The 119154-nt window shown below is 38.4% G+C and overlaps 1 protein-coding gene across 2 annotated transcripts; it reads left to right on the top strand.

Moving 5' to 3' along the window:
• The first annotated feature begins 48405 nt into the window (after positions 1 to 48405).
• GALNT3 (polypeptide N-acetylgalactosaminyltransferase 3) lies at positions 48406 to 100215 on the top strand. 2 transcript variants are annotated; one of them, XM_065931675.1, is made up of 11 exons: positions 48406 to 48841; positions 77252 to 77875; positions 81704 to 81876; positions 86551 to 86700; positions 88386 to 88620; positions 89100 to 89217; positions 90644 to 90844; positions 92884 to 93015; positions 93215 to 93316; positions 98252 to 98404; positions 99132 to 100215. In XM_065931675.1, exons 2-11 carry the CDS (start codon positions 77361 to 77363, stop codon positions 99252 to 99254), a joined length of 1902 nt encoding a protein of 633 aa, XP_065787747.1. In that variant the 5' UTR covers positions 48406 to 48841; positions 77252 to 77360; the 3' UTR covers positions 99255 to 100215. The 2 variants fall into 2 exon arrangements, with proteins under 2 accessions (XP_065787747.1, XP_065787746.1); XM_065931674.1 differs by lacking the exon at positions 48406 to 48841 and adding an exon at positions 48869 to 49167.
• Positions 100216 to 119154: the final 18939 nt, after the last annotated feature.

Raw genomic sequence — 119154 nt, 5'->3', positions numbered from 1 at the left:
ATGCAGAATAATGACCTACCACAAGATTGCTTAGGTCAAATGGAAAATTTTCATCAAAAAGATTCTCTTCCATTAAGACAAGACTAATGCACAATTTTAACACCTTGCCAAAACATTAGTCATTGTGTTTTCTCCAAGCACAAATCTAAGAAATTACCCACTTTATTTTTAGAAACAATTTCCTTCTATTCCCCTTAGCTTTTGAAGTGCCATTATGATGTGGCTCCTCTCCCAATAAAAAGTACCCATTTTTTAAATCGAAATATCCCAGATTGATGTAGGTTCTTTAGCCAATAACAACAGAGCTTCATTCCACAACATTTTAGTTCTTTTGAGGACCTCAAGGGCTGAGAGATGAGTTAAACATACCCTTTAGTTCGTAAGGGACAACCATTAATCTGGTCAAGGGCCCTTGCTTGCTTTCTATTTTTTTTCCCATTTATTTTTATTAGTTGGAGGTTAATTACTTTATAATATTGTAGTGGTTTTTGTCATACATTGACATGAATCAGCCATGGATTTACATGTATTCCCCATCCCGGTCCCCCCCCTCCCACCTCCCTCCCCACCCGATCCCTCTGGGTCTTCCCAGTGCACCAGGCCCGAGCACTTGTCTCATGCATCCAGCCTGAGCTGGTGATCTGTTTCACCCTAGATGATATACATGCTTCAATACTGTTCTCTCGAAACATCCCACCCTCACCTTCTCCCACAGGTTTGCTTTCTTTTACATGCGTTTTCAATTCATTCCTGATTACTGTCCCCCCAAACCTCCCATCCATTTTCCCCTTCCCTTCAGATGGCCATTTTAAAGAGTTTGATGTTATTAAATAAATATCTTTGAAAAATACAATAGGCATGTTTTAATTTATGTAAGCGGTATTGTAACAACAGACCTCATTCTGTCATACTTTTTATTCACTCAGTACTATATTTTTTAAGATGGTGCTATATGTACCAATTCATTGCTACTAATCACTCCGTGTTATTCCACAGAATGTATCCAACACATTTTACTTATTCATTCCCGTAATAATGGATCTAGATTGACACCTAGCTCCCAGCTCCTACAGACTAGGTAGTAGAATCTAGTGCTGGGTCTGGAATATGCACATGCTAAATTTCTCCAAGTATTGCAAACTGATCTCATCAGTTCTAGAACAAATACTAACCAAATACAAAGTTTCCCACGTCTACCTAGCACTTGGTATCTTTGAAAGTTCTAATTTTTACCAATTTGATGAGTATAAAGGGATATCCCATTTTGATTTGTGCTTCTCCAATTACTAGTGAGGATGGCCATTCTACTCTGTAATTATTTTTAAATTTTATTTATTTTTGGCTGCGCTGAGTCTCCATTGCTACTGCAGTGCATGGGCTTCTCATGGTGGTGGCTTCTCTTGTGGAGCACACAGTCTTCAGTAGCTGCAGCCCCGTGGTTCTAGGGCACAGACTCAGTGTGTGGCACATGGGCTGAGTTGCTCCACAGCATGTAGGATCTTCCCAGATCAAGAATCAAACCTGTGTCGCCTGCGTTGGCAGGCAGATTCCTTACCACTGAACCACCAAGGTAGTCCTCTACTGTATACTTATGAACCATTTGGAGTTCTCATCTGCAAATCGTCTTTTCACATTTTCCTAATATTTATATATATTTTTTTCCCATAGCATATTTGGGCTTCCCAGATGGCGCTCGTTGTAAAGAATCCACCTGCCAATGCAGGAGACATAAGAGACGCGAGTTCGGTCCCTGGGTGAGGAAGATCCCCTGGAGGAGGGCATGGCAACCCACCCCAGTATTCTTGCCTGGAGAATCCCATGGACAGAGGAGCCTGGCAGACTATGATCCATGGGGTCACAGGGTCAGACACAGCTAAAGTAACTTAGCAAACAAGCATAGCATATTCACGTTTCTAACACGAAATGATACAAGTGAATCAGGACAGTTGTCTGTGTATCCCTGGGCTTAAAATATGGCATGAAAGTTGGAAGTCAGATTGTTAGGGGGAATTTCCAGGTAGTGAAAACTGAATAAGTATAGATTTGAATCACAATTTCACAACTTAATTGCTGGCTGACTTGGACCAAAGTACTTTCTCTGTGTGTGTCTCTGGTTGTGAACATGTGTGCTTGTGTGTGTGTACACAATGGGAGTCTTATATAAAGGTAACACAATCACAGGAGTGTCACCTCATTACCTTTGCCACATTCGTTGGTTATAAGCAGGTCCCAGGTCCTGGCCACAAACTAGTGGTAGGAAGTACAATATATGAAGGTGTGAACTGTTGGGGACAGGAGTCATGTGAGGGTCACCTTAGAGTGGTAGACCCCCCACATGCAGATAGACACATGAAGTATACGTGAGGAACTCTCCTGGCTTGTATTACATACTCCATCACACTTACTTGGAAATCTTAAAACTTTGTAAATTAGGGAACTACTTAATTCTTTACATTCATGTTTAGCTTTAATTCTTGTTCCTGAACATACTTTTAAATAATTCCATTTCATCATCCTGATTCCTTCACGCATCCCTCTGTTTTTGATCCCTTTCATCTTTCATTTTGCAGACATTTATTTAGCCCTCAATAGTTCCAAACACTATTTTAAATACTGGGGATACCATGGTGTAAAGAAATATCCAATGTCATCATTTTCACAGAGCTTACAGATTATAGGAAACCAAAATTATATATGACAACTGTAAGACAGTGTCACAAATGTTATCAGTCAGAAAGCCCAAGGTCATGGGCAGGCATGTAGGAGGAATACCCAAACTATTCTGAAAAGGAAAGGAAAAACTTCTCAGAGGAGTTGACCACAAGATTTTAGTAAAATTTTAGAACAGTAGTAAAATAGCAGGATGTCAAAGTCTATACTGAGGACCAAACATTCTTAACGATCTAAACAGCAAGCTGAATTGCTGTATTTTTATCCATCTGTTTGAAATTGTAGCTTAAACCTCAAACTTTCTTAAGTATATAAGAAAAAATAAAAATAGAACTACCATATGGTCCAGTAGTCCCATTCCTGGGCATACACCTGGAGAAAATCATAATTCAAAAAGATGTATGCACCCCAGTGTTCATTGAAGCACTGTTTATAACAGCCAATACATGGAAACAACCTAAATTTCCACCAACAAAGGAATGGATAAAGAAGATGTGGTGTACACACACACACACACACACACACACACACACACACACACACACACACACACAGACATAATGGAATATTACTCAGTCATAAAAAAGAATGAAATAATACCATTTGCAGCAACATGGAAGAACTCTGGCAGGCTACAGTCCACTGGATTGCAAAGAGTTGGACATAACTGAAGTGACTAAGCATAGATGGACCTAGAGATTGTCATACTAAGTGAAGTCAGACAGAGAAAGACAAATATCATATAATATCACTAATGTCTGGAATCAAATTGTTTTTACATGATACAAGTGAACTTATTTACAAAACAGAAACAGACTCACAGATGTTAAAAACAAGCTTATAGCTACCAAACGGGAGGAATCAAAGGTGGGGAAAGATAAATCAGGAGCTTGGGATTAGCACATGCACACGAGTGTATGTAGGCAACCGACAAAGACCTACTGTGTAGCACAGGGGACTCTACTCAATATTTGGTGATAACCTATATGAGCAAAAAACCTGAAAAAAAATGAATATATATTCAGTACATGTATAACTGAATCACTTTGTTGTATACCTGAAAGTAATACAACATCGTCAGTCAACAATACTCCAATAAAATTTTTTTAAGATTAAGTACATCAGCTTTTGTGATGCATTAGTGAACGTGAGTCTATGAACAAACTCATAAAGATTATAATATTGTTGATTAAAAGTTATTATTATCGAAACTTAGTCAAAACTCTTTACTTCTCTATGGCTCAGTTCTCTCATTTATAAAAAGATTTGGGATTAGTCATTTCTAAGATGTTTGAGTGTGTGTGTGCTTGCTAAGTCACTTCGGTCATGTCCAACTCTGCAACCCTATCAGACTCCTCAATCCGGGTTCTAAATTCTGTGATTCCATGAGTCTGTTGGCTTTAAAATGGCATTACTTAAACAGAAATGATAGTGCTAGAGGACACTTTAGCTGAGACCCAAGCCCATGTCAGCCAGTCCAGGTAAGACCTCCACCAGCAACATCTTTGTGTGAATTATCATAAGGCTCCCCCTTCTGGTGGATGTTTTATAGAAAGGTGTCCTTTCCTCAAGGCACAGAGCTTTTTGAGAGCTGTGAGGGTTGGGTTCAGGGCCTCAGAGGCTCTTGGTGGAGCAGAAGTATATGATGGTACTGAGTTCAGTGTTATTTCTGACCCGGTTGGAACCGTTCAAAGCTCTAGCTTCACAAGAAATCAGAGATACAGTGGAAGAGGATTAGCCGGTGATTTGCTGCCTGTTACAACCCACCTCAGATCCATGTTAAGTTCCTCAACGCTCCGGTAGAGGAAGTAAGGTACACTTGGACTGAAATTTAACATTATTTATCTGGGCAGCTAATGTTTTTGAAGGTAGAATTGTGCGTTTGCATTTTTAAAAATCTGTTTCTGTAATCCTTACCTCGTCTTTTCTCAGGCTCTAGTGTAATCACACTTAAAAATCTATAATGGCAAAATGTTGAGATTTACAATAAGAAGGGTAGCATCCATAAAAGTAAATTTGAGTGACAGTTCCGGTCACAGCCCCTGCTCTGCCCCAGAGCCCTCAGTCAGCTTCAGTCTAACCCTTCTGAAAACCCTTGTCAGTGCCTCCTAGGGCCTTGTTGCCCACCACACCCTGTGATTTCTCTCTCCAGGGCAGGTCGTGTCACTGATTGCCTGGTAGCTATTCAGGAGTAATTGCTGCTGCTAAGTCACTTCAGTCGTGTCTGACTCTGTGCGACGCCAGAGATGGCAGCCCACCAGGCTCCCATCCCTGGGATTCTCCAGGCAAGAACACTGGAGTGGGGTGCCATTGCCTTCTCCAGTGAATAAAAGTGAAAAGTGAAAGTCATGTCCTTGAAATGTGAAGCTTTCTGTTTTCACCCTTCCTAATTGTTTGATATTTTTATGCTGCTGCTGCTGTGTCTCTTCAGTCATGTCCGACTCTTTATGACCCATGGATTGCAGCCTAAAAGCCTACAAGGCTCCTCCGTCCATGGGATTTCCAGGCAAGAGTACTGGAGTGGGGTGCCATTGCCTTCTCAGGAGTAATTAGGCTCATTTAAATCCTCACTGGTCTCAAAGGCCCAGTAAGCCCCACCCAGCAAGTATGTCTTCTTCCTACAAGGGTTCATTTAGGTTCTCAAATGACCTTAGAAGCTAAATGCCTTCTTAGATGCCTCACCAGCTGGCAAATGGATGGACTGTGTTCTATGCTCAGTTTTGGCACTGTACTGGGTAGTCACGGCCAGGGTGACCCTGGACAGTCTGCCAATCCTCCCAGAACATGACACCCATTCCTCCATAAAGCAGAGTCCAGGTGAGGCCTTCAAAATGAGCGTATGAGGAATATTACATATAGTGAGTAATTACATTGCTTTCATTACGTTTCAATTACATTACGTTCATTTTAAAGACCTCACCTGGACTCTGTTTTATACAGGGGTAAGAAATCACTTCTCTGACAATATCAATTTATTAAGATTGAGGTAAGAAAGATGGTCAACCTCAATTATCATCATTATTGAGCTTAACAGATTATATTTATTACTCCCTCACTGTGTACCAGACATTTTGCAAAGTACTTCCCTGAATTACCTAATGAAATCTTCACAGTGCCAAGAAGTTGCTACTACTACTGTTTTAAGGACAATCTCATTTGTTTTGCAAATAATTTTACAAAAATTAATTAATAAAAATGTTTAAATGACTTCCAGTGCTCAGTTGCTCAGGCATGTTCAACTCTTTGCAACACCATGGACTGTAACCTGCTAGGCTCTTCTGTCCATGGAATTTTCCAGGCAAAAATACTGGTGTGGGTTGCCAGTTCCTCCTCCAGGGAATCTTCCCAACACAGGGATCGAACCTACATCTCTTGCCTCTCCTGCATTGACAGGTAGATTCTTTACCTCTAGCACTACCTGGGAAGCAAAATGACTTCCTAGAAGTGCAATGACTTCCTAGAAATGCAAGACTTCCCTGGTGATCCAGTGGTTAAGAATCCTCCTGCCAATGCAGGGAACATGGGTTCAATCCCTAGTCCCAGAAGGTTCAACATGCCACTGGACAACTAAGCTTGGCCCCTAGAGCCTGGGAGCTAGAACTACTAAACCTGCACATCACAAGTACTGAAGTCTGAGTGTCCTAGAGCATGTGGTCTGAATGAGAAGCCACAACAATAGGAAGCACCACGGCGAGAATGGAGCCCCTGATTGCTGCAACTAGAGGAAGCCTGGGCACGGCAGTGAAGACCCTGTTCAGCCAAAAGCAAATAAATAATAAAAATATAAATGCATTTCTATTCTAAAAGCCTGGGCAAATAATTTGGGGCATTTGTGGTGATGATCATAAGAGACCCTGATTCCTGTTCTTTCTCTGCTATCTTCAAATACACAGTTTCTGTCTCACTGTTTAAACTGACTGCCTCAGTTCCACCCATCATACCTGAATTCCAGCTTGCAGAAAGGAACAAAGGGAGGAAAGGGGGCATCCTCCCTTTTATAAGGATACTTTCTGGAAGTTTCAGATACAACGTCTACTTTTACCCATTTGGCCAGAAATTAATGGCATAAACACACCTGGCTGTAAGGGAGGCAAAGGCCTTGATTTGGGGCATCCTGGTGTCTGGCTATATTTCAGGGAGTCGTTATTGACCAAGAAGGGAAGAATGGAAATTGGGGTAGAACTAACAATTTCAGTCATAGTATGTTATCATTCTCAAGCTACCCTCATTCTGCAGATGAAGTATAGAGAATTTAATAAATACACTGAATGTTCCACAACTAGTAAGCAATAGAGTTGAGTTTGACTCTGTTGCTTATGCTCTCTCCACGGTGGCTCAGACGGTAAACAATCTGCCTGAAATGCATAGATTCAGGTTCAATCCCTGGGTCAGGAAGATCCCCTGGAGAAGGACATGGCAACCCACTCTGGTATTCTTGCCTATAGAATGCCATGGACAGAGGTGCCTGGCTGGCTAAGGTCCGTAGGGTCTAAAGAGTCAGACATGACTGAGTGCCTAACACTTTCACTTTTCAACATTATCATTCTCATGCTACTCTCATTCTACAAACAAGTACAGAGAAGCTAATACACTGAATGCTACACAGCTAGTAAGCAATAGAGATCAGTTTGTTTGACTCTGATGCTCATGCTCTTTCTCATGCTACACTATCTCTTGTTATCTCAGCTAGTCTATTTCTCAAGATGGTTAAAATACAATTAATCAGATAAAAACACTTTGTAACCAAAAGATCAACTAGCAAACTTTGCTTTTGGACTGAATGTTCATTTGCTGCGTTAGTTATTCTGCTTACCAGGCATAAACACTCCACCATGTCTACTTTTGGTCAATACACAGTTTAAAAGTGAAAGTGAAGTTGCTCAGTCGTGTCCAACTCTTTGCAACCCCATGACTGTAGCTAGTCAGGCTCCTCCGTCCATGGGATTCTCCAGGCAAGAATACTGGAGTGGTTGCCATTTCATGAATTATATTATTTCCATCTAATACCAGTAAAAGTGATATTCAGTAAAGAATAATAGGGAGATCCTTGGATAAAGAGAAATAGCCTCCTCCAAATCTACTGAGAAGTTTGGCTTACAGCTCTTTATTAGAAATCATGACATATATAAAGTTGCATTTGATCAGAAAAAAGGTCTACGGCCATACCACCCTGAACGCGCCCGATCTCGTCTGATCAGAAAAAAGGGATGGAATGACACTAGTTTAATGATGGTTGCAAGGACAAGATAATACAATTACCTAATCAAATATGTCTTGGGATGAAACAGAAATAAAGGAGATTCATGTCTAGCTACATCTGCACTCTATTGAGCACCTAAAATGTGGCCAGTCCAGATTGGGAAGAGCTGTGCATATAAATTGCACATAGAATTTTGAAGACTTAGTATAAAGGCAAGAAAGTAAAATAACTCACCAATACTTTGTATTGAGTATATGTTTTAAAAATGTATATATACCCACATCCATTTTTTCCCTTTTTTTCTTTTTGGCTGCTCCACAAAGCTTATAGGATCTCAGTTCCTTGACCAGGGATTGAACCCACAGCTCTTGCAGTGGAAGTGTGGGGTCTTAACCACTGAACTGCCAGGGAATTTCCATGAAAAGATATCTTAGATATTTGGAATAAATAAAATCTATCATTAGATTTCATTTCACCTATTTCTTTTTACTTTTAAAAATATGGCTACTAGAAAATTTTGCTCTTGCATATAAGGTTCATGTTGTAATTCTTTTAGACAAATGATTCATACAAACAGCATCAAAGGAAAGAACAAGGACAGAGGGTCTTTACCATTGTCCCAGAGGGGAAAAAAGTCTTGCTCTGGAGTGAACTGAATTTCCCAGGGACAAGAGTGACACTCTGTTTCTGAGTAGCAATATTTCAACAGGATTTCTAAACATGTAGTTAAAATCATCTGGAAAATAATTCTATAACTATCCTATTTCCCTGTAAAGGATTCCACCCTTAGGGAGGAGAAGAGAGAGAGAGAATCATCTGATGACTAATTGAGCTTTCCTAGATCTTCTAGTATAGGAAGGAGCATCTGGAGTGGGAGATAAGTGCATTTCTGGTTACTGGAAAGAATCTGCTTTAGTGGAAGTAAATGCATTGATGTACAGTCAGTTATGAGGCTTTTGACTGCAAATAATAGAAAAACTGATTTCAGCCGTAAGGAAATATGCTATCTTAAAACCAAGGCCAGAGATAAGGCAAGTTCTTCTGGGTGATAAGGCTCCATTTGTCAGCAGGCTTCTCAAGCTCTGCCTTCCTAGGTGTGTTGGCTTCTCTTCAAATTATGTTTAATAATGTAACAAATAATGTTACATTGTGTTTAATAATGTGACAAATATAAGGAATGTGGCTTCATTTCTTCTTATTCTGTTTAATTCTTACTCCACCCTTCATCATTCAAATTTCCCAAATTTTAATTAATGACAAGACATTAATCTTGTCACAGGTTTTTGCTGGCATTCACTTATTTATTCATTTATTGAGCACCTGTGATGTATCAGACAAAACACAGTTCTTGCTCTTACGGAACTTTCTGTCTCTCTTCCCATTAGACACAAAAGACACATGCATACAAGTCATATCCTCGATTTTGTCAAAATGGTAGGGCTGTTCAATATGCTTGAAGTTTGTGTTGTTGTTACTGTTGCTCAGTTGTTAAGTCATGGCCAATTCTTAGTGACCTCATAGACTGTAGTCCGCCAGCCTCCTCTGTCCATGGGATTTCCCAGTCAAGAATACTGGGTTGCCATTTCCTACTCCAAGAGATCTTCCCAACCCAGGGATCAAATCTATGTCTCCTGCCATTGCAGGTGGATTCTTTACCACTGAGCCACCAGGGAAGCCCAGCTTCAAGCTACATGTGATCTAAACATACCCCTAAAGTTTACATCTTTGAGAATCAGCAGCCAAATTAGATGAAAGAGCCAGACAGGTCAGTCCAAGTCACTCTAGATCTGAAACTTGTATCAACAGGCTTTTCCATTCTTCAGTGACTTAAATCTCTTAATGACTAATGCCTGTGGAACTATATGACGATGTTTGCCAAATATCTTCATCAAATGAGGAGAGTAAGGCTTTAATTCTCCATGAACTTGTTTCTGACCAGCAGAAACACCAGGGGGGGAATTTCTAGGACTTGACTCTAGGAAGAAGGCCAGGCTGAGTCATCGAATTTTACTGCTATAATGTCATTTCTCAAAACACCTGAGTGGTGGGGAGCTCCAGGGAGAAACAAATCAACTCATCTTTTGAACTGGTGAAGCATTTTGCCAGCACTTTAGATTAATTACGAACTGAACTAGACAGAACTTGGTTCGAGTTTCTGAGTTAGTGACTTTGGATGCCTTCTCTCACATACGATGATCAGGTTCTGGGTGGAAGGTATCTCCAACTCTGTGAAGTTGGTTTTGTTTTGTTGTGATGCCCATTTGAAACCTGAGGAAATTGAGGTTCAGGGGGTAAGTTCAGTTCAGTTACTCAGTCGTGTCCGACTCTTTGCGACCCCATGGACTGCAGCATGCCAGGCCTCCCTGTCCATCACCAACTCCTTGAGCTTACTCAAACTCATGTCCATTGAGTCAGTGATGCCATCCAACCACATCATCCTCTGTCGTCCCCTTCTCCCACCTTCAATCTTTCCCAGCATTAGGGTCTTTTCCAATGAGTCAGTTCTTCGCATCGGGTGGCCAAAGTATTGGAGATTCAGCTTCAGCATCAGTCCTTCCAATGAATATTCAGGATTGATTTCCTTTAGGATGAACTGGTTGGATCTCCTTGCAGTCCAAGGGACTCTCAAGAGTCTTCTCCAACACCACAGTTCAAAAGCATCAATTCTTCTGTGCTCAGCTTTCTTTATAGTCCATCTCTCACATCCATATGTGACTACTGGAAAAACCATATCCTTGACTAGATGGAACTTTGTTGGCAAAGTAATGTCTCTGCTTTTTAATATGCTGTCTAGGTAGGTCATAGCTTTTCTTCCAAGGAGCATGTGTCTTTTAATTTCATGGCTGCAGTCACCATCTGCAGTGATTTTGGAGCCCAGAAAAATGAAGTTTGTCACTGTTTCCACTATTTTCCCATCTATGCCATGAAGTGATGGGACCAGATGCCATGATCTTGGTTTTCTTAATGTTGAGTTTTAAACCAACTTTTTCACTCTCCTCTTTCGTTAAGAGGCTCTTTAGTTCTTAGCTTTCTACCATAAGTGTGGTGTCATCTGCATATCTGAGGTTATTGATATTTCTCCCAGCAATATTGATTTCAGTTTGTGCTTCATTCAGTCCAGCATTTCTCATGATGTACTCTGCGTATAAGTTAAATAAGCAGGGTGACAATATACAGCCTTGACGTATACCTTTCCCGATTTGGAACCAGTGTGTTGTTCCATGTCCAGTTCTGACTGTTGCTTCTTGACATGAAGATACAGATTTCTATCTATGCAGATACAGATTTCTCAGGAGGCAGATAAGGTGGTCTAGTATTTCCATCTCTTGAAGAATTTTCTGCAGTTTGTTGTGATCCACACAGTCAAAGGCTTTGGGATAGTCAATAAAGCAGAAGTAGATGTTTTTCTGGAACTCTGTTGCTTTTTCAATGATCCAGCGGATGTTGGCAATTTGATCCCTGGTTCCTCTGCCTTTTCTAAATCCAGCTTGAACATCTGGAAAATCACAGTTCACATACTGTTGAAGCCTGGCTTGGAGAATTTTGAGCATTACTTTACTACCGTGTGAGATGACTGCAATTGTGCAGTAGTTTGAGCATTCTTTGGCATTGCCTTTCTTTGGGATTGGAATGAAAATTGACCTTTTCCAGTCCTGTGGCCACTGCTGAGTTTTCCGAATGGCCCTCTAATTTTCCCAAAGTTCTTAACTGTAAGCAAGTGGGAACCACTGTGACCCATTGCCCTGATCATTTCTTCTAAAGGGCTAAGGACCAAGGTCATTCCCTAGTTATTGCACAATGAAACTTCTATAACTTCATCAGGAAATTCAATTGGAAGGAGAGACAGGGGCCTCTAAAAATACTGTGCTGTGCTTAGTCGCTCAAGTCATGTCCGACTCTTTGTGACCCCATGAATTGTAGCCCTCCAGGCTCCTCTGTCCTTGGAGATGCTCCAGGCAAGAATATTATAGTGAGTCGCCATGTCCTCCTCCAGGGGATAGTCTCAACCCTGGGATTGAACCCAGGTATCCCTCATTGCAGGCAGATTCTTTACCAGCTGAGCCACCAGGGAAGCCTCCTAAAATATTAGGAGGAAACAAAAACCAAACCCCATCTCCATTTTCTTGGTATTAGGTATTGAGTTGTCAGAGTTAGGCTCCCACTCACTTTATACTCTAACATGAAACAAAAAGACCTAGAAGTGCTATGCCACCTCCATGTCCATCAGTCAGTATTTGTTGAATAATAATTAATTATGTTGAATAAGAAAAAGGAATGAATGAGCCCAGATTTTTCTCATCCTGAAGATTACAATGACGTTGTCTTCAAAGATACGTTTAATTGCAGGCCACTCCCAGAACTAATAACCAGCTGGTGCTAAAAAGTTTCATGTATTGGGTTTCATCCTAAAGCCCTTAATCAGTTCCATTCTTTTACCACTCCTTCGTGGCAGATAATTTTATCCCGAGACAAGGAAAAACCAAAATGTCTTTAGTTCTCCTCAATCTTCCAACTTCTTTTGATTCAGAAGAGAGAAAACCAGAAAACCAAAGATAGGGAGATGGGCCCACTCTCAGCTGGCTCTTTTCGGGCTGGGGAAGAAGCAGTTTCTTTTCATTTAGAGCAGCTCCTTGGGCTCAGTGCAGCTGAGAGAGATGTAGAGGTGTTTTTCTTGACATTCTAAGTGGAATTGGCCCTTGAAGCTGCCAAATCTCAGGTGGCATACTCAAAGGCTTCAACCACTCAACTGAATGTGGTTGTGTTATGGAAGCAACTCAGTTTAGGACCCTTCATCAGTGGTGAGAGTTCTTTCCTGCTATTCCATGAGGCCATCTCACTCCATTTCCCAGCACTTCAGGCCCTTTGCCTTGAGAATGATATTTTACCTAACGAGACAGACAACTCGTCCCATGGATGCTTGATATTTTTACTGGCAAATTTATAACACACATACACATAAATGTATGTAGACATGGATGTAAAGACTAATACACTTCTATTTCCTCACGACAATCCACTTTCAATAACAACTTTTTCACAAAGCTCACAAAACAGGTAGAGTTTTTAAAATGTAAATAAACTGGGGGACCTATGGCAAGAGAGGATTTCCTTTCCTTCAAACTACTCTTTACCTCACATCCTACCATCCTATCCCTGTCTTCTTTCCTTGCTCTAAAAGGAAGAAAAACACAAAAGTTCTCCTAAGGATACTTGTCAATGATTAAAATTCCACCAGTGGAAGCATATATTCCTTTCATAAAATGTGTTACTGCTTGATGAGACATAGATTACTCTGGAGTGAAGTCATGGGTTTGACTTCATCATCTTAACCTTTTATATTGATAGGTGAGAGATTTGGCTCCAGAAACCAATTCTGAGATTGGCAGAGGTAGCCAAGTAGGAAAATCTCTGAGTCCTCTCACAAACACACCAAAATCACAATGATCTGCAGAAGAACCATCAATGAGAAAGACTGGAACCTGCCAGAAAAGATCCACAACTAACAACGTCAAGAAGAAACTATGACGAGATGGGGAGCGGGGCAGACTGGCAGCAGACTCAAGCCCCCCACACACAGGTGTGTGACTCACAGACTGGAGAGTTATATTGCAGAGGTTCTTCCTAAAGAAATGAGAGTCCTGAGCCCCATGTCAGGGTCCCTGGCCCAAAGGTCTTGCACAGGGAAGATGAGCTGCCAGAGCATTAGACTTTGAAGGCCAGTGGAGTTTAATTTCAGGAGACCCATGGGACTGGGGGAAATAGAGATTTCACCCTTAAAAGGCCCACACTAAATCCCACATGCCCAGAACAAAAGCAGTAATTTAATAAAACTTTAGCCAGTCCTACCTGCGGGTCTTGGAGAGTCTCCTGGAGACATGGAGGTCGCCTGTGGCTCACGCTGGGGACATAGGCACCGGCAGCAACCGATCTTGGGAGCGAAACCTGGCGTGGATGCTGGCACATGCAGAGGATGACGGGTGAATTTTGAAACCGTCCCTCCAGTTCATTAGTGTCGACACCTGGCCCTACCCAATAGCCTGTAGGCCCCAGTGCTGAGAGACTTCAGGTCAAGCAATTAACACGGCAGGGATACAACTGCTCCCATCAGCAGACTGGCTGTGTCCAAACTGTTTGTGGGTTCAGGAGGTCTTAAGTAGTTAAGACTCTGAGCTTCCACTGTAGGGGGCTTGGGTTCAAGCCCTGGTTGGGGAAGTTTGGCATGCTGTGGTGAGGCCAAAAAAAAAGCCTGATGAGACTTGGGCTCCATATTAAAAAAAAAAAAAATTAAAATGATAGAAAATACAATTAAAAAAAAATAAAGAGTTTATCCCTTGCCTTAAATTTTAAAAGCAAACAAAAAAAAAAGGTGGCTGAATTGTTTGTCGGCAGTGTAAGATTTTAAAATGTATAAATCTTTTCTTTGAATATAAATTACTTACAGAATAGATTTTCACCCTCTGCATGTTCTTATGCACAGCAGTTAACTGCTGAGGCTTAAGGTTTACACAGTGAATAGTAATGACAGTAGTTTCAGTAGATAACTTCTGGACAACTTAGGATAGCTCCCCATAGTTCACTGTAATTGAATAAGATTAGGACAGATAAAAAATTTTCCCTGCTAACCTACTATGATATTTATCTTAAACTCAGAGCTCTGAAACAGTTCAAATAAACACAGTAAAATTTTAAGTGTAGCTGAATCTGACAGTTACATTCTGAATGGCTGATTTCAAGGTTTATAGCTATTTAGATTTGTGTTTCATATTGGATGTTTAGTTACCTTTTTGCTTGTGAGATCTCCTTGACTACTATCTGCTTTTACCCATCCTTGTAGCAATGGCTTCTTTAGGGGAAGCCTAATCTTGTTCTCAGTGAGAGAATAAAATGAGCAGTGAAATGTAAACAACCTCTATTGACTTGAAAGAAATACATTTAGACACAAGCCTCTGTCAAGGTATTCAAAGTCCAAAAATCTCTCTTCACAGAGTAATAGCTGCACCAAGGTTTAAGCAAATACACTCTTAGCAATTATGTTGCACATCATTTAATGCTGACTATATGTGTCTAAAAGTCAAGCCAGTTTTGGTGGGCATCTCTTTTCAAAGGATTCTTTTACCTTCTGGGAGGATTTCTCTGACTTTCTCATCTCACTTTCCTTTTCCTTAATTTTAAGTACTGTTTGAGTCTGCAAGAAATCGCTTTCCTGAACTCCTCTTTCTGGCACAAGAATGAATTTAGATGAGTGAGAAAATTGATATGATGGTACCAATTACACTGCTGCAGGTTGTCTGTTATTATGCATTATCTCAGGACTTGGGCTTCCCTGGTGACTCAGATGGTAGAGAATCTGCCTGCAATACAGGAGACATGGGTTCAGTTACTGCATCGGGAAGATCCTCTGGAGGCTTGGCAACCCACTCTAGTATTCTTATCTGAAGAATCCCCATGGACAGAGGAGCCTGGCAGGCTGCTGGCCACGGGGTCGCAGAGTCGGATGTGACTGAGCAACTAAGCACAGTACCTCTCAATACTTAGAAAACAAGTGATGGCTATGTCTTGGAGGGGCATCTCCTACTGTACCTCAGTCATGACTCTATGACTATTTTGAACTGAATAGAGAGAGAAGCAGTTTTGAAGTCTATAGAGAATCAGACAAGGATGTTGTCTAGTAGACTTCCAGAGAATAGAGATTAAGATGCTGTTTCTGAACAACTAATTGAAACTTACAAGTGACGGGATCTGATCAAAGGTGGGCCTTTACTCATGCCAGAGCCTATTCCCCTTCTATGTATTATTTCTAAATTGTATAACTTAAGTTATGCACATGTAAACTCAGTTGCTCTTTGTGACCGTAGCCTGCCAAGCTCCTCTGTTTACAGGATTTTCCAGGCAAGAATACTAAAGTGGGTTGCCATTTTCTCCTCTGGGTAAGTCATGCATAGTTATTGCATAACTTATTGACGTGAATCAACAGCAGTCATTTATTATTTTTAGGATTTCTCATGGTTTTGGAGGTTAACTGAACTCAGCAGGTGGTTGTCACTTGGGGTGTCTCATGTGGTTGCATGTGGTGATTCTGACAGTTGGTACTCCTAGGACATCTCTGTCATCATGTGGCCTCTCCAGCAGGACAGCTTTAGGGAATCAAATTTGCAACATGGCGATTCAGGAGCCCAAAGACACTCGAAGAGCTTCCAGTCAGCTTTTTAGCTCCTCATTCTTAAATATGATCACATTGCCAAGGTTTATCAGGTATGGGAGGAAAGTAACACAAAAGATAAAGACTAAAACAAAACAGAAATAAAGGGGGGGAGGGGACTCAGAGGAAGTAGATGAATAACATATGGGCTTACCATTTTCCAGGTACTGTTCTAAGTGAGTAGTACATATTAATCTCATTTGAACCTCCAAACAACTCTATGCAGTGAGTACTCTCATTGCTGCTCTTTTTGCTGAGGAAACTGATAAACAGAGGTCAGGTAACTTGCCTGTTACTTGTCATAGTCAGTGGCAGTACTGGCATTTGAATTGGTTGCAGAATCCAAGTTCATAACCATTACATCACATACCAGAAACCATTCATGGAAGAGCAGGAAAAGTCTCTATATATAGTATTTTCAAAGACAAAAATAGGTTTTGCACTTATGAAACAAGAAAAGAGTGGTATTTTACAAAGAACATTTAGGGAAAAAAGAGATTTTTTTAAAATTAAAAAGAATGCAGTGATACAAATAAAAGCAGAGGGATTATAACACAAATTTTGGGGAAAACTTTCAGAAATTTGAATAAAAAGCTGAGATAGAAAATAAGATATTAATAGAAGTCACAGGAAAATGAGAGGCTTAGGGGCTTCCCTAGTGGCTCAGATGGTAAAAAAATCTACCTGCAATACAGAGATTCAGGTTCAATCCCTGGGTCAAGAAGATCTCCTGGAGAAGGGAATGACAGCCCACTCCAGTATTCTTGCATGGGATATCCCATGGACAGAGAAGCCTGGCAGGCTACAGTCCATGGGGTTGAAAAGAGTTGGACACGACTTAGAAACTAAATAGAAACAATCAAGGGTCTAGCATAATAAGTGAAAAAAAGATCTATATCAAGGCTCACCATCAAAAAGCCAGAGATAAAGACCTTAAATGTTTTCCAGAGAGAAAAATCAGCTCTTAAAAGGATTTAGAATCCTCTGAACTTCTCAACAGCAACATGGGCCATGTTCCAGTTGGAGCAGTGCCTTCAACTCTGAGGGAAAATGATTTCCAATCTTGAATGCTGTATGGTGCCAAACCACAGCCAGACCAGAGCACCCAGTAAAGGCATTTTCTGACATATAATCCCTCGACATGTTTCTCTCTCAAGTCCCCGTTCTCAACAGACCACTTTGCTTCTTCCAAATGACGGAGGAAATAAAAAAAGAGGAAGGCATGAAATTAAAACACTGAGGGGTAGATGGCAGATGAGAATGGATGCTCATGGTCATCCATTTCCGGGGTGGAGGAAATTTCCAGGACTGCTGCAGTGTAGCAGGCCTGGAGCACAGAAGGACAGAGAGCCCCACGGAGACTTTTACTGTGAAAAACGCAGCACTGATATGTCACCTGACGGGTCTGATTTTACTAAAAGTTTAACAGCAGTGTTAGAAAACTTGAGGGTGTGTGAATAATAGGTACATGGGAGGCTAAGGACCCAAAATAGTACAGGACTTTGTTAAAGTCCAGGAAAAACAAAAATTACTATAAGAGAAGAGAAGAAATTTACACTTGCAAAACATGGTGTGGCCCAGCTGTGAGTGGTGTGTGCAGTTAGCAACATAAATATTAAGCACTGAGTTAACTCGAAAGTGTGCTATAAATACAGAAGGAAGTTTGAGAAAGGGGCCTATATTTGTGGGCTGTGCTGGGGGGCCCCTTGATCATCATTTTAAATGCAGGGAAATCAATCAATAAAGATATCTCAAATTGAAAAGTCAATACAGTGAACAATAGGTAAAAAAAAAAATTGAGGATATGTATTATTGTGGACAAAAAATGTTGCCTGCCGTCAAGACTTCCACCACTGTAGTTGCCCCCTGCCCTCTGACAGGAACTCAGGATGGAGAGAAATAGGATACTGGCTCTAAACAGTTACGATCCATGTGTGCGTGCTAAGTTGCTTTACTTGTTTCTGACTGTATGTGACCCATTGACTGTAGCCTGTCAGGCTCCTCTGTCCATGGGGTTCTCCAGGCAAGAATTCTGGAGTGGGTTGCCATGCCCTCCTCCAGGGGATCTTCCTGACCCAGGGATGGAACCCGTGTCTCATTGGAAGGCAGGTTCTTTACCATGAGCATACCTGGGAAATCTAGTTAAGATGCATATCAAAGAATAATCTCAGTGAACCCAGTGTCTCTTGCATCTTCCTACGTCTCTCTACCAGCGTCTGTAAATGTGAATAGAAACCAGGAACTGTTGCCTCATTTGGCAAACTTAGACATTTACTTGAAAACGTTCTGTTGCAAGAAGCCTGAATTCTCTTTATGTAACAGATTTTCTTTCCACTGAGGCATGAAGGGTCCCTTTTAAATTTCTCTGGTTATCTGGAGTAGTAATAGAGCTGAACTGTCATCAGTCATTAATTCTGAAAGGAGTTCATCTGATAAGTGAGCACCATTTAGGAGTGCCTTGAGGAAACAAGGACTTCCCTGGTGACTCAGACTAAAAAATCTGCCTGCAACGCAGAAGACTTGGGTTTGATTCCTAGGTTAGGAAGATGCTCTAGAGAAGGGAATGGCTCCCCACTCTAGTATTTTTGCCTGGTGAATAGTATGGACAGGGAGCCTGGCGGGCTACAGTCCATGGGGTCTCAAAGAAGTGGACAGGACTGAATGACTATCACTTTCACTTTTGTCAAAAACTAAAGCTTTCAGTGGGTTTAAATATTGAAAAAAATATGATTCCCACCTGAATGGAACAAACTGGACTGGGAGAGAAGAGGTCTACAGGGGCAAACTGGTGTCAGCTGGTGAGTTTGGACATCTGAAAAAGGATAGGAAGATTGAAAAATAGTTTCCAAAAGGATCCGTTTTTCTAGTTCATGGGTTTGCTGAGAGCTTGTTTTAGGAAGCTAGTAACTTCTATAGTTTTAGTCAATTAATAAACACATCTGGATTTAAATACTAGAAGAAGTTTGAGAAGTATCTTAATTTGCTTTGGAATATTTTCAAAACAAATTCTATTTCTAGATGTATTTTCTCCTGGAGAATATTTGTTAATTAGATTTAATTTAGTACCTTCTGGTCCAAACTGAAGATGTGTGAGGGAAAAAGAGACAATGCCTTTTTCAAGTAAAATAGGAAAAGGCAGACTTGGAATTGTTTTTATGGCTCACTGAAAAACTGGGAATGTTATAATCTGAAAATAGATGTAGGCAAGATCTGCTATCTTATCCAATCTCCAGAGCAAAATAATAAAATTCCTGCTCATTAAAACTAAACATTTTGGGTTTCTCTCCTTTGAGTAACTTGGCTCGCAAGAGTGTTCTCTCGGCAACTTCTCTGAATTTGGTGCCTGATTTCATGTAACTCATATCTTTTTCATGATTTTTAAAGAAAATTTCCAAACTATATTCATTTTTCTATCTTCTCACAGATGACTTTTCTTTAAGAAATGCATTTCTTATTGTCTTCATCTCTTAGAGCTCTTTCCCTTCTCACCACCTGTCACCCAAAGGCTCTTTCCAGATAACTTTCCTGTGAAGTAGAAACTACTCTTTAAGGATATTAAAATCACACTTCGGGTTTTAACATGTTTGGAGGGAAAGCTGAAAATACATTTCAAACATTTTAAATATTCATGGTCAGTGATCTTCTAAAAGAGATATCAGATAAACACATGTGGATATTTCCATTATTTAAAATGGAATTGAAATTACTTAAATATTAATAAAGAGTGAATTGGTGAAATAAGTACAATAGTACCATGCAGTGTTATAAATAGTGATGTGGAGATAGTCTATCTATCTAATCATCTATCTATTTTATGTATTTTAAATAGCTCAGAGTATATTGTTACCTGAAAGAGTATGGTATGACCTCATCTTTGTCTTTTAAAATGTGTATGTATTTAATATCTATCCACATAAATGTCTGAAAGAAGGTACATGAAAATAGTGACTTCTTTGAGTGCATATGAATATGGGTAAATTTTCTTTTTTACATTTTAATGAATTGCCTGTTTTGTTTTACAATAAATAGGCATTACTCTTTAATCACAGAAAGAACAAATCATTTTCATTTAAAAATGCATACTATGGGAAATTATGATTTAAGTTCTTTAAAACTCCTTTCAGTAAGAGGTTATTTCATTCTTAATATATCCAAATTAACTATTGAGGAAAATAGATAAATAACTTTCAAATCATAAAACTATAAACAATAGTCCTGGAAGTAGGACTAAGAAACTGTCTCTGTCTTTGAGCAAGATAATACTCTGAAATATTTTAATGGGAATATATTTAGGGGCAACATAGGGAGTATAATTAGAAAGTGTTAGTTGCTTAGTCGTGTCCGACTCTGTGACCCCATGGACTGTAGCCTGCCAGGTTCCTCTGTCCATGGAATTCTTCAGAAAAGAACACTGGAGTGGGTTGCCATTTCCAACCATGAATCTTGACTGGGGACAACTATACCCTTTGGGTAGAAGTAACTGCTTTCATCAACTGAGTGAAGATCACTGGTAAAATCTTTTATTATATGTGCATAATGGAAGTCAGAATCTCACTGCACCATTAATGAGTTGGGAAATAAAGTATGATGCCTTGTCAGAAACCCTAGAAATACAATTGTGAGTTATTAGAGCTTCCAGAGTAAAACAGAAGCCTGTACAAAAGTTTTCAGGATACCACACAAATAGTACCTGCTTAATTGGCACAAGGCAGAATAACTTAATTAGGGTAATTGACCACAAGGAAACTGGAGCCACTAGAATAAAAAAGAAAGGTTCCATTGACCTGTGAGCCTCAAACCCATTGAAATGAAAATGAAGTACATCTCTGAATTTTCAGAGGCCCCAGTGTCAGTTTCTAGTTTTAGCCAAATTCCTATTCCTGGTAGTTAATACGTATTATCTTTGTGATTTTTTTACTTTTATACAGGGGTTCATCGTTATTGCTCTTATTACTAATAAGGACAAGGAGCTTGGTTTAGGTCCAATTTAAGGTCTGTGGAAATTAGTTTGGTTTCCTTCCAGACCAAGCCAATGAAAATAACTGGTTCCATTCATTTATTAGTCCAGATAAACAAAGCCAGTTTTATTCTGGGCATAATGCTTATCTGTGTGAGTGACCTGCACTGAAGCCCAGGGGAGGATAGAAACCATGAAAAGCAGAAACTGAAAAGTTGGCCTCTTTCCCCAGGAGCCAACTGTGTTCCAGAGCAAGGAGAAAGTGTACTCAAATGAGCTGAAGAGCAACAGGCTCTTTTGACCTTTGAATATAGGAAAATAAAAGCAATTTTACTGTGTAGTCTGGAAGAACAGTTTTTCCTAGTTTGTACTCGGTTTAACAAAATATAAAAAAGCAAAAAAGCTGCTCTTTAGGGCACTGCTCTCTCTCCCTCTCCCAAAGTGTATAGAATATGTTTCCTTTTAAAACAATAGTAAATTATCTTTATTTTGAGATCTTTAAGATAATCCTATATATAGACTTGAGCTATTTGGAAATGCTCTTATAATGAAACCAAGTATATAAATATAGACATTCATATCAAGATGGTATATTAACTTACTCTCCAGAAAGCTGCTATAAAATTTACTAAAAAATGACTTTTTTCCATTTCTTCAATTAAATAACTTTTAACGGCAAATACATTGGCATTGCAAAAATGCAGAATACAAAGGATTTACAATAAAAGTATACCTGCTTCCCAGGTTCCCATCCAGAAGTAATCATCCTTCATACTTTTTTGCTTATCTTTTCAGATATTTTCTGTGCACACACAGCATTTGTATGTAATAAATTAACGTATAAAAATATTTATGTTTCACAAATGGGAATTTTCTTGCTTTTACCTAGTTTTACTTTTTCTTTATTTCTTTTATATTAAAATTAAATGTATGTCCTAAAGATCATCCAAATAAGCCTATGTAGGTCTGTATTATTCTTTGTAATGAATGCAAAATATTTAATTATATGAATGTACCATAATCTATTTGATCAGGTATCCGTTGAAGGATAGAGAGTTGTTACTTGCTTCTTTCCTTTTCTACAAACAATGCTTCAATAAACATTCAGATATATATGTCTTTGAATGCACATGTAAGAATGGGTAGGTAAGTTCTAGAAGTAGAGTTGTTAGGTTGAAGTCTGTACCTCATTTTAAATTCTCCCTATTATAATAAATTTGATAAAATTTTGATTTTCACTTGAGTCATTTCACAATAAAAATGTGAAAAACCAAAGAATTTACTATATAAAATGGAAACAGTGATGGGTGTTGATTTCAGGTCAACAAAACACTCAGTTTTGAATGTTTGTTGTTTAGTCACTCAGTCGTGTCCCACTCTTACAAGCCCATGGACTGTACCCTGCCAAGCTTCTCTGTCCGTGGGATTTCCCAGGGAAGAATACTGGACTGGATTGCCATTTCCTTCTCCAGAGGATCTTCCTGACCCAGGGATCAAACACGCATCTCCTGCATTGGCAGGCAGATTCATTACTACTGAGCCACCCAAGAAGCCCTTTGAATGTTCAATGCCCCTGAAAATCATCATATAGATGCTACTAAACCAGAGAGAAAGAGTCTCTACAAGCTTACACTCCCTTTAAAAAAAAATCCAGCTTTTAGTTCTGAAAGAATTTGGCACTAAGTTGTGAAGAAGATATTTTCTAGAGCATTTAAGGTCTCAAAGCAATTCAATTCAACACTGCAAGAATTTATTGCCTGTGTATTCATTATAAATCCCAGTGGACTGTAAAAAGAATTGTATGCTGTCCCTGCCCACCAGGAATATGAGAGTATGATCACTGCATAAGCAAGATATTTAGTGAAAGAGACTAATTTTGGAGGAAAAGGGGATTATTGTAACATGCAAAAATCTTTATCATATCATACCAGTTCTCACATAACAAAGTTATGTCATGTCAGCGGTGATATACGAGAAGACATATTTCTCTAGCACATTATGGGTGTTAATTTCAAATATTATAAAGGAAGATAGAATGGAGGAAGGCAAAAAGAAAAAAAAAAAGAACATGAAAAACAAAAACAATCTCCAGCATGCATCATCCAGAAAGACTTCTTTTCTTTGTATCTCCATCAGTCAAGTGATGGCCCCAAGTTCACACCTTATGACTCATCTACCATGAATTATTTGCTTTTCTCTGCAACACACACAGCACTCTCCTATTGCGTTGCCTTTAAATGTCTCCCTTATGTTAGTCCACCCAGCAATTGCCTGTTTATCCTTCCATTGCTGACTCAAGGATCATTATTTTCTCTTCCACCCAGGAAAACATATCCTTTTCTTCCCCTACACTCCTATGCTTCTAGGGTAATATCTCCATCATAGTTTAAATGTGTGTGTGTGTGTGTGTGTGTGTGTGTGTGTGTGTGTGTGTGTGTCTGTATTGGCCATGCCATGTGGCTTGTGGGATCTTAATTCCCCAACTTCCCCAATCAGGGATCAAACCTAGGTCCACAGTCATGAAAGTGCCAGGTCTTACCCACTGGACCATGGGGGAAGTCCTTCTTTTTTTTTTCTTTTCTTCCTAACCTTTTGTATTTCTGAGCTATGTGTTCTTTCTTGCAATATTTTCACATACTGTCTTTGTCATGGTTACCTGTGAATATTACAAGTAAGCTATTGTTTCTTTCTTTGTCTTCTCCCAAAAGTACAAGTTTATATCTCTCATAACTTTTAGCACACTGCTCTGTATTTAATTTTGAAAAGCTTACTGGGTGTCTGCCATCCAGTTAGGATACTAATTTAATGGCTCAAGTGGCATCATTAGGGTTTCGCTGATAGCTCAGTTGGTAAAGAATCTGCCTGCAATGCGGGAGAACTGGGTTCGATCCCTGGGTTGCATCATTAAATACTTGGTAATAATAGCAAAGGATTATAGTGCTTACAATGTGTGGGCACTCTTTTAGGCCCTTTACATAATTAACTTTAATTCTCACAGCAACTGTGGGAAGTAGACTTGGTAATACTGTGGAAACTGAGGCACTGACAGGTTTGATATTTGCCCAAGTTTAATGTTAAGTGTTGGCACCAGATACTCTGGGCCATTGTTTGAAAATGACTAGAGGTTTGAGCAGACATTTACATTAACACTTAGAGCCAGGCACCACAATTCCTGTTTTGGAGATGAGGTTCAGAGAGCAAAATAGCTTGTTCAAGGTCACACAGCCTGTTGGCAAAAACAGGATCCAAATTATGTTTAATTCCAAAATCCATGTATTTTCCACTGCCTGTGCTTCAACTCAATCAACCTCTTTCTGGGGCATGACTCAAGTTTCAGATTGTATTTTTCAGCAGTAGTTTTTGCCTGCCAGCATCCATTTTCCTTTTCTCTAATAACACCATGTTATTCCTTCAAGGATCTACCCCGTCTTACCCTCAGTACATGGAGGTAGCACATGAATTACATTCCTGTTATGGTTACATGTCTTCTTCCCAGGAAGCTTTGAAGTTTCTTGAAAGCAGGGATAGTTTCCTCTTTTTCCTCTTCCCCTTCCGTCTTCTTCTTTGACTCTTTCTCTTCTTTTTCTTGGAGGTACATCTCACATGCATAATCCATAGTAGAGGCTGAAAATATTTTCTGAATGAATGCCTTGCACATGGTACTTGCTTACTCAGTATTTGTGAAGTTGGATTGTTTGACAAGATTGCAAATAAAATGAGCCTCAGCAAAGTATTAGAATCTCAGCAGGCAGAGAAAGGTCAAATATATGCCCCAGGCATATTCTACTTCTTTGTACCATTCAAAAACAGAGCATTTGAGCTTCTGGAGGTTTCTGAGGTGGTTTTCATGGGAAACCCCATATAGAATTCTTGAGCATAATCCAACCTGTTAGACATGAAGGAGCAAAGAAGCTGGCAAATTTCATATCTTAGAAGAAAAAAAAAAATCAACATTCTCCAGATAGAGAAGTAAAGGGATCATGATACCTATATCTCAATGGCAAAAGGCAGATAATCCCTATGTGGCATCAATCTAAATTTGACTAAGACATTTAGAGTTTCTAAATTAAAAAAAGATTATTATGTCTACCTATCCTCTACCTTTCTAAAGCTAGAATTCAAAACTAAATGAAACTGTACACTCTAAACCAAAAATAAACATAACAAAGTCTTATAGAATTCTATTTTTTTTTCTCCTACTGATGATCACTTTTAGGCTTTCCAAAAAGGATCACCGTCTATCAAAAATTTTTTTGGAGGAATCTGCTCTGTTGTGCCTCAAGTATGTTGCTGATTTTTCTTTGGAATAGTCGTGTGTTGCCTCTAAAGATGAAGGCAGCAGTAATCAAAGTGTTGATCCAGTCATGAAAAGAGAATGTCTCTGCTCTGTACAGTGACCCTAACTTGAGACTTAACTGGTCTAGATAGCCTCACTTTTCCTTGTTCAACAGTTGGACATGCATTATTCCTGTACAAAACCCACTGTTTATTTCGCATTACCCACAGCAGCATTGCCCGAGCATTTTCTGAAGAAAATCATTTTAATAGATGTAATGCAAAAAGTGCTTTGAGGCCACACGTATATGGGGCTTTCATTTCATCCACTGGGGGTATCACAATATCATGTTACCTATTATCATATTAAGATCTTAATGGGGAAAAAAAGATGTACATAGTGACAATATGGGGTCTCCAAAAAGCTGGCACTGGATACCATAATTACCGTGGAACAAAAGAAAAGTGAAGGAGGTTAGTATAAATGCAGAAGTTGGACAAGATGCAAACAATTAAAATGAATCTTCTTAGTACTACACTTGAGTTCCTGCTTTTGACTAAAGACCCTAATACTTTAATCAGCTATTCTCCAGACTGCTAAATCTAGTATAGAAGGGCTATGTTTTTAATTGTATATAACCTGTATGCAGAGTACATCATGTGAAATGTTGGGCTGGATGAAGCACAAGCCAGAATCAAGAGTGCTGGGAGAAACATCAATAACCTCAGATATGAAGATGACACCACCCTTATGGCAGAAAGTGAAGAGGAACTAAAAAGTCTCTTGATGAAAGTAAAAGTGAAGAGTGAAAAAGTTGGCTTAAAGCTTAACATTCAGGAAACTAAGATCATGGCATCTGGTCCCATCACTTCATGGGAAATAGATGGAGAGACAGTGGAAACAGTGTCAGACTTTATTTTTGGGGGCTCCAAAATCACTTCAGATGGTGACTGCAGCCATGAAATTAAAAGATGCTTGCTCCTTGGAAGAAAAGCTATGACCAACCGAGACAGCACATTGAAAAGCAGAGACATTACTTTGCTGAGGTCTGTATACTCAATGCTATGGTTTTTCCGGTAGTCATGTGTGGATGTGAGATTTGGACCATAAAGAAGGCTGAGTGCTGAAGAATTGATGCTTTTGAACTGCAGTTTTGGAGAAGACTCTTGAGCGTCTCTTAAACAGCAAGGAGATCAAACCAGTCAAATCTAAAGGAAATCAGTCCTGAGTATTCACTGGAAGGATTGATTCTGAAGCTGAAACTCCAATACTTTGGCCATCTGATGCGAAGAACTGATTCATTAGAAAAAACCCTGATGCTGGGAAAGATTGAAGGCAGGAGGAGAGGGGGACTCCGGAGGATGAGATGGATGGATGGCATCACCGACTCGACGTGAGTTTGAGCCAGCTCTGGGGGATGGTGAAGGACAGGGAAGCCTGGACTGCTGCAGTCCACCGTGTTGCAAAGAATCGGACACAACTGAGTTACTGAACAACAAAACATAAAATTGTGGGAATTCAAGGAGGGAGGTAATGTGAAAGAGGAAGTATCTGCTAAGAGAAAATGTGGCTTAGATCATCATTGTTTCCTTTTGTAGCCATCGATACTTCTCTTTTTGCTAATTTTAGTCTAAATTTCCTGTTTTCCATCTCTATTTACTGAAGGACAACACTGAGAAGAGCTGGGTCTGGAAAGGAAGTAGTCCAAAGGATAGTTTCAATAACGGCTAATGTTTTCACTAATAATAATGAATATTTCCTAAGTGCTGATATTGTGTTACTGTGCTAAGACTTGCATCATCCCATTCAATCAAGTTCCTCCTGAAGTAGGTACTATTGTTCACCTAGGTTTACAGATGAGGAAATGGAGACTTAGAGAGGTTCAAACAAACAAACTTGTCCAAGGTGCCATCGCTGCGCTTTAATTACCATCCTGAAGTGACTAATGAATGAAAGGGTCACGCTCTAGGAATTAAAAGCCCCAGACTGTTGTCCCAACTTGTCTTAAACTTTCTGAGCCTCAGAGCTTCATCTGCCTAAGTTATGGGGTTATTGTGAAGATCAGTAAGATAATGTTTACTTGAAGGACTTTGTAAATACAGACAAACCATAATGCATTACCATATTATACATAAGAGAATGGATCTTGAGTTAGGAAGTTTCCGCCTCAGGACTGAAGTTGAGAAAGACCAGACTGAAATATTAGAAGGAGAAAGGTTGCTATGTGGTGAAGAATTCTGATATTCGGGAAGTTGGGGCACACTGAGGAAGATGAACCCAAGATGCCTTCTGGGAGAGGGAAAGAAGAAGTGCCCAGTGGAAGATGAGTAGGTGATGACCAGTATGGGACTGTTAGAGCAAAAAAATAAATAAAAAAGCTGAGAGAGAGAGAGAGAGAGAGAGAGAGAGAGAGAGAGAGAGAGAGAGAGACAGGACGTACAGCCCACCCCAAAGCTACATACACACAGAATGCCCGTGTGTGCGCTCGGCTGCTCAGCCGTGTCAGACTCTCTGCGACCCCATGGACTGCAGCCTTCCCGGCTCTCCTGTCCGTGGAATTTTCCAGACAAAAATACACAAGCAAAATAGTATAAGAGAAATAAAGACATGGAGTCTTCTCTGGCTGCTGGCTTGTCTACTTTTGCTTATTGTAGCTGCTGGAACAAAAGGTAACCTATTCTGAAGAAGAAAGAACTGCATCCTTGTTCTTCTGCATATTTGTTTTGGGAACTCATGGGATATATACGTTATTTCTATGGGCTTGTTTCTTTCCTATTTTTTCCCCTTAAGGGGGAATGTACAAAATTGAATTTGACATTTTTGCCAAACCTCTTAAGCCAGTGGTCCTCAAATTTAGCAAACATCAGAATCCCTGGGATAGGTTTGCCAGATTTAGTGATTAAAAATATAGAATATGCAGTTAATTTTAAATTTCAGTTAAATACTGAAAAATTTTGTTATAAATATGTCCCAAATAGCTCATGGGACATGCCTATACGGAAAAAATTTCCTCATTGTTCATCCAAACTCCAAAGTAGGTTGAAAATGCTGTATTTTATCTAGCAGCCCTACCTGGAGCTTGTTAAAATTCAGACTCACCTGTTCCATATTCTAATTCTGGAAGTACGTCTGAAGTAGGGCCAAGTGATCCTCCAGATGATTCCAATGCAGCTTATGCTTAGCTAACACTCTGAGAGATACTGGGTAAGCTTGGAATATGCCAACACGAGATTGAGAGGTTTTAAGAGGCGTGGAGGACATCTTCAGAAGAGGATAAAGATATGTGTACAGTGCTTAGGGGATGCTGGAAGACCTGTTCCTTGAGTGCAGCAGGGAGAAATTTGAGTGCTAGGACCCCAGTATGGTAACTGGTCCCCACTGTTGTGTCATTTAGTCCTCTCAACAACCCCCAAAGAAGAAAATCTATTATCTCAATCTCTTTACATGAGGAAACAAAAGCTCGGGGTGAAGTAACTTGCCCAAGGCCACATAGGTAGTATTTCATGGCGTCAGGTTTGATCCAACATCAATCGTTTCCATAGTCTACATTCTGAATCAGTCCTATGCAATCAATGATAGGAATTGTGGGCAATTTTGCCTATGCAACTCACCGCCTGCACCCCCCCCCCCATGCCCCATTTACAGCCTTCTTCAAATTGCTGAGTTAACTAAAATATAGTCAGGTATGTGACATCTGCTCTCTAGAAGTACTCAAAGATCTCCACATTCTAATGTATAATAGCCAAAAGGCCTGGGGGTTTGTGAAAAGCTTAAGGGTCTAAGCTGATGAAAATATTGAAGAGCCATTAGATAAGATATTGTTTGAGGCAAGGTTTGTTTTTGTCTAGAATGCTCAGCACCAGCCAAAACCCATCATCCCAAAGGGGAATGTGTCATGGGATGCTCTCCTCTGGAGCATCAGCCAACAATTTTCTCACCAGGGGACCTAAGTTTAATAGTCTCTGAAGGGGACATTGGCAGAGGCCACTAGATATAGGGAAGAGGTTGATGAAGAAATTGGAGCTGTTAGACTAGAAAGGAGACAACTCAAACCATGGCTGCACTTCTCTAATATTTGTAGAACTGGTAGGAGGGAAGGGCAATGAGCAAGGACCACAGGTTAGATGTTAGCAGGAAAAGGATTTTGACTCCACATATGTGATAGAGTGCACTATTATCCACAATATTTGCTGTTTCTCTGGGGCATGTCTTTTCCTGCCTTGTCCCTTCCTAGGGGAGGTTTTCACGTGATTCTCATTGAAAACTTTAAGGTCCAGAATGGGACTCTCCACTCTCTTTTCCTCTGCCATGAGATCTGCACTGTCCCTGAGAGGGACATTAGCCTGAATCCCAGATGGAAACTGATATGGGGCAGAGCCGAGATGACCTGTGGTAGGCAACCAGTATAAGCAAGAAGTAAGCCTCTGCGGTTAAAAGAAAAGTCACAGACATTTTCCAGCTTTCTATTTCTGTGGGATACCTTGCTTTTGCTGACAGGCAAAATGAGAAAGCACTCTCTGGAAGTCAGAGTGGGCCTTCTCCAGAAAGGACTCCCTGGAGAAATGAGGAGTTTCCTGGACTAGAAGTATTCAATATAGCTACAAACAACTTAGAAGGCTATTTGAAAAGCAGGGCGGGGTGGGGGGAGAGGGGTGGGGTGGAGGCTGGGAGAGGTGAATTGCAGTATTGGCTGTGAGGAGGAGAGACACAGTGGCTCTGGGGCAGATTAATATCAGCTAGTGGTTACTGAAATTTAGAATATTAACTTGTGCTCTGTTTGAGAACAGGCTTCTGGAATGTAACTAAAAAGAGAGTTAAATATTTATGTGGTTTGAGATTAACCATAAAAGACCTTCAGGGGAGGCTTAGAACACAAGAATAGCTCCGGAAAGTGTAATTCAGTCACTAACATGGGCCTCTCCCAGAACCCTGCTAACTGGTAGATGTACAACGCCAAGCCACACGCTTGGCCAGAGATCAGAGAAAGCAGAGCCACGAGTGGGACCCTGCCGTTTCGTCGATCTGCAGCCCAGAGAAAGGCCAAGTTGGGATTCACTCCCTTCTCTCTCCCCTTTCCTGTTTCGTCCCTTCATAATCCCAAGTTTTTCTCTTGGCTCTTCTTTCACCCTTCAGTTCCCCTCACTCTTAACATTCTATCTCAATAATCTGATCTGTCATTATTGGATCATCTCTCTATAATCTGATCTTGATTCTACCTTATCATTTATTTACCTAAGTCACCAGTGAGAAAGCTAGAAGTGAAAAGGTAAAACAAAGCAACTCTGTAAAATCAGGAAAGTGTTCATTTATTTCAGTGAATTAAGTAACATGTGGTGGGGTGTGTGCTAATGTGCAAGCATGGTTTTGGGGGGAAAAAAAGATATATTCCAAACTTCCGATCATGGCTTATGACACAGGGGACCTTGAACAAGTTCCTTAAACTCTCAGTGCTTTCAGTTCCTAATCCTTAAAACGAGGTCAATAATCTCCTGGCAGAGTAAAGATTAAGTAAAGTAAAATACTTTATACTGCAAATACATAAAAGATACCAGGTAAAAGGTTGATAAATTTCATAACATTTTAGTTCAGCTTGGATCTGTGTTTATAGTTTATTCATTTAATTTCAGGTTTAATACCTTAAAAGCTAGGCCCATTTTCTGTTAGTATATTTCAGTGTCTACCATTTGGTTGGTCACAGGAATGTATAGTAAGTACTTGAAGACATGGGACCAAAATCTACATATCTATGTAATATTATGTTGGATTGACCAACTTTTTGGCCAACCCAATATGTAATTATATATGCAATACTGTATATTTCATATACTTGCTATGGATTGAATGTTTTTATCCTTCCCACAAAATTCACATGTGGAATTCTAACCTCCAGTGTGATGATATTTAGAAGTAGGGCCTTTGGAAGATAATTAGGTTTAGATGAGGTCATGAAATATGGCCCTCACAGTGGGATCATTGTCCTTATAAGAAGAGGAAGAGGGACCAGAGCACTGTCTCACCATTATATGAAGACACAATAAGAAGGTGGCGGGCCATCTGCCACCATAAAATGCATTCTCAGCAGGAATCGACTCCAGCAACACCTTGATCATGAATTTCCTGCCTCCAGAACTGTGAGAAATAAATGGCTGCTATTTAAGTCATCCAGCCTATAATGTTTTGTTATAGCAAGCTGAACTAAGACTATACACACACACACACTCACACATATACACACACACATATAAGCCTCCAGCACCGGGAGATAGTGCAGGACAGAGGAGCCTGGCGTGCTGTAGTCCATGAGGTCAAAAAGAGCCCAGCACAACTTAGCGACTGAAAAATAACAAAAGCAACAAAGTTTTGTATAGTACCTCTACTGTTAGAACAACTGAATGAGATTTGGAGATACTGCCTTAGTATATAGAATATAGTGTATATATTTATATCATATGAATGTCTATATCTAATAAAGGATTTAGTGTCAACTATTTTTGTTATGATGTAGGTCCCATACAGAAGGAAGAGAACAGACACAATCCCAGTCTTTATGAATTTTACACTCGTCCAAATGATCTAGGGCATTTGAACAGACCCTTTTTGTTCCCTTCTTTACTGACAGGTTTATGATTTTCCTTGAAGTGTCAAATGTATTCACCCTTGCAGTGGCTCACAGTGGTCTAAGTCAATCATGAGAATCTTGTTTGCTGCTTTCCCAGCCCCCTTTGAAACTTGTGGTGTTCTTGAGATATAAGGAGAAGTCCCTGTGGGGGCTTCTTGAGAAGCTTTCACCTTTTTGACAAAAAAAACACAAATAGCTGGGAGCCGCTTTCACCATCCTGTTCTGGCTTAAGTGCTGACTGGCAGTGACCATTTTGCTTTTGTGACCCTGATTTGACAAGCAGGGGTAGCAAAGTCAACATGCCAAAGATTGTGGAGCAGAAAAATAAAAAAAAGTGTTATTGATTATACTGTCGAATAACCAAGCCAAAGATAGTAACCATCTATTTCTAGACTTGTTACATCAGAAAAATAAAAAGTCGCTATTTGTTAAGTCACTATTAGATATTTTTGATAAATTGCAACCAAAGATGATATCTTTAAATTTTATATTTATTTTTTTGACTGTGCTGGATCTCTGTTGCTGCCCACAGGCTTTCTCTGGTTGCGGTGAGCAGGGGCTGCTCTTGGTTGCAGTGCATGGATTTTTCATTGCAGTGGCTTCTCCTGTTGCAGAGCATGGACTCTAGAGTATACAAGCTTTAGTAGCTGTGCGCAGGCTTAGTTGCTCCGTGGCATGTGGAATCTTCCCGGACTAGGGATCAACCCTTGTCTCCTGTACTGGCAGGAGGATTCTTTACCTCTGAGCCACCAGGAAGGCCCCAAAGGTGTTCTTGATAGATATCAGATAAAAGGATAATATATAGTGGAATTTCTGCTGCTGTGAAATTTCAGGACAAATGAATAGTGGAATAAAATATTATTGGTATTTGATATTTGATATCATTGGTATAATGGTATTTCCAAATATCATTGGAAAAATAAAAAAAAAAGGTTTTGCTGAGGAGCTGTTTCTCTCATGAGAATACAGTTTATTTCAGCAAACAAAATCTTCAATATTTATACTATCTTAAAATAGATATAGTAGGGAACATGAAAATTTCTATTTTGATCCTGAAGAGAAAGAATATATATATATATTTCAGAGCATGAAGAATGCTAGATGTATATGACTATCTGATGATGAAAGAAAATTATTTGAGGGAATTTTATAGTAAATAGTAATTATATAATGCTGGCAATTAACACAAATATTTTGCCAGCTGTCTCCACATTTGTCAATATCATGTGTTGAGATGTTTAAAGGAAGCTAAACATCAATGTATTCCTTTAAAATTTTTTTGAAAGTTTGGCTGCAGTCTGATTTTCTTACTCTTAACTAATCCTTCCTCATCACTACCATCACATATCAGTCTGTGTCCTAATGCCTATTTGATGGTTTTAGAGTGTTTGCCTTACTGCAATTTTCTCCTGAGATATTATTACCTCAGGATAAATTCAGTAGTCTTGTATATTTTCTCAGTTTCAAAAACATCTGAGTTTTACATTTCTAAGCCTATAAAAACTTCTAATAGAAGTAGGTCTTAACATAAAATTTTTTTCATAAAGGCGTTTGATCATAGTTGGACTGTCAGTTTTATATACTTTTCCTGTTTTGACCTCTTTTAAAACTGACTTTCCTATATTTGTAATATTTTTTTGGCCATTACAAAATTTTCCAATTCGAAACCTTGTGATTTGCTGCTATGTTCAGAGGGATCAGAGTCAAATTTAGACGTTCCAAAGACATCCTTTCAATATGTATATCTATTTAGTCACAGTAGCAGTTTGTATTGTATAACAAACCTATCTATAAAAATTGGTCTTAGTCTTTCTGAAATTTATCTCACAGAGTTATGAAATGGAATGATATACTTTAAATGATCAAATAGCAATTTTAATACTGGTAGAGATGGATTTTGAAAATCCTTTACTCGCCAAAAAAAAAAAACCCTTTATTAGACACCATTATCAAGAAAATATTTTGCATGTCTGTGAATATACTCAATGAAGTTCACATCTATTATATAAACACTTTTTTAAAATAGAAAAGATAATTATATAATACTATTTAAAATAAATTTTAATAGATTCTAAAATTATTTTTAAAAAATTAATAGAGAAAATACAAACCAAAGCATTAAAATTAGGTTCTGCTCAAGTCTTTGTTCTTGTTTTGTACACAAGTCATCACTATTTCAGTTATAGTGAAAATTAGCCTCTTTCTCCCCCATTAGCTTGTCAAGGGCAGGAAGTGAAAGTGAAAGTGTTAGTCACTCAATCATGTCTGATTCCTTGTGACCCATGGACTGTAGCCCACTGCGTCTCCTCTGTTCATGGAATTCTTCACGCAAGAATACTGGAGTGGGTTGCCATTCCCTTTCCAGTGGATCTTCCTGACCCAGGGATTGAATCCACCTCTGCATTGCAGACAGATTTTTTTTTTCCCATTTATTTTTATTAGTTGGAGGCTAATTACTTTACAATATTGTAGTGGCTTTTGCTATACATTGACATGAATCAGCCATGGATTTATATGTGTTCCCCATCCTGAACCCCCCCCCACCTCCCTCCCCATCCCATCCCTTTGGTCATCCCAGTGCACCAGCCCCGAGCACTTGTCTCATGCATCCAACCTGGACTGGCGATCTGTTTCACCCTAGATAATATACATGTTTCGATGCTGTTCTCTCAAAACATCCCACCCTTGCCTTCTCCCATAGAGTCCAAAAGTCTGTACTATACATCTGTGTCTCTTTCTGTCTTGCATATAGTGTTATTGTTACCATCTTTCTAAATTCCATATATATGCGTTAGTATACTGTACTGGTGTTTATCTTTCTGGCTTACTTCACTCTGTATAATGGGCTCCAGTTTCATCCATCTCATTAGAACTGATTCAAATATATTCTTTTTAATGGCTGAGTAATATTCCATGGTGTATATGTACCATAGCTTCCTTATCCACTCATCTGCTGATGGGCATCTAGGTTGCTTCCATGTCCTGGCTATTATAAACAGTGCTGCAATGAACATCGGGGTGCACGTGTCTCTTTCAGATCTGGTTTCCTCAGTGTGTATGCCCAGGAGTGGGATTGCTGGGTCATATGGCAGTTCTATTTCCAGTTTTTTAAGGAATCTCCACACTATTTTCCATAGTGGCTGTACTAGTTTGCATTCCCACCAACAGTGTAGGAGGGTTCCCTTTTCTCCACACCCTGTCCAGCATTTATTGCTTGTAGACTTTAGGATAGCAGCCATTCTGACTGGTGTGTAATGGTACCTCATTGAGGTTTTGATTTGCATTTCTCTGATAATGAGTGATGTTGAGCATCTTTTCATGTGTTTGTTAGCCATCTGTATGTCTTCTTTAGAGAAATGTCTGTTTAGATCTTTGGCCCAGTTTTTGATCGGGCCATTTATTTTTCTGGAATTGAGCTGCAGGAGTTGCTTATATATTTTTGAGATTAATCCTTTGTGCAGACAGATTCTTTAACATCTGAATCAACAGGGAAGCCCATCAAGGGCAAACAATGGTCTGGTCTTACTCTAGTGACTAGCAGAGTGCCTGGTACATACTGACAAATATTCATAATATTTGTTGAATGAATGATATCCTTCCTGCTTCAAACCTTCATGACCCTCCCTGTCTAACAGTTTAGCACAAATTCTTTTCCCCAACAGCTAAGTCATTATACAAAACCTCTGGGAGCCCAACCACCTTTAAATAGAACAGGGTGTGCCTACAACATGCCTTAAGCTTTTAGCTTCAGGGCCTGCTTTGTCCAAAATCATGACTTTGTACTTCACCGCATCTCAAAAGATTCATATCACTTGCTTTACAAAGACACTTTTTGTCCCTCTTAACCAATAGGGTTTCTTTCCTTTGTGCATCACTACAATATGTCTTTTATGGCACTTGCCATATTTTGCTTTTGACTATATGTATTTGCATTTACAATCTATCCCATCAATGCTGTAAGATCCTTGAATAAGTTCTTTTATCACTCCCCACAGCACAGCATACAAAGTAGGCATTTCATTCAGACATAAGTGTGTACACCTACTGTTTGGGCCATCAGAGTTCTTAGCTGTGAGAAGGAAGCTACAAATGGAAAACATATATTATTAGAGTATTCCAAATTACACAGTGATTAAGGATGAAAGCTTCTGTAACAGCTTACATGGGTTGAATCCTCATTCTGCTGCTCAATAGCTTTGTAGCCTACATAATCTTCTAAATATCAGTTTCCTCACCTGAAACATGGTAATACTACTACCTGCCTCACAGGGCTTTGGATCAAATTAAATGAAATAAGGTGTGTAAAATGTTCAGTATACATAATACATACTTGTTACTATTCCCTCTTAGTAGTAGTATTATTTTGGCTTAGGATGTTTGATTTTTTTAATGGCTGATATGCTTGCACTGCAATATTAGATGGTAGGTTAGAAAGCATCTCTGCACTGAGTAGCCCTTCATCAACCAAATAATTTTGGGCCCATATATATTTTTCTTAGAAATCTCAAAAAATTTCTGCAATTCTCCATTTAATTTTTGTGGGCTACAGTTTATGGGATCACAAAGAGACCTTTGATATGCTTCTTATCATGATATTTAATGTCCAATTATTCCTCATTAGGTTAATAGCAATGATTTTTTATTAATAACTGTTTACTTATTTAGTATTTATAAAGCATATTACAAAGGCTTTTTAGGAATACATTAGACAGTAACATATATTACTGAGTACATTGCCCCACTGGAATGAACCCATTATGAACTATCTAAACCACTGTACCTTCATTTCAAAATAGGGCTTTGCAGCTTTCTCATCCTGGTACAGGAGACCAGCAAGGGTGCGTGCATTAATCGACTGAGCAGAAGATCTGGGAGGATTCCGCTCAAGGAATCTTCAAGATACTATTACCATTTGCTTGTTTCTAATTTAAATAATATGGAGTTCTTAGAAGATTAGAAAGTTTTGAAAAATAGACTGTCGACACAAAGAGAATGAAAAGAAAATTTGGGGCGGGGGGCATTTTACAAAATGCTTCTTCTACAGAACAACAGGCTTTTACAGGCCTGCACTGATTAAAAAAAAAACTTATTAGATATAAATGAGAAGCATGTGCTTCTGGTGGTATTATACTCAAAGGATTTTAGTTAAGAAAAGTCTAAACTTTCAGGGTATTTGAAATATACTCAGTTGGACAGTTAATGAACCCTCTTCAACTTAAAGTAGAGAACTGCCACAAGAGAAAAAAATGCACGAAAAAAGTTATGGAAGAGACAAATGGATATTGAAATCTTTTCCAGTGTTCCCATTCCAATGATTTTTAGGAGTTATAGTTAAAGAAGTACAGCTTTCCTTCCATCCCTGAAATTGGTTTCTTGCATAACACATTATTTTGAATGTCAGCCATCAGCCCTTGCACTTCTTTAGACCAAAGACCAAGATTGAGAGCAGAGTGAATGCCTATTTCAGTCCCAGAAACGAAGACATCAGTAGTATAATAGAAGGCAAGTGAAAAATAAATACATTTGTTTTTCCATCTGCTAAGACATAACTAAAACATTCTTCCCATTTTTTCCTTAATATTTTGTTTCCTGGCAACTAATAACAAAAATTCCCAATCAACCACATCTTTCACAATTCTTGGTTCTTTAAAAAAGCAGCACTAATACTGTTGTTTAGATTTCTAATATATAAAATTATTTTCAAAAAAGAAGTACTATATATTAAAAAGTTATATATATTATATACATAGGCATACATACATAAAATTATATGTGTATGTATAGTTCAGTAAAGGAGCCATAGGGATGTATTATATAACCATTCTGAAAAACAATGGGGCACTATCTGGTAAATTTTCTGTAACCCAGCTATTTTACTCCTGGATGTTTATTCAAGAGAAGCTCTTTCACATGTACCAGAAGGAAACTAAAAGACTGTTTGTGATCTCTTTCTCTCTCATACATGCACTTGGAGATTTTTCCAATGTTTATCAAGAGCAGAATGGATTAACCTGATACAGGGTAAAAATTAATTATAGCTACATGCAAAAATACCTAAGAATCTTGTCTACACAGCAAAAAAAATTGGCATAATCTTACACCTATATTTCCATAATATATGAAGTTCAAAAATGTATACAATATTAACCAGTATTTTGTTTAGGCATATAAACATATGAGGCAAAACTAAAGAAAAGCCGGACAATAATTAACACAAAATTCAAAGCTTTGATTAAGACCTGACAGGGCCTCACAGGGGATATGAAAGTAATATTCTTTCTCTTCAAGTAGGTGGTGGGTAGAGAGTTGTTCATTGCATTGTGATTCTTTATATATTACACATATTTAATAAATGCTCTTTTGAAATTGTTCAATATTTGGTAAAAACATATAAATAATAAAACAATAAAAAGCAAAGGTCTACACAATTACTGCCATTATTATATCTAAAAAAATGTTTCAAAACTAATATATTGTTCAGTCATTTATAATCATCTACTTTTGTGTGGTCTGGGACATTATTTCCTGATATCTATGAGACTGGCAGCATTTAAGTACTATTAAAAAGATGGCAAAACTAGTCAGTCTAGTTTATTTTATTTTGTGATGCTACAAGGGGTCAAATTCCATAAAACCAACTGACAGGACTTTTGCTTTAGACAATCTTTAAAAATGAAAGGTTATTTTGAAAACTCACTGAGATATTGTAAAATACATTTTTGCATGAGGATTTTTATTTTGTTGTAACTTTTCACTGAATGGTTTTATATTACACATTTCTAGAATGTTCCCTTAAACACAGTCCATACACTGCAATTCCATCTGTCTAGTGTGTTTATATGGGTCCAATACTGTTAGGTTACAAAATTCACAATTTAATTTTTTATATTGATGAATTTTATTGTATCTTCTCACTTTATGAGAAGAGATAGATTTAGCTAAGAATCATTGGTCCAAAAGTATAAGTATCTCACTTGCAACTAAAGTACATGTATCACTTAAAAGTAAGAGAGACTCATCTTTAATGTGAAAATAGAAAACTGTCAATGAATGCTTAAATACAAGCTAAAGATACTGAGTTATTCACCCTTGGATTCGATGCATAATGATTTTATAACTTCTCTCATATGATGTAGTTTATAGAACACAGATATTTGGGTCTGACAGACCTGTTTTAAATCCAGCTCTCTCAACTGTGCATCTTTGGGTTATTTCCCAAGATCTCCTCACCTGAAAGACAACAGGGATTTTATGGAGACTCAATTAGATAATGTAGGAACAATTCCTGGTACAAAACTATTACTGAGTAAATGTTATCCTTTCCCCACATTGTAGGTCAAAACAGGAGATAAAATGTTTTCAGTACAAGAACATCAAGTCATTGCAACAGATTATAAGCAAATTCCTTATCATCCAAAGGACTTACCAGTGTTTTTTTGTGACATAAACCACAGACTTATGGATTCCTGCCCCATTATCTCCTCCCACTCGCTTCATACATGGTTTCCTATCCATCATTCTTTTTTATTTTGGGGGGTTGGGGATAAGAGAGAGAAATGCTATCTCAGGAAATGGAAAAACTTACTGTGAAGGGATGTTCATCATCATCATCATCACTGAAGAAAGCTTATAAAAGACAGGAGTTGTGAATAACATACTTTTTTATATGAATTGGCAATGACAGCATGCAGTTTTGTAACATAAGAGACCAAAGAAAATCCCATGGAGGCTGAATATTGAATATGGATTTCTTTTGCATCATTTTATGCTTATTACTATGAAGTCTTTGTAGTGGATGCTAGTTCTGAAGACAAGAGTCAGATACATAACAAGCAACGTAAAATTATTTTTCCATGTCTGTTGTTGTTGAGTTGCTGAGTCGTGCCTGACTTTTTTTTGACCCCGTGAACTGTAGCCCTCCAGGCTCCTCTGTCGGTGAGATTTTCTAGGCAAGAATACTGGAGTGGGTTTCCGTTTCCTTCTCCAGGGGACCTTCCTGACTCAGGGACAGAATCAGTGTCTCCTGCATTGGCAGGCAGATTCTTTACCACTAAGCCACCTGGAAAACCCTTTCCATGACTATACCTAAGTCAGGATAATTTCTTTCTCACATCCATTCTTACTTCCATTGAAAAATGTTTTGTGGCCTCTCTGAATCTTTCTGGGGCACTAGAGGGCTTTGGGGCTGTCCTACATCTGACTGCCTCAAGAAGCCTTTTGGAAACGTTTTCTGTTCTCACTCAACATTAGGTAAGGAATAAACTTAGGGTCTTTCTGCTCTCCACGGTAGAGCCTATGAGCCCAGCTTCTTTTCTGCTCTCAGAGTTCCCTCAGCAATCTAGTTCTTAGTGTCAAGTCTGCATTCCTGCACATCTTACTCTGCACATCCTTCTGTGAATGGTGGCCCATGCAGTTGAGCAATACGGCATTCCTACACATCAAGGTTACTGGACCTCTTCTCAAGCATCCTTTCAATGCCCTTACCACCAGCCCACCTCGATTCTCTTCTCTTTCCTCACTCTGCACACATTTTATTAAGATTTGGGGTGGGGAAGAGAAAACTGTCTCTGACTGAGCACATATTCTTTAAAATATATAGTTTATGGTATATGTTTTGTACAGTCATTTTAAGCTTAGACTTCAAAATTCCAGTAAATCCAAACTGTGTGTGTCAGAAGTTTTCTGCGTATGATCAGGGAGAGTACAAAGGGAGCGCAAACATAAAATAAAAGGTGCTTGCTCTTGTTGAGAGACCAAATTTAGATGAAATTGTTAAATAAATTAAAAAACTCCCTCTGAAACTTAGTGACTTAAAAGAGCAAATTAATCCTTTTCATGATTTTGTGGCTGGTCAGGAGAGTGAAAAGGCTGACTTAAAACTCAACATTCTAAAAAACTAAGTTCGTGGCATTCAGTCTCATCACTTCATGGCAAATAGATGGGAAGACAATGGAAACAGTGACAGACTTTATTTTGCTGGGCTCCAAAATCATTTCTGATGGTGACTGCAGCCATGAAATTAAAAGACACGTGCTCCTGGAAGAAAAGCTATGACAAACCTAGACAGCATTTTAAAAAGCAGAGACATTACTTTGCTGACAAAAGTCCATCTAATCAAAGATATGGTTTTTCCAGTAATTATGTATGGATGTGAGAGTTGGACCAAAAAGTAAGCTGAGTGCTGAAAAATTGATGCTTTTGAACTGTGGTGTTGGAGAAGACTCTTGAGAGTCCCTTGGACTGCCAAGAGATCCAACCAGTCCATCCTAAAGGAAATCAGTCTTGAATATTCATTGGAAGGACTGATGCTGAAGCGGATGCTCCAATACTTTGGTCACATGATGTGAAGAACTGACTCACTGGAAAAGAGCCTGATGCTGGGAAAGATTGAAGGCAGGAGGAGAAGGGGATGACAGAGGATGAGATGGTTGGATGGCATCACCAACTCCAATGGACATGAGTTTGGGTAGGCTCTGGGAGTTGGTGATGGACAGGGAAGCCTCGCATGCTGCAGTCCATGGCGTCACAAAGAGTCAGATATGTCTGAACGACTGAAATGACTGACTGACTGAGGTGATTCTTCAGCTGGTATCTACCTGGGCTCTGACACAGAGTTGCATTTAGCTGATGGATGGCTGGGGTCTGAGCTCAACTGGGCATCTGGGACATTTGGACCTCTCTCTCTCCCCATGGTCTTCCATTTCAGGCTTCTTCATGATATGAAGAAGCAACATTCCAAAAGACTAAACACAGAATGTATAAAGTCTCCTAACGCCTAGTCTTAGAAGTCACAGAACATCACCTCCATCATATTCTGTTGGTCAACACAAGTGGCACAATACTCCATATTCAAAAGGTGAGAAAACAGATTTTACCTGACGGACACCAGGTTGTGTGTGCTGAGCCCTGCCTGCATCATGGGATCCTGTCAATAGACAAGTAGGGCTGAAATGCCCCCTGGGCTTCATTCAGCCACCTGGATACCCTGGAGTGAATTTACATCTACTGGGAGAATAGGGTCATCCCCTTGGCTCATCACAAGCCATGAGCCTGTGAACTCTCTGCCCGTTAATGACTTTCTCTAATCCACACTCGCAGACACACCACAAAAGACACTGTTGAGGCTGGTAGAGGCCCAGCTGAATATCATCTTAGTTTGAATCGAATATACACTAGGTCTTGATGAAGGCTAACAGCTTCCCTACAGAATTTAGGTAGTTATTACAAAGCTGCATAGAGCTTGCAGTCGGGAAGAAAGGGAGAGGAAAAGAAATTGGATGTTGTTCCTCATTTACCTCCTCTGCTCCCGGTTACTCCCAGAAGTGAAGCCACATTATCAGGCCTGGGGAGGAATGTGTCCCCAATATTGTTCTTAAGCCTTCAGAGGATGTCCCACATGGATGAGTCCTTTGTCCTCTACTCCTTCTTTATCATGTCTAAGCTATTTAATCCCTTTCTGCAGTATCTCCATCCCCCCTTGCCTTTTCTCTGTGGTCCATCAACTCTTCTAACAGAAATAAACACATTTCCTCCCCTAGCAGTAATTTTGTGTGTGTGTGTGGCTGCTTGTCAGAGACTCCTGTTCTTGAAGTTTTGCTGAGGGGAGGATTGGGCTGTTTTAGAGTTGGCTGACTCTCAGGAATAGAGAACAGGTGCATTCCAACTCTGTGATTGGACATAAGTAAGGAGCAAATGACTTTTCTGTTAATCAACTAAAAACAAAGCCACTGAAAAATATAATTTCCTTCAAAGTTTTCCTTCTAGTATACATGAAAAACAAATATCTCTCTCTTAATTATAATGATGCTATTTCTTTTTGGTATAATACCTTAGACCTATTATGCTAAAAGAGTATTCCTATCTCAATGATTAAAATTATTTAACAGATTTTATAACTATTTAGCAATAAATGATACCATACCTAAGTAGTGTCTCTTAACAATTCTCCCTTCATGATACTGGCATAAGGAGGAGGGATGGACCAAGGGAGGAGGGAGGTTTATGTTATGCCATTGCAAGGAATTTAAAAATATCAAGGTGATTTGGATTGCTTTTGGAAGCTCGCTAGTAGACCAGGATCTTCAGCTGTGTTAAAGTCTTTGGAGAGATGGAGGGAAGAATACTGTATCATAAGATACACAGATTTTCAAAAGTGGGAAGCTAAGCGTCGTATGATCAGGAGACCGTAAAAGATTTGACTTATTTAAAATAAGGGGGCATTTCCATATTTCCAAAGTAATAAGGTTTTAATTACAATGAACATCCTTGACATAAAGGCTTGGTAACTAAGATTCTTACAAATAGAAAATGCTAATTAGTTTCTATTTTTTACTGTTTCGGATAAGATTCTTCTAGTGATATCATCATTGTTTAGGATCTTGAATGGCTGATATAAAATAAAAATCAGAAGGAAATCATTACAAATATTTCAACAGATGAAGACAGTAGTGACTAGATGAAGAGCATGATCATCACAGTACTGTTCGCAATAGCAAAATTTGGAGAAGTTCTTCATTATCCAGTAATAAATGACTGATTAAATACATCTACACAGAAAGAAACAATGCTGTAATCTAAAAATAATGCTGTAGAGAAATGAATTAATTGATATGGAAGTATATGTTAAGCAGAAAACTTTGGATACAGAAAAAGATCACAAAACGATCTAGATTTTATTTTAAAGACATGTCTCTATCTCCCTTCACATCTCACATTCCTCTCCCCCAACTTTTTCCAATAAAATATCTTTGGAAAGATATACAACAGAAACAGGTCTGGTAATTAGCACTGATTTATCCTCATGGCAAAAATTTTAGATTTTTCAAAATTCATCTGCATTTTCTGATATTTCTATAGTGAACCTAAATTGCTTTATAATTTAATCAATCATTTTTCAGGAAACAGAGAGATAAATTGAGGGGAAAAATGAATCAAGGATACCTGGAGTACTTCTCTGAGGTTAACATCATGCAGGACTATCACCGTCTTTTCCCACAAAGTATCCTTTGGTGCCACTGTCAGAATTTAGAACTGGTTAGACTGAATTTAGCCTGACTCAGCATAGCATTTTTTTGTGTGTGTGTGTGTCTTATGCTAATGCTTGAAAACTTGAAACTCTGCACTCTATTCAATCCATTTCATCAAATATTTATTGAGCACCTACTATGTGCCAAGCATTAAGGATACAAGATTAACAAGACATAATTCTGTTGCAACTTGAGTCAATAAGTGCCCTCATAGAAATCTGTATGTCTTGGAAAGTCCCAGATGGTTGTTCTGATGATATTCTTCAGGGGAAAAATCATAAGTAATCCTCATACAAGACAATGTCCAGGAGACTTCATACTAAAAATAATCTATCCATGTTTTCACTCAATATTTTAAGCACAACGTGGAATTATGCTGAATCACTATTTTTAAAAAAACACTCACATATTTGTGGCTCTTCTCTATAATACCAGCACCATTCTCCTTTTAAATCAATAGCCTTTCAATTCTTTTAGTAGAAATTATTTAAATCTTTTTAGTCTTTGAGTCAAAAGTCTCAGTTTGATTTTGAGATCCTGAACTGGAGACTGCAGTTTCCACACAAGGCAAAACTGTTTTTAAAGTTTAAATCAGGCAGTATGTTTCAAACTAAATTTGCTAAACCCAGGATAACCAAAAATTAAACAGCAAATCCAAAACACTTAGAGTTGGACTTAGTGAATCTGAACAATTTCACTAGTTATATTACATAACTAATTTATGAATTAAAATTTCAGTCTCAGTTAATTAATTTATGTGTTTTCATTTTTGTTTTCCATTTTTTTTCCTTTAGAGGTTTATTTTTCCCCCTGACAATTTTCATGGCATTTACATGAATCAGTGTGTGAAGGAACTTGGCAACCACTTTATACCATTGTCTTATTTTGTGGAAAAGAAAATGTAAGCCCAGAAACAAGTAACTCATAGAAGCATAAGTTTCTTTGCATAGTGCCTTTGAAATATAATTGTGTGATAACTGGTAACTACTGTTATTGGAAACTTGTCCCTCAGATTCCTAGTCCATTACTCTTACTTGCCTAAATTCTTTCGCTAAACTATTTGTTTAAAACATTCTTTTCGGCTTGTACCCAGCTCAAAACACTCTGATTATTGTTTTTTTTCATGATACTTAATGGATCTATTTATTAACTTAACAAATATTTATTGAGTACCACTTAAGTTTCAGATACCGGTCTTGCCATTACTTTATATATTAACAGAAATTATTAAATAGTGAGTATTATTTTGGGAGTGGTTTAGTTGCTAAGTGCTGTTCGACTCTTGCAACCCACGGACTTTTGCCCACCAGGCTTCTCTCTTCATGGGATTCCCCAGGCCGGAATACTGGAGTGAGTTGCCATTTCCTTCTCCAGGGTATCTTCCCAATCTAGGGATTGAACCCACATCTCCTGCACTGCAGGCAATCTTCTGCATTGCAGGTGGATTCTTTACAGGTGAACCACCAGGGAGGCCCGAGTATTATTTTAAACCCATATAAATGAGCATTTTGTGGTTAGTCTTGTGTGTGTGTGTGTGTGTGTGTGTGTGTGTGTGTGTGTGTGTGTTTTCCTGTGGCAGAGGGGAGCAGAGGTGAGAGAATGTCTGCCTTCCTTCCTGTGTAAAATCTGCTTGGTTTTCTATCTTAACTGACATTTTATGCCAAACATGTGGTGTTAAGACAAGCTTGTTTCTGGGACTTCCCTGGTGGTCCAGTGGTTAGGACTCAGCATTTCTTGTTCAGGAGATGCAGGTTCAATCCCTGGTCTGGGAACTGGGATCTGGCCTGCTTCATAGAGCAGCCAAAAAAAAAAAAAAAAAAAAGCTTATATATGTATATATAAAATATGCTTGTTTCCGAGAAGCATGTCTACACTAAGTCTCCTGGGTTTTATTTTATGATGAAATACTGATTTCCTCTTTATAAAACAAATTCTTTATCCCATAATTTTGAATAACATACTTTCAAAAACCCTTTGTCTGATCGGATTTAGGACATTAAACATTTCAGCATAACAATATTTTCCTCTGGGCCTGCAGCATTTTAATGTTATTGTTAAGGAATAACTTTCATTAATTTTAAGACTTTGCTTCAGAATGAAACAGTATGTGTAATGCTAATAGTTATGCCAGACAAAGAAATATTGCTTTCCTTATTTAAGTGATTTGTCTTCATTGTAAAAGTGATAATCAATTTTTAGTCCTTTCTGATTTTTCCTGTTCTTTTTTCACTCATGCAGCATTTTGGTCCTATTTGCTTGTTCTCTCTTTTTATAGGTCTCACCAGCTTCTCTTTTGGCTTCCCTGGTGTCTCAGTCAGTAAAGAATCTGCCTGCAATGGAGGAGGCTGGCTGGAGTACAGGAGACAAGCGTTTGATCCCTGGGTCGGGAAGTTCCACTGGAGTAGGAAATGGCAACCCACTCCAGTATTCTTGCCTGAAAAATCCATGAACAGAGTAGCCTGGCAGTTACTATTTGACTTTTCTAGTATTGCTGTCAAAAAAGTTCAGTCCTTGGATTCCAGGTTGCTTTTCTATATTCATCTGCTCTATACTGTCCTGTTAGTGAAAATTCTTGCTTGTTGCTTGGTGGGACATCAAAAATCTGATAGTCTTTGGCTTCTGCCTCATTTAGGGATGAGGAGTACAAGACAAGAAACATAGACTCCTTGGTTTAGGATTTCTTAGTTTATTAATTTCTGGGTTCAAATTTCTTGGCTTTGTATTTCTCCCAAATTTCCCAAAGGCTAACACTCTAATATCTGCTTAAAAGCAAACAGCAAAGAAAATAGCAGAAATTTTTTAAAAAGGAGCTAGATGATGTGAAATTTAGGTAGTGTTTTTAGCCCTGGATCTAACAACAACTATGATCAAATTGATATGGTAATACACATAAGAGGCTCCTGAACTTCTATGGGAAGAGAGCGAGTGGGAAGAGAGCGAGAGCTTAAAAAATTACAGGCAAGTACTGAACTGACTGACTGACTGACTGATATAAAGAACTTGCCTGCCAATTCAGGAGACATAAAGAAACAAGGGTTTGATCCCTGGGCAGGGAAGATTCGCTGAAAGAGGACACGGCCATCCACTCCAGTATTCTCGCCTGGAGAATCCTTTGGACAGAGGAGCCTGGCAGGCTACAGTCCATAGGGTCACTAAGAGTCAAACATGGCTGAAGCAACTTAGCACACACACACACACACTGATATTAAAATGTCACAAACATATAATGGTTTCTTGATGCTTGCAAGGTAACAGTTCAGTTCAGTTGCTCAGTCGTGTCTGACTCTCTGCGACCCCATGGACTGCAGCATGCCAAGCCTCCCTGTCCATCACCAGCTCCCAGAGTTTACTCAAACTCACGACCATTGAGTCGGTGATGCCATCCGACCATCTCATCCTCTGTCGTCCCCTTCTCCTCCTGCCCTCAATCTTTCCCAGCATCAGAGTCTTTTCCAATTAGTCAGCTCTTCACATCAGGTGGCCAAAGTATTGGAGTTTCAGCTTCAGGTAACCACAATATACAAAACAAACAACTAACTAAAGTTTTAAACCCCATTTATGAGTGTACTATAAAATAGTACTGTGGATGCTTACACCAATGTTAGATTAACCAAGTCCTAAAACTGCACCTGTTGATACTGTACTAACCAGTATGTCTAAGCCTTTACTTTTCAGTTCAGTCACTCAGTCATGTCTGACTTTTTGTGAGTAAACCTTTACTTTAGTAAAGTAAACCTAGTAAAATAAAGTAAACCTTTACTTTAGGTCACACATAACACTAATATACCAATAAATAGGAACCATAAGAGTATGTGCCAAAATGCTGGAGGAAGGCCACAGGTGAACTTTATGGAAAAACCTGCCACTAGGTAATTAAGCATGCCACTAAAACATTTTCAGCTATTTTTCTCTTAATATTCCCATGAACATTCAAGATAGCGCTAAATAACTAAGTTCATAGGAAGGTAGAAAGGTCATTTTAAGTCCTGGTTTCGGGTGTGTCAATGCTTGTCAGAACAGCAGCAGGAAGACGAAACAGAAAGTTGTATCTATCATAGAAGGATTTAAAATTTTTCTTTTTTTTTTTGGTCTTGGGATGAACAGCAAACCCCACCAGTTCTCTAGAGTCTGCGTTCTCACTTCCCAGGAGATGTTGGGTTTAAGCAAAACTGCAGGAGCAGCAAGCCCTCTCCAGGAAAGCTCAGCGTCTTTGCAAACAAGGACAGCGGGCTGCTCTCTACCCTCCCTGCTTTCCCTCGCATCTGGCAATCGGTTTGCCTTTCGATAGCAACCCAGGAAGGAGTGGCGCGCCCCAAATTCGCGAGGCTCTGCCAAATACCAGAAGCTCTTCTTTGGAAGACAGAGGCTCCTCCTTTGGACGTGAGGCGCCCCTACCAGAGCGCGCGCTTGCAGAAACGGAAACCACTAGCTGCGCCGAAGTGAGTCAAGTGATGAAATCAAGACTGCATGGGAAGGAAGCTCAGCCGATAGCTCACGAACCTAGTGGTGACAGACGTTGGTGAACTCTGCTCGTGGAAACCCCACGAGCCAACCGTTGCTACTGTCATGAGGTGGTCCTCGGAGGCACGGGGCACCCCGATCTCCGGACAGCGCACCCCTTCATTTTGGCAAAACGCAGAGGAAGAGAAGTGTGTCTGAGGGCTATCTGGATTCTCTGGTTCCCTAAGGACTCAGACTGTGTTCTGGTTACAAGGTGACCCCGGACATCGGGTCAGCGCAGGAGTCCCCAGGGTAGACGGGCTGAGACTCGCCCCGAGCGGAGAACCAGCCTCGCCTCTAGCGCGGCCAGAGGAGCCGCGCGGCGGCTGCGCGCGGTCAGGGACTGCGCCCTCGCCCCGCGCGCGGACCTCGGTCCTCACCTGGAGCGCTCAGGTAGGGCTTGGGCGGGGCGGGAGGCTGGCGCGCAGGCGCGGGGCGGGGGCCTCGCCCCTGCCGACGTCGCAGGCTGGAGCTCACCTGGGAGACTCCGAGAGGAAGCGGAGCCTCGGTTCGGCCTCTCCTGGCAACGCCGGAGGCCCAGCGGGAAGGCAGGAGGCGGCGGCGGAGGAGGAGCCGGACTAAGCGGCAACTGTAGCGACAGCAACCGGAGCCGTCGCCGCCGCCGCCGCCACCTGCACCTGGCGCCCGGCCCACGTCCAGCGCCCGCCGGGCCGCCGCTTCCCGCCGCCCTGCCCTGCCTTGCCCTGCCCACCGGCCAGGTGAGTCGGCGGGCCGGCGCTAGGGTCGCGGCGGGGGACCCGCTGCCCCTGGGCAGCATCGGAGGTGGGGGGGGGGGGTCGGATGGACGCAGAGGCTCACGTGGCGGGGAGACCGGGACGGTCCCGGTGGCCGGTTGGAGATGGTCTCGAGAGCGGTGTTTCAGTTGCCCTTCGGGAGAGGCCGAAAGGGGTGCCCGAGCCCGGGGGAGGTGACGCCCCGGGGGTCACCCTGTCACCCGCGGTGCCCCCTGTAAGGAGGCTCCAGAAGATCCAGCCCCGGGTCGAAGTCCCGGGGGCCCGGAGCCTGTCCCTTTGAGGGTCGCGGACTGGGGGTGGGGTGGGGAGGTGGGAAGGGCAGGGAGCCGGGCGGCCGCGCTTCCTCTCGGGCTAACAGGTTGCAGGTCTCCTCCCGCCCCGGTGCGGGTGCCGGAGCGGCGAGCCCGCGGCGGGAAGAGCCGAACTAGGCAGACAACTTTCCCAGACCGACCCCAGACAGTCCTAGCTGGAAACCGCGGCCGCCGAGCCATTCGAATGGTTTCCGAGTGGTTTGGAAGGCGCTCTGTGGTCGGGACGCGGACATCCTTCTCTCTCTGTCTGTTTGGTCTCTGCACTTTTCCGGGTGCGCTCCCTAAGCCAGGCTGCGCCCACTTTCCGGTTTGATCAAGAAGTTATTTTCTTCGAGTCAGGAGGAAATCCAACTGCCACTCACCGACCGCACACCATCTCGTTAAAGGACCTGTTGACTTAACCTGCATATCGCGGGTTTGGTCTGCCTGTGGCATATGACTCAAAGGTTCAAAAAAACTTTGTTTCAGGAACCTGCCACGTCTGAGCCTGGGTGTGCCAGGCCCAAATTCCTTTCCCTGCCTAATTAGGCTTTTCTGAAGCCTAAGAAATGAGGGTAAAACCGGTGCTTACCTTAGATTTTTATTTTCTTTTCTTTCAAAGTCCATCAAAGCACTTCCTTCTCTCTCAAAAACTCATCCAAACACCTCATTTTAAAATTGATCAAATAACTATTTCTGCTTTAAGAACTCCATGGAGTTACCAATTTTTTCTGGTTTTCAAAATACCTTATCAAGTGAACAGCGAACATAATTTTCTATAGAAGTTATGCTGCAATATTGAAGACATTTTAATTCAAATTGTATTATTAAAAAATCAAAGTCGCTGCCTTTATTTGAGAATTTCTGGTTGTGGGGAAATCTATTGCTTTTTTTTTTTACTGTGCAAATTTTTCTTTAAATTTGTGGCTAAACTATGTAAGGTTAAAATCATGCCCTACAAATGAATTTCTTTAAATTTAACTTTTAATATCTGTAGTCTAGCATACGTATTAGTTGAAACATTCTGAACAGTTTGTACCAAGCATCTTTCTTTTTGCATTGCTTTAACTAGCATTTTTACATAGAAATTTTAATAATAAACTGTCTTACTGTCTAGATTTTTTTAGTTCTATCTTTGCTAATTTTTTAAACATAGTTTAAATTGAACACTTAACATAAAATGCCTTGGGAAACACAAATGGTTTTTTTAAGGCACTTAAAGTTAAAAATTCAATCACAGCACAATAGGAGATTATTATTGATGATAGCTTTAACCAGTGGGTTTTGGTTTTCATAAAAGAGCCTCACCTTCCCTCTTTATCTTCTCGCCATACAGAGAAATATATGTGCTAAATACTGTTTCAAAATTAGATATGGGTATTGCTCTCTCTGAGGGGCTTCACAGGTGGGTCAGTGGTAAAGAATCTATCTGCCAATGCAGATAAGAGTTTGATCCCTGGGTGGGAAAGATCCCCTGGAGAAGGAAATGGCAACCCATTCAGGTGTTCTTGCCTGGGAATCCCAATGATAGAGGAGGCTGGCAGACTACAATCTGCAGGGTCATAGTCAGACAGGACTGAGCCACTGAGCACACACACACATTGCTCTCTGAGTGTATGTTATTAATTTAATCTTATTGATTATTGGGCCAGATGTTATTAGATTATCTTTACTCTTAATTCTAGAGAGAAATGTAACATATCTGCATTATCTAGAGTAACAGTGTGTCTCATTTAAACTATCTGTAAAATAGAAAAAATAATACTCCCCTAGATTAAGATAATGAGGACTTAAGTCAGGAATCCCTTCTAGCCCTACCCTTTTTAGGATCCCCTTCTCACTTTGGATATCCAGCCAACCCATCCATTTTGTGATGAACTGAAGCTGAGAAGAGATTCTAACTTCAGTTCACCTAGCAAATTAATAGTAGACATGGCCTCATTTGAGTGACTTGACTCAAGACCCATGTTATCTTTTCTTTTCACTACCCACCTTCTCATTTATCTTAAGATGTTTATCTTTCTGTCTTTCATATAGTTTGTAAGTCTTTTGTAATTACAGAACAGTCAGTTGTTCTTTGTCCAGCTCTGATTTACTCTAATTTCTACTGTCCAGATGATGCCTGACTTCAGGGAGACTGAGGCTGTCAATCTTTTCTGTCACTGTGGGCACATGTGTATTGATGATGACATTGAGATTTTTAATTCTTCCTTCGTATTTCAGAGCCACATTTAATTTTTTGAGTCAACTTGGACAACATAATTTAGTCTTCTGATCTTTTATTATATTGGCTTAAAATGTATTTTATTTTAAGCCAATAAAACATCAGTGTTTTTAAAGCTTTTTTTTTTTTTTTTTTGGACTGCAGTCCTCAGAATTGCATTCTGTTCTTCAATACAATAGGCTGAAGTATGTGTGTATATAAATGAAGCAAGGTTTACAAGGCAGTACTTAACCTTACAACAGGATGTTCTCTATTATTTACTTTTAAAAATATTGGTCTTAAAACACTGCATTGATTTTATGGGCACAGATGGGCTGGAACCTACAATAAAAATAGTGATGTCCTATTGAATTTACATTTTTTTAAGGCTGATTTTTCTAGCAGTTTGTGTCTCTCTTATGCACACACATTCACGGGGAAGAAAATCAAACTGTACTTTAAAAAATCTATAAAATTATACTGTAATCCTTTTGAAACATTTATTGGATGGCTAGAGGCTCTAGGACCTGGTGCTAGACCAAATCTCTCAAACATTAGGAACTGCATGAAACCTTATTGTACATCATTGTATCTTAAATGGGTTCTTAGTTTATTGTGGTATGTTTGGGGACAGGAAACTGGAAAGGTTTTTCTGAAGGGATTTCGGTGGTAACTATTATCAAATGAAAGCTTGAGAGAGAAAAAGAATTCTGTCCTGCTCTAAGTGCTAACATTTATGGCTGAGTTATATGCTGGGTGGAGTCTGAAAAAAATTATTATAGTGAACTGGCAAGTTTATTCTTTGGTTTGTAGTTTGTTAACATATATTTTCCTTTTACTATGAAACAAATATAAGACATATTGTAGAAATCATACCATTTTCCCACCCCCGCAAAGACTAGATTGGGAAATTGAGAAATTTGATTGGATCCTTAAAGGACCTGTAGGGATACAGGCTTGGAAGCTCTGATTGGATGATTAAGCCTTCCATAGAAGCTTTTAATTTTAACCTGCCTTCAGATTCCTGGTAAAAGGAATCTTCCTCCAAAAGTAAATATTACTGTTTTAAGATTTTAGAAATGATTAATGCCCAGATCATCTTCAGACATATTTAACTTTTTGGTCCATAGAATATAAAAATACATTTTTTATGCCAGATCTTTTATGACTGTAAAATCTTATTGAGAAAGAAATATTTTTAATCACCTATCTAATTATGCATCTAGTTAGGATCAGAATGATTAGTTTGATATAATTTGAATAATCAAAACACAATATGGGGCCAATAGCAGCAATGAATTCAAATCAGTGCCAGTAAAGACAAAAGACCAACGTGCATTAACTTATAGCAAAGCAGAGACAAGTAGGACTCTGAATTCTAAGTCATTAGTGACTACTGGCAATTAGATGACATCTTCTTCAGTCATTCTCTGGGTTGGCCTCATATTTTTGGCACTAAACAGAGATTATTTTCCCAAGTATACATTTTTCCCCTATAATTGTTTCAGTTTCAAACTGTCCAAACTAGTTTTTTCATCTCATCTATACCATTGCCTGCTAGACATCTTTAAGATGTCATAATTACCTGAGATTATACATGTGTAAACCAGAACCTTCATCCCATCAAAACAGGAGCAGCAACAACAAAAGACAACCTCTTTTACTTCCTGTATCTTCTTTATGAGCATTAGTACATTTACTGTATCTTATCCACAGTTCCAAAACCAAAGGAATCTCTGTTAACAAAAATTTTTTTGGTTAACTCATTTGTCAGTAGAATTCAATGCCTTTGCCGTGAAACCTGAGTGAATTGTCAGGACGCCGTTTATCATCACTCTGCTTGGTGGATGTGTCTGGCTGAAGAAATAGTTCTATGCTTGATTATGTGTGTGCTAAGTCACTTCAGTCCTGTCCGATTCTGTGCGACCCTGTGGACTTAGCCCTCCAGGCTGCTCTGTCCATGGGATTCTCCAGCAAAGAATACTGGAGTGGGTTGACATGCCCTTTTCCAGGGGATTTTCCTGACCTGAGGATTAAGCCCTGCTCTCTTATGTCTCCTGCGTTGGCAGGCAGATTCTTTACCACTCGCTCCACCTGGGAAGCCCCTCTCTGTTTGACTACATGGTACCACTCCAAGTGCTACTGGGGGCACTCTGTTATATTGGGTATGTAAACCACATCTCCTTTCTAACATCCAAAATGTCTCAATTTTTGAAACATTAGGCTCCTGGGATTTTGGAGAAGGGATTATTGATCTGTATCACCATCCAGGTGTCATGCCAGAAATCCAAAGGTCATTTTTTACTCTCATTTTAGCTTCTAGAACTATCAGAATACTGAATCTCTTTAAGGTTTTCCACCTTTTTTTTTCACAAATTCCTCTCCTTCTTCTACTACTCTAGTTCAGGGTCTCATCATCTTTTGTCTTGGGTACCACAGTCACCTGCCACCTGATATCTCAATGGGTAGTGTTAAGCTCAAATCCATCCTCAGAAGAAGCCTGAGGGGCTAATCTCTTTAAAGTTATAAACCTGAACTTCTCTCTCCTCTGCTTCAAGTCAGGTAATGACTTTTCATAGCTCACAAGATAGAGAACCTATGACTGTTAAAATGGCCCCACCAAATATGACCCTCGTTTAACTATGGATTTATACTCAGGATTTTTTATTTCAGCAACAGATGTCATCGGTTTTGTTTGTTTTTGTTCTCTGCACTTCTCAGAGCACCTTCCCTCTAATGTTTACCTCTATAACTTTTTCTGATTCTTCGGAGTCAACTGAGGTCTCACCTCATTTAGGGTTCTGCACACCCTGACCAACATACCTCCACATACACCTGAGCTGGGTGAGGTGTCTTTTTATCATGTGACTTATATATGTGACATAATGTAGTCTGCTGGCTCACCTGTGAACTCACACACAGTTTTATTAATAAATTATTTGCAAAACATGTAAAATTTCTCTTTCCACTTAAACTATTATGGAATAATAATCTTGGAGTAAAAATGGCACAGAAAGGAGAGAGAGGCATTGAGCAGGAAGTATATTTGCTTTTTTTAATAGGCATTGAAGAAATTGGGAAGTAGGAAATATACTTAATTAGGCTATTTATATTGCTATTATTTCCATCTGATTTCTTTGAATTCAGTGTTATTTTTGTGTGTTTTGGTTCTGTTCCAAGATCTGGGTTTTACCATTTAGAAGTGAAAAGTTAATTTTGTGATTGAAATTCCTTGCAGCTTTTGTTTGCAAATATTCTACAATTGAGTACATTTGTATTGGTGAGAAGTTTAGGAGATCAGCTTTCAAGTAAAGAGTATAATATAATTAGACTAGACCAGCCATGAAATTAAAAGGAGTAAGCACTCCTTGGAAGGAAAGTTATGACCAACCTAGATAGCATATTAAAAAGCAGAGACATCACTTTGTCAACAAAGGTTCATCTAGTCAAGGCTATGGTTTTTCCAGTGGTCATGTATGGATGTGAGAGTTGGACTATAAAGAAAGCTGAGTGCTGAAGAATTGATGCTTTTGAACTGTGGTGTTGGAGAAGACTCTTGAGAGTCCCTTGGACTGCAAGGAGATCCAACCAGTCCATCCTAAAGGAGATCAGTCCTGGGTGTTCATTGGAAGGACTGATGCTGAAACTGAAACTCCAGTACTTTGGCTACCTGATGCAAAGAGCTGACTCATTGGAAAAGACCCTAATTTGGGGAAAGATTGAAGGCAGGATGAGATGATTGGATGGCATCACCGACTGGATGGACATGGGTTTGGGTGGACTCCACGAGTTGGTGACAGACAGGGAGGCCTGGCGTGCTGCAGTTCATGGGGTTGCAAAGAGTCGGACATGACTGAGCGACTGAACTGAACTGAACTGAGGGAAAAAAAAAAAAAAGATGAAAGATTCCTTCCTGGAAGTCTCCCTTCACCAAGTTCTGTCAGTTTTACCTCTTAAATAAATATTTCTCAAATCCATCTACTTTTCTCTATTCCTAGCACTAGCATCTCTTGCCTAAACTTTTGCAATGTCCTCCCTGTTGCCTCTGTGAACTTCTTTCTAGTTGCTCCTTCTCAGGGTACCTAGAGGGATCTTCTCAGGATATTGGTCTTCTTGCCCTGCTGCTTAAAGCCTTTCATTGCCTCAGGATAAGTCAGTCTCCTTAAGATGGCCTAAAGACCTGGCTTGATTTAGTTCCTGCTTAGAGCACATCTCTCTCATCATCACTCTCTGCTCAGGCTCTCATTTCAGTTTAGTCACTCAGTCGTGTCTGACTCTTTGTGACCCCATAGACTGCAACACGCCAGGCTTCCCTGTCCATCAACTCCCAGAGCTTGCTCAAACTCATGTCCATTGAGTCGGTGATGCCGTCCAACCATCTCATCCCTTGTCATCCTCTTTTCCCATCTTCTCCCATGCTTTCTGTCATAAGTGTGGTTTCATCTGCATATCTGAGGTTATTGATATTTCTCCCAGAAAACTTGATTCCAACTTTAGCTTTATCCAACCCAGCATTTTGCATGATGTACTCTGCATATAAGTTAAATAAACAGGGTGACAGTATACAGCCTTGACATACTCCTTTCCCAATTTTGAACCAGTCCATTGTTCTTTGTTTGGTTCTAACTGTTGCTTCTTGACCTGCATACAGGTTTCTTAGGAGGCAGGTAAAGTGGTCTGGTATTTCCAATTCCTTAAGAATTTTCCATAGATTGTTGTGATCCACAGTCAAAGGCTTTGGCGTAATCAGTAAAGCAGAAGTAGATGTGTTTCTGGAACTCTCTTGTTTTTTTGATGATCCAATAGATGTTGGCAATTTGATCTCTGGTTCCTCTGCCTTTTCTAAATCCAACTTGAAAATCTGGAAGTTCACGGTTCACGTACTGTTGAAGCCTGGCTTGGAGAATTTTGAGCATTACTTTGCTAGCATGTGAGATGAGTGCAATTGTGTGGTAGTTTGAATATTCTTTGTTATTGCCTTTCTTTGGTATTTGAACTGACCTTTTCCAGTCCTGTGGCCACTGCTGAGTTTTCCAAATTTGCTGGCATATTGAGTGCAGCATTTTAACAGCATCATCTTGAGGATTTGAAATAGCTCAACTGGAATTCCTTCACTGCCACTAGCTTTTTTACTTAGTGATGCTTCCTAAGGCCCACTTGACTTCACATTCCAGGATGTCTGGCTCTAGGTGAGTGATCACACCATCGTGATTATCTGGGTAGTGAAGATCTTTTTTGTATAGTTCTTCTGTGTATTCTTGTCACCTCTTCTTAATATCTTCTGCTTCTGCTAGATCCATACCATTTCTGTCCTTTCTTGTGCGTGTCCTTTATTGTTCTAGCTCTACTAGCCTTTTTTCTTTTTTTTTTTTTTTGCCAGGTTCCTCCTGCCTTTAGGTCTTCATGTCATTCTTTCTGCCTGGAACTCTCCTTCCCCTTTCAGGCTATGTAGCTAAAACTTACCTTCCAATTCCAATTTAAGCTCTTACTGTAACTGGAATTTTTCATGGGTCTTTTTCCCCACCTCCAGCTATGGACTAAAGTGAAGACTGAAGCCCAAAGAGGTAAATTCCTACTTAATACCTGGGAATATTACCTTAAATAAAATCAAAGTTTCCTCACAATAGGAGCAGACTTTAGTATGTGACTCATATGTTTAAAAAAGAGATTTTAGTTCTTACTGCCTTTATATTTTTACCAAATAACAGTAGTTAATATTTATTGCCTTAATAAGTTTTAGTCATCAGTTACATTTTACTATTGAGCAGTTATGTGCCGCACATATTTTAGGAACTTACATGAATTAATTGTTTAATTTTCAAAGCTGCTCTATGAAGTGCATGTCCCCCCCCACCCCCAATTTAGAGATAGGAAAATTGAAGAGTAAGTAATTTCCCTCTATCTACAAGGCTAGTGAAATGTCAGAGCCAAGATTCAAATCTAGGTAGTCTCATTCCAAATCCTATACTTCCCCTGACTTATATGTAAATAAGACTAAGTAGCATTATTAAAGATTCTGCAGTAGCAACAGAAATCCTCTCAACCCTCATCTCCCCTAATTCTGCTATGAAAAGGCAATCACACTTTCACCTCTTTTAGATGTTTCTTCCCATTTTTGCCTTTTTAAATAATATGCTTATATTGCTATTTCTTAATGTATTATTTGACATTACCTACTGACTGCCCATATGGTAGATACGTATTAAGCTTTTTCACACACATACTCATTGTGCTCCCTACCTTGGTTTCCCAGTAGATGTCACAATATAGTCTCACATTTTGTTGGCATTTTAGTATGTATTTGTTATTGTGAAATCTTGTTCACCACTGAGCCAAGCAAGTCTATTATGAGCATGCTTCCTTACTTGTAGAATTTTTAAAAATCTTTGAGTTAATCATAAACTCACTTAAGAAAAAAGAACGTGGTTAGTTTTTCCATATATGATTTTCTGTATAATCCAACACTGTCTCAGTAAGATTTTTTTCACCTAATGAAACCTATCAAATTCATGGGTCCCTTCCTAGAGCTCTCTGTCTTCTTGTTTCTGTTTGGACTATTGCCTTCTAGTCCTGTTCCATAGCAGTTGTTTGGGATTTTTCTTTGCTGACATTTCTGACAGAGTTTTATTTATTAGACACCATGACTTCTGTTGTTTTTGTGCCCCCTAATTTGGATGGAACCTCCCCAACATCCAGTAGCCCTTTTCCTTTCACTGTGTCCTCTAATACCCAGTTTTCCCCTCTGCAGGCAACTAATACTTTTCCTTTTTTTAAAAAAAAATAAAAACAATATGTGTATATTTTCTCTGTTTTTGAAATGCAAAGAAATTTTGCTTTTTTTTTTTTTTCCCATTTAACTATATTGTGGAACTAACATCATATCATCATATAAAGTTGCTTGTTTGTTTTTAACTTTGCTTACTATTCCATCATATGACTCTATCATTATTTATTTATCTAGTTCCCTTTTGGTAGAGTTGTAGGCTGTTTCAACCTTTTGATATTAAAAAGAATGCTTTACCCTGGAGAAGAAAATGGCGACCCACTCCAGTATTCTTGCCTGGAAAATCCAATGGACAGAGGAGCCTGGTGGGCTACAGTTCATGGGGTTGCAAAGAGTCAGACGTGACTTAGTAACTAAATAACAACAACAAACATGGAAGCTGTTCTCTTTTCTTTTTACTTTTATATGTTTTAGAATTTTCCATAATAGAAACTTTAATAGAAATTTTAAAAAAAGAATGCTTTAATGTAAAAGCTTTACAAGTTGTCATTTCACTTGAGTACTAACTAATGTGTGGGATAAATTTCTAGAAGTTATTCTCATACTTGGTTGATACTTTGATGGAGACTTGGGTAGTATGAGACCCTACATGTTTGATGATTCTGCATCAAATGGGATAAGAATAAAGGGTAAAAGAATAAGTGTATAATACTGGTAATAAGTGGGCCCTTCTGGAGAAGAATAATAGGGCAGAGAGGGTTTCTAATGCAAATTGTTTTCTTTGAGCTTTTGACCATGACATTTGTTTTTTCAGCTATGACCCATCTTTTTGAACTTTGTCATCACTTCCTTTAATGTTCATGTCTTCTTTCTCCATTATTTTAGCTCCAGGTCTACCCCTGAAGTAATCCAGAGCAGAGATTATGTTGTTATTTTTCAGTCACTTAGTCGTGTCCAACTTTTTTGTGACCCCCATGGACTGTAGCCTGCCGGTTCCTCTGTCCGTGGGGTTTCCCAGGCAAGAATACTGGAGTGGATTGCCATTTCCTTCCCTAGAGGATCTTCCTGACCCAGGGATTGAATCTGCATCTCCTGCATTACAGGCAGATTCTTTACCACTGAACCACCAGGGAAGCCCAAGTATGTCATTAAGTGGTCTTTTTCAGCAAGTCAAGAACCTATCTTGAACACACTTCACAGCTTAACAACCTTCCCAGCCTCCATGCTGATTTATTTGTTGAGTTCAGCTAACTCTTATTTCCAGATCATATCCTGAGCTTCCACACCTCTTCTGCTGTCACCTGGATTACTTTTACTAGTCTCCTAATTGCCTTCAGCCTCCTCTCTGGCTTTCCCAACCATCTCCTCTTGGAGAGGGGGGGGAATCCATATTCATCACAGCTTCAAGAGCAATCATTTTAAATTTCAGTTCTGATTAGTTCATCACCCTGCTTAAAATCCATTAAAGCCTCTTCCCTTTGCCTGAAGGTTTAAGTGTTAATACAGATCCCACAGAATTAGGTACCCCTCCCTTCTCTACATGGACTTCCCTGGTGGCTCAGACGGTAAAAGCATCTGCCTACAATGCGGGAGACCCGGGTTTGATCCCTGGGTCAGAAAGATCCCCTGGAGAAGGAAATGCAATCCTTCTCTACATGGAGCTTGGCATTCAACTTGTGTTTCGTAGGCCTCAGTGTGTGATACCATCCTGACAAAAATTACCCTACTTGAGGTCATCTGTTGAAAGAAGAATTAACGTTTAGGCTGACATTGTTTTATTTCCAACTGAAACATACATTAAAAGGGTTTTTTTCATACTTTAACCATAGGATGCAGAAATTTCAAATGGTAACTGAATCAGTGGAGGGATATTGTATGCTTCAAATTAGGCACATGTCTGGCCTAATCTTAAAGGAAGACATTGCTTTTATGCATGATCAAAACAAATAATGTTATGGATTTATGGAGAATTTATTTTGTTCTTTTATATCTGGGGATGTGTTAGCTAATGGAAATGGGGTAAGTAAGGGAAATATATAAATGCTGAGGTGGAAGATTTTTTTTAATTTCTAGACTAAGGGGTTGGCAAACTACAGCCCTTGGACCAAATTCAGTCTACCACCTGTTTTTGTAGAGAAAATTTTATTAGAACCAGGTATGCCCTTTTATTTATATATTGTTTATAGCTGCTTTTGCACCACAAAATAGAGTTGAGGAGTTGCAATACAGGCGATACGGCCCACAGTGCAAAAAATATTTACTGTTTTGCCCTTTCCAGAGAGTTTGCTGACACTTTCTAGAGAGGAATGGAAGTTGAGAGCTTGAGAGCATATTTACTAAATGAATTGTGCATAAACCTGTAGAAAGATGAATGCAAAGGGATAAAGGTTTGAGCAAGCAATCTTCACTTCTCCCCTATTTCTTAATACTCTGAGACCTCAAAAGGAGAGTGAGTGAACAGGCATATACCTGCAACTCATGAGTTTTGGACCCCAAGCGGGATGTTTGATTGGATTTATTGTATGCAACTTGCACACCCATCTTCCAACAGTATTCCATGACAAGGCCCCATGCACACTTCCTTCACTAAGATATTGAGGAAAAAACATTGAAGGAGCCACTGCATTGTTAAAAAATCTATAGTTGCTATCTTTAGTAACCCATCGAGATTGGCTCCCTGATTTCAGTGGGGATGGTGGAATCCTATAGCAGCAGAAACCAAGTGGCAGCGTTTCACCACCAAGGATGAATCAGCTTACCTGTGCAATAAAGGAAAGTAGGGACATAGGTATAATCAGAAGGCATTGCCCCTCAGATGGAGCCAAAACCTCAAATGGTTTTGTGGGTAAAGTCATCAACAGACTTCTGGCATTTTGTGTATTTCACAGGAGAAGCTCTAGATCTGGTAGCAGAAAGCTTTAGTGGCCGCCATTGAGAGTCATGACCTTTCATCCGGTTTCCAAACCTAAGTCAGTTCCCAAGTCGAGAGTGATTTGATTGAAGTGGCGGCCTGTTCCCCTCGAGGAAGAGCACTGTGTCACTGCCTTAAACATATACCATAAACCTTCCTCTAAGCCTTTCCCAAAGGAACCTGTAGCCATTTATTAAACTGCATTTTGAGGAAAAGGAAATAATCATACCTTTCACCCTTCATTCCTGAGGACCGAAAATATCCTTGTGATCCACCAGTCAAAATGGGGACTTAGAATGGCCATGGAATGGATGGAGTCTTAGCTCAAGCCTGACTCACAGTGAGCTCAGATGGTCAGAAGATCCTCTCTGTGGATCTTATTTCCCCAGCTTCTCAAAGTATAATTGGAACGGATATACGAGATAACTATATTAGCTTTCTAAATCACGGATCCAGGACCACTATGGTAGGGGACCTAAGTGGAAGACCTTAGAACTTCTCCTTTGTAAGACAGTAGATCAGAAGCAATGCCATATCCCAGAGGAAATTGTTGAGATTAATGCCACCATCAAAGATTTGAAATAAGACTAGTGATATTTGTCACATCTCCATTTACCTTATTTATTTGGCCTGTGCAAAAGTTGGATAGATCTTAGAGAATGACTGGACTACCATAAATCGAATTGTTGGCTGATTCCACATGCACAGCTGACCTTTGGACAATATGCAGGTAGGGGCACCAACCCTCCAAACAGTTAAAAATCTGAATATAATTTATAGTCAGCCCTCCAACTGTGTAGTTTCTCTGTATTGGCAGTTCTGCATCCGCAGATTCAAAAAACCTCAGACTGCATAATGCTATAGTATTTGCTATTGAAAACATACATGTGTAAGTGGACTCATTCATTTCAAACCCATGTTGTTTAAGGAGCAGCTGTAGTTGCTGACCCAGATGTAGTATCTTTACTTGATCAAATCAGCTCCGCCCCTGGCTTTTGGTGTGTACCTACTGACATGATGACTTCAGCAGGACTACCAAAAGCAGTTTGCTTTTGTTTAGCAGGACCAACCATATATTATCACATTTTTGCCTTAGGGTCAGGTTAGTCCTTCTGTGTTAGAAATCTTAATCATCCCAACATTCCACAAAACATCACACTGGTCTACTCTTGATACTATTTTGTTGATTGTATCCAATGAGCAGGAAGTACTTGGTACTTAGTAAAGTATATGAGAACCAGAGGGTAATATTGATAATTCAACCCCACAAAAATTCAAGAGCGCTTAAATAACATTTCTGGATATTCAGTGGTCACTGTGCCCAAAAGGCCTTTCTGGATTTTGAGGCAACATGTACTACATTTGAATATGCCACTTCAGCCTGTCTACAGAGTAACCTATAACGCTGCTAGTTTTGAAAGACGATCAGAGCAAGAAAAGTCTGTGCAGCAAGTTCAGGACACATGCATTTGTGCTCCCAATCTGGCTGTGTGACCTAGCAGAGTCAATGATTTTCTGAGTGTCTACAGAAATGGAGAGGCTGTACAGAGCCTCTGACAAGCACCGAGAGCAGCGCAGATTTCTGAGATACTGAAGTAAACCCCTGACTTCTTCAGCTAACTCTTCACCCTTTGACACACAGCCTTTGAAACACTTTTTGGTGTGCTACCAGGTAGATCCTGAATACTTGAACGTAGGGTGTCAGTTTACCATATGGACCAGACTTCTCATCTTTAACTGAGTGTTATCTGAGCTACCTTGCCATGAAGTTGGCCATTTTCAGCAATAATCTGTCATCAAGTGGAAATGGTGTTGTCAGGGAGAGGGAAATGTCCTCTTCTGCTCCTCTCGAGTCCCTGTGACTGGATTAATAATAAAATTGACACGAGAGACTAACAGTGATAAAAGGAACAACTTTTAATTCATGCACACAGAGTTCTCATAGAAGACGGGACCTAAGAAGTGGCCAGAGTAGGCATCTTTTGTACTTTTTACACAAAGAAGCAATAAAATTTGTGAGGAATTGACAGGACAAAGAAACTTAGGCTTTGAGTGCTTGATTAGTAAAGAATCTAAACAATTTGGGCTGTAACAAAAGAAGTAACAAAGTGTGTGTGTGTGTGTGTTTAATACAGGTTTCTTGGCTCCAGATTCCATGTCTCTGGCAATAGAGTGTCCTCTACCTACAGATGGAGAGCATGCACCCATTCACATGAGAGTTATTTCCTGCTTTCTGGGATACAGGAGGGTCGAAGGGATCAAACCTGGGTCTCCTGCATTGCAGGCAGGTTCTTTACCGTCTGAGCTACCAAGGAAGCCTGGATGTTTCATAAGTAACTTTAATCCAAGATAATATGCCACTTAGGCGTATTTGGTGGGGAGGCCTAGCCCTCAGCCCCAGTAGTGTGTAAGGGACAGAGCTTGCACAGATTTGGAAAGTACAAGTAAACTGTGTGAGCAAATGACTCGGACTTCTTTGATAGCAGCTCCTATTGTATTCCTCAAACCTGGGTTACAGAGGAGTCTGCAGAATATGCACGTACCATTCAAGAGCTGATACCCAGCAAGAGAATTCCAGAAAAACATCTACTTCAGCTTTATTGGCTATACTAAAGCCTTTGACTGTGTGGATCACAACAAACTGGAAAATTCTTAGAGTCGGGAATACCAGATCATCTAACCTGCCTCCTAAGAAATCTGTATGAAGGTCAAGAAGCAAGTTAGAACCAAACATGGAAAAGTGGACTGGTTTAAAATTGGGAAAGGAGTATGTCAGTGCTGTATATTGTCACCCTGCTTATTTAACTTATATGCAGAGTACATCATGCGAAATGCTGGACTGGATAAAGCTAAAGTTGGAATCAAGTTTTCTGGGAGAAATATCAATAATCTCAGATATGCAGATGATACCACCCCTATGACAGAAAGCCAAGAAGGACTAAGGAGCCCCTTGATGAAGGTGAAAGAGAGAATAAAAAAGCTGGCTTAAGACTCAACATTCAAAAACTAAGATCATGGCATCCGGTCCCATCACTTCATGGCAAATAGATGGGGAAACAATGGAAACAGTGAGAGACTTTATTTTCTTAGGCTCCAAAATCACTGCAGATGGTGACTACAGCCATAAAATTAAAAGACGCTTGCTCCTTGGAAGAAAAGCTATGACAAACCTAGACAGCATATTAAAAAGCAGAGACGTTACTTGCCAACAAAGGTACATCTAGTCAAAGGTCCAGTGGTCATGTATGGATGTGAGAGTTGGACCATAAAGAAGGTTGAGTGCTGAAAAATTGATGCTTTTGAACTGTGGTGTTGGAGAAGACTCTTGAGAGTCCCTTGGACTTCAAAGAGATCCAGCCAGTCCATTCTAAAGGAAATCAGTCCTGAATATTCATTGGAAGGACTGATTCTGAAGTGGAAGCTCAAATACTTTGGCCACCTCATGTGATGAGCTGACTGATTAGAAAAGACCTTGATGCTGGGAAAGATTGAGAGCAAGAAGAAAGAAGGTGGGAGAGGATGAGATGGTTGGATGGCATCATAGATTCAATGGACGTGAGTTTGAGCAAACTGGGAGATAGTGAAGGACAGAGAAGTCTGGCAAGCTGCAGTCCATGGGGTCACAAAGAGTCAGACACGACTGAGTGACTAAACAACAAATTCAAGAGTGGATAGCTATAGCACTGCAACCCTCCTCATTGTAAAGGGCAGTGGAGAAGGAAAATTCTCCCAGTAGGCAGAATTTTGAATAGTAGATGTGATTTGTATAGTGTATCTGAAATGAGAGATGCCAGCAGTAAAGATGTATAATGGGCCATGGGCAGTTGCTCATGGTTCAACTGTATGGTCAGGGACTTGTAGAAACAAGATTGGAAGGTTGGTGACAAGGAATTTTTTTTTTTTTTTTTTTTTTTTAGCTGAAGGCTAATTACTTCACAACATTTCAGGGGGTTTTGTCATACATTGACATGAATCAGCCATGGAGTTACATGTATTCCCCATCCCGATCCCCCCTCCCACCTCCCTTTCCACCCGATTCCTCTGGGTCTTCCCAGTGCACCAGGCCTGAGCACTTGTCTCATGCATCCCACCTGGGCTGGTGATCTGTTTCACTATAGATAATATACATGCTGTTTTTTCAAAACATCCCACCCTCACCTTCTCCCATAGAGTTCAAAAGTCTGTTCTGTACTTCTGTGTCTCTTTTTCTGTTTTGCATGTAGGGTTATTGTTACCATCTTTCTAAATTCCATATATATGTGTTAGTATGCTGTAATGTTCTTTATCTTTCTGGCTTACTTCACTCTGTATAATGAGCTCCAGTTTCATCCATCTCATTAGAACTGATTCAAATGAATTCTTTTTAACGGCTGAGTAATATTCCATGGTGTATATGTACCACAGCTTCCTTATCCATTCGTCTGCTGATGGGCATCTAGGTTGCTTCCATGTCCTGGCTATTATAAACAGTGCTGCGATGAACATTGTGGTGCACGTGTCTCTTTCAGATCTGGTTTCCTTAGTGTGTATGCCCAGAAGTGGTATTGCTGGGTCATATGGCAGTTCTATTTCTAGTTTTTTATGAAATCTCCACACTGTTTTCCATAGTGGCTGTACTAGTTTGCATTGCCACCAACAGTGTAAGAGGGTTCCCTTTTCTCCACACCCTCTCCAGCATTTATTGCTTGTAGACTTTTGGAAAGCAGCCATCCTGACTGGTGTGTAATGGTACCTCACTGTGGTTTTGATTTCCTTTTTTCTGATAATGAGTGATGTTGAGCATCTTTTCATGTGTTTGTTAGCCATCTGTATGTCTTCTTTGGAGAAATGTCTGTTTAGTTCTTTGGCCCGTTTATTGGGTCATTTATTTTTCTGGAATTGACCTTCAGGAGTTGCTTGTATATTTTTGAGATTAATCCTTTATCTGTTTCTTCATTTGCTATTATTTTCTCCCAATCTGAGGGCTGTCTTTTCACCTTACTTATAGTTTCCTTTGTTGTGCAAAAGTTTTTAAGTTTCATTAGGTCCTATTTGTTTATTTTTGCTTTTATTTCCAATATTCTGGGAGGTGGGTCATAGAGGAGCTTACTGTGATTTATGTCGGAGAGTGTTTTGACTATGTTCTCCTCTAGGAGTTTTATAGTTTCTGGTCTTACATTTAGATCTTTAATCCATTTTGAGTTTATTTTTGTGTATGGTGTTAGAAAGTGTTCTAGTTTCATTCTTTTACAAGTGGTTGACCAGTTTTCCCAGCACCACTTGTTAAAGAGGTTGTCTTTTTTCCATTGTATATCCTTGCCTCCTTTGTCAAAGATAAGGTGTCCATAGGTTCGTGGGTTTATCTCTGGGCTTTCTATTCTGTTCCATTGATCTATATTTCTGTCTTTGTGCCAGTACCATACTGTCTTGATGACTGTGGCTTTGTAGTAGAGTCTGAAGTCAGGCAGGTTGATTCCTCCAGTTCCATTCTTCTTCTCTCAAGATTGCTTTGGCTATTCGAGGTTTTTTGTATTTCCATACAAATTGTGAAATTATTTGTTCGAGTTCTGTGAAAAATACTGTTGGTAGCTTGATAGGGATTGCATTGAATCTATAGATTGCTTTGGCTAGAATAGCCATTTTGACAAGATTGGTTCTTCCAATCCATGAACACGGTATGTTTCTCCATCTGTTTGTATCCTCTTTGATTTCTTTCATCAGTGTTTTATAGTTTTCTATGTATAGGTCTTTTGTTTCTTTAGGTAGATATACTCCTAAGTATTTTATTCTTTTTGTTGCAATGGTGAATGGTATTGTTTCCTTAATTTCTCTTTCTGTTTTCTCATTGTTAGTATATAGGAATGCAAGGGATTTGTGTGTGTTAATTTTATATCCTGCAGCTTTACTATATTCATTGATTAGCTCTAGTAATTTTCTGGAAGAGTCTTTAGGGTTTTCTATGTAGAGGATCATGTCACTCGCAAACAGCGAGAGTTTCACTTCTTCTTTTCCTATCTGGATTCCTTTTCCTTCTTTTTCTGTGGTGTCAAGGAATTTTGAGGGAGTGGTGTGAGGAGGGACTTTTCAAAAAGGGGAGATCCTGAAGAAATTCATGTCCCATCTGAATGCCCACCATAGAGCATCTATTTCTCTTAATAGTTAGGTGGACAGAATTATACACTCTATGGATGTCAGTTAGCCTTTCTCCTGTTTCCCCTGGTGCATATGCAGAGGGCCCACAAAGAGTAGCCACGGTGGTAGAAACGGAGGCTGTATGGGCACAACATGGACTTCTTTCTAAGGTTGACTGGCTAGTACTACCACTGAGTTCTTAGTCAACGAGAAATCAACATTGAGTGCCTAGGGGCACCAGCCAGCTACTGGGTGACAGGTTGATTATATCTGACTTTCCATCATTGAGGGGGCAGAGATTTATCTTCATTAAAATAGACAAATATTCAGGATATGGATTTGCTTTATCTGCGAGCATGAACAGCACAGAATGCCTGCAGACAGAGTTCACTCGGAATGAATAGTGGAAGAAGGAAGCCGTGGATATCAGTTATGGTCTCATGGCCAATGAGATAAACGAGGATTGTAGTAGCTTTGCACATTTTTCTGTTGCCTTTTGTATGTATGTGTGTATTTGTATCTGCTACCAGTTTTCTTCTTTCCTTCCCTTCTTTTTTTTTTTTTTTTTTTTTTAGTATTACACTAGAAGTTGTTAGAAGTTAAGGTTATAATTTAGTCTTTAGGTGACAGAATGTTAGGTGGGACTGTGACAGAATCGGAGAAGTAATTCACATAGTCATAACAGTGGATACAATGGCTGTTGGCACTCTGTGTCTCCTCATTTTGAGGTTTCCCCTTCACTTGTGAGAAGGGTGCATCTTGTTTGGTGGAATACAGTTATTTTGCTATTGTGCTATGCTTTTCGATAGCCCTGCTTTTCGATAGCCCTGCCATGTACACACTGGGAATCTACAAGAGAGCTGGCTGTTCACCTTTCATCTCAGGCACTAGCTTGGAGCGACACTGGCCCAAGGTGTGCATGAAAGTACACTAGACTCCTGCCGAGGACAGCTTTTCAGCTCCATCAGCAGCCAGAAGTTTTCCTGAGCACCTAGAAATTCCAGGGTTTGATACCTCGCTAAGAATGGCTTCTTTCGGGACCCCAGAGGGAGTGTCTCCACTGAGGCACCCCATGACTCTTTCACTGTTAGGGAGCCAGTGCTCTCCCATCTCCATTAAGATCTCTGGATCTCAGCCCTTGTATGGGATAGTTCTTGGGCCTGCAGCTCAGCTTAGGGGTAGTGGTTGCCCTTTATATCTGTCATATCTGTGTTCTTTTCAATTCTTGTTAACTCCTACTAGCCAATTCCCTGTCACTCCAGTTCTCTCTTAATAATAGATTAAACTTGCCTTGTTCAAATCAGTATGTACTTTCTGTCTCCTTGCTAATCCCAAAGCCATCAACTTTGGTGGTTTACTAGCTAAGCCGTGTCCCACTCTTGCAACCACATGGACGGTAGCCCACCAGACTCCCCTGTCCATGGGATTTCCCAGGCAAGAATAATGGAGTGAGTTGCCATTTCCTTCTCCAGGGGATCTTCCTGCCCCAGGGATCGAACCTGGGTCACCAGCATTGTAGGCGGATTCTTGACTGAATGAGCTATGAGGGAAGCCATCAACTTTGTTTCAAGCTAAACAGATCTTTCAAAATGCACTGCTTCTGCCTGGGGGAAAATCAGTTAAGTGGATAATCTGTGGAACTCCTGGAATTACTCCAATAGGGGGAAAAAATTCTTCTACTCTCTAGTATGCCATAAATAATCAACTTAGTATATCTTTCATATGTTATGTGAAATTTATTCATAGGTGCACATGTGGCAGGAGGTAATGTTTGAGCCTCCCTTCCTACTTACCCAGTTACCCCCATGGGTAAGTGTAACTCCATAATTACTTTTTTGTTCCAAACTATAAAGATAGGTTGGCTGGTCCACAAATCAAGATCTACAACCTTTCACCTAAGATACGTTAATGGAGATGTTTATCCAACCAGATATGGTTTAGAAGTTGGATGTCTGACCATGCTCTTTTCCTTATTAAAGCCTGTGCTTCTCAGTCACTGGAAGTCAAACCTATCACTAGGCTTTTGTCTCAACCTGAAGACACCCTAGTTCAGAAGTCATCCTGCTTTATGACAAAAGTCATCCTACTTTATGACAATTTCATGCATTTTTTTGTCTACTGGCAGCATTTTCCAGTCACCCAGAACAATTTTACATGGTCTTTAGCTGGGATCTTTAGGGTTTGTCTGCTGTGTGTGACTGTCTCAATGTAGTTTGCTTTGTATTAGTGTCTGTCACTTGTCATACATCCGGAAGTTACTTCCTGCTCAGAATTGTTGACAAGGATGTGAATGTGGACTTAAACATAATCAGAACTAAGAAACTATAAGTAGCAAATCACCATGAAATTTGATTCCACCAATAAAGACAAACAGAAATGACTTCCTACCTCTCCTCTGTTCACTAACATTTTCAACAGCAGATGACAGGCACCTAAAATTTCTTCCCAAGACTTAAGTGAAAGTCGCTCAGTCCTGTCCGACTCTTTGCGACCCCATGGACTATAGAATCCATGGAATTCTCCAGGCCAGAATACTGGAGTGGATAGCCATTCCCTTCTCCAGGGGATCTCACCAACCCAGGAACTGAACCCAGGACTCCCGCATTTGCCAACTAAACTATCAGGGCTTGAGGGTTTATTATCAGGGCAAGTTTTGTGTTTAAATTCAATGAGGAAACCCAGATATAATGCGTGGAAAAACTCCAGTGAGTATTAATTCACAATAGTCTACCTTTGCTAATCTACAATCTAGGCTATGATTTGAAGGTGTAGTTTTGTAATTTCTTGCTTTGTGTAGTTATTCTTAACTCTTTATAGCATGCTTTAACTCAACTTGTAAGCAAGTTTCATATACCAGTTAGGCTTTGTGCCAACTAAGTTCAACTGGAACCAGACCTTGAATCCCTACAATTGTAAAGGTTTATTGTGACAAATACAGAAACAAGATATAGAAAGAAACACTGTCTGCTTATTTTATTAAATGTTACTCTTATGTGCAGTTATGAAGTTCTGCATTCCACTGCTTTAGAAGATTGTTTTAGTTGAAATTTTAAAATTAAACTAACAACTAATATCCTTGCAATTTGTGCTTTTTCACCTGGAGGGACAATAATGACTATAATGACTGTAATGATGGATCTTATTTTGATATTTTCCCATCTGAATCTGCATTTAAACAATATCCCCAGATGATTTATTGTCACATTATAGTTTAAGAAACCATGGTCTAAATACTTGGAAGCATGGCTTTGTAGTTAGATTATTTTAACTTATGAGATTTTGTTTTCTGTTCAGATGGAAGCATATTTTTACTCTTGAGAACAATTCATTGATTTTAACCCAGTCTCACAGACTGTTAGAATTGTGAATATTATTTTAACCTTTCAAAGTATCATTTATAGGTATCTTTATTTATTATTAATACCTTTTTGTAATGTCTACATATATACTAAGATATAGATTAATTTTTTTAAGACCAGAAGTTCTCTGAATTTTAATTTTTTTCTAACTTTAGACATTTATAAGGATTTAGAATTTAGAAAATCTGAATTTTAATTACTTTTTTCTAGTTTTGAAAAACTATTTTATGGTATTCCCTTCTCTTCTGTCAATGTGATCTTTTATAATTAGCAAGTGACCATTTGGAAGGTATGTTTAAAGATTTTAGAAAGAGAACAAGAACAAAGCCTTTGTCTGCTAATCATTTCTAATGTGCAAATATCCTGAACTTGCTGTTGTGCTGAGTTTCTGGGTTTTTTTTTAATTCTCAAACTTAATAATCCAATTGGAAGTTGGTTCTAGGAGAGATTTGTTTTGGTTCATTGGCTGTTTTTACACTGGTCTTCAGGGTTGGCAAGTAGTATGGTCTAAGAACATAGTATTATTCCCAGGAATAGGAATTAAGACCCCCCCCCCCCCGTTTCATCTTACTCATTAATTAATTAGGATTATGTCTTTTATTGTTCACAGTCTCAGTTTTTCCGTCTTTATTATGGGAATAAAATACTACTTTAGAAATGATATTACAACATCATGATTTGGAATAACCTCAATGCCTCATATATATCAGCAATTAATCCCTTAGCCTCTTCAGGAAACTTTGGGTCATTCTTGCTTTGGATTTTTTTCCTATCTCTCTGTGTCAAAATAACTTGCTTAATTTATATCAAAAGTCTATTTTGAAAACCTCTTTGGAGTACTAGAAATTAGTAACATGGTTGTCTTTGGTTAGATGCAGTCCCTTCCTTATCAGGTGCCAGTTTTGCCCAAAGTCTTGTTACCTAAATGAGTGCTTCTTAACCTTTGCTGCCTTTTAGAATTATCTGGAGAGTTTAAAATAGCAAAAACAGGGCCTAGGCTCCACCACTAGAACAGTAAACAATTATATACTTTAAATATGTACGACATATTGTACATCATGTACATTTCAATAAAGCTATAAAAAAGTTCTTAGAAGTATCTTTTTAATAATACACAGTGATCCAGACAGCTGGAGTCCCTCTCAATAAAAGCCACACTGTCGAAAATAAATGAATAAATAAATAATAAAAATAAGTAAAATAAAATCAGACTCTGTAGAGATGGGGCCTAAGGCACTGTAGTTTTAAAGAGCTTTCTGCTTACGTGTGTCCAGAGTTGAAGATCAGTGATATAGATGCTTCATGTTGAGTGTAATTTATCATTAATGGAAGCATGATACTGTACATTAGCAGTAAAGAAGAGCACAGTATACACAGTCCTGAGGGAACTATGTTGGAATCTTCAGCTGATCAGCAATCGATTAAAAAAATCTATTCCCTTAGAAATAATCTGAGAAAAGCAAACCATCATCTTTCTACTTTAGTAGACTCTACCGCTAAGCAGTCTCAGTTTCTTAACCCTCTGTTGTCAGAATCTGCAGTCTCATCCTCCTCAATCTTTATTTCCAAAAATATGCTCTGAAAATAGTTTTTTCTTTAAAACTTCATTTGTCCAGAAAACTTCACTTGAGTTGATAAGAGACTATTTGTAGTTTCCCCCGCTAGGTTTTCCCCTTATTTCCTTACATTTATGACATCAATTCTTGACCCCAGCAGCCTTATTTCAGACAATTCAATGAAAATCTCAGACTTTTACATCAGTTGGGGAAATGCTGCTTGAATGACCTTGGCCAAGCAATTTAATCTATTTGACTCTCAATGTTTGTCAGTGAAATGAAAGTAGGTACACTTGTGTAGTAACTGTCAAAGTATGTGGGACTTAACATTTAACAAAAGCTAACTATTTCTATTATTTATGATAATAAATGAAATCTTGGTCTACTTTCATCCCTTTTCTAGTCAATGAACACTTATTGGGTACTCATTATGTCACCAATATTGGGTAAGTGTCAAAAAAACAACCATGAGTAAAGGAGTAAATTCATGTCCTTTATGTGCTTTTCTCGACTCTCCTATTAGAGATATCCTATACTAAATCGTAACTGAGTGACTCCCTTAGGTAGGTGAACATATGGACTGGAGAGAAGATTATTGCACTATTGATGAATTCCTCTAGTTTATAGTTTATCCTTGAAAAAGAACTCACTTCCAATGGACTCATTAATTCTATCCTTTTTTCTAATTTCTCACCCTATCCACAGATATAAACTTCTGGCATAAAATGTTTTAGAAAAACCATCACTATTATAGAAAGATCTAGTTATGCCATCTCCCTCTACTCTCTACTTTCCCAGGACTCTTTCTTGTTCTGCATTGTGTTAAAACATTCTAAGGATTGAGACCAGCTCATTCCTTCTCAAATTCCTAATCAAGCCTACTCTGGCTGTGGAAGAAATCTAGGATCACTATGTAGCACTAGAGAAAGGGATTTTTGGTGATTGTCTCAGACAGAAAGGAGGATGAACATAGGTTAATTTACATCTATTGTCAAGCATGAACACTATGCCAGAAACATGTTTATGAGTAGGATGGGGAATTAGAAGGATGGAACTCATGAGGCCATTAGAAGAGAGAAGGGTGATCAGGTTGTATTTTGTAGGTTGGAGACCATTATCCTGTGAAAACTCAGTATTTTTTCTATCCTTATCTCCCTGGAACTTCTTAGATCATTGTTGCCCTGTTAGTTTGAATGTATCCTAGATCCTAAGCCCAAAGATGTTAGGGGTATGACTATAACTCGCCTGTTGGATTCTTTGCAAAAAGTTCATTTCTGGTTTTGCGCTGAAGTCCGTTAGACCAGGTCTCATGACGTTTACTTTTTTTTTTCTTTCTTTTTTTTTTTTTTTTTCATTTATTTTTATTAGTTGGAGGCTAATTACTTTACAATATTGTAGTGGGTTTTGTCATACATTGACATGAATCAGCCATGGATTTACATGTATTCCCCATCCCGATCCCCCTCCCACCTCCCTCTCTACCCAATTCCTCTGAGTCTTCCCAGTGCACCAGGCCCGAGCACTTGTCTCATGCATCCAACCTGGGCTGGTGATCTGTTTCACTATAGATAATATACATGTTTCGATTCTGTTCTCTCGAAACATCCCACCCTCGCCTTCTCCCACAGAGTCCAAAAGTCTGTTCTGTACTTTTAAAGATCAACCACTATCAAACAATTAACATCTCTGAAGGGTAGTATGCAGATTGTATCCACTTGATGTGGACACATTATCTGTCAGTCTGTTCTCCCTTGTTTCTCCTTTTTTTTTTTTTCTTTTCTCCTTTTTTCTTATTCCCCTGCTCTTTCCTTCCAGCTTCTCCTTTTCCTCCCCCAACCCTTCAGTTCTGTTCAGTCGCTCAATTGTGTCCAACTCTTTGCAACCCCATGAACCGCAGAACGCCAGGCCTCCCTGTCCATCACCAACTCCCGGAGTTTACTCAAACTCATGTCCATAGAGTCGGTGATGCCAACCAACCATCTCATCCTCTGTCATCCCCTTCTCCTGCCCTCAATCTTTCCCAGCATCAGGGTCTTTTCCAGTGAGTCAGCTCTTCGCATCAGGTGGCCAAAGTATTGGAGTCTCAGCTTCAACATCAGTCCTTCCAATGAACACCCAGGACTAATCTCCTTTAGGATGGACTGGTTGGATCTCCTTGCAGTCCAAGGGACTCTCAAGAGTCTTCTCCAACACCACGGTTCAAAAGCATCAATTCTTCGACACTCAGCTTTCTTCACAGTCCAACTCTCACATCCATACACGACCACTGGAAAAACCATAGCCTTGACTAGATGGACCTTTGTTGACAAAGTAATGTCTCTGCTTTTTAACATGCTATCTAGATCAGTCATAACTTTCTTTCCAAGGAGTAAGCGTCTTTTAACTTCATGGCTGCAGTCACCATCTGCAGTGATTTTGGAGCCCAGAAAAATAGTCAGCCACTGTTTCCACTGTTTCCCCCAACCCTTAAATGTAGCTTTTTCTCCCTTTACTTCATTGTAGGTGAACTCTTTTGTACCCCAAGACTGTCAAACTTTCATCTCTAGCACAGAGCTTTCCCTAATTTTCAGTCCTGTGTATCTTTTTCCCTGGAGAAGGAAATGGCAACCCACTCCAGTATTCTTGACTGGAGAATCCCATGGTCAGGGGAGCCTGGCAGGCTACAGTCCACGGGGTCCCAAAGTAGGATATGACTTAGCAACTAAACCACCACCACCATATATCTTTTTACTCATGAGAACTCACCTTGGAAATCATACCATCATCTCAAATTTGTCATGGCCAAAATGGAACATCCCATCTCTAATCTATCTTTCTTCCTATATTTCCTGCTATTGTTATAGGCATCAATTTACCCATCCACCTCCTCTTTTTCCCTTTCATTCACAAAGTCCTATTTGATCTCAGGTCCTTGAGTCTCTTAAGTTAACCCTCTTCATTCTTCCCATTCCCCTTAACGATTTGGTACACATTACCTTTGCTGGTGCTGAGGAACTTGTGATTTTTCAAAAATATAAATATGACTATGGTCCTTCCTTAAAGTCATTCAGTACTTTCCATTCCATTCATTCAGGACAAAATTTGTAGAGTCCAAATGTACTGTGTGAGCTGATCTTTAACTGACCTAGCCTTACTTTCTGCCCTTTCCTTCTTGTGGCTTCACTTCTGCTGCACTCAACGACTGACCACATCTTTTCTTGCTCTTAGGCCTTTGCACCTGCCATTCCCTCTCTCTCCTCTCTCTTTTGTCCACCAGCCTAAACACTGCTTATGACTGGGTGATATCTCTGGGAAATTCTCCCTAACATTTCTCCTTATCTTCCATATGCTTTCATAGTCTCCATCATATCACAATGCTTCACTGCCTGTTGAAGTGCCATCATTCTTATTGGCCTCTGCTCCTTGAAGCTTACCTTTAAGGTATCTTTCCTTTCATAGCCATAGCCTGGCGTGACATTTGGTAGAGTAAAAATGACATAACTGCAATTGGGTGGTTCTGAAACTCCTTATATCTTAAAGTGATGTTAAAAGCTTAAGAGATCATTTTAATTTTTACATGATACTGTTGAAGCAACCAAGCTGAGAAATACTGAAATGTCAGTTTTATGGGCAATAAACCTCATAACTGAGGTATCTTTTGGAACCAAAGTGTCCATTCTATACTGAAAACATATAGAGCAGTCCAATTACAAACAGTATATCAAACTAAGTTTGCAGGTTCTGCCTATTTTGTTTATCCAGCTTAAAATTTCTTGTTAAAGACTGGAAAATCCGTCGTAGAACCTTGGTTTTCTTATTTCTTATTTTAAATCTAGTGATAACTTTGGAAAAGAATTTAATTAAATAAAGTGCTAGCTTTTACTTCTATAAATGACATTTTCCTTAAAATATGTTTGGGGTTAGGGAGCACAGGCATTTTCCTTGCCCCTTTGCCCCTGCTAATTACTTGACTGACTATAATGGTGCCTAGTGTATAATCATGTACTGAACCCTTCACATTACATTTTTTTAAGCATTGTGAAGAAAGTCCATCTTCACTGTGATTCAGGCTGTGGTCAATGTCCTCTTTTACATTTTGTTTCTTCTGCTTCTGGTGGCCTATATTAGGATTTGATAAACATACTGCTTTGTTCTTCGGATCATCTACGAGCAGGATTTTATCACACCAAAGACTGGTTTTATAACTCAATGATCTCTATCACCTCTTTATAGACACTTCAAATGATGCTTACTGCCTTTTTTTTTTTTTTTAGCTATTAGATTTTGTGTTTGTGTGATCTATGAAAAATAGCCATTTTATAACTTTATCTTAATTTTCCAGTCTTTACTGGTTATGTCAAATTCACAAGTACTATCAGGTGCGCAAATTTGGGAGGATGCCGGTTTACCTGGTGGTGAAGCTGCTTTATCATTTTAATTGATTTAGTTGAAGTTCACTGATTGTTGGTGAACTTCTTAAAAACCACTATTTTAGATGTGTATCTGACAGTACCTGTCAGTGTACTTTTATTTTCTTTTGGATTACCCCTTTCTTTACAATCAGTTTAATGAAGTCCTTTGGCCTCTCAGTTATTGAACTAAAATTCTTTTAAAATTCAAAATATATTTATAAAACCTATGCCTATTATATGGTAGATAGTAGCCAGAGTTAACAAATAATGTATTTTTTACTGGAGAGAAATCTCTAATATTTTATAACCCCAATAAATTATAGTTAACGATAGCAATTTTCTCCCAAAAGTGTAATTTTTTGAGGTCAAGAAATCTTTGACTGTTATTAACCATAAGAGTATGTTGTTTACAGCTTATGTTCAGTTGTTGTCTGAATGAATGAAGTGAACCATGCCTATAAGAATGAATAGCTACTAATACCATCTATCATTTCTGTTTACAGGTATTACAATTTAAGGAAACCTTCTTGTCAGCAAATCTATGATAAAAAATATACACAACAGAGGAAACTGTAACTATTATTTGTCAAGTGACACGCTTTTAATGTCAGAATGGCTCACCTAAAACGATTAGTAAAATTACATCTTAAAAGACATTACCATAAAAAATTCTGGAAGCTTGGTGCAGTAGTTTTTTTCTTTATAATATTTTTGATTTTAATGCAAAGAGAAGTGAGTGTTCAGTTTTCCAAAGAGGAATCAAGGATGGAAAGAAGCATGAAAAACAAAAACAAGATGTTTGATTTAATGATAGAAGCTGTAAACAATATTAAAGATGCAATGCCAAAAATGCAAATAGGAGCACCTGTCAGGCAAAACATTGATGCTGGCGAGAGACCCTGTTTGCAAGGATATTACACAGCAGCAGAGCTGAAACCTGTTCTTGACCGCCCGCCTCAGGATCCTAATGCACCTGGTGCTTCTGGTAGAGCGTTCAAAACAACCAATTTAAGTGCAGAAGAGCAGAAGGAAAAAGAACGTGGAGAAGCAAAACACTGTTTTAACGCTTTCGCAAGTGACAGGATTTCTTTACACCGAGATCTTGGACCAGACACTCGACCTCCTGAGTATGTTGAAGCATATTAATTGTTTAGTGTTTATCTCGAGGGTTTGCCTGGAAGGGGCGTTAGTTAGGGTGATACTTGTTGTTTAGCCGCTTTGAAGCAAAGAATCAGCAAATGCCAATTGTTTAATCTGTTTCAGTGATTTTTTTTGCTTATTTTTATTATTGAGGGTGGATTTCTGTATCTATGATTGGTGAGGCATTGCATACATGAAAAATTACCATCTTAGAAATTAGGAAATAGAAGTCTAGATCTGACCTCTATAAAAACACAAGGAAGTCCTTTATTCTTAAAAGCTTTAGTTTTCTCATCTATTAAGCAGGAAATATGGGGTGGATTTTATGGGAAATGTGGGAGGTGGAAGAGTTATTTCTGTTCTTCTCTGTGTTGCTATAGAATAGAAATATTAAAAATGTGCCAAGATTTTGGAGCTATTAGATAATGATACTTTATGAGCTAAATCACAGACTCTGTGGCTACTTTTAGTGCTATAATTATATTTCAGAATGCCCTGTGTCTTGTAACCTTTCTTTTAAGAGTCAATATTGTCATAATTACTAATTCAACTGCAGTTCTTTCTCTGGGGTATTGTTGAACAAGTTCTTGTATTTATTGAGCTTTCTCGCTTTAGCTTCTGCTTTTTATTGTTACTTTGTTTACATGTTTATCTCAAATATACAGTATTTTGCTTAACATTCCCCCAGCCCAGATTCTTCTGTGCTGACTCTTGGTTCTTAGTTAACTGCTTTGTTATCTTTGAGGTAGTGTTCAAATACTCTATTTGAACTGAAATAGTGAAAATGAATTTTAGCACTTTCAGGCAATCTGTAGATTTGTTAAAAGTGCAAGATAGACAAACTGTAAACAGTACTTGCATACTTTGCTTTCTAGTTATAAGAGAATTAAACTTATAAGTGTGGCTGAAGAAATGTACTTTGGTAGACTTAGGTCTATTGCTTTCTTCATATTTCTCTGGATCTGTTATGAATACCTGGTCCAACTATGAGTCCCTCAATACTGAAGCTGTGTAAATTAGATTTCTGTTGCTCTATACCAATGTATATGATTCAAGGTTAAATTACTCATCATTTTAAATGAATAAAATGAAAAAACAAATGAGTGGAAAATATTCTACCTGTTCTAACACGGCACCATATAGTTCCTTTTTTATGCTGATAGGTTAAAATGCACTATGGCACTTTACTGATTTTGGAAGAAGTGTTGATTGAAAAGTAATTCCCATCACAAATCAAGAAGCATGCTTCTTGTTCTTTGGCATGACAAAGTGAGCTTGAGATAAGTCTTTTCCCCAATATAGCATTGAGAATCTATAGTAATATTCGACAATGTTAATCAATAAGTAAATGCAAAATAGCTACGCACACAAAGAAACTTTTTTTGGACAGGAATGCCTACTTAGAACTGTGAAGAGTTGAAGATTCATTTTCTGAAGAATTGCTAATCTTTTACATGCTCATTAGAAATATGGATCTAGTTTTCTCCCAAAGCCAGATGGTCTTGTGACTTATAACTTAAGCACATTTCTATATGCCAACTTTTTCAAATGGTTTGACTGGGAATCTGTAATTACTTTGGCAAGTTATTTTAATTTCACTACTTTAAATGACATGTGAAACAACTTTTAAAGCATAAATTGAGCATGCTAATTGTTTCAAAATAAATGAGGTTTATGAAATCATATTGTGAAATTTTATTATCACTTGCATTAATGACACTTTTACTTGATATTAGTACTTATCAGTTAGGCAAATAAACCCTAGTTTAAACTGAAAGTCTTATGAGAATAAAAAGATAACATTTCACTAGTGTGAATTTTTGTGAAGTTTTCCTACTTTAAATCTTCAAAAACTTTTTGTATTTTTTAACTGATACTATATCAGTTCAGTTCAGTAGCTCAGTCATGTCCGACTCTTTGCGACCCCATGAACCGCAGCACGCCAGGCCTCCCAGTTCCTCACCAATCCCAGTTAGTCACATGGCAAATAAATATAGGGAATTTTTTTTTTAATCTCAAAGCTTCCTACCCCAAATGCTTATAAGAAAACAAAGTTTTTTCTTTTCTTAAAAAAAATAGTATGAAGTTTTTCATAATTTTTACTTATACTTTGTTGCTTTATAAAACTTTATATATTAAAAATACAAACTTACATTTCATTATTTGTTTCTGTGTAATTTTAACTCGAGGACAGATAAATTGGTTGTTTGTGTTTGGACTTTATTTTTAATGAGTAGATCAGTAGTTTATCCAAAATTCACTTTAGAACAAGTCATTTGTTTTCATCTACCAGTGCGAATGAATGCGATTATTTTCTTCTGGCTATACATACATGTCATACTTTAAAATCACGACAGTCTTAGAGAGCAAAATCACTTTCATGCAGAACCTTCCTCCTCTTTTCCTCCTCAGTGGTATTGACACCCTCTCGATATTTTACCCCTAATCTAATTCCTTCATCACTACAAATATTTCAACCTAAAGATCTCTCAGAAAAGGATCTGAAACACAGTCATACTGACGTATGGCTATAAGAGTAGTAATTAGTGAGAATTTGTAGTATATCTCTCTTAGGGTGGCTGCTTTCTCAGGCCTCTAGTACCATCGTGGGGGCTCTGGTTTCCCCATCGGCCCTGGCAGAGCAACGGAAGTGTGCTGGGCTCTTATCTCCACGAGTGATCATGGTTTACTTCCCTATCTTTGGATTTGACCAGCACTGTTTGATCGTTCACACACTATAGTGGTTTTTGACTGTGTGGGAGAATTTCATAGTCTGTTTCCTAAAAGTGTACAACCATTTATGGTTATCAAAGATCCAGTTATTTTATCTTTATCATAAACCACACACATTTTATGTCCCAGGTTCACTCTGTCTGATTTTACTGTGTTTTGAGGCCTCTCTTATATGTATTTCAATTGATCCCCACCTCACCTCATCTGGGGAGGGACTGTGGTCATCTCTAGTCTCAAAGGCTGGAGATTTTTGTACAGACCCATCCACATCCCAGTGGGTTCATATCAAGATTATTTTCCTTGAGGGTGACATTGCTATAAAAATGAATTCAAGATCTATTTATAACTAATGTTTTTTAGCAAATGAGTAGTATCACTAATCAGTCATAAACCACCTAGGGTCTTTCTCCTTACTGGAGCAAAATCTTTAACACAGCAAGTCATGTGATACATCATAGGTACTTAACACGTTTTTGCTTCTGATGATCGTTATAAGAAAATAGGCTTTGTAGAAAGTGAATTTTTTTTCCCTTTGGTTCAGGTACAGGTTAAGGAAATTGATTAAACTTAGAAAATATTACATACTTAGCAAATATATAATTTAAGATAATCTCTACAAAGATGAATATTAATTTAATACAGTTGCATTGTTAAAAATTGCAGATATTAAGAAAATGGCATCATTTCTACAAAGAAAGAAAAAAGAACTTGGTTTTTATATTTGAGCAGTTACACTTATTTGCCATTTTACAGTTTGTCTCAATTCTAGGTTATTTTTCTTATTTAAAATGTTTTTTATATTTCAAGTTATATTGTTGAGAAAGCTTACAATAGCATGTTTTAATCCATGACATGTGATCGATATCAGTGGACATGATCTCTAAGTGAGTGGTCTATTTGTAAAACTTTCATTTCGATCTGTTTGCCTTTATATAGCCTTAAGATCATCTTACATAGAAATAAACTATGCACCAACATTTCTACTGTGTTAAAGGTTAAAATAATGATAATTTTAGCAATGGTATAACTGTGAAATAATGTAATAAAGTTCATTATCATTCTTCTACTTTGATTTTTTCTAGATGTATTGAACAAAAATTTAAGCGCTGTCCCCCGCTGCCTACCACCAGTGTCATTATAGTTTTTCATAATGAAGCGTGGTCCACGCTGCTTAGAACTGTCCACAGTGTGCTGTATTCTTCACCTGCCATACTGCTGAAGGAGATCATTTTGGTGGATGATGCTAGTGTAGATGGTAAGAAAGTACCTGCAAAGTAGATTATTTCCTGAGTAAATCCATGTGGTGGTGTCCACAGTCTCATTTGGTTGTGTTTACTCTCCGTATGCCACCTCAGAGCCTGAATACAGTGTCTTAGATGCTGTGTATGATGAGTAGAAGGAGAATCCAAGGATGTCCATATTCAGATATTTTAGAGTTTATAAATGTATGAAACGCCATTATTTATAATTTTGTAGTCCTCAGTGTGAGATTTTTTTCTTTTAAAGACAGGATTAGGAGCACATACTTGTGCCTTGAGTTAGGCTGCCTTGTTTTGAATCCCATTTCTGGTCCTAACAAGCTATGCAACTTGGGCAAGTTACTTAACCCCCTTATACTCAGTTTTTCTGTCTGTGAAATGGGGGAAATGTCATATTTCATCAAATTTATTGTGAGATACATTGTTAGTTTACATATCATTAGAAAAAAAGACCCTTACAGTCAATTAAACTAACATGCCATTGATTATAAAAAGTATATAATTGCATGGTTTAGAATTGAAGAAATATATAAGTAGTACACAACTCCTAGGGTTGTTTTAAAGATTAGATGAATTAATATAAATAATATATAAGAGTAGTTAAAAATTACTGATGAGTTACCATATCCTGTTTTATTTTTGACTCTCTTAAATATTCTACTTACAAAGCTAACTAAAATCGTTAATGAATTTTCACTTCAGTTTACAAGTCAATAGTCAGTTGCTAAATTACACATTTTCAGTTGGGCTCACAGGATAATTGGACAAATACTCTAATTTGCTGAATTTTCAAAAATTACAAATATTTTAGGTATCAAACAGGTATAGGTTATTTCAATGAATGCAGAATTTGTTCCTGAATGAGCCTGAGTTTGGAACTAGATTTCTTAAACTCAAATTCCAGCTTTCTGGAAACACTAGTGAGCAGTTTCCTTATCTGTAAAATGATGATGACATTCTTCCTTCAAATTCAAGCACCATCTATCATTAGGTAAATCATTACTTTATGGGGCTTACCCTGGTGGCGCAGATGGAAAAGAATCTGCCTGCAATTCAGGAGACCTGGATTTGACTCCTGTTGGAAAGATTCCCTGGAGAAAGGAATGATTACCCACCCACTCCAGTATTCTTGCCTGGAGAATTCAATGAACAGAGGAGCCTGGTGGGTCCATGGTGTTGAAGAGTTGGACATGACTGAGCCACTACCACTTTCACATTTTTTCCCCATTACTATAGACCATGAGGAGAAAAAAGTTGCCTATTATGTCATATGTCATCAATTAATTATAAGATATATCCAGATTTTAGACATGATAGTGAATAAAGCACAAAATTATTAACTTGGTTTATTTAAATATTTCTATACACAATTCTAGACATCCCTATGGTTTCAAAATACAATAGCCTAAGTGAATAGAGGTTATATTATTGAGCTAAATGAACATCCAGATGGAAGAGGATTCCTCATTATCAGAGATCTTTGACTTAGCTATAAAACCTATCCACCAAATAGAGAAGTTTATTGTTCAAGTTCCCTGGATTCAAGTTATATTACGTACAGATTTCTGATTTGAATCTCTAATCCTCTGAGCTAGGTTGCTTCACCATCCAATTGTAATCAGTTGATTTATTTATTGCTTGATTTGTTCTGTATTTTTCTAATTCTTTGTATTTATTTGGACCAAAGTCCATGGATTTTTTTTCTTTTTTTTTTTTCAGTCCATGGATTTTTAAGTGATATCTGATTAAGTTCTGCAGACTGCTTGTGTGTTTTATGTAAAAAAAAAGAAAAATCCAGAACTTTATTTTAGAAATCTTTTGCTTTGGTTTCTTGAACTCTTTTTTCAGATAATTTTTGTTTTGTTGATTTTTGAAGAAGTGGGACAACAGGGACACAGTAAGGGTACATCTAGTAAGCCTTCAGTTGAAAGTAACGTGTATTATTTAATTGCACAAGATTAATAGAATGAAAGAAAATCAGAATGAAGGATATTATCCATTTATAATCTTTCTGTTTCAACCATTTTAATCTTTTCTTTCCTAATCACTGTCTAAATAAATATATAATGTTTATATAATTATACCCATGAAAGAAATCCAGTTTTGAAATCTGACATTTTCACATCACATTGTTATTAGCCTTTTTCTGTTACTTCAAAACTTGCTTTTAATGACAGTAATGAACCAGATACATTTTGCTTAACCATACAGTTTGTTTAACCCTTAGTCTTACTGTAACATGATATTGCAATAGATACCCTTGTGCTTATGTTATTTTCCTTATTTTGAATTATATCTTTAGATTAGTCTGGAATGGCAGGGCTGTTTGGTTAAAGTGTCTGAATATTTTTTTTTTAATTCTTTATAGCAATCAACAATAGATTTGGAAAAGTTTTCTTGACAAAGGGCTATCTTTGCATAGTAGTGTAGTTGTCTTATTGGATTCAGTCAGAGAGCTATCCAAGGAGTACCCACTGTGGAAAATGTATCCCTAGTTACTGTAAAGGAGCTTGTGAAGTAGAAACCGTAGTCCCTGACTTCAATTTGCTATATGGAAAAGCATGAATATGTGGGTTATCAATTAACAGATAACTAAAACCCTGTGATACCAAACGAAATATAATGAACATTTCCAGAGCAGAGACCATATGCTAGTTTTGTTGTTGTTTAGTTGCTAAGCTGTGTCCAACACTTTGTGACCCATGGGCTATAGCCCACCAGGTTTCTCTCTGCTCATAGGATTTCCCAGGCAAGAATACTAGAGTGGATTGCCATTTCCTTCTCTAGGGGATCTTCCTGACCCAGGGACAATACCCGGGTCTCCTTCATTGTAGGTGGATTCTTTACTATCTGAGCCACCAGGAAAGCCCAATGTGCTAGTTAGTCCCTTTCTTAAATATTTCATTTGTATAACTAATCTTTCATTGTATCCTCCCAACAATCCCCTATGAGGGTAAATCCTACTATTCTCATTTTATAGTTAAAGAAAGCGAGGTACAGAAAGGTAAAATAACTTGCCCAAGGTCACATAGCTAAAAGTAATGGTGCTATAAATCAGACCCAGGAAATTTGACTTCATGGTTTTGTGTTTTTAAATTCATAAAATTAGGAGTGTGGATGGGGTTAAATTTAAAAAGCAGGTAAGAATTTACAGGAAATTCAGAAGTTGTGGGTGAATAAAATTTCTTAACTTGTGAACAGTGAGAGGGTTTATTGAAGGAATCTGTTGTGACTCCATTTAAAAAATCGATTCCCGTAAAGATATTTGAAATGTTTCTATTTTATGTTTCTGCTTTGTGAATCTATCATTAAAGCAGAAATATCTATGGTTATATATTTTTAAGACAACTTACAATCCTACTTGTCTTTCAGAGAATTAATTTTGAGGTGCTTGCTGCTGCTGTTGCTGCTAAGTCACTTCAGTCGTGTCCGACTCTTTTGTGACCCCATAGACGGCAGCCCACCAGGCTCCGCCAGGTGTTAAAAAAGTTAATCTGTTACTCTAAGACAGTAATGTTTAGATAACACTTACTTTTCCCAAAATGTTATTCCTGGACTCTTACCTCCTTCATGAATGTTTAAGCTTTAAATAAGCAACTATCCTTTCTGCACTACAGGAGAATTTTAAAATATACATAATTACAGATAAAGTCAAAGTCACCTCCAATTGCTTCTGAAATCTGGCAGAAGCAAACATTTACCCAGGATGTTTGTTGGCATTCTCAATATTCCCAGGTCTTTTTGAATCTGTGTGATGGCCCAAGAAGGCCACGTGAAGAACTACATGATATATTCAACGAAGAATCAAGAATTTAATATGAAAAAACAGGCGTAAGATGTTGTTTAAAAATATGGACAACACTTGAGTGACTTGACTGATGTTTGTTTCTTTTACCTATTATTTTAACTCTTGCGTAATATGTATGTATGTCATCCAAATAGGAATATTGAGTATCTTAACTTACACACCCATAACTCAGATTTTCCCTGCTTATAACCTCATTACTGATTTGCATGCCCTTTTCTTCCTTCATATTTTTATTGGAAAAAGTCTGTGTCAGGAGACTCCAGAGCTTTCAAAATTTTTTTGCTGACTCTTTGTAGATATATTCCCAAACTACTGTAGCCATGCACTTTTCTACTTGTAATTTTCTCAAGATTTTGGTCTTAAAGTTATTTTGACCACTGGCTAAATATCAGAGAATTTTTTTGAGACTTTGCATTTTTCTATAAATTTCCAGATTTAAATACCAATTTAAAAAAGAATTTAAAAAATTTTAAAAAGAGAATCAAATATCTTTTTGGCCAAATTCAGTCTCTTTCTTTCCTTTGTCTCTTTTCTCTGGCCTCTAAATGAGTGTTCTTAACTCCTGGGGTCTATTCCATTTGAAGTCTCCCACTCCTCTGAAACACATTTTATTTATTGATATGACACAGACAGGATGACTGTGTGTTATAATGTCATGCATTATAATCATGCAAAAGTTAAGATTTGTATATGTAATTTTTTCAGTAGAGTTAAGGATATAATATTTTTAATCTTAAGGGGTGGACATGTGCAACTAAGATTACACATATGGAGGAATCATTGCCTTGTGCTTTGTTAGCTTTCATGTTACATATGAAATAAACTTAGAAATGAGTTAATCTTGATTTTTTTTCTCTTACAGAGTACTTGCATGATAAACTAGAGGAATATATAAAACAATTTTCTATTGTAAAAATAGTCAGACAAAAAGAGAGAAAAGGTCTGATCACTGCAAGGTTGCTAGGAGCAACAGTAGCAACAGCTGAAACGCTCACATTTTTAGATGCTCACTGTAAGTATGCATAGAGAAACACGCTTGTAACATTTTCCCTCTCCCTCCCTCTAATTCAAAAGGTAAGGAGACCTTTTCTTTAAATGTCTAATAGCATTTTCTTTAACTTTGCTTCCAACTGGTGATTATAGCAATGATAGTGCAAGCAGATTATAGCTCTGGGTAGGAAATTCCTTTCACTTATTCAATGATCTTACCTCCTTTGTATTTGAGGTTCTTTATGTCCTCCAGTGACCAGCTTCCCCAGTGAGTTACCCATGCCTGGGACAGTTTTTCAGATGCTTGTTTTGTATTAAAAAAAAAAGTGTTTTTCCTTATTATTCTTGATTATTGCACTTTAAAGTGAGTGAAAGTTTTGTTTGTGTGTGTGGTCAGCCCTATCATTAAACTTTGTCCCAGTCCTCACACTTTTACTTTTTATATTTCAGTTCTTTTCTTTCCCCTTCAAAGATTCATAGTCCTTCTTGTGCCAAATGAGAGATGTCCCTTCATAGCTTCTGGTGTCTTTTGCCACGAATGGGGTTGGTTTTTGTTTGTTTTCATTGATGCTGGTTTTTTTCTTTGTATTTTAATTTTTTCTCCAGCGTCAATGATTATAAATACACTACTTGAAGACTATTTTTAGAGTCAATGTTTAATGTTCACCATAGGTATTATCCAAACATCAGGTAGTCCCTCAAGCTCCAAGCTTCCTGAGTTTTACTCTTTGTTTGAGTGTTTAGGTTTGAATTGGCCAGCCCTCAGGTGCTCTTTGACCAAGCAAATGGTTTTGAGCATATGCTAATTGTTATAGAAGGGCTTTTGGATTTGCTTGAGTCTCTTTAGAGCTTTCACTTCCGGTACTTTCTCAATACCAGGCATTTAAGGAAAGTCTAAAGGTAATCCAAGAGAGGTGTTTTCAAAAGGAAATGGCCCCTTCTCCAGTATTTCTTCTCCTGTTCCAAAATTACAGAAATATCAGACTGGGCATTCTTCCCCGCCAGGCAGATTTGTCTGAGGGTCCTCCTGGGCCATGACTGCCAATGGCTGGATGATGCAAAGTCTTGCCACATCTCCTGAAGTCTGTGTGTGATGTGAGACGGCCTGGCCTGCAATCCGACCTTTTGTGCCACTCCTTCATCCCCTTGTTACTGCTGAGTTGGTTTGAATGGTTCTTTTCCAATTGCTAAAATCAGAATATTCTGATTTATGGTTCTTTTCCAATTGCTAAAATCAGAATATTCTGATTCCTTTACTTATTTTCTCCTACGACCTTGTCAGAGAAATGAAGATTTCAGTTTCTATGCCTTACTCAGGGAGACGAGTTTAAGTAAATCAGAATATTTTTGGAGCTAGGTGGTAGCAAAAAATCACCCTTGATTCATAGTCCATTTTAAAGAGAAATACACAGTGTGAAACTTAAATATATCAGTATCATTTTACTTCTATTTTAAGGTTAAAAAAATGTCACTCCCTCCCCCCCAAAGTCACTCCCTAACTATGCTTAATCTTGCCTTTTTTTCATCCTACCCTTATCTCATGACAAGACACCTTTAAGAAATCTCCCTTATGTAAATGTTCAAAATAATAATAATGACTTAGATATTCTCATTTCTCTGCAAACTCTCTTCCAAAATACAAAAGGAAAAAGAAAAAGAAAACCTGGAGTGTTTTTCTTGAATTAATTAAAGTTGTATTCTTTCCAGGTGAGTGTTTCTACGGTTGGTTAGAGCCTTTGTTGGCCAGAATAGCTGAGAACTACACTGCTGTCGTGAGCCCAGATATTGCATCCATAGATCTGAACACGTTTGAATTCAACAAACCTTCTCCTTATGGAAGTAACCATAACCGTGGGAATTTTGACTGGAGCCTTTCATTTGGCTGGGAAACACTTCCTGATCATGAGAAGCAAAGAAGGAAGGATGAGACTTACCCAATCAAGTAAGAGGATTGCTCTCAAGGTCTTGTATATAGTCAGTTGTTTGAATGTCTGTGCATTCTTAGTTTTTAACAGTAATTTCCACCAAGGTGATTCACGCTAACAAGAATAAAGAATATTCTGTATGGAAGGCTTAAAAAAGCACTTTATTTATGGACTTGCTTATACCTGATGCTACCTAGTAGGAAGTAGAATCAAGTGAGTTCTTACTATGTCTTCCTTATAATCGTTACTTAAGAATCTTTAAGCTTAGTTCAAAGACAAAATAATTTTGCTCTGCTAGGGAAGGATACTTACCATAGTTCCTCTCCATCCCCCAGAACTTGACTTTGAAGATAGCATTTTTAGTTTCTATTAATCTGTATAAAGCCTTGAGATTGTAATCTCTCTTTATTTGTAAATTTGATTCAGTTGCTCTTAAAATAGTTCTTTTTTTCTTATTTGGTTGTATAACAAAGTTTGACAATGGATTATTTTTCAGAACACCCACTTTTGCAGGAGGCCTTTTTTCCATATCAAAAGACTATTTTGAATATATTGGAACTTATGATGAAGAAATGGAAATTTGGGGAGGTGAAAATATAGAAATGTCTTTCAGAGTAAGTTTATAAATATAGCTCACATACTAAACAATGAAACATATATTTCTAGTTGGCTGATACAGATTATCATAGTCTTTACTTTTTGTGCTTTCTTAATGTTAGAAATTTTAGAATCAATATATTTTCTTTTAAAATGTAGCTTAATATATTTATTCATTGCTGCCAGTGTAACAAGAGGAATCAGTTAAATGCTTGTGTCCAGGCATTAACCCCAATTAATGCACTTGTAGCTACTGAATTCCAGCCAAGATAAATATAATTAAATCTAGTGCTTCAGGAAATTGGTTGACTATCAAGGGAGTCAGAATGGAAAAACATTTACATATAATTTTAAAGAACATTGAATTTAACTCTTTGGATTAAATGAGCTTTTTTCCTATACCTATTAAAAGTTAATATGAGAAATAAAGCTTTTAGATCTCTATATGTATGTATTTGATATCATGAGTTCAGTTTCTTCAATAGCTTTGTCATTCATTTCTCATCACTTAGGCTGGAATGTAGTAGAAAAAGAACTGAACTAACAGTTGGAAGTTTTAAGTTTTGGCTCTGGTTTCATCATATAATGGCAATGATTATCTTAGCCAAGTTTGAGTGGCTTAAGGGCAGGGGTCTTGTTTTATTCATTTGAGTATTCCCAGCCCCCAGCACACATTGGATCTCAAGCACAGTTGAACTGAACACATCACTAAGCTTTCTCACTTGCTTAAAAGAGAGAATGTGATCACTGCCCTAATATTAGCACATACATGACGTTTAGATTTTTCATTTATGGCAGAACAGATTGTCAAGACATCTAAGTGAGTAGGTACTGATTTAGCAATTTGCCATTTTATTTAGAGTTAAAGCAAATAAGTTTTTTTGACCCTCTTAAATGGCATGATATTTTTTAATATATATAATGTTTATATATATATATATATATATACACAAAGTTTAATAGGTTGTGCTTTGGAATAATGACTGTCTGGAAGTTTTCTTGATCACCAAATTGAATGTACAAGAGGTAGAGTTTGGCCCCACTTACTCCAAATCTGCTGTGGAAGTCAAATGCAGAAGAGCCTTTGGTCTTCTGTGGATACTAGAGAACTTGCATATTTTTTGACCAAAAAAAAAAAAAAAAGAAATTTCAGAATTTATTTTTGTGAGCAATCTGAAATCGCTATTTTGTTAAGGTAATTTCTGAAAATGTTTACTTTTTTTGTTACTAGTGTCTGTACCACCTAATGATAGTTCTTTATCTTTAAGAACTTAGGTTGAATTGGCAGGGAACAGAGAAAGCTGTAAAGAGAGAGAACAGAGAAAGCTGTTTGTAAAGCTGTAATAAATCTCTTGTTTTTATTAGTATCTTAAAGGTGAACTTAAAAGCAGCACTGATTTTCCTAAAATACTGTAAATTTAAACAAATATCATTAATTATCAGGTATGGCAATGTGGTGGGCAGTTGGAGATTATGCCTTGCTCTGTTGTTGGACATGTTTTTCGCAGCAAAAGTCCTCATACCTTCCCAAAAGGCACTCAGGTGATTGCTCGCAACCAAGTTCGCCTTGCAGAAGTCTGGATGGATGAATACAAGGAAATATTTTATAGGAGAAACACAGATGCAGCAAAAATTGTTAAACAAGTAAGTTAGAACTAAACAATTGCAATAAAAATCCACAGCAAGTTCACACGTTCTTGGACTTGTTTGAATCAAGTATAAAATATTTTTTAAGAAATTATTTTTGAAGCTGGTCTTTTTAACTAAAAAATATATAATTTACTGATGCCAGTTTTCTCTCTCTACTCTCTCTTTTTTTTTTTAAAGTCAAGTAAACTGCATTTAAAACCTGAGGCAATATATAGCAGAAACCAATGCAATATTGTAAAGCAATTTCTTCCAATTAAAAATTATTTTTTTAATTGAGGCATTCTACTTGATGTTACTTTTTTTTAACATGAAAGATATTTAGTTTTTGTGACTGCTTTGGTTCAATATTTCACTTAATGAAAATAAGATTAAGTGGAACTGCTTTCAACTGGTTTAGGTGATGTGATTAACTCCTGAATCAAGGTGCTAAGTGGCATTTTGAATTAGAGAGAGACAGTGTCAGATGTGGCAGAATGAACCAAGATATCAAGCTTTTTTGTTTCCAGTTCTGGCTCCACTACTTTCTGGAAGGGTGACTTTGGCAAAGCCTCTTGAAACTATAAAATGGTCATGGTACTTTATAGGGTGATTAGCAGGTTGGCCAGACATGGAATGTATGCTCCACCACATTTCTTCTCTCCCCTTCCCTGTCTTGATATAAAATACTTACCTGTCTCCCAAAACAGCTGTGAAATAAGGAAATAAGTGCTAACAAATGCATGGCAGTATGGTTGTTATTGACCGGTCCTAGATAAAAGCTCTGTAGAATCATCATGCCTAATGCATTTAGAATTGAGTCCCAACAGTTTCAATATTGGATGTGGTAACTAAACTAGACAGTTGAAGGACATGCTTTGGTAAATGGCATCCAATTCTTTGTAGGAAGCCGTGCCGATGTGCAAGGAAGTATATATTGGGGTTAAAGTGCATCACCACCTTGGATGTCATAAAGATCTGGTTACCTCATTTGTCTTTTTCTCTGGTCTCTGGTCACTCCTTATAACATGTCACTACCAAGCAGAATCAGAGCCCTAGTGGACTGGATTGCTAGCCCTTCACCCGGGGCCACCAACACAAGTGGGACAGTTTGTATACTGCACAGGTGCTTGGCTAAGCAGGCGAGTGGATACTACATACAGCTTATGATTTCTTGTCACCCAAAAAGTGGCAAGTGACCCAGAAAACCAGTTTTTAACTAGGGCAAATAGACCTACATGATAAAATATATAAGCTACCCAGAAGTCTTTTAGAGTTTCCTGCCTTTTGCTAAGACCCCTGGGTTCAAAACAATGAAGTTGGCACAGAAAATATTTTTGTTAGTTGAACTGATAAGCTTGAGTATTAACTTTTTCACATATCTAGGTACTCAATTTTTCTTTAAAATTTTGCCTATATCAAATACCTTTTCAATTTAGAAGTGCTTTAAAAAAATATTTTCTTATTCCTTTTTAAATAAGATAAAGGGATATAAAATACAGTTGATTAAAAACTTGACTTCTTCTACTAAAACATTGTTATTGTTAGAATATCATTAGGAGGTATTGTTAGGAGTAAACGACACCCTTAAAACTAGAAAAAAATATTCCCAAAGTATGAAAATTATTATTACCTTTGTGGTCTTGACTGGAGAAGAGATTACATTGTACACTGGTGCTGTTTCTCACACCTCACTTTATAGACCACTTCAGTGTATAAAACTAGGATACATTTTGAGTGTCCCCACTACCATTTTTTTGCTTTCAGCATTTCATTTAGGATCTCTGTATCATGAAAGAGGTTTGTGGCACAAAGGAAGAATAAAATAGCACAAGGTCAGCATTGCAGTGGTCCTTGATTCTCTTTGAAGCCAGAAGTGAGCAGCCAGGCATACTTGTTGCCTGAATGAGTGGTGACTATAGTTAAATTGCATATTACATTTTGGCCCAGAATTTTGTTTTAAAAGACCTAAATGTAAATACAAATAATAGCATTTGAAGTATTTTATCAGTGCTGTTTTAATTAAGCAGTCCCCTTCACTTCTCATCTTCCTCCAGAAATCATTTGGTGATCTTTCAAAAAGGTTTGAAATAAAGCACCGCCTTCAGTGTAAAAATTTTACGTGGTATCTGAACAATATTTATCCAGAAGTGTATGTGCCAGACCTTAATCCTGTTATATCTGGATATGTGAGTATTTTCCTGTTCCCTTTTACTTGGTATACTCTTTGCCACCAATATTTATGTGGTTCAAGAAAAATTGCTGATTTACTATCTGGCTTATTGCTTTTGAGATTTTTATGTTAACACCACTTTCAGAAATTAGTTGAGAAAATATATAAGCCACGTAGATTTTTAAACAATTTATAACTTGAAAATTTCCCTTTAGATTAAAAGTATTGGTCAGCCTCTATGTCTGGATGTTGGAGAGAATAACCAAGGAGGCAAACCGTTGATTCTGTATACGTGTCATGGACTTGGGGGAAATCAGGTGAGCACCGCACAGAAAATCCTGCCTTTTCTGTAGTACCTGCAGCTGCAAGTGAGTTCTTTCAGAACCCATAAATCAATTTCATGTTCAGGTAAACTGGTCTGTGAAATACTTTTAGAGTAAGTTTGGCGATTAATATTGAAGTTGCAGAGTACTTTATTTTGATTTTCACTCTACCTCTGAAAACAGTTTGATGTTGCTTACCCATTCAGTAGAAAGGCAAATGAGAATATAATAGAATAATGCCATCTGAAATAAAAATAACAAAAACAGGATCCTCTGTGTGAACCTTTAAGGTTGCATGACTATTAGCATGGTGATTTTGCTAAATTATACATAAAGGCTATGATTAACTGGATTAGACAGCGAATAACATCATGTTCATACTGTACTTTTGTGGGCCACAATATTATCTCAACAGATTTTTTTAAAAATGTATGTTCTTGATTCTCCTTGATTGGTGACATCTCTGCTTGTTACTACCCTTTTACTGTTTTACTAGTTAAGACTAAAATGTCATATGTCACTATGGATAGAGAACATATTAAAATATTATTTCTAGGTTTTAGCTTCCTTTTCTTGCCTTTTACAAGTTAATTCCTGGAAGATTAGACTCTTTCTCTCTGTTGTTAATTCAACAAATTCACTAAGTGACCCCTGCATACCAGGTACTCTGCTGGGTTCAAGCAATTTAGATTCCAGCTCCTTCAGGAAATTGCTGTTTCAAAACTGGCATTTACAGTCAGGATGGTCAGGTCTGGGATAAAGCTTTCAGAGTGCTCTGGGGGTATGGAGGAGGGCATCTGAATTAGGGTGTCCATACATTTGCCTGGGAAAGGTGACATTTGGGAACATTTTTTGAAAGGTACACATAAGGGTTAGTGAATTAGCTGGTGGGAGTGAGAACAAATTGTCCTAAGGAGAGGAGCTGGTATGTGTTTTGGGGGAGGGCAGGGTTGCAAGTGTTTTAGTATAGAGTTCAAGATGTGCATAGAGGATTTTCACAGTATTATTAATGAATACTCATGATGCCCTATGTTAACAGGATGGGACTTTGATGATATCAATTTGAAGAAGAAAGGGCCAGTTTATCTCCTGGTCCATATACTTGTTTTTCTACTCAGCCTCAGTTTAATCCAGTTCCAACACTTACTCATCCAAACCAATCAATCTACTTACTGAAGGTAGATGATGCTGATGCCAAAAAGCTATAGGTAGTGAATAGGATCCATTGCTTGATGGTTAGATGTAGTTCCGAAATAGGATGGAGATACACACAGATACATACAGACTTACATGTATGTACATATACATCAATGTATGGGTATACACATCCTATTTTGAAATTTCCATACACACTATATTTTAAAAGAAAAAATAATTATACAAATAGTTGCCTTCTTTTGGAAATAACATGGGACTATCCAAGTAAAAATTCAGGTTTGGAACAATGAGAAATATTTCTTCATTTGTAAAAATCTTACCATTACATGTGTGTGTGCGTGCTCAGTCATATCTGTTTTGCGACCCCATGGACTGCAGCTGCCAGGTTCCTCTATCCATGGAATTTTCCAGGCAAGAATACTGGAGTGGATTGCCATTTCCTTTTTTAGGGTACCTTCCCAATATGGTCATCAACCCGTCTCTCTTGAGTCTCCTGTATTGGTAGGCAGGTTCTTTACCACTATGTGTAAATATTTATAAATTTATTTCAGGCTTCCTATAGCATTACATCTCTTTTACCATAAAAATTGAAGATATATTTTATACACTGTTCTGTTTTTCTCCTGTCATTGCCATAAAGATATTTTTATAGTTCTGTCTCTAAAATAATTTTTAAATTTTAAATAGCATGGGGGTATCTTTTAGAAATTTTGGAGTGGTTAAATAACTCACATATTCTTTCAACAAGTATTTGTTTGACATTGTCTATAATGTAACTCACACTCTTATAGTAGTGAAGAAGACCAAGTCTCTGTCTTGTGAAGCTTGTATTCTAAATGGAAAGGAAAAAATAAATATGTAATTTTAGGTACAAATAAAAATAAAATAGGGTAGGGAAATAATGCATGTGTGGGGTTAGTTATTTTCGGAGGTTCAGGAAGACCTCTTTGAGAAGGTGACCTTAGCCTGGAAGCCTGAAGGAGTTAGGAGAGAAACCGTGTCCTAGGAGGAGAGCATCTTGGCAGAGGGACCCAAGGCCAGCGGCCCAGTGGCAGGTAAATGGAGCAGACACAAAGCCAGTGTGGCTGGAGTAGAGTGGTCCAGGAAAAGAGGGTGGAAAATGAGGTCAGAGACATGGGTTAGGGGCCTGGTCATATAGCACTTTGCTGGCCACGTTAAGAACATGGATTTAATCCCAAGTGTGACAGAAGCCACCTGAGGATTTTGAGTGGAAGAATAATATTTTCTGATTTATATCTTAAGAAGATAACTCTGGCTTCTATTGCCCTGACATGGCCATTGATTTTATTTTGATTTATGTCCTTTAAATGTTATTTTCATTCAAACACTGCATTTAAACTATTTTAGGAAATGTAGTTCCTTGAGTGGTAGATGATTCTGAGATATCATCTAACTGGGTCATTTCCTCAGGCTTCCTTCTACTCTCTTGACTAATGATATTTTTTTGTAGCAGAAAACTCCATTGTAGTGGTATTTGAATATGCCAAGTGAAAAATAAATATTTTGATTATGTGGCTAAATTGACTAAATACTGGTGTAGTGCAGAGTGGTTTAATCCATTACCACTTTGTTACACAAGGCCTCGCTTCTTCCCCTTTCTCTTCTGGTGCGTTTGTTCTGTTTCTAAGTGAAAGTCTCTCCAGTGTTCTCAGCTAGCTGATTACATACTCTTTAGCTGTCTAAGTATCTTCAACTATTTTCCATTCCTTATAACTTCCCTTTTAATGTTTTTTTAAAAAAATATTATGAGTGAAGTAAAGTACTGGTCAGCCTTTTTCATCATCTTTGAGGTCCTAAAGTTTATCTTTTTTAAAGCACAGCCAGAATGTTGTTTTCATGATCTAAACCCATTTTCTTTCAATCTGAAGGAAGAAAGTCTTCTTTCTTTCAATCTGAAGAGCTTTCAGTCTCCATCTGAAGAGCTTTCAGTCTCTATCTGAAGAGCTATCAGTTATAAAAATGACTGATATTGTATTTGTGGAAGGAGATAAATTAAGCATGAGGCTAAGGCCAGGGGAACTCAAAATTAATTCAGCTAATGTTTGTGGAGTGCCTACTCTAATCCACGTAAAGGGTTTAGAACAGTCTCTGCCTAGCACATAATAAGGGCTCAATAAATATTAGTGCTAAGACTAATTACTTCACTATTGAAAATCAATTATGTTCACTCATTTTCTCTTTGGAATGTCAACATTATGAAATATTTGATTTATAATGGATGTCATTACTGGATACCCTGCCTGACTGTGGTCTACAGTGAAGTCAGCTAGCTACACCCATAATTCTAATAGAGTGCTGTGGAAGTTGTCTCTGATGATTCTGGGAACCCTGAGGGGAGTGTAAGTTTGTGTACAGGACAAGTACAGGGGAAACTAAAGAAGCAAGGTAATATTGGAGTTGACTTTTGAAGCATCAGAGGGAGTTAGCTAGGCAGAAAAGCATCCAGGAAGGTATTCCAGGGAGAACACCATAAGGCAAAGTCTTGGGGCTGTGGATACATGTGTCCTGCTTTGGTAGAATTGTGTGGAAGGAAAAGAGTACATAACTGGGACATTGGTTGGTGTAAGATTGAAAGAGGAAGATTTCACATACCAGTGAAGAAGGATGGGCTTTATCTCAGCAACAGTAGTGATTCACTTGAGCGGGGAACGTCAGGGATCAAATCTATGTTACAAAAGACAGACTGGCAGCAGATCGGATTGTGTTATAGGAGCAGAAGTTGGAGGTACATGTGGAGGTGTTGCAGTAGAGATTTTGATGCCTGAACAAGAGAAGTGAGGGTGTAGACGTAAGGATGGGTAGGATGGTAACATCTGAGGGTAAGATTGAGAAAGACTATGGAGCTAATTGGATATTTGGAGAGAGAGAAGCATTGATAATAGTAACAATAACTAAAAATGAATTGAATGCTTATCACATCCAGTTATTGGTCTAAATGTTTTACACATATTAACTCACTTATAGTCATAACCCTATGTGTGCACTTGTGTGCTAAGTAGCTATAGTCATGTCCAACTATTTATGACCCTATGAACTGTCGCCCGCCAGACTCCTCTGTCCGTGGGATTTTCCAGGCAAGAATACTAGAGTGGGTTGCCATGCCCTTTCCCGACCCAGAGATAGAACCCTGTCTCTTACCTCTCCTGCATTGGCAGGTGGGTTCTTTGCCATTAGCGCCACCTAAGAGCTATTAAATTACCTTTTACAGGCAAGGGAACTGAGGCATGAAAAACTCCTCCCCCCACCCCACCTTTTTATTTTTGGCCATGACGTGAGGGTTGCAGGATCTTAATTCCCCAGCCAGGGACTTAACCTGGGCCACTGCAGTGAAGTGCCTAACCCCTGGACCATCAGGGAATTCCCAAGAGTACCATGTTTAAATACTACTAGTTTAAATGAAAGTACTATTAATTGAGATGAATAAGAGGGAATGAACACTTGTGGGGAGAAAAAGGAACGATGGGCTTGCTAAAAGTTTCCAGGCTCTTTTCTATGGCATACCGGTTCTAGCCTCCATCCTACCTGATAGCATCCAGTTTCTGACATGGGGAGGAAGATAGTACCATCTTAATTAAGTAACTATTGGTGATAGGCTGGAGAAAGGACACAATCTTTTCTGTTCCCCAAACTCAGTTTGCAATTATGATACCTATTGTTCAGTGAGTTGCTAATTTTTTTTTTATTTGCTGGCAATTTTGCAACTGAGGATATAGGGTGCTTTTGTCAATAACAACATTCTTCCTTTCACAGTACTTTGAATATTCTGCCCAACATGAAATTCGGCATAACATCCAGAAGGAATTATGTCTTCATGCTGCTCAAGGTGTTGTTCAGCTGAAGGCATGTGTCTACAAAGGTCACAAAACAGTTGCCGCTGGAGAACAGATATGGGAGATCCAGAAGGTACCTCAGTGCAGTTAATTCACCCCTTTATATAATTATTCTGAGTAGCTCTATTGATTATCTGGGAAAATATATGAAACAGTACATTAATGTTATCCATCAGAATTTCTCTGTCTTTGTTAACTTTGTCATTATGTATCTCCACCCTGTGTTAAGAAAGAAGGTATCAATGTAAATACTCTTAGAGCAGAATGATTGTAAAATATCTTAGAGTATGATTTATGCAGATAACTTTCTGTGGATTATTAATAATAGTTGTTCATATTTGTTTTTCTGGAGTTTCTTATAATGCTTCTTGTAACAGTCATACTTTTCTTACTTAAACTGATACTTTCCTTCCCAATTTTTGTACTTTTTCATGAATCTAGGATTGAGGGAATACGTGAAAGGTGATTTTTTTTTCCCCTTGTTTTTAAGCATATGTTTTAAAGCTTAGCTGGAAACTTGCAATTCTTACCTGCACATCGATTTTGTGTAATATTAGAACATTTTACATAGTACCTTCTTTGAATTGAACATTGGTGACATAAATTGCGTTGCCTACACCAAAAACCAACAAGATTTTATCAGACATAGTAGATCTTAGAAACATTAAAAGTTAAGAATGGTATATATTTATTCTGTTAAGTCTACCTGAAGCTTCCATGAGACCTTGAAATGTGTTTATATTTCTCAGTTAACTCTGAGTCTTGAAACTTAATGTCTGTTTTATTTCTTTTTATTCTAGGACCAACTTCTGTATAATCCATTCTTTAAAATGTGCCTTTCAGCAAGTGGAGAGCATCCAAGCTTAGTGTCATGCAATCCATCAGACTCACTCCAAAAATGGATTTTTAACCAAAATGATTAAGTGTTCCTTAAAATTAAGGAGTTGAAAAAGGAGATATTCTTTCTCATAAAACTGTGACTAGGCATACACTGTAGTTTTTGAAAATTATGCAAAAGCAGCTAATTGTAACTTATTCCAAGTGCATTTTTTTCTTATTTATATCTTAAAATGTCTATGTAGCACTGCTACAGAAATCCCTTAAGTTTCCATTTCAAAGCACAATAACTAGTAATACCAAAGACTATTTTGAAATGTCCAGATGTAGAGGAAGAGAAGTTTACAGTATGATGAAAATAATTTTTCCAGTAAAGTGATGTTTGTGTGCTTTGTATGCTTGAGAATATGCATAGCTACATTCACACACTCACAATTTAAGATATTTCTTCTAGTTTTTTGGGGGGGAGGGAGAAAGATTTGATACTGTATTTTTTTAACATAGAAATGGATCAATGAAGGTCAAAAGTTGGCCTTTGTGTAAAACCAGGAAATTTTTTATAGATCTAGAATTTATTATATAAAAATGCAGGTAAACTTTCTTTTTTTTTGCATTTTGTTAACTTATCTGTCAAATGTTTCCTTAAACATGAAATTAAATAAATAAGGAGAAGACTATTTTTAACACTTCAATTTCTTGACAAATTTTAAAATATTTTTTAGTCTGAAGTCTACTTGATTTAAAACACTGAAGTCTTCCTTAAAAGACTTTTTAAAAAATAACTATACTATGTGTTTTCCCAAAGAAATAAAAAAAAAAATCTCTAAGTTGCTCTATGTTAAAAAGGTGTCTTTTTCCTTTCTGTTAGTCTTTTTTTCCTACCAAAATTCACTAATCTTGAATGTTTATGAAATTGAGTTTCAGATGCAGAATACTTGACTCGTTTAAAGTTAAATTTTGTTTGTTACCGATTCAATTGTAAATTGTCTTTGCAATGAAATTTTTCACCAAAAACCTTATTTCTATCTATGGAAAATACAATAAAACCAATTTTTATCACTATTATAAAGGATTTGATTTCAGTTTATTTATTTTTTGGATAAAATATATAATTGATAATAGGGGAAGCATGAATTTCGTATACTGAATTTCTAAGCATCAATTGCAGAGTCATCCGATATTCTTAAGGGAAAAAAAATAATAGCAATGGCATAAAAATGGGAAATGGAGAAGATTCTGTGTTAGATATTTAGAAAAATTTTTACTAATTTCTGATAACTTTCCTTGAGTATATGATAACTATTTGGTGTGTGATGCTTATGTGGAAGACTTAACAATTTTTGGCAATTTTATATATAGGTCCTTCTATTCTTACTGAAGAAGTAAAATATGATTGGCTTCATTTTTAAACCTGGCTTCAACTGTGCATAGACTTCCCTGGTGGCTCAGGTGGTAAAGCGTCTGTCTACAATGCAGGAGACCTGGGTTCGATCCCTGGGTCGGGAAGATTCCCTGGAGAAGGAAACGGCAACCCACTCCAGTACTCTTGCCTAGAAAATCCAATGCACGGAAGAGCTTGGTGCTGGCTACTGTCCATGATGTTGCAAAGAGTCGGGCACGACTGAGCGACTTCACTTTCTTTCTTTCAGTTGTGCATAAGAGAATATTTTAAAATTATTAGCCCGGTCTTCTCATTGTACTTTGAACTTACATTAAAAAAACACCCTACACTCTTTATTATAATACCAACTTTTATTTCAATTCAACTGATAATTTATTGTGGATTTACCTTTGTGCCAGAAGTTATGGTAGGCATGTTGCCTTTAAGCCTAGGTCTTATGCAGCAGAAAGACAGATCATTTTGAAATAGCACAGTGCGTGACATTATGATGTTATATGTTATGATGCAAATGACAGCTCACTATTCATAGTGAATATTTCTTTACTTTAATTAATAATACTTTAAAAATATTGAAGTATTACTTTACTTTAAAATATTACTTTATTTTACTTTAAAATATTTTTTAATAAGTACTTTAATACTTTTAATACTTTAAAAAGCATGACTTTTTCTAATACGATATGTATTGTGAAATATACACTAGAGCCCACACACATGCCCTCTTGCTGTTTCTCAGTCTGTTAACTCCAGAGTAAACATCCAGGAGCACAGACTGCTCTTGGAGCTCATTGTATCTCACAAAACCAAACAAATCCCCAAAGGGACTTGATAAATTATGAGCATAAGTAAAGCACATTTAAAAAAACAAATCTGAGCTCCCTCTGTGTGTCAGTCATTTATCATCATGTTAAGACCCAACCAAAAATCTATTTAGGTTAATTTTAATATAATTTCATTGAATGCATTCAAAGGGAGAGTCCTTTCTACCTGATTTGGGAGCCCCAGGCTGTTGCTCAAGTGTCATATAATTCATTTCATTAGGAATTTGCTCTTAAAGGAGAGGATAGTATCTTTTAAAATCTGAAGTTTGAAACAAGGCTAGCAGGAAATTATTTCTCGAGACTTCTTGTCATCTATCCGAGAGATTTGGATGCACTGAAGTGTGAAACTGTGGAACTTTTGCTCAACATGAAGCTACCTTGGAAATGATGTAATGGCTGCAGAAGACCCGGTATGTTGCCTTTTTTCCAGAGGACTAAACCCGCTCAGGTCAATCTGATGGGTGTAAAGTCATGACGTGACCATACAATTAACCACAGTAGAAAATAGTGAAAGTGAAAGTGAAGTCGCTCAGTCTTGTCCGTCTCTTCGAAACCCCATGGAATGTAGCCTACCAGGCTTCTCCGTTCATGGGATTTTCCAGGCAAGGGTACTGGAGTGGGTTGCCATTTCCTAATAAGCAGTACACTAAAATTGCCTATTACTACAACTGATAACGACGATGAAGTTTTAAGTTCCTACATTGACAGATGTGGCCTTACTCTGGATAGACAGTTAAGTTAAATACTATGTAAACCATCAAAATATAAGTACAAAAAGATAGGAGCTACAATTTTTGAGACAATAAAGTTGAATGCTTTGCAGAAACTAGAAAAATTCAAATTATTTTTTAAAAAAACACTACCAAGTTATGTGTGGATAAGAATTATAAAAGGGAAAACAAAAATTAAATTGCATCACAATTGATCTAAAGAAAGCAAAACAAAATATCCTCAGATGATGCATTTTTAGTGTGGTTATGCAGAAAAGATGTTGCATAATTCTCATAAACTAATTCACATCCTTTTAATGTTTTTTGTATACCACTCTGTTAATTCCTGAATATAATTTTTCATTTATTTCTCTAAGAATATTAATAGATTTAGCATTTTTGTTTTTACATCTACTGTATTGACAGTTTCCTATGAGCTATATTTTCCCATATTGTTTTGCTTTCTGCGTTTCATAATGGCTACTTTCCTTAAATGTCTGATGCTTCTTTATTGTCTGTTTAACAGAGGATCATTGAATACTTACTGGAAAATTCGCCAGTATGGGGAGGGCGTGTTGGCTGTAGTCTTTCCCATTAGATGACCTTATTGGGGCTCCTGCACTGTGAAACAAAATGACTCTTTAGATCCCAAGAGAAGAAGCTTCTGGTCACCTTCCTGGAGGGAATAGACGGAAATGTCATTGGGAGAAGAAGGCTGGGGCTATATTTTCAATGCAGGACTCCTGTCCTCAGCTGCGCTTTGAGTTCCCTGTTTCGGAGCCTCTGTTTTTTACCGTCTCCAGTAAGAGAATATCTAGGCTTCTGCTTGAGTCCAGGAGAGGATCTAGGGGTCTGACTGGCAGATAGACTTTTAGCTAGTCTTTCTCTTTCAACTCCACTTTCTCTAAACCTCACTTCTAGAGGTACCACGTACCACCAGCTTCTTTATTGGTATTTCAGTGGTCTCACCGTACAAAATGGATTACTGGTCTGCTCTCTCTCCATTGCTAGCTTTGAAATAATCTTCCTCCATTCGGCTGACCCTTACTATGAACTGGTTTGCAGTCCAAACTCTAAAATTTCAACATCAAAACTCTTCTCTTTCTTTCTGTGAATTTTCTCTGTCTTTTTAATGTCATTTTCAAGGAATTTTGGAAGGGACCAAAAGAGAATGAGGATCCAATCTGGTATTCTTAATGAAAAACTTCCATTCATTCTTCAGTGACCTCAGTCTGTCTTCTGTCACTAACACCTTCCAAGTTGTCAAATCCAATATCCCCTTTCCTGTCCTCATATATCTCTGTAACATTTGAGATGATTGACTGAAACCTCATTTTTGATGTTTTTTGAAACTTTTTTGTCTCTGGGCTTCTCTGGCTCCACAAGCTTATATCTGTAGTCCCATTGCTCTTCTCTAAACCATCATATCTTACATGGACTGAGATGATCTCTTAACTAATGTCCCTGACTTTTTGTCATTCGGATGCAGTCTGTGCTGCTTTCTTGCCTCATCCATGACCAGGCTTCTCTGGCTCCTCATGCTTCAGGCACGACAGCTGTCTCCTCTTTGTCTCAGGTCGAGCTTGTTTTTGTCTCAGAGCCTGTGCTTTCTTCATCTGGATGCTCTTCACAGCGATATCTTTTACATACTTCCAAGTCTCAGATTAAATAACATGTTCTCAGAAGAGATTACCTTCATAAAGTAACTCAGTCATGACTGCATCACCCTGTTTTTCCATTATTACATTTATGATTACCTGAAATTTACTCTTATTTTATGTGTGAACTTGTCATTTATCTCCACTAAGATGTCAGCTTCATGAGGGCAAGGTAAGAAACAATGAAATTGCATTACATTTTAGGGAATGCGTACATTTTCTATGTGAAACAACTCTGTATTTTTAAAGAATGTTTTAAGCACAGAAGGGATGCCAGTCGGGGGAGGGCTATAAACATAAGAATGGAAGATTCAAAGGATTAATGGGCAAAAATAAAAAGAACAACAACAACAAAAAAAGGTTTTTTGCTTGGACCGATAAAAATAGATACAAAAATTTTTTTTTAAATTTTGATAGGAAAATTATGGGTCTATATATCATTTCTTCAAAAGATGTTTTACAAAGAACATAGATTTATTTATTTAAAAATAAAAGTGCCAATTCACATAGCAAATAGTAAATTTATGAAATTCATTAACTGAATAGTTTATATATGTGGAGATTTTAGTAGGTATAAAACAAAACAAAATTGATGGTTGATAAATTCACAGTTGATAAGGAAAGGTAAGATGTTTAGCATATTGCCAAGCTTCTAGAGTGGCACAAATGATGACAGCATCTCACCAAACTTATCCCTTAAGTACATCAGTCACAGATACATACTTCTTTGAATGTTAGCTATGAGAGTATTTTTTTCTGTTTAACAATTTCCTAATTTCAAGCTATTCCTTTAGAATCTCAGCTATCCATTGTGTACATTATTATGGAGAGGTCTTAATTTTTTTCCAGTGAATATTTTGAAAATGTCTTCTCTTTTAAAACAACATTGTGGAAAACATTTTTCTTTGAAAGGATGAAAAGAATCCAAGGTGTTTTTAAAAAGGTACTTTTAGTGACTTTTTTTAAAGAAGAAGAAATAATTTTCTACTTATTTGTAAAATTTTTGTTATCTGGAAGGAGCATTATTTCATTATTTTGTATTAGAGTGCTTTTATTATTTTATTTTTCCATTGAAGTTCTTAACTCTGGGTGATTTTGGTAGAAAAGAAATTTGTTGAAAGGGTACTGAGTAGTTCACAGAATCATTTATAACACTGGAGAAAACTCTAGAAAAATGGGAAGGATAAAGCAAAGCATATAGCTTTGAAGCTAACACTATGCTGCAGAAGGTTGCTGGTGAGAATACTGTTTTCACTGTTACCAAACAGCAAACGAATGGTTTGCCCCTCTTAGTCACCTGGCATTGGCATTGCCCACTGCTAACACCGGCTACTAGATGACCCTCCTTCTACAGCTGTGAATGAATTCCTGAAGTTACGGCCATAGCTGCTGCTGCAGTGAATTCCCATTACCAGTATCCAGGCTGGCTGTAGACTGAACCTGTTCATGTGCCCTCCCCTCAAGGCAATGGAATTTATGAAAGTGAGTTATCTGAGTTTGGGGCTTCTGAAGCAGAAAGCTGAAATTTCACAGGAGTAGGAAGGGAGTCCAGATGTCAAGGAGCTAAAAGAAAAGTGACAAATCACTTTAGAACAAATCCTAGGATTTGTAAACTATAACATGATTTATTTCCTTGCTATCTTTTCATTTAAAGAGTGAACAACTTATGTATGAAAATGTTTTCACTTAATCATATTGTGAGCATTTTCTCACTGTCCTCTTTTCCTTGCCTATAAATTAGGTCAAGGATATTATATATTCTTTTTCATTTCTGTGTTATTAGAGTTAGATAATTTGTTTTCTACCAGCAGTAATTTTTAGTTTGTTTTATAAAGTTAGTTTTTAATTGAGATACAATTTATATATAATAAAATTCAGGGGGCTTTTGTTGTTCATCATAACATTTTTGAGATTTCATCCATGAAATTTTATGTATCTGTAGGTTTGCCTTTCAATTACCAAGTAATATTCCATGTATGAATACACCACACTTTCTTTATCTGTCTTCCATTTATGGACATTTCAGTTGTTTGGGCTTTTTGGCTGTTTTGAACAAGAGTGCAATGAATATTCATGTACAAGTATTTCTATGAATGTATGGTTTTACTTCTTTTACACAGATACATAAGAATGGATTTATAGATTTGATATACATTTAACTTTAAAAGATATTGTCAAGATACTGGTGTTTTTTTTTTTTTTGGCCATGCTGTGTGGCTTGCAGGATCTTAGTTCCCTGAGCAAGAATTGAACCCAGGCCCACTGCAATGGAAGTGTAGAGTCCTAACCACTGGACCACCAGGGAAGTCCCCAAATAGTTGTTTTTTAAATGGTTGTAATAGTTTTTATTCCCACAGGCAGTATACGAGAGCTCTTAGTGGCTCTGAGTCCTCACTAGCATTTAGTATTTTTAACCTTTATGATTGTAGGCATTCTAATGAATGTGGAAGGGTATCTTATGGTTTCAATTTTTATTTCTCTCATGAAGAGTTATTTTGAACACCTTTTCATGTTCATGTTAGACAGTCATATATCTTTTTTGTAAAGTGTTTAAGTCTTTTGCACATGTCTATTGGATAGATTTCTTTATTATTGATTTGTGGAAGATCTTCATGTATTATGAATAAAAATCCTTTGTTAGACATATGTATGGTAAATATTTTCCCCTAGTCTGCATTTGTTTGTTTTCTTAATGATATGTTTTAATGTACAGAACTTCTTTTCATTGAAGTGTAATTTATCATACTTTATGCTTAGTGTTTTGTATGTTCTAAGAAATCTTTATGTGCTCCAAGGATGTAAAATTATGTTTCCATTTCTTCTAGACACTTTATTGTCTCATCTTTTATTTTAGGTTAATAATTAATCTTGAAATGCTTTTTATATATGGAGTGATGTACAAATTTGAGATTTTTAAATTTAATTTTCATAAGGATATCTAGTTGTTCCATTATCATCTGTGAACTTTCTTCCCCCAAAGAATTGCACTCCTGTCCTTGTTGAGAAATCAGTGCACTCTGTGCATGTGTCTATTTCTGGGCCCTCAGTCTGTTTTATCTAGATCTACATGCCTTTCCTTATGGCCATACTACACTATTTTGCCCCTTCATGGATCACAGCCTTGTCATGGCCAAGGGGCTTGCGTAACTCAATGAAGCAGGGCTACCCAAGACAGACAGATCATAGTGAAGAGTTCTGACAATACATAGTCCACTGGAGGAGGAAATGGCAACCCACTCCAGTATTCTTGCCTTGAGAACCCCATGCAGAGTGAAAAGGCAAAAAGATATGACAACAGAAGGTGAGCCCCCCAGATCAAAAGGTGTCTAACATGCTACTGGGGAAGAGCAGAGGGCAATTACTAATAGATCCAGAAAGAATGAAGCAGCTGGGCCAAGGTGGAAATGACGCTCAGTTGTGGATGTGTCTGATCGAAAAAGTAAATTCAGATTCTATAAAGAACAATATTGTAAGGCACGCTGGTAGCTCAGAGGTAAAGAATCCACAGCCAATGCAGGAGACAAGGGTTCGATTCCTGGTCCAGAAAGATCCTAGAAGCTGTGGAGCAACGAGGCTGATAGGCCAAAACTATTGAGCCTATGCCCTAGAGCTACAGCTACTGAGCCCCTAAGCCACAAATGCTTAAGCCTGTGTGCCCCAGCCCGCGCTCTGCAACAAGAGAAGCACAACAGAGAAACCTCACTCCTCACAGTTAGAGGAAGCCCACACAGCAAAGAAGACCCAGGATAGCCAAAAATAAATATATATATTTTTAAAAAGAACAATACTGCATAGGAACATGGAATGATAGGTCCATGAATCAAGGTAAATTGGACATGGTCAAGAAGGAGATGATCAGATTGAACCTCAACATCTGAGAGAAATAAAATGGACAGGGAAGGGTGAATTTCAATCAGATGACCATTATATTTACTACTGTGGAAAAGAATCCTTAGAAGAAATGGAGTAGCCTTCATGGTCAACAAGAGTCCGAAATACAGTACTTGAGTGCAACCTCAAAAGTGACAGAATGATCTTGGTTCATTTACAAGGCAAATCATTCGACATCACAGTAATCCAACTCTATGCCCCTGCCACTGATACTGAAGAAGCTGAAGTAGACTGGTTCAATAAAGACCTACAACACTTGCTAGAAAGTGAAAGTCACTCAGTCATGTCCAACTCTTTGCAACCCCATGGGCTATACAGTCCATGGAATTCTCTTAGCCAGAATACTGGAGTGGGTAGCTTTTCCCTCCTCCAGGGGATCTTCCCAACTGATTGAACCCAGGTCTCCCGCATTGCAGGCAGATTCTTTACCAGTTGAGCCACAAGGGAAGCCCAAGAATACTGGAGTGGGTAGCCTATCCCTTCTCCAGAGGATCTTCCCGATCCAGGAATCGAACCGGGGTCTCCTGCATTTCAGGTGGACTCTTTGCCAATTGAGCTATCAGAGAAGCACTACACTTTCTAGAACTAACACCCAAAAACGATATCCTTTACATCATAGGGGACTGGAATGCAAAAGTAGGAAGTCAAGAGATACCTGGAATAGTGGGCAATTTGGCCTTGGAGTACAATATGAACTCTTCAAGAGAACATGCTGGTTATAGAAAACACCCTTTTCCAACAACCCAAGAGATAACCCTACACATGGACGTCACCAGATGGTTGATACTGAAATGAGATTGCAGTCGAAGATGGAGCACCTCTATTCAGTCAGCAGAAATAAGATCTGGAGCTCACTGTGGCTCAGATCATCAGCTTCTTATTGCACAATTCAGCCTCAAATTGGAGAAAGTAGGCAAAACGACTATGCCATTCAAAGTGAAAAAAGTGAAAGTGAAAATCGCTCAGTTGTGTCTGACTCTTTGCCACCCTATGGACTGCAGCCCACCAGGCTCCTCTGTCTATGGAATTCTCCAGGCCAGAGTACTGGAGTTGGGTAACCTTTCCCTTCTCCAGTGGATCTTCCCAACCCAGGGATTAAACCTAGGTCTCCTTCATTGCAGGCAGATTCTTTACCAACTGAGCCACAGGGAAGACCAGGAATACTGGAGTGGGTAGCCTAACCCTTCTCCAGCAGATCTTCCCAACCCAGCCATTCAGGTATGACCTAAATCAAATCCCTTATGATTATACAGTGGAGGAGACATATTAATAGATTAAAGGGATTAGATCTGGTAGACAGAGTGCCTAAAGAACTGTAGACAGAGGTTCGTAACACTATACAGGAGGCAGTGATCAAAACCATACCCAAAATAAAGAAATGCACGAGGGCAAAGTGGTTGTCTGAGGAGACTTTACAAGTAGCAGAGAAATGAAGAGAAGCAAAAGGCAAGGGAAAAAGGGAAAGATATACCCAACTGAATGCTGAGTTCCATAGAATAGCAAGGAAAGATAAGAAGGCCTTCTTAAAGGCAAAGAAATAGAGGAAAACGATAGAATGGAAAAGACTTGAGATTTCTTCAAGAACATTGGAGATATCAAGGGAACATTTCATGCAAGGATGAGCACAATAAAGAAAAGAAATGGTAAGGACCTAACAGAAGCAGAAGAAATTAAGAAGAGGCGGCAAGAAAACACAGAACTATACAAAAAAGATCTTAATGATCAGGATAACCACAATGGTATGGTTACTCACCTAAAACCATCCAGGACTGTGAAGTTAAGTAGGCCTTAGGAAGTATTACTATGAACAAAACTAGTGGAGGTGACAGAATCGCGGCTGAACTATTTAAAATTCTAAACAATGATGCTGTTAAAGTGTTGCAGTCAATATGTCAGCAAATTTGGAAAACTGTAAAAAGTCAATTTTCACTCCAATGCCAAAAAATGTTCAAACTACCATACAGTTGCACTCATTTCACATGCTAGCAAGGTTATGCTCAAAATCCTTCAAGCTAGGCCTTGGCAGTATATGAACCAAGGACTTCCAGATGTACAAGGTGAATTTGGAAAAGGCAGAGGAACCAGAGATCAAACTGGCAACATTCATTGGATAATAGATAAAGCAAAGGAATTCAAAGAAAACACCTACTTCTGCTTCACTGACTACACGAAAGCCTTTGATTCTGGGAATCACAACAAACTATGGAAATTGCTTAAAGATAGGAATACCAGACCACCTTACCTGTCTCCTGAGAAACCTGTGTGCAGGTCAAGAAACAACAGTTAGAACCGGACATGGAATATGGACTGGTTCAAAATTGGGAATGAAGTATGACAAGGCTGTATATTGTCACCCTGCTTATTTAAATTCTGTGCAGGGTTCATCATGCAAAATGCCAGGCTGGATGAAGCACTAACTGAAATCAAGATTCCTGGAAGAAATTTCAACCACCTCAAATATGCTGATGATACCACTCTAATGGCAGCAAATGAAGAGGAACTAAAGAGCCTTTTGATGTAGGTGAAAGAGGAGAGTGAAAAAGCTGGCTTAAAACTCAACATTCAAAAAACTAAGATCATGGCATCCAGTCCCATCACTTCATGGCAAAATAGATGAGGAAACAATGGAAACAGTGACAGAGTTTATTTTCTTGAGCTCCAAAATCACCGCAAGCAGTGACTGCAGCCGTGAAATTAAAAGACTCTTGCTCCTTGGAAGAAAAGCTGTAACAAACACAGACAGCATATTAAGAAGCAGAGACATCACTTTGCCGACAAAGGTGTGTATAGTGAAAGCTATGGTTTTTCTAGTAATCATGTGTGGATATAAGATTTGGACCATAAAGAAGGCTGAGTGCCGAAGAATTGGTGCTTTTGAATTGTCCTGGAGAAGACTCTTGAGAGTCCCTTGGACTGCAAGGAGATCAACCCAATCAATTCTAAACGAAATTAACCTTGAATATTCATTGGAAGGTCTGATGCTGAAACTCCAATATTTTGGCCACTGGATGTGAAGAGCCAACTCATTGGAAAAGACCCTGATGCTGGGAAAAATTGAGGGCAAGAAGATAAGGGGACAAAAGAGGATGAGATGATTGGATGGCATTACTGACTCAATGGACATGAATTTGAGCAAACTCGGGGAGATCGTGAAGGATAGGGAAGCCTGGTGTGCTGCAGCTCATGGAGTCAAAGAAAATAAAGTCTGTCACTGTTTCCAATTTTTCCCCATCTATTTGCCATGAAGTGATGGAACCAGATGCCATGATCTTAGTTTTTTGAATGTTGAGTTTCCAGTCATGTTTTTCACTCTCCTCTTTCACCTTCATTAAGAAGGTCTTTAGTTCCTCTTCCTTTCTGCCCTTGTGTCATCTGTATACCTGAGGTTATTGATATTTCTCCCAGCAAACTTGATTCCAGCTTGTGCTTCATTCAGCCTGGAATTTTGCATGTACTCTGCATACAAATTAAATAAGCAGGGTGACAGTACACAGCCTCATCGTATTCCTTCCCCAATTTGGAACCAGTCTGTTGTTCCATGTCCGTTTCTGTTTCTTCTTGAACTGCATACGGTTTTCTCAGGAGGCAGGTAAGATGGTCTGGTATTCCCATGTCTTTAAGTATTTTCCACAGTTTGCTGTGATCCACACAATCAAGGGCTTTCGTGTAGTCAATGAAGCAGAAGTAGATGTTTTTCTGGAATACTCTTGCTTTTCCTATGATCCAACGGATGTTGGCAATTTGATCCCTGTTTCATCTGCCTTTTCTAAATCCAACTTGTACATCTGGAAGTTTTCAGTTGAAGTTTTTCTCAGTGTTGGTGAGGGCTGAGAAAAAAGGACACTAATAAGTTGCTTGGAGTGACATGATCTTCCTGCATGGCAGTTCAGCAGTGTGTTAATGGCCTTGAAATTGTTCAAACACTTTGACGTAACAATCCTATTTCTAGAAATTTGTTGTAGAATTTTTTAAAAAAAAGAGTTTTTAAACTTTTACTCTAAGAACATTCATTAGGATTTTATTTAGTGAAGGGTTAGAAAATTATAAATGCTTATTTGAAGATTGTTGTGAATAAATTTTTGTATATCTATACAATGAAATAGTATATTTATATATATCATGTAAAAAAATAATGAAAAATATCTGCACCTTTAAAATCATGGCTAGACCCTTCAAAATCCAATATCTACCCTGTAAAAACACCCACTTTTCTGAGTTTTGGGTTTATTTTCCTCTGTTTATTATAATTCTCTAAATATGTTTATAATTTTACTATACCATATACAGATACATATACAAACATTAAACATTACTGCCTCTGAAGTGAATTTATTTATATGGGAAGTATATTTAGGATATACTGGATTTTTAAAAATCCAGTTAAAAAACTGCATATTCAGAATAATCTCATTTTTTGTGGAAAAAAATCTGGGAGGATATACAACATTGTTACTAGATTAATTCTGGGTGGTGGGGTAATATGTGATAATCTAGACATCTTATTTTTACTAACTTATTTTATAGATTAGTTAAATCAGTGAAGGTGCTTATTGCATAGAAAACTATAGTTAGAAAGGATTATTTAAAAGGTAGTGTCCACTGAGGAAAGCAGAATTAAAAGAGACACGTGCACCCCAGTATTGATTGCAGCACTGTTTACAATAGCCAGGACATGGAAGCAACCTAGATGTCTGTCAGCAGATGAATGAATAAGAAAGCTGTGGTATAAATACACAATGGAATATTACTCAGCTATTAAAAAGGATGCATTTGAATCAGTTCTAATGAGGTGGAGCCTATTATACAGAGCGAAGTAAGTCAGAAAGAAAAACACCAATACAGTATATTAACGCATATATGTATGGAATTTAGAAAGATGGTGACGATGACCCTATATGCGAGACAGCAAAAGAGACACAGATGTAAAGAACAGACTTTTGGACTCTGTGGGAAAAGACGAGGGTGGGATGATCTGAGAGAATAGCATTGAAACATGTATATTATCATATGTGAAACAGATCACCAGTCCAGGTTTGATGCATGAGGCAGGGTGCTCAGGGCTGGTGCACTGGGATGACCCTGAGGAATGGGATGGGGAGGGAGGTAGGAGGGGGTTTCAGGATGGGGAACACATGTACACCCATGACTGATTCATGTCAGTGTATGGCAAAAACCACCACAATATTGTAAAGTAATTAGCCTCCAATTAAAATAAATAAATTTAAATAAATAAATAAATAAAAGGTAGTGTCACCCTTAGTACATTTTTCACCTTCTAATTATTAAAGTAAAAACAACTACTGGTTGTCTTAGGAAAAGCACAAGATGATTAAATTATACTTTTATTTACTTAGTACAACACACTCGTGTTTGGTTTAGGCACAAATGAAGGCAAGAATATTTTTGTGACACCTTTATTTCATTTGTATCACTGTTGAAAGTTCTCCTTACCTCTGTAAAAGACAGTAAGGAAAGACCTGCATAAAATGTGAGAACGCAAAGAGAATTCACAGAAGCACTTTAACCAAAGAGAGACCCCCAATCTCCTATTCTTGATAAGGGAAGGATAGTGAGACCATATATTCTGCCTTATATTTATCAAGTCTTGGTTTCTGGTTTCAAAGAAATTGGTACACATCAGTAAGTTAGACATTAGGTGACTTATTAAAATAAGTGATATGATCTATTCCCTCAAGGAGTGTCCAGTTCAGCGAGGAAGTTGACACTTGATCAGATGACTACAGTTAAGGTAGAAGTTGGGGGTAGAGGTTAGTACAGAACAAAGGGAGGTAGAAGGGTGACCCTGTTCACAATGACGGGTGTGTGGGTGTCAGGGGAGTTTTGCTGGAAGATATTTCTGGGAGCTTTACTTTGAAGGGCCACCTGGAGTTAGCCAGATTGACTGTCCGTCAGCTTCCCTCAGTAACCTGGCATTTACTCTTTGAATCGAGCATCTTTCACCCAGTCTTAAGAGCAGGAGGTGGGCCACAGTGAACTTAGAAACAGAGAGGGCAGAGCTCATCCCCCTCCTCTTTTCCTGCCAGACCTCCTGGGCGCACACCCCACATGCGCTAGCTTTGCAGTCCCTCCCTCCCAGTCTATTTTGCTCTGCTTCCTGATTAGTGAGCTCTGTAAGTTCACAGGGAAACTGAAGGCATACTATGACAGAGGTCCTCTTCAGCTCATTTTCTGCTGGCAGATATCCTCTATCAGAAGCAACATTGATCTTCTTACACAGATAGGCTTGTGATTGTTACTGAGTTTTTAAAACCTAAAGTATATATAGAGAAATCATATGTAGTGAAAAATCTAAAGAATAGCAAATCAATGACTAACATGAAAATCAGCATTTACTGAGAATGTGGAAGTACGGGGCTGTGATTGGGAGGGAACACACAAGGACTGTCTAAGGTCCATTCCACCAATATTTCTTAAGGTGGGTGCTCAGGTGTTCATTCTTCTTGAAAGTGAAGATTTCTATTTCATATAGTCTTCTGTATTTATGAAGCATTTTAAAATTAAAAGAAAAAATAGTAAAGTAAAGTAAAGTAAAAAAGGAAGGAGAGTGAGTATGGTGAGGAGTTGGGGGTGGTGGTGGAGGTGAAATACACATCATGAGGAGGGTCCACTTTGTTTACTATTATTTTATTGCCCCTAAAATGGCCCTCTTGTCTCTCATCTGTCTTAAAGCATTAATGGTAAATACTTATCTGTATAAGAGGCTTTGCTAAGCAAAATGCTCAGTGAATTGGATGTGGAACTTAGAAAATTTCAGAAGGGCCTACCGGATATGAAGGCTGTAGATCCAAAGCATTGAACAAATGCAGCATAAAAGGATTTGCATTATGTTCCAACCACAGAGCAAGTGCATTTAATGGAGTTATAAGGGAACCATGGGAATTGTGTGTTTATATAAAGTAGAGTTCAAAGGGAGTTGCCAGGGTTTCAGTTGGGAAAGGCTTTGTGGAGGAGGCAGGATTGCTGGAGCCATTTAATAGAAGCAGGAGAGTTTGAACTGGAGGGAAGAAAATGTTTCAGGCTTTGAATTATTTGTGGTCCTGTTGCTATTTTGACTATTAGGGGAGCAGGAACTGCCTGCATGGTGATCTCCCCAAGCCTGCAGTGGATTGTCCAGGAATGCTCTACTGTGGCTTCCACTCCTCTCCGGCTGTCCTTTCCCGAAACCACAAAACCCAAATGAATGTGCTTTTCTTCTAAATAGGCATGGCTTTGAATATGAAACCAAAATTTTTGGTTTGAGAAGAGTCAACATTTTGATGGCATTTATATTTCTGGTGTTTATTTTTCAAGTGCAGCAGTAAAGATAAACTATCCTCCTCCATCTGTGCTTACGTCTTTCTATAGTTAGCTGAAAAGTGGTGCTCATCATGTTTATCACCCATTTTTGTCTGCTTGGTGTTTACTTTTAGATCTGTTTCTCAACAATGGGAGCGTGTCCGCTCCTTGGCATTTAGATTCATGTTGTGATGGGAGAAGAGAAAATGTTACCAAAGGCCTTCTGAGTCAGTGTTCGGAAGATGATCTCAGCATCCTCTCATCTAACTGTTTTCTGCTTCTTTCTTTATGCTCTTGTCCCTTTTCATCATCCTTCCTCCTACCCCATGTCCCCAAGGTCTTCTAGTTCTTCTACCCTCACTCTAGCTAACGGCTTCATATTTAGGAAGACTGATCAAAGTTCCTCCAAGAGAAGTCTTGAGATAATATATCACAGGAAATTTTGCCTACACCAACCAGAGGGTGAAGCACATACTTATATGTCCTTATAAAAAGTAGTTTAAATTACTGCTTCCCAGATGCTGCTAGTGGTAAAGAATCTGACTGCCAATGAAGGAGACTCAAGAGATTAGGGTTCGATCCTTGGGTTGGGAAGATCACCTGGAGGAGGCAATGGCAACCCACTTCAGTATTCTTACCTGGACAATTTCATGGAGAGTGGAGCCTGGGAGTTTATAATTCATGGAGCCACAGAGTCAGACCCGACTGAGCAGAGCACTGCTTACAGTTGGCCCTGATAAAGGAGTCAGTTTACTTTTTTTTTATAGAAATTTTATCCACTCATGGTTGAGGTATGATGGAATAATTTTTGTATTCTCTATGTAGAAAATAACATTAAAATATCATCATAGAGCTAGAGCATGCAGATAAAATATGCAAGAAAATTTAGAGGCATATTAATTAAAACTTTTTAATTGATTTTATGACATGATATTTGTCAGCTTTTAAAAATTTGTCTTATTTGCTGAGATTTAAATTCTCACTATTGGTATTGATCGTTGCATTCTATGTTCATAATTTTAAGTTTTATTTTCATAACAAGAAACCCCCAAATTGTAAAAGCTTCAGCCTCCACAATGCTTGCATCTCCCCTTGATGCTCAAGGAAATGAACAATTGCAAAAGTGAAAGCTGAACAATAAACAGGTTAAGCTTTAATAAGGAAATTTATTTCCATATCCACATAGGACGATGAAACGTCACTTCTCTTATGTTGTATTTATGATGTTTCTGATTCTGCTTTCCAACCCATCAAAAAATAAAAAATTGGTTCCTGCTATTGTGTACAACCATCTTTCCAAATAGTCAAATTCATGTTACACTTACTCTTTAGAGCACCAGCCACCCTCCTAATTCTGAACTGTGCTTCTTGATTTACTGGAAACCAGCCCAGTGGGCATTGCCCTTGTGTATCCATTTTGTTATAGTGCTTCCACGAACTGATATTTAATGAATATTTAATAGAGTGTGTTCAGCTAAATTAGGTCAGCAGCTAAGGTGGTAGGGGGGCAGTATTTTTTTTTTTTAAATGCTGGAGCAGCTTCAGATATCAAAGCGCATTGACAGAGTAAACAATAGGGATTGCCCTCTTCCCTCCCCTCCCTGCCTCCCCACCTTCTCCAGAGGGCTCTGGGAACTGCTTCAAATTCCTGAAACATCTAAGAGATGTTTCAGTAGAAGCTTGGGTCTAATGCTGATGTGAACACACAGGGAGAGAGGAGTTATAACCTTTCCGCCTGAATGCTTCGGAGGGTGTGGGGACTCACCCCACAGAGTTAGCAGAGTGGATGCAAATTGTTCTAGAACACCGAAGGATATAGTGGGGACTTGGCATTGGTTCTGCAACTTGCACTCAACGGATCAGGAGGAAAAGTGAGAGATAAAGCAAAGATGATGAAAGTTCACACTGGGAAGACTAGATGAACGGTACATGGAAATTTTCTGTGCCACTCTTGAAATGTTTTATACATCTGAAATTATGTGAAAATAAAGTTAAAAAATGACAGCTACAACAAACTGTTAGGTAGTTAGAATAGGAAAAAAGAGTCCAGAATGGCGGTGGCTAAAAGACCTGGAAGGGAAGAGCCCGCGAAAACAGAACAAAGGAAGGTCCGAGGACCGGAGTGAGAACCCCAGGTAAAACAAACAGCACTCCTGGCTGGCCCAGTTCACATAGGACAGGCCCAGGGAGAGAGAAACATAAAAAGAGGGGCCACAGCGAGCGAGCGAGCTCTCTCCCAGGCGCCGGGGCGCTCTTCTTTTCACGTCGCCTTGAAGATGGATTTTCCTGCTATTATCTAAATAAAATAGAGCTGTAATCCTGAGCTGTAACACTGATTTATCTAAGAGCTATAACACGATCTGTCCGAGACCTGAGAGCTGTGACACGCCGAGGAGGGCTTTAACGGCCGTCACTCCAAATCCTTGTTGTGACGAGACAAAAACCGAGGCGCATAGACTCGCTGACAAAACTAAAAACTCAAGAAGACAATAAAAAAGCACTATGGATCCCCATTTTCACCCTACCTTTTTCCTTAGTATAATGAAAACACTGACACAATTTAAATAAATGATTGGATCCATCTCTCTTTATGGCGTACATTGTAGAAAGCTAGGCACTGCTGTTTGGGTAATAAATTATTTTAAATGCTACCAATCTGACAGAATTGGGACTCTGTGAATGAAAAGAATTTGAGTCTTTTAGGACTTGACAGAGGATTTCACATTTCAATCCACATAGATATTACAAGCCATGTTACCCCTCAAGTTTTTTGAAAAGTGGGATAAAGTTAGAGGTCCTAAACATGCCTGCCTGTATCCTGATTTCATTGTTGTTATCATTGTTCTTCACTGTTTTATATTCCCTAACTAGTTATATGTGTGTATATATATATAATATATATATAATTTTATAAAACTGTTATATAAAACAGGTGGATATTTTACCACTAGCACCTTCAAGGCTTCTCGGGTGGTGCTAGTGGTAAAGAATTCACCTGCCAATGCAGGAGACATAAGAGATATGGATTCGATCTCTGGGTGGGGAAGATACCCAGGAGTAGGAAATGGCAAACTGCTCCAGTACTCTTGCCAGGAGAATCCCATGGATAGATGAGCCTTGTGGGCTGCAGTTCACGGGGTCACAAAGAGTCAGACACGACTGAGTTTCTGAGCAGCATATATATGTATAATTTGTCTTGGGTTATAGCCTTTATAAAATGGAGTAGGTACCATTAATAAACTTAACTGAGGGTTTTGCACTGTGCTAGAGGAACGAAAGTTCTGTTCACGAAGTGGAGGAGAGCTTTGACTGGGGTAGGATCAGCCAATCTGTTGTGTGGCTATGAAGACAATACTGGCCAAAGAAGAGGGGTATAAAAAAGCAAAGAAAGATGCAAAACCACTTTCCTTATGGAGTACCTGCATTCAGAAAAAGAAGAGGAAACACGTTCCCTTTGTCTCCTCTTGTTTCAGCTCCTCTGCCTTCCTCCTTCCTTTTCTCCATGACCTGCTATTTCCAGAACTTCAGATAGGTCTACTCTACTGTTCTTCTGCTATGTTATTTTAAATAGACCTTAATATGCTACAAAATCTAAAAGGGTTAACAATTTTCATCATTTACTACATCTCCTAACAGATATTTATGTGGTACTAAGCATCTGGTCCCATTACCTCATAAGAAATAGATGGGGAGACAGTGGAAACAGTGTCAGAATTTATTTTTTGGGGCTCCACAATCACTGCAGATGGTGACTGCAGCCATGAAACTTAAAGACGCTTACTCCTTGGAAAGAGTAAGGAGTAACTTTATGACCAACCTGGATAGCATATTAAAAAGCAGAGACATTACTTTGCCAACAAAGGTCCATCTAGTCAAGGCTACGGTTTTTCCAGTGGTCATGTATGGATGTGAGAGTTGGACTGTGAAGAAAGCTGAAGAAAGCCAAAAAATTGATGCTTTTGAACTATGGTGTTGGAGGAAACTCTTGAGAGTCCCTGGGACTGCAAGGAGATCCAGCCAGTCCATCTTAAAGGAGATCAATCCTGAATGTTCATTGGATGGACTGATGCTGAAGCTGAAACTCCAATACTTCGGCCACATCATGCGAAGAGTTGACTCATTAGAAAAGACCCCGATGCTGGGATGGATTGGGGGCAGGAGGAGAAGAGTTCGACAGAGGATGAGATGGCTGGATGGCATCACCGACT

Source organism: Muntiacus reevesi, chromosome 3, assembly GCF_963930625.1.
Source record: "Muntiacus reevesi chromosome 3, mMunRee1.1, whole genome shotgun sequence".
In the NCBI taxonomy this organism is placed as follows: Eukaryota; Metazoa; Chordata; class Mammalia; order Artiodactyla; family Cervidae; genus Muntiacus; species Muntiacus reevesi.
The sequence above is the reverse complement of the archived record's forward strand: the minus strand, read 5'-3'. Positions and strand labels throughout refer to the sequence as shown.

Bases quoted from the DNA above. Each gene is read 5' to 3' on its own strand.
- GALNT3 (XM_065931675.1), top strand. From the start codon at position 77,361: ATGGCTCACCTAAAACGATTAGTAAAATTACATCTTAAAAGACATTAC. The intron at 77,876-81,703 runs GTATGTTGAAGC...GATTTTTTCTAG, and splicing joins CCAGACACTCGACCTCCTGA to ATGTATTGAACAAAAATTTA. The intron at 86,701-88,385 runs GTAAGTATGCAT...TATTCTTTCCAG, and splicing joins CACATTTTTAGATGCTCACT to GTGAGTGTTTCTACGGTTGG.